The sequence below is a fragment of the Fundulus heteroclitus genome, unplaced genomic scaffold, assembly GCF_011125445.2.
Source record: "Fundulus heteroclitus isolate FHET01 unplaced genomic scaffold, MU-UCD_Fhet_4.1 scaffold_419, whole genome shotgun sequence".
Classification (NCBI taxonomy): domain Eukaryota; kingdom Metazoa; phylum Chordata; class Actinopteri; order Cyprinodontiformes; family Fundulidae; genus Fundulus; species Fundulus heteroclitus.
The window spans coordinates 1-107,997 of NW_023396834.1; the positions used below are offsets into that span (position 1 = coordinate 1).

The 107,997-nt window shown below is 40.2% G+C and overlaps 3 protein-coding genes across 3 annotated transcripts; 1 reads left to right on the forward strand and 2 right to left on the reverse strand.

Annotated features, from left to right (window-relative positions):
• The first annotated feature begins 16,967 nt into the window (after positions 1 to 16,967).
• ece2a (endothelin converting enzyme 2a) lies at positions 16,968 to 81,541 on the forward strand. The gene is made up of 3 exons (XM_036131209.1): positions 16,968 to 17,097; positions 31,267 to 31,550; positions 79,001 to 81,541. The coding sequence occupies exons 1-3, from the start codon at positions 16,968 to 16,970 to the stop codon at positions 79,289 to 79,291; spliced, it is 705 nt and encodes a 234-aa protein (XP_035987102.1). The 3' UTR covers positions 79,292 to 81,541.
• LOC118560298 lies at positions 39,931 to 43,509 on the reverse strand. The gene is made up of 3 exons (XM_036131208.1): positions 43,029 to 43,509; positions 41,024 to 42,264; positions 39,931 to 40,902 (listed from the first exon to the last, which is right to left on the reverse strand). The coding sequence occupies exons 1-3, from the start codon at positions 43,431 to 43,433 to the stop codon at positions 40,869 to 40,871; spliced, it is 1,680 nt and encodes a 559-aa protein (XP_035987101.1). The 5' UTR covers positions 43,434 to 43,509; the 3' UTR covers positions 39,931 to 40,868.
• An 11,679-nt stretch (positions 81,542 to 93,220) lies between the features above and the next one.
• On the reverse strand, positions 93,221 to 96,050 carry LOC118556037. Its single transcript, XM_036131207.1, has 2 exons — positions 95,511 to 96,050; positions 93,221 to 95,079 (listed from the first exon to the last, which is right to left on the reverse strand). The coding sequence occupies exons 1-2, from the start codon at positions 96,043 to 96,045 to the stop codon at positions 95,009 to 95,011; spliced, it is 606 nt and encodes a 201-aa protein (XP_035987100.1). The 5' UTR covers positions 96,046 to 96,050; the 3' UTR covers positions 93,221 to 95,008.
• Positions 96,051 to 107,997: the final 11,947 nt, after the last annotated feature.

Sequence of the window (107,997 nt, forward strand, 5' to 3'; positions counted from 1 at the left end):
CGCTGTTCTCTTTATGGTCCATGAAAAGAGGGGAAAAGGGGAGCAAGAAGTAAGATTTTGTGATAGAACGAACTGAGCTTGAGATTTTCACAAATCCCACACATGGGAGTCTGTCCAAACCTCATGTTCCTGTGCTGATTAAATCCAACCACACACACAACACACACACACGCCACACACAAACATCTCTACCCACCTTAAGCTGGGTGGCGAGTGCTGGTTCATGACAGAAGCTGTCATGTTGTGTTTCTGGTGGTGAATGAGTGCAAACTTCAGCTCATCAGGTTTCCTGAAGCGCTCTTCACAAGACATCGCTTTTAGTTTAGAGTATCTGAGCCCTGCTTGCCTCCTGTGCATTACGCTCGGATGATGAATGTGTATCTGTCGCTGTGTGCCGCCTGTGAGGCTTCATAAAAGCCAATAAGTGCCTTGGCCTGCACTGTTTGATGATCAGCGAATCTGTAATCTCTCTGGTTTTTATACAGCGTGTAGTTACTCTGATAAAAAACAGACTCCCATCTACCTTTTTGTTCTTCCATAAACAAGTCGTAAAAAGGTATTTACCTTAAACACCTTTTCTGATTTTGCCCTCTGACTCCCTCCGCCCTTTCTCTCTCCTCTGCTTCCTGTTGCTCCACGCGACACGACGCGGCTCCTCTCACTCACGCTTTAACACCTCTGTTCTTTCTCGCCCCCCTCTGCATCTTCCTGATTTCAGGTCTGTTTCTACGCTCGTCGACACGCATTTGCCTTTCTGCCTTTACCTTCGTCTTGCAGTCATTTTGCTCCTCATCTCCAGCGCTTCTCCTCTCCTCGGGAGCCCTGTATCCTAGGTTACATAATGTGTATTAGCGAGCTGTAGGGGGGGGAGCAATGGTGAGAGCAAGGGAGTTAAATGGGTTGAAGAAGGGAAGAGGATGTGGTATTTGTCTCTTGACAAATCCGATTTTCAGACTTCATTTTTCTTGGCACATGGTCGGGGTTGCTGTTTGTGTGTACCTGGAGTTTCTGTGTAATTTACTTCGCTTTTTCCTCCTGTAGGATTTTCCCCTTTTTCTTTCCTCCTCGATTTGCTTCCTCTTTCTTAGGTCTACATGGGCGTATTTTAAGAGATGAAGCCTTTTCTGCCAGACTAGCTCGTTTTCATTTTCAGGAGCTGACATCTGGGTTGCCTGTCCGCTCCTCCTCTTTTCCTCTCTCCCCCTCTTTCTCTCACTCTTTTTCATCCCCTGCTCGTCTCAATCATGATTACACTTTGCCTCGCTGACCTGCAATGATGTAACTACACTTTGGCAGCAGACTTCACCCTTTGCCAAGCACTATATCGTCCCATCTTCAGAGCACTCACTACGCTCCGTCTCTGCCTCCCACTCTTCCTCTCAGGACCATTTTTTCAGGCCTTAATCTTGTCCGCAATTTATTTCCCAGCGATAGGTTGACATGAGTGGGGAGAATGAGATTGGAATGGGCGGGAAATAGAATGCAGAAAAGTTTCCCAAATGATTAGATGCTCCAGCTGTACGACAACAAAACGTACGGCATTCTGTTTTTCTAATAACCAGCGTCGGAGCACAGAGTTTAGCGTTTTCTGTTTCGAACACCTTGCGATATAATGTAAAATAGGGCTTGTTGTATCATTCCTCACTATTGGAATAAAATAATGGTAAGACCAGTAATTTAGCATGATAAACTTGCTGATCACTTAAGGAAACCTGAAATTTTGTTTTTCATTGTTGGTTCTGAGGGCATCAATAAATATCATTCCAGTGTTTGCAATAATGTCACAGAAGGCGCACACCGGCCATCTTGGAAGACAAAGATGGGCGTAACCATGGTGACACATGAAAAAAACCAAAATAATTATTCAGGGAAAATCAGTTGGTTTTCGAGTAAAACTTGAGTCTTTGCTGTACTTCTGTTAAAAAAAGTAACACAAAGTACAACAAGCTGATATTAGCTGTCGCAGTCAGCGGCTTTACAGACGTGCTTTTTGATGCTTTCACTCAAAACGGTGTATCTTAGGGAGTGATGGATGGCACAGAAACATAAGTTTCTACACCAGGACTGTTTGTGTTTTTGCGTTCAGAAATATTTCCACACAGCGGATTTTTTTTTTTCCCTTCCTCAAAGCATTTGAAAAGTAGTAGGAACCTTTCAGCCAGCTGACGAGCAGTGGGTACGGATAGATGGAGGAGTGGCATAGGTTTCTCACTCTTGCTTAAAAGAACAAAATGTACTCTAAAAAATGTGAGCAGGTTTTAAAAGTGCCAATATTTTGTATATTGTGCCTCAACATTGATATCATCTTAATACTGCTCAGAGCAAATATGTGGGAATATTGGTAAGCTATCATGGCAGCTGTAGACAGCCGTCAGAGAAAACTCAGTTTGGGAAATAGGAGAGAAGGCATATTGGAAAGCCAACCTGCACAACACTCCAAGAAAACTATTTAACATTGAATTTTCCCCAATGAAGCAAGCTACTTAAGCATTTAGGAGCCGTTCAGTTGAATGCTTCATTGCGGATTGATTAACCATGCTAATTTTGAGTCAGAAGCCCGGGCTGGTATCTCTCTGAAGACGAACAAACTGCTTTGTTTTCTATTTTTTGTTGCTCAGCAAAGACGGAAGTACTTCTTCTTCTGTGTTTTTTTTTACGGGAATTTGATGTCAGAGTGGTTCTATTCTGAAAAAAGCCAGGTGCATATACATGCACATCATGATCAAAATAATTGATAGTGTGCCCATATAAATGGCACAATCTGAATATTTTTTGTTTTTTAATCCGAATACATTTCAATCATTGTGACATTTTGTGCATGTAAACATAGCTAATGAGAGATGATGGCCTTCTGCTATGGTACATAATCTGTTAATGCATAATTTGCACACATGCATGCTCGTATTCAAGCTACCGTTATAAAGCTTTTTTTTTTTTTTTTTACTTTCTGCTCAACAAGCCCAGCGGTGCTGTCTTGATGCCCATCATTGTTCACCAAAACTCAACAGATCTTTTTCACAGCTGGCTTTCAAACCCTAGGTACAATCTCTGCTACATGGCTGAAGTATTAACAGTATACATTTGAGTATCTGAAGCCGGTTGATATAGGTTAGACAGAGACAGGTAGTAGATGTCTTTGTATTTCTAATGTTATGATAAATAGTATCTAATTAATAACAGTGTTACCATGATATAATTATAATGACAGTCACAGGTTTGTCATTGCAATCTTTTTTTTTAAATCTTCTTGCTCTTACTTGTTATTTTCCATACAGCTGAATTCACATTATCTGTATAAAATATCACTTTATGATTCTGAGGTCTTTCTTTAACTCCCTTTGATTACTTGAGGCCTTGTAATTCTACTCTTCAGCCGTGTGAGAAACCCAATCCAGAGACGGTCCTCGGTTACATTCGGAGCATTGGCCTCTTGAGTGAGGAAATGAGGCTCCATGTCATTGCGGGACTCTGATTTTGAAACCTTGGCACAGGGACACAGCAGTATGACATCATCGTCTGATCACACACACTGGTTTAGAGTACAGTTTACCTTTGGCTCTCATTATGAGTGCAGCTGGTTGCTAGATTGCCAGACAGCCTTTTCTCTTGGTAGTTGAGTCTTTGTCATAATTCGTGAATGGCTGTTTGAGAGCACAGAAACAAATCCACCGGTACTGTTATTAAATCTAAATTTCAATGCAGAATTACTCTTTGTTTGTGGTAGCCCTTGGGTATTAGTGTGATGTTTTTGTTAGTATTTGTTGAGGGCAGTGTAATTTTGTGTGTATACAAAAAGAGAGAGAAGGTCTGCTATCCACTGATTTGAAAAGGCCAGGGTATTAAAAGGTAAAGCTTTAATCTAGAGATCTCTCTCTCTCACACACACACTCGCTCTCTCTACCATATAAAGCAGCAGAGGTTTGTTTTTTGTGTGTCTGTGAAGGTCTAGGCAAGTATTGGTAGTATTGACAAATACAATTGTAACATATTACTTGGGTCAGTGGCAAAATGTGATGTCACCCTTGAGATGTTTTGATGAGCAGGCAAGGGTGAATGTGGAAAAGTGTTTTTTGGCTGTTTTATTAAATGCAAAAACATTATAATTCTGTAACATACCCCTAGAATATAGTATTAGTAGTATAGATTATATTATCTTGTTCTTTCAGATGGTAATAGTCATAGGTAATGTTTCTTTTTATTGTCTTGGAAATATTTGTAAATGTAACATTGGATTAATCATACACGATTTCTGCTTATTGGAGCGAGCAGTTACCTGGTATGTTGACTAATTCTGAATATCTCAGCGGCTGTTTCTAGCCACAGTAGAAGCTGCCGGGAATGTGTGATGGATTAAATCGAGCTTTGCACACCCAGACTCAGATGCTTTGTGAGTAAAACCGCAAGCTGGATGCGATCCTTGCACAGCAACGCATGCCAGCTGTGGTCTGAACTCAATGCTGAATGGAGTAGATCTTGTGGAAGTTCTAAGCTCGATTTATAGGCGGAAAGACTACAAAATTATATTTAGGACGTGCCACTGAGATGTACCATTAAAGACTTTAAAGGTAGATGGGAAATTTACAGTCACCAGGCACAAAACTAATCTTGCTATATGAAATTGGCTTGCCCGATGCGGGCCTTGGAGCCTGGTATCTCAAACTCTCTTGGATGTTATGTAACAAGACACTCTCTGCCCCCACCACCTGTCCTTCATGACACTTGTGACCTGAAACAGTGCTCTACTGAACTGGCTGATAGACCACTTTTTAATGACTGTGGCTGGAGGATGGGGGGGGGCTACTGGACAGTCACGGGCCTACACTGATGCACATATGAACACACACACGTGAACATAGCGATAAATACAACCCCCCCCCTAATGAATCACCATCACCACTGTGCCCATGTTGTTTTTACCCTCCGGGACAGACTCTTGGTTGGATGCACGCGGGATGCGCTGCTCACTTGAGAGACTGGACTGGGATTGCCCACCACCCCCGCCCGAACACCCTCCCCCCCCACCTTTACGCTTATGATGTTGTCTGTATGTTGCTTTTATGTGCTGAGGGTTTTTCTTGCATTCTCATACTTTCCCTGCAGAGAGACAGTGTGAGAAATGCACTTTTTTCCCCTCAACCATCCTAATGTATTCCTTTCTCTACTCTGCAAAAAGGCAGCGCCTCCAAGGCAGCAAGGCCTCAGTCAGCCTTCTACCCATGTTTGTCTTTCTCTTGATGGGCTGTAGTGAACATAATTTCTCCCACGGGGGACAAACAAAGCACTGTTTCCCCTACCATTGAGCAAGCAGGGTGTCCCGCCTGGCCAACAAAATCCGCCTGCACCGATCGCATCCTGAGCTATTTCTGTGTCTAGGCTCCCACATGACATGAGTCCGCATGGACAAGTACGTGGAGAGCAAAATTTTACGAGCGCATATGCAACGTCACTACAATATTTCTGCATTATGTAACGGGCCCAATTTCTGAGGATGGCTGCACCAAAAGAGATGACTTTTAGTCACGTGAGTCTGGGGACCGGCCTGGAGCGTCTCCTGAACATAAAGACTAGGGGAACGTATCTTTGTTAAAACAGAAGAAAACAGAAGAAAACCGAAGAGAAACGAAATACGCCATAGCAGTGGCCATCTGGTTTGTTTTTGGCTCAGGGATTTTCGGGGCACTCCACGTCACTCAACAAATAAAGCCTGACGGCAGCCATCCGGGTCCATTCAGCATCCATTTGTCTGGTTCCTGATGCACAGCTACCAGGATTACTCAACCCAATTTTAGCACTAAAGATTGGTTAAAATTGGCTGGTACCAGAATTAGTCAATCCGAGCTAGGCGAAAACTCAAATATCTGATTTCCCAATCTGTGATCTCACTTATCACTGAGGGCTAGCAGTTCACGTTAACCACAACACTCTTCAAATGTGAAAAAATACTATTTGCTGGCGTTTGATGTTTTGCCACTGACCACAACTTTGTTGTAGTTTCTTAAAGACTGGATCACTTCGTCACCGTCTTTACGTGTTAAAACGTTTGTGCTGCATGAAACAACAATTGTCCTGAGATATAGAGCTATCACAGGTTGTGATATTCCTTTTGTGTGGAAGTAGTGCTGTGCTAATTCAATTCAATTCAATATTTTTATATAGCGCCAATTCATGAACTGTCATCTCAAGGCACTTTACAAAGTCAAATTCAATCATATTATACAGATTGGTCAAAAAATGTCCTATATAAGGGAACCAGTTGAATTGCATCAAAGTCCCGACAAGCAGCATTCACTCCTGAGAAGCGTAGAGCCACATGGAGAGTCGTCTGCATTGTACATGGCTTTGCAGCAATCCCTCATACTGAGCAAGCATGAAGCGACAGTGGAAAGAAAAAACTCTCCATTAACAGGAAGGAAAAACCTCCAGCAGAACCAGGCTCAGTATGAACGGTCATCTGCCTCAACCGACTGTGGGTTAGAGAAGACAGAGCAGAGACACAACAAGAGAGACAAAAAAGCACAGAAGCACACATTAATCTAGTAATCTGTTCTATATTAGATGATAATAGCGGGTGATCTGTCTTCCCTGGATGTTGTCACAGTTAACAGAACGTCACACCAGATTTACCTACGATGAAGATAAAAGGAGAGAGAGCAAAAAGTTAAAAGCTGAAATGACAACAGTCATTTCAATGTAATGCAATGCAAAACGGAGAACAGTAGAACTCAGTAGAGTGAGAAAAATAGGCCCTGATGTCCTACAGTAGCATAAGCCTATAGCAGCATAACTATAGAGATAGCTCGGGTAACACAAGCCACTCTAACTATAAGCTTTGTTAAAAAGGAAAGTTTTAAAGATTAGTCTTAAAAGTAGTTAGGGTGTCTGCCTCACGGACCAAAACTGGGAGTTGGTTCCACAGGAGAGGAGCCTGATAGCTAAAGGATCTGCCTCCCATTCTACTTTTAGAGACTCTAGGAACCACCAGCAGACCTGCAGTCTGAGAGCGAAGTGCTCTGTTAGGAACATACGGGGTAATCAGAGCTCCGATATATGATGGAGCTTGATTATTAAGGGCTTTACATGTGAGAAGAAGAATTTTAAAGTGTATTCTTGATTTAACAGGAAGCCAATGAAGGGAAGCTAAAATTGGAGAAATATGATTCCTCTTGTTGATTTTCATCAGAACTCTTGCTGCAGCATAATAATATAACATATTGTGCAGCCCTGTTCTCAAGGAAATAAACAGTGCTAATTCTACAAATGGCTAATATGCTAAGCAAAGTTTAAAATGTCAATTGTACAATATATGTGAACATTGTTTAAATAAATAAAATTTGACTGCTCTCTCACACACGATTGGAAGTTGCTTCTGCACCTCTTGTAAATTGAAATTAATATAAGTATAACTTAATTAATAACCCCTTGAAGCAGGAAGGTTGTTTGGCTCCTAATAGTCAATTGTCTTCACCTGATATTGGAAGTCGACATCAAATCTATGACCGGCGCATTTCTGTACCCAATACATTATTTATTTATATCCAAATTACTCCGTCTCTGTATAATTTTTCCTCATTGGCAGAAGGCAGAGCCAGGCTTTAACACATAGGCTGTATTCCACATCTTTAACTTTGAAGTATTATGAACACAATTGACTGTACGTATACCATTTTGCATACTGCCAATGGCAGTTTGAAACAAGGCTGTTAAAAACTCAAACTTCACAATTCTTAAAGTTGCTTTGAATGTTCTGTTTTTAAAGACCTTTTTAGCTTCAATCAGTGAACAAGCTGATATCTTTAGTTTAGCTATAGGTTTATTTTGCCACATATGTTCATTCTTCATGGTTTTGTTAGATTCTGTTATTCTTCTGTTCCAGCCATATCATCCCTCTCTTTCCCTCAGCTTTATTATTATTATTATAGTTCCTTCACCCTGCCTTTCCCTTTTTCTTCCCCTTATTTATTAAGTCACCCACCTTTACTCTTTGTCAGGTTCTCCGTTATGCTACCCCCGGTTCTGGTCTCCTTTTTGTCGTATTTCCTGATCCTTGTTTTTGCCTGCCTGCCTGTAAGTTTTTGTTGTTTCAGTTATCCATAAATGACGTTCCATTTTATCATGTTGATGCCAAGGGGTTTTTTCTCCAAAAAGGGTCCATAGCGCCACTGATCAAAAACCTGACAAAAACAGCGTTATCTGCCTTAGTTTTTACTTGATGGATTTAGGGGGGCATTACTACTTTACTCAAAACAAAAAATTGTTTATTTGTTTTGGAAACTACAACTCTTTTACTACCTTGCTCTCACTGCAGGTGATGTTGCTGAAACAATTCACACCTATCAAGCCGAGGTTTTGACTCTGCACCTGCTGGCTTTTCTTAATCTGCCCTTAAGTCAATTTGCATGATTTTAATATTGTATAAGGATTACAATTCAAGTTAAGCTTTGTCTGTAGAGTCCATTTGACAGTCCTTTCAGAAATTGCATTTTTTTTTTTCAGTGAACATATCTCGTCCTTAAAAGCACCAAGTTGGTAGGGAAACTATTTACCTTGTATCAGTTTTGCAGCACTTCTGGGGGTTGGCGCTTTTAAGGATGTGTTTCTAAAAATCTTTTTATCCATTTATTATTAGTATAAAAAATCTGTTTGGGAAATATTAGTGTTGGTAGTAGCAGTTAGGAATTAGTGCCAGACTCTGCTTAACCTGGTGCTGCCTTCTGCTGTTATGTGTGTTTGTGTGTGTTTTTGGGACCTGTCCTCTTCTCTCTCATCAAGTATGCTGTTGGAGTCGATGCTGCAGCAGAGATGCCTAATAGAGAAAGCAGCAGAGGGGAGAGAGAGTTGGAGAAAGACTGTGACTACGTCATACCATCCGTTCTCATCCAGCCCCAATGCTCTCTTCTTTATCTTTGCACTTGCCAATTAAGCCTTTTCACACTTATCTATCTCAGCCTGCTCCTCTTCCGCATCTCGTCCTTTTCACTCTCTACGCCAGCCCCTAAATTCCCGCACTCTCATCTTCATTCATTTCTCCAACCATTCATATGCTCTCTCATTTCCACCAAAATGAATGTCATTCATACCTCCCTTTCAATCCTCTGCAGCCTGAAAAAAAAAAAAAATCACAGTTTCTGCAGCCATCCCTACTCCGCAGGTAGCCACATCACAGATATCACCACTGTGACAGTCGCACTCTCTCTTTGAGTTCCTGTTAGCCATGTCCATATTTGTACTTCCTTTGTGCCAATTGTGTAGCATCAGTGTTTGTTGAGCTGGTGGAGATCGGATGGTGTGTGGTGCCATTTGGGAAATACCCGCAACATAATTGTTTCACACTCATCCTCTCTGACTTGTCTTGTCCTTTTTCTCACCTCCTCCTCTTCATCTTTTCCTGCTTTCCTCGCGGACAAGAACACCCAGTCCCTGTCAACCAGGATATGATCATGATTCAATAAAAACTGTTCACCGAACGTGTCCAAATGTGTGCTTGTCGCGGTGCACGGTTAGTGTTTTTTTCAACCCTCTTACGCACAGGTGCAGAGTCATTGAAAAGCAGACGGATCTGAATCACAAGAATTAACAGAATCACACCTTCCCGGGAGAGCATCAGAGGAGCAGCTGGATGTGTGCAGCGGAGAGTAACGTTGACTCACCAGCATATTGCATGTGGCAGCAGACCAGAGGAGGGGACAAAGCTTGCTGCATTAATCACCATCTTCATCCACCAGCCTGTCCTAGAGGCGGACTCACTCTTCATTAGCAGCTTCAATGCTGTCAGCTGCTCATGCAAGACCTGACTATAAACTGTCTTGTTGGTATAAACTGCAGTAACTAGTTCCAATACCGTATATCTATATAGCATTAATTGATAGCATCTCAAGGCACTTTGCAAACGAAAGATAAAAAGGCAACTCAGTCCAATCTTACAGATTCAAAGCCAGTTGCATACATTGCATATGAGCCTAGTTGTCAAACAACATAGTCAATTTCAGTTCATTTTTTAAATCGGTCAAAAAGCCTCCTGTCGTAGCCCAGCCAAGTGCATCAAATCACTGACTTAACAGCAATCCCTCCTGGACAAGCATATAACGACAGTGCACAGTCGGTTGCATTGTGATGTTGACTTTGCAGCAATCTCTCATACTTAGCACACTAAGCATGTAGTGACAGTGGAAAGGAAAGCTCCCGTTTAACACGATAAAAAAAATGGCTTCATCTTTGAGAGAAACACTAAGCAGTTAAGCTCTGTGCCAGATTTCAAGTCCATAGGATGAAAGAGAGCACGCACATTTATCTGCAGTGAAAGCTCAGACAATGGCTACAGTGCCTTGCAAAAGTGTTCATGTTTTGTTAGCTCACTAACCCTAAACCCCATGCCTACAGTTTTAAAGCTGTATTTTTTTTTTATTGTGAAGCAAGCCACGATTAGGATAAAACAACTAAAAGCTGTTCAAACCCCCAGCCCCACCGTTACCCACCACCCACTCCAAAACCAATACTTTATTGAGTCATCTTTTGCAATTACAACTTCAAGTCACCTTGAATCAGTCTCTGTGAGCCTAGCATTTGAACATTTCAATGTTTCCCTTAAACCACTCTGGTGGTGTTGCTTTAGCAGTATGCTTCAGTGTGCTTCATTGTCCTGCTGGAGGGTGAATCTTTGTCCTAGTCTCAAATCATAGGCAGACTGACATGGGTTTTGCTCCAAAGTATCCCAGTATTAGCACCATCCGTCTTTGCCTCGACTCAGAGCAGTTTCCCAGTCCCTGCTGCTGAATATCCCCTCAGCATGATGCTGCCACCAATATGTTTAACTGTGGGGACGATATTCTCGAGGTGATGGGATGTGTCAGGTAAAGACATAATCTACACCCTGGTTGCCTAAACGTTCAATTTTAGTTCCATCTGATCAATGCACTCTCCTCAATAAATTAGGGGAGTTGTCCACATGCCTTTTGGCAAAGTCAAAAAAATGCCTTATAATTTCTTACACTAAGTAATGGCTTTTCTGTTTAAAACGTCCAGCTATATGGAGAGCACGGCTTATTGGGGTCTAGTGAACTGATCCCCCAGTCTCTGCTGTGGAGCTCTGCAGCTCCTCCAGGGTTATCTTTGATCTCTGTGATGCCTCTCTATTAATGCCTTCCTGGCCCGGTCTTAGCTCTGGTGCCTGACCCTCTCTTTGCAAGTTTGCTGTGGTACCATGTGCTTTTTGAGTATGATGGATGTGATGGTGCTTTGGGGGAACATCAAAGATGTACATATTTCTTTATAATCCCACCCAGATGATGTGATATGTGTTAGAACAGCAGAGAACAGAGGTCAGCCTTTGGTCTGACCATCATCCTCCCGTGACACTTGATCAGCCAGTCCACTGTTTTTACTTTTATTACATCACTATTTCTGTGTCCTAACTAGCCGTCAATCTTTAAACACACACTAAAAATTGTGCTAATGTATTTAGGGGTACTGTAGCATGAGAAGGAGGGGATGAAAATTGACTGCGAACCAGGGTACTTTATTCCTCTCTCGTCACTTTACAAAAAGAGAACGGTATACCAACCACATACCACCCAGGGGCTTCATGAACACGCCCCCTGAAACCCCAAAGCCTGCTGGGTAAAAGAGGCACCTCACCAACACGTGCATCACAGTACCATTTAAAATTCACCTCCCTAAAGATGCTGTCACACTTCTCCTTGGTTCTGTAAGTACGCATGACTTAGTGTTTGTATTCACATCACGTTAAGGCACAACGACACTGCAGGAAGACATGCAATTTCCTCCTACAGGGATCAATATGCTGTGTCAGCCAGAAAGCTCCCACAGTGGACTGGCCCCCTTAAAACCTGATCCATAGTGCATAATTACGCCAAGGTCAGGAAAGACAGCTATTTGCATACTGATGCAGACACCTTGAACTTACAAACTTGCCTGCCAACCAGGCAGAAAATGAACCATTCTAGTTAAATTTGAGTCTTAATACCTGCACCTTCTCTGCTGTTTCTTCTTAGAGCAGACGTAGACTTCGTAGGTGGCTAATTAAAATTACCTATACTGCTGTTACCCTCTCGTTCTTCGCGTGTCTGTCTTTGTGTATTTCTCCTCATAGCATGAGCCAGACGATTCACCAACGTCACCTGCTTGCTCTTGTTTTGGCTTTGCTTAAACATGACTTTTCTGGCATCCATCAGATTGGATACCTTGAACATTAAATGTCATTAACAAATCCATTTTATAATCTAACGAAATATATTTGGAGCTTTAGTCACATCTTGACAGAAGTTTACAGAAATTTGAAAATAATCTTTATTACTAACTTGTTTGAGTTCTGTGTTAGTGGCTCTTTTTAGTGTTGTGCGCTCTGTTTCTATTTCTCGACAGTTATATGAGATGGAATAATCACATCCTCTGAGTCCGATCTTTTGCACACACACACACACACACACACACACACACACACACACACACACACACACACACACATTTATTGCTGAATCATGACCTTCCTCGCTCTTGTTACACCACTGAGCCACGGACAGATTAAAAAAAAAGATGCCAATCCAACAGTACAGGAGGAGGCACACAGATTAAAACACATTTTTTCCTCCTGCTACGACCTGATGGACAAATAAATATGTCCATCTTTGCCACAGGCCCAGCCTGGCTGACATGCACACAAAGGTGAGCAAAAGGGCAAATGTGTTCAGAAACACAGGCGTCACTAACAAGCTTGTTCATGTATTCAGTTTGAGGTCAAACAGGTTAATTCATAAATTCAGTGTAGCTCCAACAAAGCTGTTATTCTAGCCATTACTAATTTGCAAACCTCGTTTGGTCTTTAAAGAAATAAAAAAAGCCCATTCAAGATTGTATATTTTGTTCGTGCAGATAGTATGAGATGAAAAGGTTCAGTCATTGTAGATTGTTTCCATTGAAAAGTGTTACCTCATTAAAAGTAAAGGAGACAGTTGGTATATGCGTGTGTTGTAAACGTAAAAGACCATTTTGCCATTAAAGATGCCCTTTATGCCATGACAATAAATTGAGCAAAAATGGTTTCATATTCCCCAAAATGCTCCATAGACATTTAGAACATGCTTGGTATATGAACCTGATGCTGTCATGAAAAACATGATTTGGATTTCTATACATGGTAAATTATGCTCTTTAAAGTAGACAGTTATTCTGCTAGTTCAGAACACACTAAACGTTTGAAATGAATGCACTTTATTCTTCATAAAAGCAAAGTGTGTCATTATACCTTGACTTGTATACTACTGCCTCAGTTCGCAATATGCTAGATTTTGCTTTGGAACAACCCTCTCTTGAAAATGTGTAAAAAAAAAAAAAAAAAAAAAAAAAAGTACAGAAACAAATAAAGCAATTGTCAAATCTATTTTTCTCATTTATAAATTCTCCAAAGAATTTCATACAAGAATAAAATATTATTTACATAAAGAAAAAATAACGTCAACTTGTTTTGTCAGACCGAATGTCCCTCCTAAGTGATAGGGTTGGTTGCGATAATGATATGCAGCTACTACCATATTTGGAAAACCGGTCAAACGCCTCATTAAGCATAAAACTATATTAAATAGATTGCTAATTAAAATCAAAAGCAGCTTTATTTGACTTCAGTTACAGCGCTCACAGCGTCAATATATTAAGTATATAAGGAGCAGTATGTACTTGTGTGTATGTTGTTTTTAATATGTAAAGGAAAGAAGGAACGTTGTGATAGGGCAAATATGTTTTTTTTTTTTTACATCAGAGTAGCTGACTACTCTGGGTGGGATGTGCCCATTGTGTTCATCCAATTAACAGCTCGGAGGAAAAAACTGTCTCTGTGGTGGCTGATTTTAGGAAATGGTGCTCTGTAGTACTGGCTTGTGGTTTAAAAATCTAAATAGTTTTTGTACAGGATGTGTGGAGTCTGCAGAGATGTTATGCACACTTTTCCTCTCCTTAGACCTCTACAAAAGCTGAATCCAACCCAATCCAACTTTATTTACAAAGCTCTTTAAACACAGTGACCAATAATGCAAATATAGATAGCATTAAATTCAGTAGTTGTTTAGATCCATTATAACAAGATACAAATGTTTGTTGGATCTTACAGAGTGACGACTCAGTTCAGCACTAAATTAGAGAGCTATTTCTGATTTTTGTAACTGAACTGATATCTTTGTGTTTATTGTTGGAAAATGCAATATTAGGAGGGGTCAAAAAGGAACTGGATTATTGTTCACTGAAGAAAGATTTTTTGAAGAAAAGTTTAAGACATTTTAAGCTTGAAAAAGGAGCATTTAAACAAGCTGTGAAGCGCTCAACTATATTAATGTACATAAATCAGTCAGTTTCATAATCAGGGTCTGAATTCTATCAAAAATCTGTCTTCAGGGTGAGTTTTTAATCTTCCCATTGAACGATTTTCATGACAAATTAAAAAATTTGAATTACTTCAAAGCTTCCTGTATGTCGGAAATAGCAAAAGAGGATAATTCCATGGCCATTTTCAAGTGTTTAGACAAAAACTTTTTTGTGCATGTGGGATAAGAGCTTTTTCTGCCCAGATCAGTTAAGTTGCACTAGTGGAACAATTGTTAAGGTTTATGTGTGTAATAAAGCTTAAGAAACTGGACACAAGTGCAAGTACGGGGTCGGCTGCAGACATGCAACTGAACATCTTGAAGTACTTTGATCACAACAGTGACTTGTAGTGGAATAGTTGCAGGGGTCTTGGTGTTGCATAGAGCGCAAAGACTTCAAGAGAGGACTCTTGACTCTGTTGGAAAACTTGAGCAATCTTTCTTTGACGAGAGACCAAACTTGACAAAAGACTAGACTTGACTGTACTTGGCTCAAACGGTCAGTGCTTTACTGATAAAGAACTGGTGAGGTGTGGCTGGGGGCTCCAGTCTAGCTGGACTTTGATGATATCTGATGGGCAATAGGTGCTTTATGTCTGCATGAAGAGGACACTGATGGCTCCACCTCACACCACCTGTGAACATGCCAACACACACAACTGAAAGGGGGGAAAATGAACCTGACCCCCCAACTGAGTCCCACTTTTTTGGCTCTGGGATTGTAAAGAAACACAATTTGGTTATGTACACTGCAATATCAATCCACAGTTGTCTCCTGGAATCTGGCTGCCCTTAGATTTATGGAAAGTGCGGAATGCTTGAAATACGTCTTGGTTTTTCTTCATAAAAGTTGACTTTTGCTTTTGTCATTGGGACTAGTTTCCAGGTTTTTGGTGCAAGCATGAGTCCTGACATTGAAAAAAAAGCTTTGTACGTTCACAAAGTGTATTCTATAATCCTCAAAGAATTTTAAATCAGACTGACCATGTGACTTACATTGAAATTCCTAGGAAGGTCCTGTGGGTTAACTGTAAACCAGACATTGCATTTTTGTTTGACCATCTTACAGCCAGTATTAACTCCAATATGCACAACCCACAAAAAAGAGAAAATCATCCATCCACAGGCTATTCAAAGACTGTAATCTGCCTTTTATGTCTCCTTGACAATGGATGTGATGATGTGAAGATGGGTGAATTTACATATTCTTTGTAGGTTGTGGGATGATATCATTATGTGTGTCCACTTTAATACAATACATTTTTTATGACGGATAGATGAAAACAATAGTTGTATAAATAGTTAATTATCATCATATCATCTTGGGCTTTTATAAATATTAGTGAGAATTTGAAAAAGGGTGGTTGTACTTGTTGTTTCCTCTTTCACTGCTCCAGTTTGGAAATGAGGAACTCCTGATCTACCGTGTCAATGCCCACCGCTATGTCCAATACCACAAGTCGAACATGATTGTAAACACATGATTGATAACTCAACAGGTCTACCCCCCCCCCCCCCCTCCCAAATATCCTTTATTAGGGGGAAAGCCTGTCTGACCCAACTGGACGACATCTGAAAAAGTAATTGCCTCTAAACCCGATAGCTGGTTGTGTCATCCTTAGTGACAACAACTATCATCATGGGTTTGCGACAAGTGGGAAGGAATATTTTACATCATAGTGGATGAATTATGGCCCACATTATTTTCAGAACGGGTTTATTTCAACATGCAGCATTCAAGGGAGTTTTTAGCATGATCAGCATGTTTTTAAGGGTGTGCTACAGCATCTTAGTCCAGTTTAAGTCCAGATTCTGAGCACCTTCTTTCTTTCTTTTTTCTGAGGTGGCTTTGCTGGTGTGCTTGTGATTATTGTCCTTCTCTGTGACCCATATCTCCTGAGTTTCTGTTCATATAGGTTCTATTCAGGCGGTTTCTTGATTCTACAGGTCTGGCAGAGAGTGGGGCTGGGAAATTAACTTAAGACGCTATTAACCTCAGTTAATTATTGATTTAACAAGGGAGACAATCACTCTTTTAGATATGACTATCTTGGTTCAAACACCCTGTCAGGATTCAGCTTATAGGCTGCATGCTGAGCCTCTCTCCCTCTCTCTCGTTCCTGCGCAGCCTGATCGGTTTCACCTGGCAGGCTGCAATTAAGCCGCAACTGCTTCCACCTGTTTCCACCGCTTTATAAGACTCACCTCTTTCTGTTCCCGTCGCCGGTCCATAGCGTTCACTCCCGCTCAGTCTCTGCCAGTATTCTTGTCAGCTCTCCAGTGCACGGCTCAGACGTTCAGCTCTCCGGTGCACAGCTCAGACGTTCAGCTCTCCGGTGCACGGCTCAGACGTTCAGCTCTCCGGTGCACGGCTCAGATGTTCTGCTCTCCGGTGCACGGCTCAGACGTTCAGCTCTCCAGTGCATGGCTCAGACGTTCAGCTCTCCAGTACATGGCTTAGACGTTCAGCTCTCCAGTGCACGGCTCAGACGTTCAGCTCTTCGGTGTACGGCTCAGACGTTCAGCTCTTCGGTGCACGGCTCAGACGTTCTGCTCTTCAGTGCTCAGCTCAGATGTTCTGCTCATCAGTGCTCGGCTCAGATGTTCAGCTCTCCAGTATTCGGCTCAGAGGTTCAGCCCTCAAGTCCACGGCTCAAGAGGTCTGCTCTCCAAGACCTCAGCTCGGATGCTCTGTCCTGGTCGCTGACCTTCGGCTCCAGAGTTCCTCCTGGTCAGTCTCTCCACACGCCTCCTGCCGGCCAGCTTCTGCACCCTACACCTCCGTCTGTTGAAAGACTCTGGTCCCGTCATCATCCATCTTCCACACCATTCAATAAAACTCACTCCTAAGAACTAGCTCTGTGTGTGCGTGCTGTGTCCAGGTTCATCCTCGAAAAATATCATAACACACCCGTTTTACCTCAATATAATAAATATTTTCAAAAATTTTGTTTGGACAGGCAATATTCGTCTGATAATATAGCTTGTTGTAATGGAATAATGGAAACATTATGGAACACATAAACACATTTAAGCGTGTCAGGCAAAAATTAATAAATTTTTAAAGGGGTAAATACTTTTCACAGCACACTGTTACCTTTACTTTGGACGGTTCAGACCGCCTTGTGTCTTTAGTTCTTGAACAATGTTGACTATTTCTTTTCCTGTTTGACTTCTACTTTTACTTTTAATCACTCTGCTTGCTGTCCTCTCACCAACTTCATCAGACAGCTGCTCGCCGGTTACTGCTTCATCCATTATTTTGATTTCCAATCTTTTGCAACGTCTCCACTGCTGAGGAAAATGAGAGGCTTTAAATGCAAATAGTGCTGCAGGTTCCATAAATGAATGCATCTGCAGAGTGTCCTCTAATGCACTCAGGCCATAAGAAAAGGTGCTCAGCAAATGCTTGACTAGCTCCAAGAAATAAATGGTAATATAAAGCGGGGCGTGGGAGGCGTTCAGTAACTGTTGATTTTGGCAAACAAAGTGTGAAAAGATGACTCTCTACTCTTGTTGCAGTTTACTTAGCTCCAACTCCTGCTGCCTGTTGGTGTTTTGGATCAGAAAGAGAGGCTTCAGTCTTCACACCACAGCAGAGAGGCAGATTCATACAGCGGAGTCCTTCTAAAGTCCTTCTCTCGCTCTCTCTCTCTCTCTCTCTCTCTCTCTCTCTCTCTCTCTCTCTCTCTCTCTCTCTCTCACGCACTCCATCAAACAGTCACAGCCACATGCTTAATTATTCAGTCACTAATTATCTCTGCAACTTCTTACATAACTGAGGTTGTTTTTGTAAGGGAAGGGAAGAAGGAGCTTGTGAGGAGAGGATGCCGGAAAAAGCAAGTTTTTGAGAGTTTTATCTGGCCAATGTGCTGATGCAACTTTTCTGGAGCTCCTGAAACTCCTTGAAAAACATTTTAATTTGGAGAACATTTAAATCTGGACTAGAGAGGGAAACGGTGGTAGATATTTCTGGCTTCTGATTATGTTTATACCGAACATTTAAAATGTCTGATTTTTAAACAGGGCAATGTCTTGCATAATACAGAGAAATGATGATCTGTTGTTTTGGATTTCACTAAAAGTTTATAAAGGCCCTTTGTTTGTTTGTTTGATTATTACTTGAAAAGACACACAGATCTTCATATTGTGTGCTAGTTTTTTCACAACTTTTCATATTGACATTAGTGACAATGCTGCCTCTAACACCAAATCATTTATCCCCTTCCTATTTAATTTTTTTTTCTTAGCCATTTACAATGCAAACTGCTTGTTCATCCATTTCAACTGTTTTCTCAACAGAAAAAAGTTGATTCTACCTATTTAAAATCATATTGCAGAGAAACAGAAGGGTGCTCAATTTGAAGATGCCCTTTACTCGATATCTTGGCTGAACCTCAGTTCGTGGACTTCTCTTATGCTACATTTCAACCGAGTGGAACATTTCTAGTGTTTGTTTAACGTTTGCTTGTGCTAAATCTAAACAAATGTATTAGGCATATATTTTTACCCCCTTAACTGCCCTGACAGGGAGTCAGTAGTTTTATAATTTCTATGAAATTACTTTCTAAACAGTTCACAGTCGAGTGTTTCCAGCATGGTTTCTTTTTGTCCCCTCCCCATTCCCTCATCAGATGTTTAATCTGCACCATCACTCATAACATCTCTAAGCTTTTGTGTTTTCCACAGTATTACTTGTTACTACTTGTAAACACAAAATATAAACTCAACCTTCTGTGCCTGCTTCAGTCAGCTGAGAATACAGCATGGGTGAACTGCAGTGGTTAAGCCAGCCTCTCCATAAATGGAGCAAAACAGTTTGGATCTTGAACACATTTACTGGAAGTTTTACAGCAGTTATATTCCAAGGATTGATCAAAAGTACCAACATCTTTGTAAACTCCTTATAATGTCATCAGATTTTGAGTGTGGCCTTATCAGATTTGAATCTCTACCTGATGTGCTGCTCCGACACTTAAAATCCACCACGCTGGCTCAGTATAGATATATATAAACCGAACTTAGAACTTTTTCTGCTGCTTTTGTCATTGTTATATGTCAGATGTCATAGCAGACTCCTACTATGACATCCGTTATCTCACGGACTGCTCTAGAAATGCAATTTTCTTGTCACGTTAGCATAACACCTATTTTTACACCGGCCATCATAGTCGTCTTTTGGACAACTGTCCCCTCAGCGGTCTTCCTTGTGATTGTGTCGCCTACAGAACTAGACTGAGAGACCATTTAAAGGCATTTGCGGGTGTTTTGAGTTAATTAGCTGATTAGAGTGTGGCACCAGGTGTCTTCAATATTGGACCTTTTCACAATATCCTCATTTTCTGAGATACTGAATTTTGGGTTTTCATTAGTTGTCATTTCTAATCATCAAAATAAAATAAAAAAACACTTGAAATATATCAGTATGTGTGTAATGAATGAATATAATATACAAGTTTCAGTTTTTGAAAGGAATTATTGAAATAAATAAACTTTTTTATGATATTATAATTATATGACCAGAGCCTGTATATCAGCTGCGTTGTGTAATACAACTAAACCAAAGTCTGGTTTAAGTACTCCACTTCACTAGCAGGGCTGTCCCAAACGCTCCAGCTGATGATTATTTACACAGAAGGTGGAGCTAGGGGGCGCTATACAATAAATCATCTTCCTGAGTGAAAAACTGACTTTTTTTGGGGGGCGGCGTATTTTTAGTCTGATGATGACAACATTCATCCCCAGCATATGTAAAACAAAGCTGCAAAATGCAGGCGCCTACTTTCCTGGTACAAAATCATGTTTGGAGGGGTTGTCTTTTTTTTCTTTCATTATCCTCTAAATGCATGGTTTTTGTTTGCCTGACCAAACATTGTGCTACTTAGTTTAAAGGATGGTGCGATTATAGAGACCAATATCTGTTGCATATCCTGATGCCAAAGTAGCAACCCTCACCTTTCATGGTCAATGTTGTTTTAGCTCAGAGGTACGCCACAAACACAGGCCACAGAGATATGCATGCATAGTTGCATGTGTAGAATACACCCTTTTGTCTTAAGGAAGGCAGGAAGGCAAGTAGGCACCCATCTTCATTCAGTATCTAATACTCAGTAGCTGTTGTGGCTGTTGTTTTTTATATATGGGGGGGGGGGGGGTAGATTATTGTTTTGGAGTCACTCCAGTTACATAAACAGTGACTCCAGACGCTAGAGAATCAGGGGCCGACGGTCTTCTGCCATCGCATCTTCGGTCCAACTCGCTGCGCTTACAACCTTGTCTAAGCAGGTACTATTAATAGCAACGGTTTCACATAACCGTTACTAATGGAAAAGCCGAAATAGCGAATCGACCTGTAGCAAACTCCTCTGAGTTGGTACCAATGGAAAAGGGGCATAGATGATGTGCCTGGATAACGGCTATATTGCCAAATGCATTGTGTACTTTATTCAGTCGTATTATTCAGCTAATAAGCTATTACGTGCGATAATTATTCTCTGCCAATTCCTGTTAGGTATGTTTATTTGCTGCTTTGACAACGACTCCTCTAGGCCACCTAATGGAGCTTGTTAGCATAAGCATGCGTGGATAATGGGCACCAACTATCGAAATCATATTTAATGGCCAAAATTACACAAAAAAATTGAAAAGCCGTGTGTAGCATTAAGATCAGGTCCATTGAGAGTAATGGTCTCATATAAAAGGAAAGCGTTGCAAAACATTGTCGTGGTTTTAATGTTTTTTACCCACACGGTCTCAATTCTCTCTAGGCGTAATTAATTTTTAGCCTCTCTGTAAATAAACAACAAATGCAAATTGGACTGTGATTTAAATACTTATGATATATCATTTGTTTTTTCGTTTTTAAGACAAGAGCTGTTTAAATAATGGTCCTAATGGTCCTAAAGGCATGCGGAGAAATACTCCACCCCCGGTCGAAACAACCAATGGGAGCCAGGAGGTGTGTCTTAGCAATGTCAATCACACTCATGTACACGCTGCTCACATCCCTCCCCTGCACAGTCTCAGGATCACCGTTATGTTGCACATGTTTGGAGAAATTGTGGAGAAACAACTTAATGTTACAGGAAAAGTGCCAATTTCTTGATTGACACCTGCTCAAAAACAAAGACGGGTAAACAAAAGAAGACAAACTTAAAAAAAAGCAGCTTTTTACCCCATAAATACATAAACGTCTACATATCAGAAATTATAGTGTGCTTTACAGCAAAGACTGCGGCAAAGATTCATGAAATAGTTAAATAGTTATGCTTCACTAACTTAATTCGAATAGACACTAATAATAGTGACTCAAGAGAAAGATGAAAGGTACTGTAATTAGTTTGAAATCAACCTTATTATCTTTGTGCGCACTCATGTGCAGGCTTTTCATGACCTTATATACGAAGCTGCTTTAGGTAACTTCACATCTGTGTCCATGCAGGAAAAAATTTCCTCTCCTTTTCTTCATTGGATGTGGGTTAATATGAGTTATATAAACTCTGGCTCCAACACGCGCTCAGATGAGGGCTCACAGGTATTGTGCATGCGCACACAGGGTGACACAAAAACAAATAAACTCCACATGGGAGCTTTCCATTTGTCAACATTTACAGCAGTGGCAGCTAAACTTAGCAGAGGGGCACCATGGCATCGGTTTACCTCGGGCTAGCCCACAGCCTTGGTGGGTGGGGGTTGGTTGAGCTCGGTGTTGCTACGTGTGCTCATGAACATCACCTTTCATCAGCAGGGGCCTAGGTCGACATCCTTAATGTGTCAAAGCGAATCTGGCAAATGCCACAAATGTCTCTGACATCATGGAGTTTCCACTGCTGTGCTCAGTTCAGCTCAGCTCCTGGCTGGCAGCTTGGATGTTTCACATCACTGGCTGACGCACGGGGGTTCCCCACCCACCTGCCCCTAGTTGACCATACATGTATTCCCGAACTGCTGTTTATTTAGAAGGACATAATCTTGCATGTGAAAGGTCAATTCGCGTCATGTTGGAGTCAAAGTTGTAAACAGGAAGTAACTGAAAAATAAGCACAAGTACTAAACAACATTTATGCCATTGGATAATCTCTGGATGACTGTAATATAATTTGGAATACAAACTGTCGTCTTTGCATTTGCTGAAATCAGATGATAGTGTTGCAACACTTTGACGTTCCCATACTTTATTATTTAATTCTGTCTTTCTCTTGGTTGAAGTTCTTTTTTATAGATTCATGATCTTTCAGTGTGTTATTTTCTTTAAATTATAGCAGCTTTAATTTTACGTATTCGTGTGCTTATTGTGTTAGTTATTAATAATCACATATAATACTGTTATACGTGTTTATTTGTTATTTATGTTAATGTATGGCCTTAACTTTAATGTTTTTATACATTTTATTGAATAATTTCCCCTCCTCCTTAAACAATACACATAAGTCTCAATTATTTTTCTTCCAAACTAATCTACGCGGTAGTATTTCCACAGGTCCTTATTCTCTTTAATATGCTGATTTCTCTCACTTTTAATACTTTGCTTTATTGCCAATATAAATCCTATTTCACCAGTGTGTTTACTTGATTTGATCAGTTTAATACGTTTAAAGAGTTTTTAACCTCTGTAAATCACTTTGTTAAACATTTGAAGGCATGAAAATCACCCTATAAATAGATAAATAGATAAAATAATTTAGTAAGGGGATTGAATTTATTTTTGTAAGTTGTATGTGGAATTTCTTTTTTTTTTTTTTGTGAGAACCTCTTCCAGGCGTTTCCCGTCAGCAAACTAATCCTGGGTTATTCCTGAGGATTACCTCAGAGGTTTCCACAGCTGTCACATGTTCAGCTGGTTCTTAAATATCAAAGGATTTGTTGGGTCAGAACCCAGACGTGCACCACCACGATCACCACCACTGGAAGGTACTATCTCCATCTTTGGCCTGGCCATCATGTTTGTGCTGCCAGTGGTCTTTAAAACCTTTGGAATAATCATTGTAGAATTGAATTGATGAAAACAGAAAAGCAAACACAATAACAATGTGTTTCCTCGTGCAGCTGCTGGCTTACTGGGTGTTATCTAGTTTATTTCATTCTTGTCTCCAATTTAAATAATCCACTTTGTCTGTGTTCTCTGTTTATTGAAAATATTTAGCCTTCTAATTTTTACCTGTAGCAAAAAAGCTGGCTTCAGGCTCACCTGGATAATCTCTGTCACAGAAATGCACATAAGACCAAATAAAACACCAGGCACCGTAGAAATTGTACTTACTGCGCTGAAGAGCTGTAAAAGTCTACATACCCTGATTAAAATGGCAGGATTTCATGACTAGAGAACAATGTAATCATGATAAATCTTTTTAAAATGTTATTTATCACTTGACTGGAAAACATGCATTAGGGAGGACATGTTAGAAACCAATGTAATTTTGAACACCCTCAAATTGATATTTTGCTGAAGCACATTCTGATTTATGCTGATCATTAAGTTTTCTTGATTTCAAACCTACCATCAGCTAAACTGAATCAGGTTAACCTTGACATAAAGTACATTTCTCCCGGTTGTTTTTTTCTGACTTCTCTGGGTTTCTATTTTTTAGATAAAGCCATAGTTTACAGAGAGGTTACAAAACATTAGCTGGACCTAATTAAACAAATGTTAAAAATCATTATTTATATGTCAGGGCAAACTGAGGACATTCGACCAATAATGAAAGAGAATATGGGACAATAGGGATTTAACAAAAGTTTCTTTTTCCGTAAGCATTGTAAAATCAAGAGAGAAACTGGTCAAAGGCTACAAAGTGGCCAACAGCGTCACTAAAAGAGCTGCAGAAAAATCCAACATGGTCTGGTTGTTTGACTTGTGACAAAAATCTATTGTCACAATACTATCATCTCAAACTCGATACAGATACTCAGAAAAATACTTGATACTATTTCTTATACCATGGCAACATTTTTTTTTAAGTTAAATAGGGGACAACGCCCTCCTGAATTTAGAAATATATAATTTCTGTGTCACTTCCCTGTTTGAGAAAACAGTAGACAAGGTGTGTGTGTCAATTTCTTTAATAGAATTGAATATGTACCTTTCAGAGTTTCAATTAGTTTTATTTTATTATAGTTCCTTATCTGTAGTGTGCAGTCGTGCACTTACATTTTCCTGTCAATTTGCTGATTACACACATTTCATTATTGTGGGACAAACAAAGGATTATTCTATACAAAACAGTGTTGCAAAAAAACTTGATCTGGTGGATAAAAAACTTTTACTGAGTAAATGGGGATCTGGTCCGTGCAAATATATTGTACAGCAGCCCTGTAAAAAAAAATAAATCTTTATGGTAGTTTTGCCTAATATTTTGTTTAGTAATCAACTACAGCAGCAGGGTAGGTAGCTATGGCTCCTACATTTTTCTGCTCTAACTTTCAGCTTCAGTCTTGCTCTACCATGACCTGTGTTGTTATTGGCCACATTAGCCTCAACTGTCTTTATAAACAAGTGGTGGAATATGGAGTACTGGGTTATTTTATTACTTCACTATTTATTACCCGACTGAGTCATCAGCTGATTAATATTTTTTGATTCGTACCAAGGAAAGGAGTGGAAGCGCATCCTGACGGGGAGCTCACGCTGACAGAACTCCGTAACTGGGTTGTCTGTGCCTGTGATGCTATTTAAATAGATAGCATTAGCGTACGTCCTCTTGAAGGTTTACTATTTTGCTGATGCAAATGAAACTGCTTTACTGACTTTTTAAGTTGCTCTCAAACATCAGTGTCATAGCGTTAGCTTGTAGCATTAGCTCAGCTTTCCATTTTTTCGTGTCTGTGCTTTATAAGGTAAGTTCCTCTGAACAAACACTGTCGTGTTTCTCTTGTTGATAAATAGGGCTGTATATGTTTGTCTGGGTGTACTTTTACACAGAAGGTGGAGGTAGGGGGTGAAATAGGAATTTTAAACGTCCAGCAGCAGATCATTGCTGAGCTGAGCGACTGCAGGGAGACTGAACGGTATTGCAGGTCTTCGGTCGAAAGAAGTGCGACTATTGAGTCAAATCTTAATGGGTCAGTTTATATTGATTTTTGACATAAATGACTAATTAATTCTTTTAGCATCAATTGTATCGAGATATATATTTTGAAAACCATAATTCTTATATGTCTAGACTACAGTGTAAGTTTGTGATACTTTAAAAAGTTAACAGGTGTGTGAAAGAGTAAAAGGTGCTTCAAAATGACAAGTTTAATAGTGTCCACACTTATGAGGCATGGTTTTCGGACCTTTATGTATTTACTTTCACCTATTTGTTTCAAAGTACAGGATAAATATTGTATGTGGAAAAAAAGTTTTTTAATTATTTGTCATGGTCAAATTTTTAGAATGAAGAAAAGCGGGCACTTTAGCGGGCATTTAACTTTGTGTTAAGCATATTAAAAAAAACGACAGCTCTGATTTTTATAGGTGTGGTAATACTCAAGGGGACAACTTTTCAACTCTGTGCTGTAGGAAAGTGCAATGAGACCCATTATCAATAGATATTCCATTCCTAAACAGGTACTAGAGACTATTGAGACATCCCTGCATTTAAGCTGAGTGGAAAACTATAAACATTCTTACAGAAATGGTTTTAAAATAATTTGTTTCTTTAAGATTCATGTGTGCAGGTAGCTCATTCTGGGTGTTTCACTGAGGGTTAGAGGTTGTGTATAGTACCACCCGTTGATCTCAGTGACCCAGAACAAGAGCCACGACCTTCAAGAGAGTCTGGCACGTAACTTTACCCCAACGACCCCCAGGAATGAGGTGTTGCGTGACAGCCCTTCCTTGGAGCAACGTGACTGGAAAAAGATAGCGCACTCACATAGCTGTGTTTATGGGGAAAACCCTTTGGAGAGAATCTCTGACATGCTGTGGGGTCCAACTGGGGATGGAGACCTCATCTTTGCCATGAAGGCTTGAGATTGTAAAAACACAAAATAGTTAGGGATACTCCTACACAAACATCTTTTACCAAGATGCATTTGGTTTCTGTTAAATTTTACACATGAAAAGTAACAAAAGTGATTGGAAAATATTTTATTGTTGCTTCATAATTCTCCTCACATTGCATGCCCTGTTATTAAACTCAAAACAAAGTGCATCAAATAGCATGCTATTTGTCAATATGTGTACTGATGAAAAGTGCTTTTAGTTTTAATGCATCTAATTAGCAGGGAAAAGAGAAATATCACTTATATTTCTCAATTATTTGAAATGCAGATTACCAGGCGGAGCTGATCAATGGAAAATTGGGTTATTGATGCATCACTGTACGTGTAGCCTCAAATTCTTTCTTTTAGTCCTATTGAATCCCTCTCTATTTGTTTTTATCATGTTCTACTTTGTTTATATATATATATATATATATATATATATATATATATATATATATATATATATATATATATATATATATATATATATATAGATAGATAGATAGATAGATAGATAGATAGATATAGATATATTGTTTGCGTTCTTGCCACCTGTGGTTGCGCAACATAAGGTATCAGCATGTACAGCGCACAGGCAAGCAAACACACATCTACACAGGTTACTAACGTGTTATTGAGTGTGAGACTGCAAACTGAATCATCCTGGATTTTCTGGCACACGCTCGCATTTGTGAAGCTGTTGCAGGGTGGTAATTAGTGGAAGCAGGAAGGTGATAACAAGCAGGAGCCACGCGTTTGCAGCTGAGGTGTCGGTGCGAGCATGCCACCGAAAGTCACAGCCACACCTATTGCACCCTCTCACACGTCCCCAGACAGGTCCTTTTTTAAATAGATGCTTATGTGCCCAAGTTGAAATACTTCCCTAGAAAACTCTTTAACGTTTATATTTGTTCACTATTATGTCCACCTCAACTCATCCTCCTACTCCTGTTTTTCCTTTGCCTCTTTTCCTCCTCTTCATCCTCCTCCTCCTCCATTTATACAGCCTGAGTCATTGTATCCAAAAGGTGAGATGCTGCATTCAGTTGGTTATGTTCTTCTTGCTACATCTGAAACGTTCTTCAGTTTTCTTTTTAACTTGTTACCTCCAATCCCTAGGTTTCATGTCATCCAGTCCTAAACTTTAAGCTTAAATCATGATGATCTTTTAAAGACTCACAACCTTTTCGTCACAAAGTGTTTAGACTTGAGTCCAGACACATTAAATCGACTCAAATGCTAACTCTTGTGCCTTGTGTGAAAGGCAGCGTAACCTCAAATGTGCTTCCTGATGTGTGTAATATCAACCTCTAGCACCTAAGCTGTGGTAGTCAGTGTTGCCTGTTGCACATCAGCCTTCCTTTTTCTGCCAGCCTGCCACAGATTCTTTTGCCATGCTGTAAAAATTCCCCCACATGACTGCCAAAGCTCACATATGCCATGCACACACCACACATGAGCACCGCTGCTACAGAATAAACACAGCTGCATCCCAAATGTCGCATTAATGACCCGCTAATAACACAACATAATCTTGGTGGTTAGTGATCCTTTATTTAAAATGTTGTTTAATGGATAAATCAGACACCGACGTCAAGGTGATCTAACGCACTTGCATGCGACACAGCAGAACACTGACAGATTTAACCGAGACACCCATGGTTCAGACATGACAGTGCCACCATTTATAAACACAATAATTACACACTGGAAATCTAGCAAATTTGCCGCAAGTCACTCCCAAAATGTTTTGATAAACTAGGTTTAGGTATCAAATCCACTGACCTTAGGATGGTGGATATACCTTGCAGTGTGGATTTCTGTTATTGACTGTAAAAATGGTGGCACCCTCTGCCTGCCTGCTCTCTGTTCAGGGGGCTCCTGGTTGGCCATCCTGCCTTGCTACTGGCAGGACCAACCAGATGGGGAGGTTAATCCGAGGGGATCCTGTAACTGTCTCTGACAAGCCATTAAAATAATTTTAAAATATCAGAAATGGTTTAATAGATAGTCAAATTATTTTGAAGCTGTGACAATTTAAAACTGTACTGTCTTTAAACTGGAAACTGACCCGAGTCTTTTTCATCAGACACAAGAAGTCCGTACCCCATAACAGCCAATCATGAAAGGAGGAGTTTTTCTTATTTTGAAAAAAGTACACTATAACCATCAATGCAAATGACAGTTCCTCCATCTAAAGAATGTCATGAATGACATTTATCCAGTCTTTTAATGTTTCATCAATCATCCATTTCCTTGTGATTGTGTTTTTGCTGGCAACTAGCATTGTATAAACGACCTGCAGGAACAAAGTTTGGACATTTAGGGCAATATTGGTCCCAACAACACTTTCCGCACCTTGTTTCATTTTGTCCCAGCTCCCAAAGACATAATGGCCAACTTATTTTGATCCACATGGCCTCCAGCATGAATTCTCTGCGTCTCTGCCTCTGAGCTGGTGTTTTGACAGCGTATAACATTCTTCCCTGTGTGTTAGTGAGGATGAACATTTCCAGCAGTTATTCAAAAATATTTAAACACTCTTCAATGTGAATCTCATAAATGGCCTCCTTCTCCCATTTCTCCTTGATGTTTAATGGATCTTCTCTCTCAAGGTTTTGTAATTCACAGTACAGTTTAGATATTAATTTGTTAATGGAGTTTGACTGATGTGGTTTTAGAAAAATATTTAAAATACCACCAAAACGCCTATCCGGATCGTCTTTGTTTGTTTTTTGTCATAATGGTGTCTGATTTGTAAAAAGCAAAAGAAGTCTCTGTTATCAAGGCCATGCTTCTGTTTGATGTCTAGAAAGTTCCTCGGTTAGCTTTCATTATAAAGATCATTATATTTTACCCTGACCTTTTTTTTTTTTACCCATTTTTTAAAGGTGTTATCTGTTTTATGTGAAGTTAAGTCTTGGTAATATGCCATCCATCTAATGGGCAAACAGGATTCTTTATTTTCTTTTACTAATTTTGACCAAGTCTTAAGTGCTGTTTCTGAGGATGGATTAAGTGCTTTAAAGTATTTTATTAAATCTATATTACCAATTACTGCTTGCAGGGGAATACCATTACTTCTACATTAAATTTCTTTCCATTTTGCCATGTAACATGGACTAAACATTTCCACTAATGGGCGTATTTGTGCTGCCTTGTAGGAGTTTTTCATATTAGGGAGTGAAAGGCCTCCTTTATTTTTTAGCCAGCTGTAAAGTTTTAAATCTAATCCTGGGTGTTTTACCTTGCCAAATAAATCTGGATATCAATTTATCAATTTTTTGAAACATAGTTTTGGCTTGTTCTGCTGGTATAGTCTGATATATCATCATATTAATAGCTTCTATAATTTGCATAAGTTACAAATAAGGCATTGGGCTCCATCTGTCAGATTTTATTTTGGTCATTAAAGGGTTATAATTTGCAGAGATAATATTTTTCTTCTTTTAGGAATAGTCACTCCCAAGTATACAATCTATTACATGTCACAAATTATTTTGAAATGATCTTTGACAATGCTATTGGCTGAATATTTAAATGTTAAACATGTGATTGGTGAGAGTTTAGTTTATAACCACAAGATTTTATATATTTCTGGAAGGAATTTCTGGGGTTTTGCCAATGGTGCGTATTTTGTTCTTTCAATCCTGTGTATTTTGGTGTTTTATCTAATCCATTGCTCAGTAAATATGGTAAATAATAGTAGTCTACAGCCTTGTTCTATTTTTATTTCTTCTGATAGCCCCCGATTAATTCCTGATTTTACCCATGTGCTTGTAGTATAGTTCCTGAATTATTTTTTAACTATTCGTCAGAAAAAAATTATCGGGACAGGGCTCTGAATAAGAACAACCGGTCAACGATATCAAACGCCTTTTGTGCATTTAGGACCAGTATAATTGCTTCTTTATCATACTTTTTAATATGACTGCTCACGTTTAGTGTTCGCCTAATATTGTCTCTGGTTCGTCTGTCCTTGATGAACCCTGTCTGGTCGAAGCTTATTATATCTGAGACGATATGTTCTAATCTTTAGTTTGGTAGTAAACATTTTATAGTCCTCCTCATTTAGTAGACTGATTGAGTGGTAATTTGAAGTTAGTTTGTTTTTACCCTCTTTTGGGATAACTGTAAACTTTCTCTCCCTTCAGGATGGGGGAATTTGTCCCTGTTTAAGACCCAGTTAAATGTTCTCAAAAGAAAAGGGGAAAGTTCTATTAAATAGATCTTCTACCATTCAGTGTTGAATCCCTCTGTTCCTGGTGATTTATTTAAGTTTTAACCTATTTACTGCCTTCTCTATTTCCTGAGCAGATATATTTTTTGGTCAGGGCTTCAGTTTGTTCTCTCGATACAGTAGGCAATAATACATTATTTAATAGTGCTTTATCTTCGTCAATTCCCTCTTGATCTTTTTAATCATATAGTTTTTTGTAGTACTTTTCAAAGCATCTTCTTATTTCTATATCTTTTATAAGTAACTTTTTTAGTTGTTGGCTATCTGATTTTGTATACAGCTCTTTCCTCCTGTTGCTTTTTTAATCTGTATGCTAAAAGTTTTGTTTATATGGAGCCTGTTTCACAGTAGCTCTGTTTTAGGAAAAACAGTTTCTTCTGTATACAGGTCTGTAATCCTTGATTTATTTCATCTGTGGTTTGTTCAATTATCTGTAGAGTTTTTGGGTCAACTTTGTTTTCATTTATTTTTTCTTCTAATTCAGCCAATTTGTGCTCTAAATTATTCATCACATTGTTTTTGATGCAAAAAAACAAACAACACTTAGACCTTTTAATATTTATGTTCAGTTCTTCCAACATATTTGAATACCTCTCCTATTCTCCGTTAACTCCATGCTCTTCCCTGTATATTTGGGGTTGCCTTGTTTCTCCCGATCGATGGCTCATCTCTTGTTTTCACCTGTTCCCTCAGGTTGTGGAAACAGCAGTTTGAGTGGAGACATGTACAACGCCGGCTACCATGCGATCACCAACGTAGACTACTCCTCGGTTTGCATCAGTGTCATGAGTGCCAAGTACAGCAGTAGTCCTGGGATGACTTGGCACCAGATGGACGTTCGCCAGCTCGCCTTCTCCGATGCATCCTTTGATGTTATCCTTGAGAAGGCCACGCTGGATGCCATCATGGTTGAGGAGAAATCGCCGTGGGAGGTCTCTCCAGAAACTTCCACTTTCATTCATCAAGCTCTGACGGAGGTAGCTGTAAAAACCTTTGTGTTTTATATTTTTGTGTTTTTGGGTGTGAGACTGCTAGTTAGGAGGGATTCTCTCTGAAGCAGGTTAATTTAGTCGGTCTTAGAATTTTTACAAAATTGTCAAAAATATCACTATAGCATTAATATTTGTATTTAAAATTGGTAAGATATAAATGGTTTTGATTGGTTTCAAAAATGAGTGAAATGTAAGATTTGGTTTCCTTCAGGCAACCTAGATAAACCAGCAACAGCAATTCTTTTAAGAAAAGAAAACATTATAAAGGACAGGGCACCACTGCAAACACACCATATATCACTCACTTCTAGGTAACAATTGTTCTGACTCTAGACTAAAAATCCATCAACCAGGTATATCATGGCTAATTCCAGAATTTCAGTTTTGTTGATGTTTGACCAAGCAATAACAATCTTTGTTTTAATACACTAAAGCTCCATTTCCACCGCCTCAGTTTGGCACGCTCTACTCCTCTCCACCTGTTATGCGAGCATCTCAGCACCAGTTCCTTTAAGGCCCAGCCCGGGTTTCTCCAGCCCTGCTCCAGAGCAGGGTCAAACTGAGCGTACTCGAGAGGTGTTTTGAGGGAACACACTTCTTTTCAGTAATTGGCCAAGGACAAGGAGACATTAGAAGGTTTTTCTCAGAGGAAGTCGTCAGACAAAGTAAAAAGCGACGACATAAATATCAAGGACCACCATGAACGGAGTGGGCCAAACCAAAATATAATTTTACTAATTACAAACCATTATCACGCCTGTAAGGAAAAAAAGGAAAAGAAAAAGGACACTTCAGCTTTTTATACACAGACATGCCATATCAGATCTGCGGATTTACCAAGGCTTTCTCGAAGTTTTGTCTCTAAAGAGTGTTCATGTGTTCATGGATGTGTGGTGGTAGGGAGCTGCTTTCTGCCTTTCAGACTGAGAGCAGCCGGGGCGAGCAGCGAGCGGCTCTCGCAGACCCGCCCGCTAAGATCAGCCTGCAGCCAGGGAGTTCCCGCTTCTTTGACCAAAGATCTCTCACTGTGAATATGTAAAATTAAACCTATAAAAAATAAATAAATAAAAAAAAAAAAACACCCCCTAGGGGCGTTTCCCTTGGGGGTGGCAACCACTGAGACTAGGGCAGCGGGGATTAGAACCAGTAACTCACCGGATCCAGGACAGACTCCTAGCTCCTGAGCCACTGCAACCCCCTAAATAACCAGCATCAAATATAATCACGTAAATGAGCCAAGATTTCAAGCTTGATTTTATAGTTTTATAGCTCAATGTGAATACCTTGAAGGTTGTCTGGATAGTGTCTGCACCCACATGTCCACAGATGTTAGCGGGAGTTTTTCCAACATTAAAGACCAGGGTCCTCATTTATGAAGTTTGTGTATGCACCAAAAACATGCAGCTCAATGTTAAACTCTCAATTTGGTATGTGTGAAAATTAACATTGGGTGAAATTGATGTCAATGCAAATTTTTCACCTGCCGTTAAAGTGTGCGACAGCAATCAACGATAAAGAACCATAAGGCACTAAAACAGACTCAAATACACTGACGTATACCTCTGTTCAGTTTTAATTACCTAAAGACCATAAAACCCATGAGTTTTCATGAGTTTTAGCTTTTATGGTTTAAACCTGTACAAAGAGATAGAATCATATTTAGCCTCATACAATAATGTAACACACTTCGAAATGACGTGAACAACCTCAATCAGATGTAAGCTGTAAATATTCTTCTGTTTTTTTCATGTGTAGATGTAAATGCACATCGATCTTTGTACTGGGAAGCATAAATCACATGTAAATCGTCTAACTGAGTTTTTCATTCTCAATCAGGAGATTACTTCCTATCAAGTCCGTTGTAATGATTACTAAGGTGGAGACAATCACACGTCCATAAAGTTGCACGTACATGTGACGGCAGTGTTGGCGCTGCTGGAGGACATGGATGCAGGAAGGATGCGTAGGGAGCGTGTTTCCAGAGATCCTACTGACCAGCTGGCACATCATGATGTGCAAAATAAGAGCAGGCTCCGTGCACAATCGCTGACTTGGTCATTGTTATATATGATATGTTTATCCAATACAGACATGAAATAATATACAAAAAATTAATCCCTACAAACTAATCCCATTTAGCCCACCCAGGTCACTGCCCAGTAGGTCTACGCACTACATTCCTATCCCTGACAGAAATGGGACACACTTTAATAAAATTAATTAACTTAATTAATCTGGAGCATTATTGTATGTTTTGAAATGAGTCAAGAAAGGGCCCCCATGTTTCTTCAAATTTACCAGTTGAGTGTTGAAGAGAACATCTAATTCTTTCCAGTTTCAAACACGACATAAGGTCACATAACCACTGCTTGTGAGTTGGAGGAGCTGCACCCTTCCACCTGGTCAGGACTGTGCGCCTCGCTAACAATGAGCAAAATGCCAGTGCCTGTCGTTTAGAGGCTGGTAAAGGCGACCCCTCACCAATGAAACCAAAAAGAGCCAAGAGAGGGCCAGGTGTTCCCACCGCTCCAGCCAACCTAAACATCGTACAGAAACTAATCTGGATATGAACTTAATGAAGTTGCAGGTAAGACACTAAATAATCTTAACATTTTAATAGAACATCACTTCAGAAATCCTGAACTTTGCTTTTAACTCTACACCTTTCCCAGCTCAGTTTACTTGTGAAGGAGATTTATTTACTTTTATTGCAGTGGTACATAAAACAAAACAAAAAAAAATACTTTTTTGCACTTCCTTGTCTTTTACTTCTTAATGTTGTTCAAACAGTGGGTGTCACCGCTGTGATGATTTGAATGCCCTACCATAACAATAGTATATCTGCAAATTACTCTCTGACTGTGAAATCTGTAATACTGGCACTTAACATTTCCATTCCGCTGCCCGTAAGAGGACTGACAAGACGCTGAGTGCTCTCAGCTGTTAGCCGGCGCACTAACCACCACATCAATTTGACAATGACAATGTTTTGGCCATTAGTCATTCTAGACCTTGACACACTAAGACAAGAGAACACCATTATTAACTGAAGTAGGCAGCTCAAGGTTTGTAAATGGAGAAGAACCGCTCGAGATACACTCACTGGAATGTTTGAAGTGCAGCTCAAGAAGTCAAAATTAGAAATTAAGTTCACACCAGTCTTCAAAGTCATCGGGTTATATAGCTAACTATAAATTCCAGTCAAACCACATTAGTTTATTTGTATGGTGATATAGAGTTCCCCGAAAATGTTTTTCACCCTTAGAGGTTTCCTGTTTTTTTTTGCTTTTTGTCACATATATGTATGTAGTTCAATCTTCAGACTAAGAAAACCTGAGCAGTTACAAATAGCTTTTTTGAAATGATGATTTAATTTATCAAGAGAAAAGAAAAGCTGTCCAAACCAACCTGGCCCTGTGTGAAAAAGTAATTGCCCCCAAACCTAGTAAAATCTTGAGCCACCCTTGGTGGGAGGAGGTGCCGTTTCTGACGACTGAAAGTGAGTAATTTACATCACTGTGAAGAAATTCTGCCTCTCAATTCATACCAAATTAAGCGTTAAACATTGAGCTGCATGTTTTTGGTGCATACACAAACTTCATAAGTGAGGACCCTGGTCTTTAATGTTGGAAAAACTCCTGCTAACATCTGTGGACATGTGGGTCCAGACACTATCCAGACAACCTTCCAGGTATTCACATTGAGCTATAAAACGCTGTTTTGCAAAGTTCTTTTATTTCAGGCGTATTGGAGAGTTTTCCAACATGAAATGCTTAAGGCTTGAAGTGACAAACTGATGACTGGATCTTTTCTGTTCAGGTTGTGAACGAGACACTCTACCAGTAACAAGCTCCACTTTTGTATCATCAGTCCACAGAATCCTTTTCAAAAAGTCTTAGTCAGCAGTTGTTTTGGCCTTGTAATTCTGCAACGAATCACATGTTTGCTCAGTCTCTGTCTTTTGATTCACTCATGAACACTGACTGAGATAAATGAGGCCTGTAGTGCTTTAGATGTTGTTCTGGGTTCTTTTGTGACCTCCTTGTCCGAATCGTTGGTGCATTCATCAAGTAATTGGGTAGCCCAGCAACATCTGGAAAGATTCACCACTGTTCCATGTTTTACTAATTTGTGGTAAATGGCTCACGGCTTTTTTCTGGACTCCCAGACTGATCATGGTCAAGAACTTTATTTTGTTTTGTTTCAATTTCCATAGGCGGTGGCATGGTGTGTGGTTTTTTAGATCTTCTAGCCCACTTCATGTTGTTAGACAGGTTTTATTGAAGTTATTTCTTTATATTCTGTCAGTAACCATACATGTGTGTGGCTAGGGATATTTTATTACTTACTCAGGTTATCTTTATCTGATTTTTAAAATTTGTTTGATCATCTTAAGTGACATGAAAGCAAAGAGGAAGACTACACTGTGCTGTAATGGAATGATAAATTAATTTTCATTTTGGGACTCAATCTAAAATCCCACATTGTTCTCTATTAAGTATTTCCAGATACGTTTGCTACAACTAAATTAACTAAGCGTTTAAGGATATGCTGTGACTTCATCATTTATTTACTCCAATAAACAAAGGTAAATAGGCAACGACATGCAGGAAAAAGAGGCTGTTCTCCGGGTCTTTTCCTCCAAAAGGAAGAGCTTTCAAAGAAGGATAGGCGTGTTTGGTGGCTGCTCAGATGGGTGGATATGAGTCCACTTTAGACTCCACTTCTCTTTTCTTAGAGCAGTGTGTTGATGAAAAAGCAGTGGCCTTTGTTGTGCCCATTCTGTGTTTGTTTCTGAGTGCATTTGTGTTATGATTGAAAAGTCTGTGGCCTTTGTGTGACACAGTGGCTTATGTGACTGTGGCGGTCACAATTGCTGCTCCAGTTACTGTGTCCGTGGTTTGCATGAATGTGCCAGCTCTGTTATGAGTCTACTTTCCAACATAAAGTTTTCTCACTATGAAAAAGAGGACAGAGAGGTAACAAAAGGTGAGAGAGAAAAGGCTAGATGTAGCAAGAAGATAGAAGGATGGAGTAATACGGAGGGTGGGGATCCCTTGAACGTCTTATGTTACCAGTGAACTGAAAAGGAGAAATAGATGAAATGAGAGCAAAGCAAGAATAAAGAGGTTGCATGACAGCAAACAAGAGAAAGTTTTTAAGGAAAGGGGATGAAAGAAAGAAAACTCGACAGGAAGCTAATGAGCACAGTGCCGGTGTGAGGCGGATTAGACGTAGCACCGCTGAAAATGAAATCTGCTTTAAGGCTTTTTTCCCGGCTATTACTTCAGCTGTAGAAACGCGCTGATAAATGACAAATGGTGCAGATATACACTTGCCAGTACTTGGGGGAAACAAAAATCAAATCAATGCTGCAGACATTACAGCCAAAAAAGAAGCAAAACGACGATAAATCATTCTTACCTGTCATGTGTGATTTTAAGAACTGACCGTCTTGACACAGAATTGTGGAACAATAGATTTTATGGTGTTTATTTTTGTTTTTCTAATCTTCACACTCCCCTCGTACATGCAAACAAAATCTTTCCGTAGCGGCTGTGGTTCGCTGAAGTGTGACATTTTTTTTCACAGACTGACACGCTCTATGAATCACTCTAGCTGTTGCTATGGAGACTTTCATTGGATATCATTTCAGACGAACACTTTTAATTGCTAACCTTTTAGTCCTGTTCAAAAGGTAAAGAGTAGTCCTTGGACTTTGTCAAACAGACGACTTTACCTGGATATGCTTAAACTTAATTTCTCTTGGAAGTAATATACTGCGGTTCACCCAGAGTACCAGACGTAAAAATGTACACTGTATTACCAAAAGCATTGGGTCACCATCCAAAAGATTGGATTGGAAAGGGATGGATGGTGCTTTGATAGGATGCCACCTGCGCAGTAAGTGCAGTTGAGAGATGTTCTCACTGCTAAACACTCAGCTGTTAGCAGTGTTATAACAAAGTACAAGCAATTTGGAACAACAGCAACTCAGCCATTAAGTGAGCCACCTAAAAACAGAGTATGGTCAGTGAATGCCGAGGTGTGCGTTACACAGAGGTCGCCAACTTTCTGCCGAGTCAGTAGCTACAGACCGTACAACTTTATGTGGCCTGCAGATTGGCTCATGAACAGCGCAGCGAGAGATTTGAGGAACAGATTTTCTTGGTCATGCAGCTTTACACCTCTAGGAGCAATGCAAAGCCTCACATGCAGTGGTTTAATGCTTTGCAACAGTGGGCTGAAGGAATTGTGGGCTTGTTCTCTGGACTGACGGAATTTGCCGTTCTGTCTGACAATCAAACGGATCAGTTTTGGGTTTGGCAGTTTGTAGATGGCCCCTTCAGTTCCAACAAGACTACACACAAACTCAAAAGCATGGGCCATAAAGATAGAGATGAGTGGGGGACAATCTGTGCATAAATAAATAAGTGAATTAAAGAAATGTGGCATAAACACGATTGTTAAGGGAAAGTCTAAATAACGAACGATAGATGGAAATGAAGTGCACTATCCCAATAAATGCTGTCATGTAAGACGATGTTCCAGGCCCTGTTTTAACATCAGGCCTCAAAGATGTGAGTGATGACTGGAGGGAGAAATAAAGTCTTCAGCGATGCTTTAAGTACCAGGGGGAAAAAATGTATTTGCTGACCAACACTTTTTGGCTTTGGATTTGTAAGTCACCCTAATGAAGGCCACAAGCAGTCTTCACTCCACCAGATGTGCTCCTTGCAACTCGGGAGTCGGTGAAGTTGTGCAAGAAACTCTTGTATGACTGATGGTTGTAAAGTCAGACCTGATAACCTTCTGCAGTAGCATTTTCTGCTCATTCTTATAGCATCCTCTGTTCTATGGTGTAAGTCAGAATCCCACATTATAAAATCATTATCCGCCCTGATGCTTTTAGTTATTTGTGTATCAGTTTTGTTGGATAACCTGTAGTTAGTTGGTTATAATCAGTGAAGTGTGAGGAGGTTCAAAACTGGTGAGGCAGCGACGCAGACTTCTCTGGATAATAGATATATTTCGAATATAGACAGACAGAATGCTAACATAATATTTTTAAGTTATTTAAAATATTTACAGAGTGAACATTCTACATTGTAATCAAGTCATGTTACTCTAATCTGTTTCTTATTGTGGGCTATGGCACATGGAGATTTACCTGACCCCAGCCAGATTGATATCACTCCGTCTAGCTTCACTCAGATCCACCTGGGACATCTCCCATAGAGAGTGATTTCTTCAACCAATTTTATTGTCTAGCCAATCAGGACGCAGGGCTGGAGTTTCATAGATGTGACGTAGTGGAGAAGCGACAGTGAGACTGTTTTGATTTAGACAATAATGGCGGCTCGCATCGAGGAAGCAAGCGTTAACATTGATGCTGCTATTTCTTCCAGTCTACCTAATATTGTTTCATTAAAAGAACATCAGAGAACGGCTCTGAAGGCTTTTGGTGGTGGAAACGATGTTTTCGCCCTTCTCCCGACCGGATTTGGCAAGTTTTGTTTTCTGGGGCGCAAACCATATTAGGAGGCCTTCAGTCCTCAACACGGTCGGCCCGGGATCGACTCCGACCCGCGGCGCTTTGCCGCCTGTCTTCCCCCCTCTTCCTGTCAGCTCACTGTCAATAAAACACGTGCCACTAGAGCCGCAAACACAAAGCAAAACGTTTATTTTTTTCCTGCGTCGCTCTCACAGCGTCACGGGTTAGCTTTGTTGTGAGTGGTTGAAATATCACGTCGATAAAGATGACAGACAAGTGGCTTATCCAATCATATGCAAGGATTTTTGATAAGCCTGAGCCTTCTGAAACGCCATTCCTATGGATCTGTCCCAGATGGATGAGTGGAGCTATAGCGAAGCGAAAGTCATAGGTAAAACACACAATTTCACAACAGTGGTTTGTGCTGCTGCTAAAACAAAGGTCAGTTCTTAAGAGTGCTAATAGTTTTTTGATTCAATTTCATTATTGTCCTAAAATTTTACAGTAAACCTCAGATAGTTGAGAAAACTTTAACATTCTTTGTTCGGTTTTGAGGCACCAGTGACCAGTGATGTGCAAGTTACTTCCAAACTGTAATACATTATAGATTACTTGTTACTGTTATTTAGAAGTAATTATTTACATTACAATATTACTGCCTCAGAATTGTAATGCGTCACATTACTCCTGTATTACTTTTGAGTTACTTTCACCAAAACTTTCACCAAAATAACTACAAGGTAGTTATTTTGTGGCTACAAGGCAGCCATTTCTAAAATGACAAAATGTAAAAATAAATTACATGTAAGTAACATAGTAAATGTTAACAGAGCATTTTACATCCAGTAAAAGGCAATATGATGTTCCAAAATGACTGTGGGCTATCCAGGCTACTAACAATATAACATATAATTGGCAAAGTGAAGTCTCAAGACAAGAAAGGATGACATACAAAATCACAAATTATCTAAGTCTATTAAAAGTATGGTAGAGGTAAAGTGATTATCTGGTAATTTCCATGAATAGCTTGGCTATATTAATATTAGACACAACAGAATTGTATGTAAACTCTAATGTCATGACAAGATTTGTTCTTTATTTTTATTTTTTTATTCAAGAGGTTCAGAACACACAACTGTCATGAACAAAGTGCACATGATGAACAAACCTTATCCTTTTTCAGGAAGTATAAAGTGCACTTGGAGGGCCAACCCTCAGTCTTTCAGTCCATAGAAACGCACATATAGGCTAAACATAGCCTAACTTTTTAGTAAGACAACACAGAACAAAAATAGAGACCCTTAGGCCTATTCCTCTAAAAAGACTAAAACAAAACAGGCTACCAAATAGAGGCAGGTTAAAACAAATCCACTTGCTACAATGACCAGTTTACAATTGGATCTATGAAACTATAGGACTAGACATTTTTCGAGAATACAAAAATTAAATTAAAGTGCTTGGGCCTACGGGCCTAACAGAAAATATAGTCATACTCAAAAAAAGGAAGTTATACAAGAAAAAAAGGCCCACAAGAAAAGTTCAGTAATGGACATTTCCAACAGGAAAATTTGATTCAAAAAGTTCTGTTTCCTGCCTAAAATAAAACAGAGGTAGCGTGACGCTAAACAATGAAAGTACAGGGAATCTGAAGCCGTGATTCAAGGTATGGTGGGGGCTAGCCTATTCCATTATACCCACTTGACTGAAAGATCTGTTGAAGCGCATCAGAACAAGGCGCTGAAAGCGTTCATCACCAAGACGGTTGCGTTTTGGGGTGAGTACCAGACTCCCAAGACTGAAAAGTCTTTCTACTGGTGCACTGGATGGTGTTGGTGCATTATAGTGTAGTGCAATTTGTTTAATTCTTGGAAACTGATGCAGGCTTTCTATCACTGGATCAGAATTTAAATAAAATGTTACCTCTGTTTCCACTGACATAAGTGCATCGGCCATGGCATTGGGCTTTTCATCAAATGAAAAGAAGTCATCTTCACAGGAGGTGACTGCAGCAGGTTGAGCAGCATCACTCATTGGGGTGGCAGGCTCTTCAACTGTTAGGGTGCGGCACTCAGTGGTGAGAAGGTGCTTGATGTGATCTCTTCTGGTTTCCTCTTTTACCCAGCGAAGTTTAAATTTGGGCAGCGAGACGGCAGCTAGAAGGGCATTCTTGGAGTCAATTGTTGTGGCAAAGCGAGTTTTAATTGCTCCCACAATTATTTCAGGCAACCCAGTGATCATCTGTGAAAGGCCATTTTGCATTGCTAAAGTTTTGGCCATTAGAACTTCAAGTGTTGGTTGAAGTGTCCCATAAAAACAGGTTTCCTCACCCTGTAGGATGTCCAGTGCAACACAGAAAGGCTTCATAATGGAGCAGTATTCCTTCAGAAACTGGTATTCCCTGTCATTCATACATTTAATCTGAATCTGTGTGCATAAATTGTTAATGTCAGTTAGTGGCATTTCTATGATCCGAACATAGGCATCATAAAATGAGTTCCACCGGGTTACTGAGGGCACAATCAACTTCCTTTCACTGATCTCTTCTAGGCATTCAGATGCAACTGTGGACCGGCTAACTTTGGTCCATAGTGCTGAACACTTAGCTGTGGAACTGCGGTAAACAGTCCTGGATTCTGGGTTTGATACCAACCATTTATGAACCTCATTGTTGGCAATGAGGTTGAGTGTGTGAGCTGCACATTTATGATGTGCAGGCAGCACACACAGTCCTTGCTGTGCATTCTCATTGTCTCCTTCAGTGAGAATGGTGTGGAGGTCAGTGAAGGCCACTTTCCCATCATCATCTTCCTCCACCTCCTCTTCTTCATCATCCTCAGTTTCGACTTGTTGGTATTCCTTAAAAGCTTTAACAAAGTTGCTGCCATTGTCTGTCACACATGCAGTCACTTTTTCAGTAGTTAATCCATACTGGGGAAAAATATCCTCAAGTTCAGATGCAATAGCGTCATAAGTGTGTCTACCTCTGAACCTACGACAAGCGATCGCAGCCTTCTTCCGTTGCAACGTCTCTGAATCGATCCAATGGACCGTCACCCCCAAAAAACTCCTGTTGTTGGCAGTCCATATGTCTGCAGTTGTTGACACGTACTGCTGCTCATCAATTGTTTTCTTCAGCTCTTTTTCCATGACAGTATAGGTCCTATCCAGTTCTTTGGCAAATGTTGTTCTGCATGGCAGTACATGCTGAAAAATAATTAAAATACACATATATTATTAAAATATATATTAAAACTCCAGATCATGATCATGCTATTCATAATCACACGTTTGCAAATCGTCTGTTTATACATTAATATAAACACAAGTACATACATTCATATTATGCTGCTGTATATACATTGAATATATCAATGATTCATAAACTGTGTTTTTTTTAAGGTAAGTGGTTGCAATCAATTTATTTTCTCTAAATTTAAATAAACACGTTTAGATGACTTTCAACATGGTTATATTTCAAATGGATTTGAAACAAAATGACTGCAACCACTTTAAAATATTTTGTAAATTCAATCATGAATCTTTTTTTTTCAGTTTAGGTCTGTTGATTATGGAAGCTTGTTTCCTCCACTGAATAAAAAAAAGAAAATAATTATTGCGACTTTTTATCTCACGCAATTGCGACTTTATATCTATCAATTCTGACTTTATATCTTGCAATTCTGACTTATAACACGCAATTGCGAATTAATATCTCGCAATTCTTACTTTACATCTCGCAATTCTGAGAAATAAAGTCAGAATTGCGAGATGTAAACTCGCCATTGTGAGGGGAAAAAAAGAATTGTGAGATAAAAAGTCGCAATACCATTTTTATTTTTCATTCTGTGGCAGAAACAATTCCTAAGTTGATGGCTATAATATTTTGACTATACATTTTTACCCAGTGACCTAGAATCTTAATGAACTAGATACAATTCTAGCTATTCATCATGGAAACAATAGCTTACCTTGTCGTTGGTGGTCACAGGGATCTTGCTAACTAACTTCTTGAAAGCAGGAGATTCCACCGTAGACAATGGTAACATGTCTTCGACGACATACTCTGCCACAAGTCTTCTGACTTCTCGAGGTTCAAGAGGTATGATGGCAGGCCGAGAGAAATTTAATTTCTGCTGCTTTGGCTTATCTCTCTCATCCTCCGCTATTTTTCTCTTCTCAGAAAGTGTAGTGGTCGCATGGCACCGTTCGAGATGTTTTTTTAAATTGCTAGTACTATTTCGCGACGTCGACAGTTCTTTCGGTTTTACACAAAGGTTGCATTTGACTATTACGTTCTTCTTGTCCTTATCTCTGACAAACTCGAAGTAATGCGCATACGTCCATCTGACGAATGTACAGTCGTCTTCTGCCATCTTCGTTAGCTTTTCCACTAGCAAGCGCGAGCACTACGCAGAAATCATGTCTTGCGTCACTCCTGTAAATCCCGCCCTAATCCTCCTTCGTAAATGTCTCGCGGTCTCGCAGTTTTCGATTTTTTATTTTTTTTTAAAGGTGTTGTAATGCAAGCTTTGCTGAACATGTACCGAGTAAAATATTACAGAAAATGTATCAGTAATGCCTTACACTACTGCGTTACATCAAAAAGTAATACATTACTGTAATGCATTACTTTTGTAATGCGTTACTCCCAACACTGGCAGTGACTCAGTGTGCAGAGAGTCGTCTTGCAGTAGGAACGTTGGGGGTGCGATTCCAGCTTCTAGCTCTACCCCTTGGCATACCAGCTTGAGTAGGAAAGAGTGCAGCCCAGGATTTGAGAGGAAGGTAACATTCCACCGACCCAGAGCCAGATTTTGATGCCAGGAGTTGGCACGCTCAGGCCCCTGCCTTTGCTTGCCGTCCAGCTTACGCCCGAGCTTGCCATATCCCTCAACATGTGGTTGGTCTGTGTGGAGGTGGCTTCCTGTAGCTTTGTGGATTGGGCTCATCGGAGCTGTAGGAACCAGAACCCGACAAGCAGGTTATGTCAACTTCTTTCTCAGAAAGGCTTTGTATTATAATTCCAGTAAGAAGTCAGAGCAAAATGAAAAATCTGACTTTCAACGGGTATGTTTGAGTCTTTCTGTAATTAAAAACATGTAATTGGTAGATTAAGGTTAAAAAGCAACTATGAAGCTAGCTATGGTGAGAATTTATAAAGGAAAACACAAAATAAGAATTGTTCACAGACACCACAGACTAAAGGGTTTGTTGATTTCCTAGCATGCACTGAGGCTTCAACAGTATGTCTCAACTTCCCACCTTTCAGTCCTCGTCTGTCAGTGGGTTCATAATGTTTAGTGTGTCAAACATTGACACACGGTTGTCATTGCTCAGACAGGTACTGTACCTTATTCAAGGCATACCCTTTTACTCCAGGAAACAATTTCTGGTTCAAATTCAGTGAGGGAATATAGTCCCACCTGGCTTCTTATTTGGCATGGGAGCGGTTTGAAGCAAGACAGAAAGACTGGCTTTGTGCAGACCTGCCTGGTGCTCTCGAGCATGGTCACTTATTGTCCTGTCTCCTTGGAAACAGACTTGTTGAATGTGTAACATGGAAATAAGTCCGGGTCAAAACACTGAAAGAAAATCAGAAACGTTCTTGCGCTCTCCACTTTGAGAAACATGGATTTAGTGTGATCTGCTTTGAGAATATGGTACAGAGATAAAGCAGCAGAGAACGCCAGGGGAAATTGAGTAACATGCATTGCTTCAAACCCCCCCCCCCCCCCCCGAATGTGTGATTCTGTGTTTCGTGTGTTTTCGTTTCTGCATGTTTGTTGCCTGAACCTTTTGTCCCAGAATAAAGTGGATTACGCTAATCCGTTTTATTCCTCCTCTCCGCTCACACTTTTGCTTCTCCATATGACTTCCTTCCATGTTTGTGTAAAAAGAGAAGCTCAAAAAGGGATTAGGGAAATGCTTCCCCGTCTGACTGTACAATTTATTTTGGTTTATTAATTTTGAAGCATTATCATATTTCAAATTTGACCATGAAGTCAAATATTAAAGATGACCATATTTGAGCGTTATTTTAATGCATTTTTGTACTTATTTTGCTGCATATTTCTTTGAGACAATAATGTAATGACATTCTGCAACTAGTAGAAAATAATTTATAATCAAACAAGCCTTTTTAAGATATGATTTTACCATATTCTGTTGCCGATTTTTTTTGTATTTGAGTTTGAAGACATTCCTTGTGCTATAGAAAGCTAAAGGTGACACAAATCCCCCAAATAAATAACTTGCTAAATTGTTACATCATTAAGTTATATGTAGTCATTTGTTTTTTGTAAATGCCATTTGCGTTGATATCTCTATTTTATAATCACTTAGTTATTCATTATACACTTAAAATTTAAACTTTTCTTATGGTGCATATTATGTCCTAAAATTCTTTCCTTCCTGCTGCTTTTCTTCCATCCCTATTTCATACATGAACAGCTCGTTTTATGCCTTTTTGAATAATTACTGTTGTGTTTTTGCATGCAGTTCAAAAATGCTTGGATGTGCAGCAAACCTGGATATGCATGCTTTTCTGTTTCTGCTTGTACCATTGAATTTGCATGCCTCCAGTTTTGTATGTACACCTGTGTTTCTGTGCGTGAAGCCGTTTGCAAACCTCTACTCTCGACACTGGCCCATGTGTGTGTGGGAGAGCGTGTGAGGATGCTGGCCTGAGGAGCCCCTCCCTTCCAGTTCCAGCTGAAGGAAAGTAGAGCACTGGAGCACACGTGAGGTAGACAGAGCGTGTGTGATTGCAAATCTAGCTGCGCATGTGTAGATATACGAGCTCGGGATAAGAAACAAGGCTTGGTGGTGAATGCTTGAGCTTTAGTTTTGGGATTCATTTGTTCATCTCTGTGTTTGCCTCTTGCATTGCTTGTGTGTTTGTGCAATTCTATATTAACGTCGAGGTAACGAGATGTTTTAATAACATTTTCATGTGTGGGCATTCTTATGAGTACTCGTATGTTTTTACATGTATGGAAGATTGTTTATGTGTGTGGGAATTGACTTGCTGAGCTGAAGCCCTCTGCTCTTTAGAGATATTCCCCTGGCTTTGGAATGGTTCGTTGCACGTGTTTGTTCACATACATGGCTGCTGCTCACATGGGCAGATGGCCTGCGACGCACATACAAACAGCAACACCAAAATGGCACACTATGTACATTGTTGTTTATTCATTTTAGGCTGTATTTAGTGTGTCAATAAAATCAGTGCACATAGCACACTGAACACGTAGCTGTTTTCAAAAGTGTTGCAGAAGTCTATTGTACAATGGATTTCACAGACAGTCTAAGATGCCTTTTTGTCTCAGACTAACTAGAGCAGTAGATTGGCTGCTTTTGTTACTCTAAACTTGTTTCTGGTGTATAGTCACTTCTACTAAAGCACTGTCCTTCCTCCACATATTCCTCATTTTCCTCTGTTCAAGCTCAATGGAAGCCAATGTCCATATATCATCACTGCTCAGTCTTTACTCTGAAGCGTGTCCCAGCTGTGAACCGTGAAAGCCCCAGAGTCAGACGCAGTGCCAGACCTGTGTTGCTGTTTTCACAAATAGATTCTTGTCCTGCATCGTTTTCAACCTATAGTTGCACTCACAATGACAAAACACTGTTTTAAGCAGGGCTTTGAACCGATTTTTTTCCCCAATCGGTTCGTTCCGAACAGAAACAGCTGACGTTCCTGTCAATGTACGCTAGTCCATCATTAACGTGGATTTGACAAATATAGCTATTGATATTGTGTTTGGAATGAGCATTTTACTTAACGATGGATCGTAATTTACCTCTTATTTAAGATCTGTAGCTCTAGTAGAGACACCGCTCTCTCTCCATTCAGTCAGCGAATGTGTGATGTGACGTCACACAGGAAGTGAACCTCAGCCGTCACGTAACGTAACGTGCGCAGGAAAATAATAACTTTTTTTTTTTAGTTAATTAGGCAACAGAACTTTGAGGAACAAAATAAAACCGGTATTAACCGGTTACCATTATTTTTAAATAAGTGTTCCAGTTCCAGAACATAAAAAATAATAACGTTTCCGGATTCGTTTCTGTTCCCTGTAAAATACAAAAAGTTCCCGGTTTTCGTTTTCGTTCCTTGAACCGGTTCAAAGCCCTGGTTTTAAGTCTGCTGCATGACTGTGACCGTTGACGTCCTGACAAGTATTATCATGTAATAAGTCATTTATAACTTATTCTTGTAACTTCATGCTTTAATGCACACTATGAACACTATACTAATGTGGTTTAAATATTCTGTTTCAATCACCGTATTTTCCACTCATGCAGTGGATTTTAAGGCGTGTTAAATGAAACAAAACTGTCAAAACAGTCAAACTTTATTAAACACGTTCACAATAACTCCCAACCTTGTTCAGTTGTAACATGTCAAAAAACACACAGCCCGATACCGCTGAATCAATCAAAAATTGTTCAGTTAAAACATGTAAAATACAACACAATGCTCTAACCTTTTCAGCTCATTCCTCGTCCACAAATCCCTCAAATTCTTCATTTTCCGAGTTTAACAGTTGGACGATTACTGCATCCAGCGCACACACACTGTAATATTATGGCGAAACACAGTATGTATTACTCCGCAATGCGCCTGACTACGGTAGCCGTAATGCTGCAAGCGCCTCAGCTTTGTAATTTACCAAGATCATGCTAAAACATTTTGACAGAGGGCCGTGTACCACACAAAATCTCTTTGAGGTCAGTAAGCACAACCATGATTAATCCATATACAAGGTGCACTGTTGTTTTTTAAGAAAATCAAAAGCTTTTAGTCCTGAAAATACGTTTCTGCAATAAAGCACTCCCTGATTAACTCCATATTTCTTTGTGTTTCAACATTTTGTCACTCTTAAAAGTGAACAGATCCTTATTAAAATACCAGTTAGACAGTTATATATTTTCAAGTTTGATCTAAAGGAAAGCAATTCAAGAGCATTATGCAGCCACCACCGTATTTTACAGTGGGCTTGGTTGTTTTTTTTTTGGTTCTGAACACTGTGTTTTCTGAGTAAAACTCACCTTTAAAGTTATGCCCCAAAGTTTAGGTTCTGTTCTGTCAGACCGCAACACTTTCTATCTAAGTGTTTGAGAGATTTTATTTAGAACTAGATGTTTTTCTATAAGAAAAGCCTTCTTACAGCTCTGCTACTTTTTACAAAAACTCAGAGAATATACTGTAGGGGATTATTGTGATGTGCAGAGCACCCCTGTTGTTTGGCAGGAGTTATTCCCTCACTGGTGCTTATCTCCAGCTGTCCTTGGGTGAGAGGAGGGGCACAGGATGAACAAGTCTATCATAGTATCTGTTTTTATGTAAATGTCAATAATCAAATGTTAATAATCAAAAGCATGTCTGAAATTACACCATTATCAGTGTTTAATGGTGAAGTTGGAATATTACTTTAAACCTAAAACTGCTGGGTATATGAATACATTTGGGCTTGACTTTACCTCGTTTTTAAATACATTTTACATCTTGCTTCATAATATACAATTTACAGAGAAATATGTTAAGCTTCTTAGTATGAAAATACTTTGATACAATTCAAATGTACCATATACCACATTAACTGACCTCTAAATGCTTAGTGAGTTCATTTTCTTCCCACTTTCACAATTGTTTTAAGAAATGTGTCTACAGAGAAAAAGTGAAAATTTTTTTGACTGAATTTTAAAAAAAAGACCAAAAAAACAAACAACTAAACACCTTTTTTGCAGGGAGATGGGGAAGCCCGATTTCTGTAAACATGCCACATGTGCACATACACACACACACACACACACACACACACACACACACACACACACACACACGTTTGGCCTGCCCAGTTCTGTGTTACCAAGACTACCAGCATCGACTACAGATGCTGGAAGGAGAAGGAGCGTTAATTGGCGAGAGACGAAGACAGACGAAAACAAAATACACTTTTACCATTTTTTTAAAAACTGTTTTCAATCTGTAATTTATGGCTGTCATCAAAAAGAGGTTAACTCATATTCGAGGTAGACGTGTGCAAAACAAAAGGCTAAAGGCATGTAGAGGGAAGAACCCTGAAGGTTAGTAGATTGCAACAATCTTCCTTCTGAGACGAGTTGAAGTACTCCCCAATGGTGTCTGCTAAACCATAAATCTTTGCTGCAGAGACTTTAAGACTTTTTGTGTCACATCGCTAAAGCTCTGTCAAAAAGGGTTTGAGCATGTCACCAGTAATGTTCTACATTCATATTTTCTAGCATCACACTCAAAGACAAATTAATATTCATGGCTTTACAAAGATGGATAATCAATAGCAGTTCTGTTTTACTAAACCTGTGAAAACTTGTCAGGAAGAGTTCAAATAGGATGCACTACCCTTCTCTCCATCCAGATCATTCCTCAGGCAAATCAATACAGAGTCAGAGAAAAAAAGTCCTTTCATTTTTTTGTTCTGTTTGAAGCTATTAGGTCAGGTAATACTTGGTAGAGCCTGTTGGTTGACTAATGTGTTGTTACATATTTATTCCTAACGTTCCTTAAGGCTGACGTGGTCTTTTAAAGGCGAGCTGTTGAAGAGCACACAGGCCCCAAGCTAAAGTCTGATATGAGCACAGCATAAAAAAAATACTATCAAAGCTGAAGTTTGGGGCCTGCTTTTGACAAATGGTCATTTTGGAAAATGTAGTCTTCATTTTTTTGTTGTATTTTCTAATGTTTGATTTAGAAAATACAACAATGGTCATGCATTTTTACAAAATGCATGAGCTAGCTTTGTGTGTCTATAAGACAGCATCTGTTTTTCTGCACATTCTGCATTAACCTCATTTTATTTGTTTGTGAAAGCGAGTGTGTGAAGTGTTTCTGGATTGATCAAACCCAGCCAACTGTGAAAACTCCCCTCCTTTCACACAGCAGGTCGTTTAACTCAGTACCTACATCACCTTTTCTCCTCTGAACACAGTTTCCTCTCTCACAGCTGGCCAGGCCTTTCAAAGTCCATTGGAAACTAGTTTGGGTCCATGGTTGATCTTTGTGATCTTTTATCTGCGCACCCTCTATTTCCTCGGGATGCGACATAAGACACTTTATTATGTTGGCTCACTATCAAGGGACCAAAATGAACCTCAGATTTGAGTAAAAGACCAAAGAAAGAACATACTAGGTATAAGCTTCCTGAGGAAGTGCCTAAAACAGGTAACAACCATTTATTGGGAACTTTTATTTCATTATTATAAGTTCCTTTTTGCTAAAAAAAATAATGGTATGACTAGTATGGTATCCACAGATTATCTTAGATTAATCAAAGAGTATTTAAATATAGTTTGTAATTGCTGAATAAAGGCTGATTAGATTTAAAGCAGAAGTTATGTCTTACTGAAAAAGTAGGTTTAACACCAGCTTAAAGGTTATTTTCAAAAGGTAGTTGTAGTCTAAAAAGGACTCTCGTCAGAATACATATTCTAGGTTATTCTATATGACTGTATATTGTGTTTTACTCTTTCAAATTGTTTTAAATTTAATTACTTTTTGATAATATTGTAACGTATTGAGTCACACCGGGAATATGTCACAACGTTTTGATCAACCAACTTCTAGAGAGTGGAAATACTGATGCTGAGCTCTTTTATATGACTCAGTGCTGTGTCTTGAATTCTTCATGTGAGCACATTATCACTGCCCGATCGTTCTCCCTCCGACATGATCAGACAGGAATAGGTGACATGGGAATGGAAAAGCAAGGCCCAGTTTCACATCTTGAATGGGTTGTTTTCACTTCAGCTGCTTTCCAGACCAGACAGGAAACCCTTCATTTGCTCTGAGGATCTGTGTTGTTGTTTTTTTTTTTTTTTCTCCTGTTATGGTAGCGTACAGGCACATCTTTCAATGAGTCTTGCTGGTTTCTGATCTTCAAGGTGCAGTTTTCTGTCCTTATTCCGGATGTCTTAGATCAATCATCAGAGTTATGTTAAATGTTACTTCGAATAAACACTGGAGCATACATTTATCCCAACTTCTCTCCTCTTTAGACCTATCTCAGCATAGTTCATGTATTTCACTACAAATCAATTTTCTTGTTGTTTTATCAACATAAATCCATCACTTATTTGTCTTCTTCTCTCTTTAATCCTGTCCTCTGTTCTTCTCTCATCATTGCGGCATGGCGAAAACCCTCTCGACTACAGGTTGCCAGATGTGCAGGGATTCCACCACAGAACAGCTGGCCTTCGCTGCTAAAGACACACAAAAACAGGCAAAAAAACATTACACAGATGTAACCTAGTGATCTGAAGCTCCAAATGTATTGGTAGAGGTTTTTTTTTTTACTCTGCAAAGAAACAGATTAGCTGGCCTGTGCAGCACCAAGCTGCTTCAGAAAAGCATCATCTGTATTTACAAAGATGCGCTGACGCAGAAACATGTATTTGCAGCATGGTAGCTGTCATTTTGAACAAGCAGTGAAGGTAATCAAAAGTGTTAAATTCACATCTTGGAGTTTTACATATGCTTTTACCATCATAAAAATTGCTTACTCACTTCTGTAGCTTTTAAATCACTGATGCTTAAATGGTTTTGCGCTTTTGTATTGTGCAGAAAGTTGGCTTGTGTTATTACTTCATAAAACCCTGTCATTCATTGCATCAATGCAAGCATATAAGGGTCTTTTCAGCTATAATTCTTTGCTGATTATAGGTTGTCTGGACATTTTCAGGGGTTCCCTGAAATTATTGGCTCATAAAAAGTCAGAAATAATTTGTCATTTCACATTCTAAAATGAAATGAAATGGTCTGGAGTTTTTTTTTTTTTTTTTTTTTTTGATTGTTCAAGACTTGACTTACTTGCTGTATTTCGTGAAACTCTGAATTCTGCTCTCTACCCGAAGGAGAAAATCAAGCCATCAGTTCAGAACATTGTGCTCAAAAGTTTTTTTTTATCCAAAGCACAAAAAAGAATAAGCTAAAATAAAAAATAATAATAAAAGGGCTTTTGAATGGCCAATCCAGAGTCTGGACTTGAATCTCATTCAGATGTTGTTTCATGACTGAAGAAGGCCAGTTATTCTCAAGTCCCTCCCATTATTTAAAAGCATTGAAAAAACAAGACTGGGCCAAAGTTTCTCCTCAGCGATGTTAAAGACCAGCTGCTAGATGGCATTTGTTGCCTCCAAGGGTGGAAAAAAACTGTTAGGTTTAGGGAGGAATTACCTTTTTTGCATAGGGACAGGGACAGGTTGGTTTGGAGGGTTAGGGTTATCTGATACAACATTTTTTTTTAATAATCAAGCTTTTTCAAGCAAAAACTGAAGAAATCTATACCTTTCCAATGGGTTTTTAAATCTCAATTTGGGGGATATCCATATTTGTCATACCTGTAAGCCTTCCTAAATTTAGGTACAATATCCACATGTAATTTGAATTATTTTGAAGCTTTCAGGTAGATATTAAGCATTACTTTCATCAATTTAAAGATGAGTAAAAGTTGCTGGATGTTTGCCAGTCTGTTTACGAAATTAAGATGAATGCAGAAATCTGGTTGATAAATGAGAAACAATTTGTGCTGTACTTGATTTTTTTTAAAGATGTTTTATATATTTATTTTTTAACTTTTCATCCTCGCAGTGTAAGATTATCAGCTAAACTGTAGCTTCGACAAAACCTGAGGGAGTTTGATGGCAATGAACTTACCTCTATTCTGATGACTCTGTGAAAAAAGTCCTGGTTGTTTGAACTGTCGTCTTTATTGTCACTGTTCAGTCCAGGACTTTTTTCCTTTGCAAATAAGTCTTTTGTTTATTGATTTAACTCTGAGCACTCGGTAATTCTTGTTGAGCTGATTAATTTGTGATGGATTCAAGGGGATTTAGGAAAAACTAAGCTCAAACAATTCGACACAAGTAGATAAAGATTGTTATGAAAGTTTATTCCCATATTTGGGTCAATTTAATATTCATTATTATCTCAATGTAGCACATAAATATATATCAGTATATCACATTTACATTTAGAGGTTTGATAACAACGTCATTCAGCTATTTCTTTCCCTCCATAAATTGAAAATATGGCTTTTCCACGTTTCACTACAGATTTCACTTGGAGCTGTTCCTAGGTGTGTCATTGCTTCTCACTGAAAGTAAACATCTCCCAGCTGTAACGCCACAGCTTGTGTGGAATCACGACTTGGCAAAGTCAACCTTCGGTGTGATTCAGCGCACACTTCCATTCACACTGCCAAAGACACACGGTCATAAAAGTGCCAGATCACCTCTGTCTGTGGACTTGGCAAACGGGTCCTCTGTTTCCTTGGAGTGGATTCAAGCCTGTATTTGACTCTGTCCACTTGTCAGCAGACGAGGCAGGATGCACATGATGCGAAAATGTGAACAGCGCTTCCGTGAGACGCGAATGAAGCATATTCACATCTTGACAGGGTGCATAACAGTCGACAACACATTTTGTGTGAAGGCAAGTTTCCACAACAAATCAGTGAGGTGTTCTGCAGTAACAAACCTTGCATAATTGGTAGAAAAAGCCTAGCTGTATGGAAAGAAGAGAGCTGTTAGCTCAGGGGACAAAGAAGAAGAGAAAACCATACACAAAGGATCCAAAAATAAGGAGGGGAAAGCCATGGACATTTACAAGAGAAAGGTGCAAGGGAGGAACATTGAAAGAGAATGTCTGTAAAGAATTGAAAACTATATCTGGACTCAAGTGGAAAGCGGGTGAATCAGTGCTTTTGGCTCTTTTGAATGACGACGTCCACTGCTGTACAATTCAAGAATTTATGTTTTTTTCCATCACAAATGATGACAGCCCGAATATTAAGTCATGGCTCTAGGAAGCCAAGAAAATCCTGCATCTCTGGGCTAAACTGTGGCTTCCACAAAACCTGAGGAAGTTTGACTCAGTAACGGCAGGATGTTCAAGCATCTCTATTACTCTGTTTTAGCTGCTATGTTGACCACACATAGGTTGGATCCATCATGGGTCATTATCCAGATGGTAATGTTTTGCAATATTTTTGTTTTCTAACCATCTATTTAGTTTTTATGTAAATGCCACCTTGGTGTTGTAATGTTTCCTCTTTGTTTTACATATTTGTAGGCATTAAAGTTTCAATAATATTATGGCCAGCAACCTCGCCTGACCTTAACCCCATAGAACATCTACGGGGTATTATGAAGGCCACTATCAGAGCAACCTAGGCTCTCATAACACCTAAACAGTGCCACAGACTGATCCACTCAACGCCACATTGCTGCAGTAATCCAGGGAAAAGGAGCCCCAGCTAAGTACTGAGTGCTGTACATGCTCATACTTTTCGTCCACATACTTTTCAGTTGGCCAACATTTTTGGAAATCCTTATTTTGTATTGGTCTTAAATAATCAAATTTTCTGACATTCTGAATTTGTTTTTTTCATTAGATGTCAGGTCTAATAATCAAAATTAAAAGAAATAAACACTTGAATTATATCAGTCTGTGTGTAATGAATGAATAAAATATACAAGTTTCACCTGTTGAATGGATTTGCTGAAAAAAAAAATCTACTTTCATGATAATCTAAATATATGACCAGCACCTGTACTGTTTTGGCTTTCTTTCAACAATTCATTCTTCCGACCTCTCCTAGAGACAGGGCGGATTTACTGAGTGCACAACTACTAGTTGTCCTGTTAACAGGTTTGTCTGCCTTGGTTATGGATCTCCACAGTTCCTCCAGAGTTAACATGGGCCTCTTGGCTGCTTCTCTGATTGATGCTCTCCTAAAATAAAACAAATTGAAGCTTGATGTCGTGGCGAGATCAAATTACGGAAAAGTTCAAGGGTTCAGAGTACTCTGGCAAAGCTCTCCACACCACTGACCTCCCGAACTTCTGCTGTTTGATCGGGTTTGATTCGAAGCAACTTCAAGGTTACACACTGAAAAGGCTTCGGATGCGTGTCTATGACTTGCCTTTTGCACATCGTTGCTGTCTGCTTTGTTTATGTTTATGTTCCAGGCACTCATGTTTGAGCCATAATGAAGGAAGTGTGACTAAACTTTGCAGGGCAGTTTGTCACAGTGACAGAGCGTATAAACCTTAGGCTGCATAAATAAGCGGCAGTCTGATTGTGTTTGTGTGTATGCATCCATCTGTCCTGTAGAGCTGACTGCCAGTTGCTTTGCATATCGTGTGTCTACCGACTGTAGTACACATCCATGCTCCATCCATGTGGCAAAAGGCGAAAAAACGCCGCAGCTGACATTCGGCCAGTAAAAGATTAGAGAGCTAGATGGAGGTGAGAAGGCGGAGGCGGCGGTTCAGACATTACGGCAAATCACGACTGCTTGGTCGGTAATTTCTGGGAAGCAACCCCTTTTGTATGGACGGCTGCAAATGAGCGTGTTATAACTTGATTTACCTGCAGGCAGGCTGCACTGCCTCCTTGTAATTTTCTTAGTCACAAACAAATTAGGCTGCTTGTCTCTTTCCGCTGTTTATGATGTTTGTAACTGGGTGGATGCTAGATGATAAGAGCGGTGCCTCTTTAGCGGGAGCGTCTGTGTAAATACACGTCTAAATGCGGCTGATCTGCTGAACTTCAAGACACATTCTGGTGCAGTCACGATTTGAACGCAGCACTTACACTGAGGTTTGAACAAAAAAATAAATAAATAGATACATACAAGATTTACAGCTATTTCAAAGGAAAGCATCACGTCAAACAAACCCATAGACCATAAAGCGTGCACACTGTTTTATGTATTATTTCAACTTTTGTCATTCTTTTAATTCACTCTTGTTCAGATTCACACATAAACAAAAACACAAATGTGAATGTTTCAAAACTCTGATTTTATTGTGAGCTGCTGCAGCGATTATGTGATGAAGAGTAATATGAAGTTGATCTCTTCTTACCCTATATATGTAACATCTCCTATATTGGCAACACTTCAAAAAGTTCATGACGTAGTTTAGAATGAAGCTGTGCTAATGCTAAGAGAGTTTTAAAATGTGAGTTTGCACCTAACTTGCACTGCTCTGTAGTATTTTCCTGTGATTTGGCTACTCTTAAGTCTTTCCTCACGTCCTTTTCCCTTTTTTTTTAGCCTCTTTCCCAGCCTAACTCCAGAGTATCTTGCAGGCCCTGTTTCTATAGCAACATGTCACCATGGAAACTGGGGGACAGTGCAGAGCCTCCCATCCTGCTCTCACTATGCACGAAGTGTTTGAAGAGAGGGAAAGTTGTCTCTCCTTCTCTGGTCTTTGTGCATCTTCGTTTTTCCTAGATATTTAAAGTGTGCAGCGAATGCAGAAGGAAACAGAAACCCTTAAGTGAAACAGAAATGTTTAATATATGTTTAAGGTTGCGTGCATGCAAGCCAGAGCTGGACAAAACATTGAACTGCTGCTGCTACCACAGTATGAACGTGTGCAATATCGCAGTTGCTAATAACTGCTTGGATGCAACATTTATCAGGCTGTGGTATTTCATGTACCCTCCATTAAAACTCTACTTCTCCACTTTGATGGACTTTCACTGTTCCTCATGCTCACACCTGATATACACCCACTGTCCACTTTATAAGGTACATGTAGCTAGTCTAGTGTTGGGCCGTACTTTGAAGTCAGAAGTACCTTGATTCTTCAAGGCACAGATTCAACAATGTGTCTGAAACATCCTTCTGAGAGTTTGGTTCATACCAATGCGATGACATTGCATAGTTGCTGCTGACTTATCTTCTGCATCTCTGTGATGCATATCAGGACCTCAAATAGCCACTTAAAACAACCCAGAAATTAGAAATGCCAGCTAGGCGGCACCATGGCATCATAAAATTGCTGCAGATTTTCCGGCTTCGTGTCAGCGATGCACAACATGGCAAAAGGTGCTCTGTTGGATTACAATCTGCTGACGTTGGGGGCCTCGTTGTTATGTTCAAGACACCAGTTTGAGAGGATCTGAGCTTTGTGACATGGTGCATTACCCTGCTGCAGAAGATCGTTATACGGTGGTCATAAAGGGATGGACATGATCGCTAAGATTACTGTGGCGTTTAAGTACAGCTCTGTTGGTACTACAGGGACTGAAGTGCACTGAGAAATAATCGCCCCACACTGTTATACATCACCTTCAGCCTGTATTGCTGATATGAGGAAGGTAGGATCCACGCTTTCATGTTGTCCACAGCAAATTCTGATCCTGCTTTCTTGCAATCAAGACTCACCAAACTTCGGCCAAATTCTTTGTCCAGTGTTGTCTGCACATTCTCCTCTGACATCTCTCATTAACTAGGCATTTTTTTATCAACACATTTTCTCCCTTTTGAACCATTTCATGGAAAAAGTCACCTAAATCTCCCATTCTGATTCTCTGTTTGAACTTTAGCAAGTCGTATTCCCCACATCTAGATGCCAAAACGCACTACGTGGCTGTGGTGTGATTGGCCGATTCATTATTTGTGTTGAGAAACAGTTGAACAGGTGTAACTAATAAAGTGGCCGGTGAATTTAAATCTTAGTGATGAAGATATAAGGCACAGGGGGAGTGATATTAGTGTGTTGATAACAGAAAAGAGCGTAGTGAGAAAAATGTGTGTTTATCGATTCATTGTTGTAGCTTTGAGCTGTAACCCATGTTTTCTTAATATCGTCCAGCTCTGCTTTAGGAAATGTACAGAACAACAGTGCAGTGAGCTAAATTTGAACCTTCAAATCTTAGCAGCTTCCGTTTTAGAGGAGGAAGATTTAGTAAAATCGGAAAACAAATATTGTGTAATTTTATAGCATTGTCAAATGGTTACATTACTACTAAAGCAATAAAAAACAATAAAAACAGGCTTGTTTGAAAAATCTAACAGTCAAATCTCAAAGGAACCATTTGCCTCCTTGCACACGCTTTCATTAATCTGGTGAGATTTTCTTTTTCGTTCCTCAAAAATTGTTCCTGTCAAAATATAGTCTGTATCCTGGATAACCTCCGCATTACGTACAGAGAAATATGCAGATCCCTAAAATAACTGCACCGTTTGACAAATGATGCAATTATACAGAGACGGCAACAAAAAATAAAAAAGAAGATAAATAAAATGGACCGGGGTTTTATGTCAGTTCAAATTTAGAAATAGACAAGAAGAAAGCCCTAACAGCAGATATTTCAGAAGACAAAGCTTCTCACGTGTAAAGGAAGAAGAGACGGGGTGGGGGTGCTGTGCTGTCGCACATGCTCGGAACAGCTAATATTGCTCTGAAGTCTCTCCACTTGCTTAAAAGCCTCTGGGGATAACTGCATGCAGTCAGTTTGTTCTGCCACGTTGTGAATGGATTTAAAATTTAGACATTTTTTGGACGCCGCTCAGCCGTGTAACTGTCCCGGTCTGTTGTGGGTTTTATTCGTAGCCAGATTTTTTTGCTCCAAGTAATTAATTATGAAAAGCAACAGCCTCGGGTCGCACCAAGTTTTCACTCAGCAACCACAGCTCCTTCAATCTGTGTAACCCCTCGTCAGACGGAGGAAGATGTGGAGGGATATAGAGAATAACAGATAAGCAGGAGAGCAAACAAACGGACCGCGTGTGACGGAGTGATAGACTCCCGGTGATGCGACATCATTTCCTGAAGCTATCAGATGTTTTAATGTGTCGTGACAACACACAAATCCTCTATAAACTGGGCAAAAAAACCCCGTCTTATTTTCAGCAAGGATTAGACAACACTGAGAGCCTTTCTCATGTCCCAGTTTTAAGGAGTTTAGCGAAAGGTGGAGGTTCCAAGGAGACCTCGGTGGGCGGGTTGCAGCCCACTCTCTGCTGCTGACCTGGTTTCCGGCACGTGATCGGAGGCTGCTGAGGCGCTCGCCAAGCTGCGTTCCCTGCCTGAAAGATCGACGGCTGACACAAAAATAGCTCCCAGAAAGGTCTGCGTATTTGTTGAATTGAATCTGACATTTCTCGGGTTGGACAGGTCACAGCACAGAGTATTTATTTTGCTCTCGGAGGGGCTAAAAATAGTAAAACGTAACAAGGCGTGTTCATTCTTTAAGCCCCTTTTTAGAACTTGACGGTTCGTTTTTCGTGCTTTGATGGTCGTGGCAGGTAGCACAGGATTTTGCTTCGTTTTCTTTGAGATCAGGGGTGAACTGCATTTGCAGTTGCTGTTAATCACTCTCCTTATAACTGAACAAATGTTGAAAAGTTCTCCTTTTATTAAAGCTGTGGTAGGGATGTAATGTGACCTGATGGTACAAGATCTAACAGTACTAATATGCTATGATCTTTCTCATCAATTATAGGTGGTGGTGGGGGGGGGTGGACCACCGCTTAATTAGACAAGAAAACCTGAATGATGCCACATTTTAGACATCAATCAGACTTGGTTGTCGCATAGTGCCTCCCTGCTGCAGCGGTGCAGTGTACGCTTGCTGTTAAATGTGTGTTAAAGCCTCCTAACCAGTGACTCAGTCTCACTTAAGTCACTCCAACATCAGTTCCCGCCGCTTCTGTTACTCCACTCACCAGGGGAGTCCTTGTCCAGCCGCGGGGAAGTAGAAGACGCCGGTGAACTGTGTCCTGGAGTCCCTCCATCAGCATGGGCCTGCTACAGCTGCCCCTCGTAAAACCCCAGCTCAACTTCTTGGCAGGGTTCGGCACTAAATCTCAGGTGTCTTCGCTGACACTAGAAGACGTGTTTACACAGCAGCTGCCCTGACAGCTAGGGCCCGGCATTGCCAGCAAAGCCATCAAACGTGAGAAAGATGCCAGCTCTGTTTCGGAGGCTGCACTGCATCCATAGGCTACCTCACTGGCTAGACACCAGGTATAATCTATATTACCACCACAAACAGTTGCATGTACAGAAAACACCTGTTTATTGGTTCTTAGTGTCACACCGTGGATGCTATTAAGCGGCTACAGTTTGTGGATGTGTAGACTGTGATGGCTTTTTCTATTTTGTATTTATCATTTTGGTCTGGGATGGCACAGATGTGCACATTTCACAGGACGCACAAAAAATATTGTGTGAGAGAAATGGAGACTACAAATGGAGAAGTTGTATGAGCAACATTCAAAATATTCTGAAGGTTTATTAATGTTTTGCACTCGGCAGTGGCCATGCCACGTCACTGTGTAACAGAGGAGTTTCAGTTTAACTGTTATTATTATGAAATAATTTTGTATCAGGTACAAAATGAGTTCTTACTTTAAACTATTTGGTTACCCTGTTACACAACTGCTTATCTGCCTTTAAGTAGCATAGGAAAATAATGGTCCAGAAATGCCTCACTGACTATAATCACAGTTTGATCACCAGATTGGCACGACTGCCAAGGATTTATGTTTTTGTTTTTTTGGACTTGGCAAAAAATTCCCCAGATGAGCGCTACAGCTTCCACAACACCACTTACACTTTACATATCCTCAGCCCTACACAATAGCTGAAACTGTGACTTAAATATTTGATATCTCAAACTGTATCCTGTAATAGGATAAAGTATGAGTTATGTTTTTTTTTTCTCTCCCACCTTCCTAATGGCAGCGCCCTGTGGGCACCGTGTAAGGCGGTTCCTTGGCAGCAAGGCCTCAGTAAATCGTCCCTCCCTGAAATGTTTGTGATGTTTGTTTGTTATGTTATGGCGATTGTACTGAAACAGCAATTTCCCTCTGGGATTATTAAATATTTCTGATTCTGATTCTGATAAATATCACCACAATGACGATGCACATTCTCACACTACCTTACGCTGCCTGCATTGATGAACATCGACTCATCTCAGCATGCTAGATGCCCGAAACTGAAAGTGAACCTGAGGACTTGATCTTCTTTCTTATTAATTATGTAAATAATTATTTGACCACTTTCAGTGCAGTGTCTTATTCAGACCATCCTTAAATATTAAAAAGCAAAAAAATATGGTGATTCACAGCAGATCTCTGTTGATTCCAACACAAAGAGACTATTCACAATGGCTTGCCGTATAAAATCCCTATATTTCCCTCATGTTTCGACAACCCTAACACGTTACTTATTTATTTATTTTTGCATATGATGGTGCCATGGTAAGATATGAAATGGTGTTAGAGCGTCATTAGCATCTCATATTTTCAATTAGTACAGTTTGCATGGCTAGCACTACTAAAACTGCTGTCTCCATACGTATGTTGTGGAGAACATGGATCCTTACCTTTACTGTGATTTCAAAAAGGCTCCTAACTTTTTATAAACCAGTATTGTTCATCACAGATGAAGGTTGAAAACACAAAAGGATAACACAGAGCATGTTTGCTAGTCTTTGGTCAGCCTTCCTGTTATGTACTGATAGTTTTACTCTTTTCACTTCTTCGTTGCATGTTTAGAGATCTATGGTCTCCGTTTGCCAAGAAAATAACTTCAGAGAAAGATTCTTGTAAAAAAAAAAAGAAAAGAAAAGGTGAAAGCTGATTAAACAACATGGGCAAATAGGTGTTTTAGATTTATGAATATGCTGTGTTAATGGCCTAACTCCCTATTACGGCACTTTTAAAGAGGTGGATTCCCTAACACACACAGCAGCACACACATTTTCTGTCTAAAAACATTAGCATTAGACATTTAGAGAGGTATGCACGCATAAGACTAAGAGCGCTGTAACATTTGAACATGAAACCCCATAATAACTCCTCTAAAATCTCTCCTACTTTTTTTTGTAATCTGCAGCTCCAACCACCATTTTCTGCTTCTTGGTTTGCTGTAGTCATCGGCGCCTTAATGAGTTTTCAGTTGCTCATCTCCTCCCTCACATACAGTACAGTCACACTACACCGAGCTCCAGCCCATCACTCGTTACCCTCTGCAGCTATGACTGCTTAGCTGTGAAGGCTCCAACACTTGTCTTCTTTTCTTGCTCTATAATGAGACAGTGAAGGCGTCGCTCTGAAACAGTTTTGTGATTTAACACTTAATGAGTCTTAGCCCGGTGTGGCAAGAAGAGCTGCTACATTTAAGAAAAAAAAGAAAATTGTTTTGTCTCAGTGTGGACCCAGAAAGAACTGAGAGATAATTGCAGTCATGTTCAGATCAAAGGAAATCTGAAGACACCATATATTTTTGCAGGAACACAGACTATATATATATATATATATATATATATATATATATATATATATATATATATATATATATATATATATATATACTCATGGTTATTATTTCACATTTGAAAGGTGACATCTAAAGTGTTACTTCCCATAGGCAAGTATATCAATCTCTCTTACCCTGACTTGAATTCAAGCCAAATGATATACTCTGCTGTACAAGACCGGTATTTTTACAGATATTCATTTGTTATCCCTATGGTGTAGAGGGCTTAACAGATTAAGTCTTAAATTGTTATTATTAAGTCTGAGACTTTTATGGTTTTTGCTAAAAAGCTTTAGCAAAGTCATTCCTCTTTTAAGAATGCCTAAATGTATTTTTTTTACCCCAAGAAAACAAACAATCCATATTGACATTGCAACATTTAGTAAAAGTAAAATAATGAAAATTCCTCTGTATGTTGTTTTAAAACTTTAACAGCCCTACTAACAAAATAGGAACTTTGCTGGGTAGGAGTATTTTGTTTTTGAGTGTTGGCTGCTATTTTGAGGGAACATTGGAGACACATTTGTGATTAGGTTCTTTTTAAACTACCACATGGCTACAGCCTCACCGTTTAACTATGCCGACAGGGAGGCATGGGCATCTCGCCATTTTAAGTGTCTGCCTGCAGCCTCCAGCTCTATCCATCCTCTTCAAAACTCTGACCTGCTTGGGACGGAACATTCAGCATTGTTATGGCGCGTTCACACCAAACACGGTTTCTGCTAAATTTTTGCCAGTGCGGAGACGACGCCGGTGTCACCGCTTCATCAAATAGGAGGACCTTCTATCCGCTCTTTTGCTCAGCTCAACAAGGCGGACCAGGATTTTACCAGGCCAGAGGCGGTGCTGCATTCAATGGAAGTCCAGGAGCTACGGCTGGATCGCGGTCGCTTACCCCGGGAGAGAGCAGGGCAGCAGACCGACAGACAGAGCACCCGACCCGGTGGCAGCTGGCCGGGCCAGTTCTGCAGCTCCAAGAGGAGGACGAATGATGAATGATTTCAGTCTTTCTAAGTGCTACATTAAGACAGCGTTTCTCATAGCCACCCACACACCTCTAAAGAACAAAATTCCTTACCTCATCCAATGTCAACATTCATTTTACTATCTCCCATTTTGATTGAAAAAAGCTTTGTGTCCGCTGCGCTACAAACAGTCCCAGGTTGGTTGTTGCAATGCGATTTGACGGAAAGGTTCGCCACTTCGCTCGTTCAGCGGAGACAGAGCCGACCGCACCGCTCTAACCAGGGATGGAGGTAGATTGGTCTTGACCCCGTGACCGGTCTCAAGACCATTTTTTCTCGGCCTTCTTCCTGCTACTCTTCCTTAAGAGCGACGTTTGTGGAGTTCAGCAATTACAGGTTGTCCTCTCAACTGAGGAAGAAGGTCACAATATTGTGAACGCAAAGCACTCTATAGTGTGCACATATATGATTAAGAAGAAGCAGCACCTAATTCCTAAAATTAAACAGACTGAAGGTCTTAGAAATTTTTAAGTATCTGTTTTGCTGTTGCTATGGAAACTGGCCTGCCCACGCCTGCAGCACTCCTGTGCTGTATACACGCTCCTTGCAGCTAGCGCTTTATACAGTCACAGTAGCAGGTAATCAATGCAACGATTAACAAAAAAACATACCACCAGTTTTGTTATGTATCGAAGAGACTGGATGTGCTTTAAAGCTCTCTAAAAGAATCAGACCAGTAGTTTGTGTGGCATTGGTCTTTTCCCAATGCCACACAAGGTAAATTGACCTGTGGCTTTGTTTTTCTGTTGTTTTTATCAAGCACCATCTCAAAATATCTGGTTTTATTCAGAGAGCTTCTTAGGCTTTATCAAACCATTGCTCCTGATCTTTTAGGAAGATGTCTTATTGTCACTTAACAGTGCAATGTATCAAGTTTTGAAACCTGGTATAGGACAATTTCCATTTCTATTTGGATTAAACCTGAACCTGTCACATTTCTGTGACAAACAGGTTACAGAAGCATTCTCTGCTAATTCTAATTGTAGCCCATTTTTGGTTAAGAGTTGTCAACATGTTTATGTCCAAAGACATAAAATAACACTGACAGGACTTGGTATCTTCAGCAAAGAATGGAACTGATTCGTAATGTTTATTCTGAGCTCTGCATGCCAAGACAATATTTAAGGCTATGAAGGTGGTAAAGATCTGCTCAGTTGTAATGGGTGCTTAAATATAGGTGGGTGATAAATGTAAAATCTTTCATGTGAAGCTGAAAAACTAAGGTGGATCTCAAAAGTGCACTCAACACCTGCTAAAGACCTAAAAAGTAGACGCTAAATCATTTTCAAACCTTTTTCACATTTAATGTGATGTATACCATGTACAATACAGCTTAATAACAAGATATATGTGAGGAGGAAAGTATTAAAAACTGACAGGGTGTAATAACCTCGTTCGTTTGATGTAATTTAGGGATTTTGTTTGCTAAAGTTCAAAGTCGAGATGAATTTAATCTAAATCTGATGAACTGGAAATTTAGTTCTTGTAGGATTTTCCTTACATTCGCACATTTGCATCATTTGGATGAAGCCATATTTTGCAGAGAGGTTAGAAAAACTTGAAAGGATCTAATTTAAAGGCATCAGTCAGGAAACAGGTGGACACCCCACTGGTTGGACATCCGTCATCAGGCTTCCCCATAATTTGTGTCCATCATAACCTAAAAGTACAGTGGACAATCCAGTGAGCTTCGGTGTTAGCCGTTTATTGTAGCTCCGCCGCTCTCAGCGTATACTTTGAAAACGGCTGCGAGTCACAAGAGGCAAACTGTCTTACACGTTAATGAGAAGATGAGGAAGGCCTCAGTACAAAGACAAAAGAGAACCAGAGTGGATTTAGGAGATTTTTCAAAAACTGGTTTAGGGGTTTCTCAGCTACATTTCCAGAAAACGTCCACTATACCTTTAATATTATGGACCTTTTTTATCGTTTTCCTATTGAAATTAACTTGAGTAGAATTAAATAAATATTAGTATTTATGTAATATGACTTTATCTTGTTCTATAGTGGAATTATTCATATAAATTACCCGTTTAATGTTATTCTAATTTATTGAGGAGTACTTATAAGAGGAAGAAACGAGTCGATAGTGGAGTGAACGATTGCATAATGCTAACTCCAGTTGTTGGAGGCTTCCCTGTGCTAGTGGCCCAATAAAAAGACTGGACTGTGTTAGTGTGCTACTGTGGGAACCTCCACCCGGCTATCCTGTCCCCCTTCCTCGTCCCACGGGACAACCCTTCGGCAGCCAGACACACTGGCCCATTTTTTACTTTCTGCTCTGCCTCTCTTCCCGTATCTCTCTCCTCCTCCAGCTGCTGCCAGGCTTTTTATATCCGGCTCCCCAATAAAAAGGACAAAACACGCTTTATTGATGTTGTTTCCCTTTTGGCTCTCAGCCTTTCCACACAAGGTGTCAGTGTTGATTATTTTTTTTTTTTATCTTTTTTTCTTTGGCAGCTTGTGGCAAAAAACACAAAAACAAATGGATAACTAGAAGAAGTAGTATAGTTTGAGGCACCGTCTAAGATGCAAGATGCAGGAGTCGCCAAAAGGGGCCGCCGTTTAGCGTCAGTCAACTATACTGAGGGAATTCTACTCTCAGGAACACGATGGAGCATTGCACTGGAGCTTTCCTAGATTTCTGCATCGAATAACATCTTACATTTTCATAACTCCTGATATCAGACTTAAAATAAACTAGAAATAAACAGAAGACACTGAACTATTCAAACTTTGAATAACTGAGAAAAGGGGTCCACTATTGCACACGTGTCAGAAGTTACCATTTTCAACTTAAATTTCATACATGGACTTGTCTTATTGCATGAGATTCAAGAACGGAGAGGTTGACACAAAGCATTCCTTCATAAAAGGCCACAGTAGCTGCTGGCCCCCCGACCACTGTCATTTTGTTGAAATTTTATGTTGTATGCCCAAATAAACTAGTGGAAAGTTGTGAAGTGGAAAGAAAATGTACAAATAAAAGTTTGAAAAGTGCCTGTCTGATCCAGTACTTTGTAGAATCGCTCAGTGGGCTTTGTCTTTACCTGTTTTGCACATCCAGAGACTGGAGATTTTGTACATCCTTTTTCACAATACACCAATATATCTGAAAAGGATCTGTGAACAGCGGTTTTTAGGGTTGATCCATTGAAATAGGTCGGGACTTTGAGCTATACCTGACACATGACCAGACTACACCGTTCCACCACAGCTGTGGCTGTTTGTTTAGGGTCACGGTTCTTCTGCAAGGTGAACTTCCACCCCAGGCTTAAATCTTTTGCAGGTTCTCTTTAAGAATCATCATCTCCATGGGTGGTTTCTACCACCACCATGTTTCATAGTGGGGATGGTGTGTTCAGGGTGTTGTTTGTTTTCCAACACACAGCGGTTTTGCACACAGGGCAAAAAGAAAAGAAAAGGCAATTTTAAACAAATGTGTTTTTAATCTCGATTTAAAGGGGTGTGAACACTTTTGTTAAGCACCACACACCAAACAGTGGCTAATATGACAGAAAGGATTAGTTGCACAGAAGCTATCCTGGATTTAATTTTGGTTTTGCAGACTTTATATACACTTAATCATTTTTTTTCATTAATAATAAGCTGATCTGCTGATCCACCACATGGGTCCTGAATTTATCAGACAAGAGGATGAGCAAGAGCACAAAAACAGAAATGTGCAAAGACCTTTACTTCGTTAGAATGCCATCTCTTACCTATGGTCTGAAAACATCTAAAAACACATAATGCTGGAGGATTAGACACTTTTGTCACATTTCTCAATGAAAGAACCACCATCTTGTATTTTAAAAGACTTAAAAATGGCCTAAAAAAAACACATCACTTTAAAATCATTAAGATCTAGAAACTTTGCTTTAGGATGCTAATGCCCTCTGTTAATTGGGGTAGTCTTAATTTAGAGATTTAGGAAACAAAGATGCAAAGGATGTACAGGAGAACAAGCAAGAATAGAGGGGAACACCCCGTTTCATCTCTCTCTCTCTGCTTTCTTTCAAGTCAGACGTCAGTGAACCAGCCGCTCACATTTTGCTCCAGTTTCTTCACAGCTCCTACTCCTTAGAGTTTCACTTTTTTCCCTGACTGCTCTGAAAGGCAGATGAGTTTATTAATTACACATTCGCTGACTTCGTGCATTCCCAGCATGACAAGGTTTTTCACAAAGGCTGCAACATTTTTTTTGTTATCGTACTCACCCCAAAATAGCAAACACAGCTTATTTAATTCAGCATATTTGACCACAGTTAAATTTTTAAAGCAGTCCAGAGGAAATTAATCTCTCTCTCTCTCTCTCTCTCACTCACTCACTCACTCACTCACTCACTCACTCACTCACTCACTCACTCACTCACAAACACACACACACACACACACACACACACACACACACACACACACACACACACACACACACACACACACACACACACACGCACGCACGCACACACACACACACACACACACACACACACACACACATATACCTGTACACCAGGGAGTAAAAACATGAGGAGCTGTGTTGGGGAACATGAAAGTGAGTACGTGTGGGCGTCTGAATCACGTCTCCGTCTTTCTCGGGCAGCGTGAAAAGTAGTTCAGTAACTAAAGCAAACCTCTTTCTGCTCTCCTGAAAGACCACGAGGGCAAAGCGTGAGAGAAAACCAAGAACGACGAGATAAAGGCAAAAGAGGTATAAGCTATTTTTTGATGAAAAGAGAGGTTTTAATTTTAGCTTGGCCCGGCAGACTGCCATCGGTGGAGAACGTGGTGGCCGAATATGATGATTTCCGATTGTTTAGGCAAGGGTCCTCTCTTGAACCCAAAGCACACACATGGTGTCATTACATCTCACAGCATGAGTCTGTTGTTCAAAATTAGCCTGAAGACAAGAGTTCCCCTCATTTTAAAGTGAGACAACCAGCTCACGAGAGCTTTCATCCCCCCGTTGAATAGACTCTTTGTGAATGCATCAGCGGTGACCCAGTTTAGAGCCGTAGAGCTGTGAAAAAGTATTCGCCCCTCCAAAGGACGTCTGTTTTTGCCTTTTTGTAACGCTTAAATCTTTCAGATTATCAAGCTAATTTAAATGTCATCTGACATTTAAATACAAGCAGTTGTCAACAGATCATTTTTCCTCATTTAATCAAATCGTTGCTCAACCAACCAGGCCCCATGAAAAGTAATTATCCATCCTGTAAAATAATGAATTTTACACTTATTTTTTGTTCATTTTGAGTGTCCACACATAGGCCTGATAACGGCCACAACATATCTAAAGTCCATAACTAAATCCAATTTAGACGCTTTAAGCATGACCTTAAACTGAGAGCTCACATTTTAAAATAAACTCCAAAAAGGCTGGATTAAGACAATTGGGCCAACATACCTTCACAGTGACATAAGACTTGTTACTAGTTATTGCAATTGCTTGATGGCCGTTGAATAACCAAACACCGTAAGCGCTCTCTTCTCCAAAAAAAACATTAGCCATAGGCCTTTCTGAGAAAGTCAAATGTCTCCCGCTGTCTAGCTGGGATTAAAACATGTCATTTTAATAAAGCCTCTTCAATATTTCTAAGTAGAAAATGCTTCAGACTTTTTGCTTTTTTTTTGTCTCCACCCATCCCAAAGATTCCCTCTGCTATATTCAACTGGGAAGTCCAGGAAGTCCTGCACAGAGACTGGTTGATGGACTTGGTGGCAGTTGTTGCTGCTGCCAAGGGTGGCATGGTCATTTATTAGGTTTTCACTTTTTCCACTTTTGAGCTCAGTATCCCCCCCCCCCCGCCCCCTCAATAAATTAAATCTTCAATTCAATTCAATTCAATTCAATTCAATTCAATTTTATTTATATAGCGCCAAATCATGAAACATGTCATCTCAAGGCACTTTACAAAGTCAAGTTCAATCATATTATACAGATTGGGTCAGATTATACAGATTGGTCAAAAATGTCCTATATAAGGAAACCAGTTGATTGCATCAAAGTCCCGACAAGCAGCATTCACTCCTGGGGAACCGTAGAGCCACAGGGAGAGTCGTCTGCATTGTACATGGCTTTGCTGCAATCCCTCATACTGAGCAAGCATGAAGCGACAGTGGGAAGAAAAACTCCCCATTAACGGGAAGGAAAACCTCCGGCAGAACCGGGCTCAGTATGAACGGTCATCTGCCTCGACTGACTGGGGTTACAGAAGACAGAGCAGAGACACAACAAGAGAGACAAAAAAAGCACAGAAGCACACATTGATCTAGTAATCTGTTCTACATTAGATGGTAGTAGCGGGTGAGCTGTCTTCTCTGGATGATGTCACAGTTAACAGAACGCCAGACCAGGTGTACCTACTATGAAGAAAAAGAGAGAGAACAAAAAGTTAAAAGCTGAAATGACGACAGTCATTTCAATGTAATACAATGCAAAACTGAAGAACAGTAGAAATCAGTAGAGTGAGAAAATTAGACCCTGATGTCCTCCAGTAGCCTAAGCCTATCACAGCGTAACTATAGAGGTAGCTCAGGGTAACATGAGCCACTCTAACTATAAGCTTTGTCAAAAAGGAAAGTTTTAAGATTAGTCTTAAACATAGATTTTCTTCATTTGAAAACTGCTGTTTGTATTTACTCAGGTTCTCCTTGTTTTATATTACATTGGATATTAACGGGATCTGTAATATTCATGCATGACAAATATAGAAGAAATCCAATATTTCTTCAGGGCAATGGACACTTACTGCCTAATTTGTTGAGCAGCTTCCAAGGCCGCAGAGAAAGATTTCTCACATGCCCGGTAGTCCTGGATTTCTAAGAAATAGTGTTTCCACGATACGCCCTCAGAACTGAACTTTTATTTAAAAGTTGGACTTTTGTGCCGCTTTCCAGCAGTGTCCAGTTCTGACCTACATATGCTACTGTAACAAATGCAAAAACTTTATTTCTTATTCTCTCTCCATGGCAACCCAAAAAGGAAACATGCTCCTAATCGAAAAGGCAGAAGGATGTCGTCTTCGTGCAAGCCCACACGGTTTGCTCTCGGACTCGGATCAGGTCAGAGCTATAAGGGAGGCTTGTTCAGCCTAGAAATAACCGTCACGAGTCGGCATTCGCTCCTTTAAGAAGGGCTTTATGCCCGTGCACGTACTCGAGCGCTAACAAGCAGTTTTGTCTCAGCATTAGAAGGGCGAGGAGAAAGGAAGTGAAGCTCTCTGATGTATAATTCATCTGTGTAGTCAGTGGGTGGAAGAGAAGGGACGAGAAGAGGGAAATTCAGGGGAAGAAAGGTGGGTGGAGGGAAAAAAAAAGGGAGGAGGCTAGTGGGAGGGGAGGACAGGAAATATAGCACGCTCACGTTCTGCATACTTTTCAGTGCTCCGGGGGGAATATGGCTCTGTTTTGCACCTGTCACAGGTGCACTCAGACATGTGAAGATTTGTTCTCTTCTCTTTAAAGGTCTATTTTTAGTTTGTTTTTTTATTCACAGTTCTTAGAGGGGTGGGGGGACGACATTTTTTTTTATTCAGGAATTAGAAAAATAAGCAACTATCTACAGATAACTAAAAAGTCCACACAATGTATCTCATTTTGCCCAAATGGTGCCTTAGAGCATTTTCACATTGGGTTCTGGTAAGGCACGGCGATGAAGGGAGAAAGAAGTGAAAGAGAGGGATAAAACAGGGATGGAGGAATGGAGGGAACAAAGCTGGCTGTTGCACCCCTGGAGGAAGAAGAAGAAGAAGAGCAGATTTCCATTGTTAAGGGACCTGCGATAAGACCCCCCCTCCTACATTTTCACTCCTATCTCTTGTTTCTCCACGCTCCTCTCACCCACTGCCTCGGCGCTCCGTCGTCTCCTGGAGACATTTACACGTTTTTTTTTTATTATTTTTTTTGCCATCCACATGCTTGGCTGCGGGCTAATGGGAGAGGTGATATGGAAAGGAAGGGAGGCGTTTGATTTAAGATGCTCGTTCATTCAGTGAGAGAAGGGGAGGGGGCTCCAGCGAGGGGGTCTGCAGTGCTAGATGATACCAGTAAACAAGTTAAGAAAATGTGGGAGAGAGTTTAAAAAATATATGAAAACATGACCTAAATAAAAGGCACACCTCCTCCCTTCTTTTTTTTCGTTTCCCCTTTGCCTCATTTCAAGTATTTGTGTGCTCGTGCACGCTTAAGGGCAGCATTCATGCATGAAACCAAGCCTGCGCGTTGCCGGCGAGTGAGAGTGTGTTGTTCTGTGGCGTGTGTGTGGATCTCTGTGGGTGTACAGTATCTCTGAAAAAGTCAAAAGCCGTGGTTTGCACAGGTCTGCTGTGCAAATGCACATACCGCATTCACAGAAAGTGTCAACCCTCACAATTTATCTTCTTACAGACTTTTATGTCCGTCGTCAGGATTGATAAAAAAAAAAAAATAATAAAACATCCAACAATAATTTGTCAATCTGGTCTTTAAAAGTAATTTGAGACAGAAAAATATGTCTTTTTAATTTATGGAGCAAATACTGAAGACTGCAAACCAGTGTCTGCTTTGATATGTTTGTCTCACTTTAACCGATCAAAAAGTTGATTAAAGGAAAGTAATTGAATTCAAATCCAGTATAAATAAAACTGTTTTGTGAGGACCTCAGACATCGTGGGGAAATAAAACCAACGTGGAAGAGTTATGAACCTTACAAGACATGACCATCCATCCGAAATGAGAAAGCTGGGTAGGGAGCGTATTAACCAGAGAAACATGCCCGTGGCAACTCTGAAGGAGCTGCGGACATTCACAGCTCAGGTGGGGCTATCGCCATCCATCCATCCATCCATCCATCCATCCATCCATCCATCCATCCATCCATCCATCCATCCATCCATCCATGTAGGGTCGCTGGGGAGGCTGGTGCCAATCACCTGGCCTGTCAATGAGACAGGCCGCCACTCTATCAATGGTACCTATCTGTCATCAGGACAGCTGTTATTCATACCCTCCACAAATCTGGTCTTTAAACAAACTTAAGAAAGAAAAAAAGCCATTGCTGAAAGAAAGCCAGACGACGTTCCATTTGAAGTTTACATCAAGCAATGTAGGAGATGCATCAAAAGGGAAGGAGGGGCTCTAATTAGGTAGTAAAACACCAGATGCGAGGTGTGTGACAAGACAGTAGGAAAAGTAACAAACATTTCAGCTTCTAGGTGTGTAAAGTAAAGGAAGACATCACATAACTTCAGCGGCCACAACTTTTTTTTTTCTTCCAATTGTATGAATTGTTGAAACACTGTTGACAAATTGTTTCTGAAGCTCAAGAATTAGAAATACCGAAGACAGCGTATTCACTTTAGCTGCCACAGATTTACCTTTGCAATCTAAATTGAACCGTATCCTCGCCTGCCCTCCAGAGACAATTGGTGATTTCGTGTCCTGAACTGTGTCTTCAGGTGAGCCTGAGCTCAAAGTGGAGAGAGGAGGATAAAACTGTAACGCTCCGGTTCACCATGAACGGAAATGTTAAGCAGTGAAAGGGAGAAATAAGGGCGAAGACCTGGAGAAACAGTGCCTGCTGAGTAAATAATATGTCAGTCTCCTTGGATGCCCGGCTTTGTCTTTGACTCACGCAGAAAGGTTGGTTAGGGCCATTAAGCTGACGTGTAGAGTTGATATCACAAAAAGTTGTGGCAGGTTTCTATGATTCTCTCAACAGATAAACTGTTTGCTGCATGTTGTACAAGCTACTTTTGACCGCCCTGTTAGAGCTTTCAAGTTAAGCTCATATTATAAAGTAACAATCCCGGTTAGAACTGGTCATTGGCTGATACAAGATCCCTTCAGTAAAGTAACCTTGAGTAAAAATACAGCCGTTTCATCTCCACTCAAATGATTCATACAAAAATATATGACATGATCTAACCGCTTTTATTGAAAACATAAATGTTACAATTATTCCTATTACTGCTAATTTAAGTGATCGCTACTTTTATTTTAAGTGGCCATTGTCATATAAATATTTTGCAACTCGTCCGTTTGAGTTACAATTTTTTTTTTGTTACAAGCACAGATTTGTAAAAATGATATACGCTGTTGGAATATTTATCACTAAAGGGAACATGATTTATCCTCTGAGGCTGAAGGACGATGCTTTTCCTCGGAGCTGCTGGTTGTACAGCAGCAGTTTCTATATCTGGTTACAGTGTTGCAGTTGACTAGAATAATAAAGCTTCACAGATACCAGAGACTCTAACTTGTGCACGTGTTAAGGTAGACAACAAAGGGGGGGAAAAAAAACGTCCCTCAGACTTCCCTTAACATCAGAGTGTTAATTGGATCACAAGGGAATTCTGATGTGAGACTTAACACCGGATCTCATGTTTCCTCTTCGTTGTGTTACACCCAAGACAGGTGAGGACACTTCAGCGCAGGCTTCCGACGCCACGCTGAATAATTCAGCAAAAGGTCAGGACGCTGTGTTTGTGTGTTTAGGCGTATGTACACACCTGTTTGTGTGTGTGTTGGGTTTTCATCAAGCGATCGCCGTGTCGTTTCCTCGGCGCTCTGGGAAGAGCCCTGTGACTCACTTTAGATCATGTTGCAGATATCCGATGAAAGGCGGGTGGATTGAAAACAGGCTTTGTGTTGTATTAGTAGCCTATTTGGATATCAAAACACTTAAATTCCTGCACCTTCGCCTTTGGTAAATAGTTCAAATGTTGTCAAATGTTGTCTGTAAACAGCATTACAATCCTTCCACACATTCTCTCTTGGACTTAAATCTGAACTTTGGCACAAGAATTTGCTGTAATTTAAACTAGTCCATTGTGACTTAGGCTGTGTGTTTGCTTGTGTTGTCCTCCTGGAAAGTGAACCTCCGCCCCAGGATCAGGTCTTTTGCAGCCTCTTGCAGGTTTTCTTCCAGGATTGTCCTGTAATTAGCTCAATCTATCTTCTCTTCAACTCTGACAAGCATCCTTATCTACTGAAGAAAAGCATGATACTGCCACCGCCATGTTCCACCTTAGTAGCAGTGGGAGGGTGGTGTCCTATTGTTTCACTTGCTGAGGCGCTAAAGATCAGACAGGGCAGTTACTGTGATAAAGGAAAAGAAAGAAGAGTCAGGAAACTGTGAGTGTAATTTATACTACTATTGAAATATTCAGCAATAGTATTGTAATGATGCATTTTTTCTGATGCCCAGCAGCCCTAAATGTAAATATGTATAATCATTAGATTGCAAAAATTGTCCTGCTTTGAATCAAAATGCTCAAATTAAGTTAAATTGTCAAAACAGTGCTAAGTTTGATTGCTATTACACTGTTCAGTCTTATTAGATTTACCAGTAGTTGGAGCTGATTTGATGACAGTAGTTTAGTGAGTTAATTGGTTTCGGTGATATTAGTCCTCTGCTCTCTGGTCATGTAAGACGGCAGTGAGGAGTGCAGACGTACACATCAGATTAGTGGGGTCAGGTTGGTGTAATGGAGCTGCTTTTTTAATGTACCGATTCAGTGAAGATTTATTTATCTAAACTTTGAATCTATGGTTGGTTCTAAAAATAATTCTGATAAGATTGATCAGCAGTTCATAATTGGTAACACTCTTGAATGAGCTGAAGAAATGCCCCACCTATCTTTACTCTGCACACAAATTCCTGCAGATTTGAGAATATGTTGCTGTTTGTCCTTGTTTCAAGCAGTGGACTATTTAACGTTTGAGATATATCTTTGCCATCGCTTCAGTGTTTTTGAAGTGTGGCATGATGAGCATCAATTTTCTCAGTAAAAGGAATCATTTAAGATGGATGGTTCATCGTTCTCCTATTTCTGTGTACTAAATTAATTTATCTTATTCCTTACCCAAACCTTCTTCAATCTCCCTCCTGCTTTACTTCCATGTAGCAGCGGAAGATAAATAATTTATGTTCGGCCTTCTTGCTGGTGGATATGAATCACTCAAGAAGAGCAGAATACATGTTTTTTTTTTTTTCAGTGACTCTTCACTCCTAAGACAGATTCAGATGTGGTGAAGTAGAAGCTGCTCTACTTCACCACATCTTTCTTTAGAGAGACATTGCCTTTTTAATCTGGCCTCATAACTTCACCATGATGGCTTTACCTCGAAGCTCAGGTTTACTAAACTAAAATATGCTGTCACAAACAAAAAAAGGCCCATTGATGACCAGTAAATCACCATTTAAACCAGAGCGGCTTGTTAGTTGTGCCCTCGAGGACCAGGTGTGTACGACCTGTAACCTGTTTACCTGGTGAGGTAAACTTTTAAGGTGCACTCTTTGGTGTGCCCATTTTTTGTAACCTATGTAACCCATTTTTACCATAGTTCGGTGCACTTGCCATAAATGTATTTCCCTTTTATTATTTCAGAGAGCAAAGATGTGAATATAAACGTGTGCTTTGTCACTCATGTAATTCTATTAACACTGCATCCCTTTATACTAGGCATAAACACATTTGAACTATGTGCTTTGGTCAAAACATTTCCATCATGAAAAGCGTGGCTTGGAAGTCAACAACATGCTGTTATGTCTGCAGTACTTTCTATTTACATTAAAGTGTACGCTAATATAGCAGCTTTTCCTTTGCAACCTCAGTTTTCTTGCTGGTTTGCCAAAAGTCTGTAACTTGTCTTTGCACCAGAGCTAACTGAATTGTTTTCCAAATATTAGCGTGTTATTAATAATAACTGAATAAAGAAGCTTATAATTAACTTAAATTATTTTCTACCCGTGTTTTCAGCTCTGATTAGAAAACTTGCACAAGTACAGATCAAGAATCTTTGTTGTCATTATGTGTTACCATAAGGAAATATTGGTGAGACGCTCAGAACCCAGAAAGACTACATATACCACACAGACACAAGACATTATGTTTTTAAACAATGCAATAAATTAGTTGATTGCACCAACAACATTTCCCGAGAGTTTTAAAGCATGTTGGCATCTGATAAAATTTATTTTTGAGTCAAAAAGTCTGGTAGCAGTCCCTTTACAGACAATGTTGATTACTCTGCAGTTGGATGAGTGGATCAGACGAAAACTCAGATGCTACAGAGTTCGATGAGGAATCACCCTGCACACACCTGTTAGCTGTTAGCAATTCCTCTCTTAATTGGTTTTTACAAAAGCAGAAAGTAGCGTGTAAAAACTTTTTCTCTTTGAAACTTTACTAGGTTGTGATTACATCATTAGGGTTGTATATGCTAATGTGAATTGTTATGGTCTATATATGTGACTGCCAAAAGATCTTTTCTTTGTGATTTTTTTACGTATGTGTATAATAATAGGTCTAACTCAAGTTCGAAGAGCAGCTGGCTCAGCAGAGAGTACAGGAAATACTGTCTAGCCTAGAGCCCTGGACCTCAGACTGCAGTGTTGGATTCATGGCTAGCTATCTGGTGTCTTTGCTAATATTTGACTCACTGGGACAGTCTAGAATATTGGTCAACATTCCATGTTATCATTCACCAGAATCTGTTCACAAAGCTGAATGACAGATGGCTTGAGTGTGTATATTTTTTTAAATTTTCACAGGCTGGCAACAGTATCCTTAACTCCACCGGAGTACCACTAGGGTGTGTACTCAGTCTGCTGATGTACTACTTCTACACTTCTAACTATAAAGCTACACAACTCTAATTCCTCATTAGATCTGTTGATGACATAGCTGTGTTCGTTTGTAACTCAAGAAATGATGAGACTGTCTATCTAAAAGAAATGAAGAACCGAGCATCATAAAGTCAGAACAACTGTCTCCCAGGAGCTGGTGGTGGACTTTAGCAGGATAACATGTTGGAAAATGTTATTTTCCATTCTTGTTGCATTTTCCTTTATTGTTGTAAGACAAACTGAACAAGGAATGAAAAACTGAGGTCTATGGAATATAAAAACTTTGTTGCACACGGCTCAGTGTTCTTCATATCTCGTCCCCTCACACCCACTCACGCGCTTTCTCAGGCGCAACTTGCTGCCAAAGTCTGACTAAATCTATGTATCTGTCAGTGTTTAAACTCCGTGTGTGAATGTGTGAGTGTGTTTGTATACTGGTATCCTGTTTTTAGCTCTGGAGTTCCTTCAAGAAACTTGTGCATTGGAAAAAAAAACAACACAGCAGTGTGTTTGTGCTCTCACAGTGAGTTAATTGCCGACATGAATAAGCAAAAGATTAGTGGTTGAAGTGTCTCGTCAAGATGACCTGTTTGTACCTGAAATGAAGACGGTTACATTGGACCTTTATACGTGTTTTTAGAAGTCAGACTTCCAAACAATTTGACATTTGACAGATATAGTGGGCACCGTTTGGTGGTTTAATTTTGAGCAAAGTAACAAGTAAGTAGATGAGTCAGATCTGGGTGACATTTAGAGGATTGTTACTCCCACAGCCTTACCAAAGACCAAACCAATGATCCTATTCTGACTGAGGTCACATTTTTTAAAAGCCCTGATGATCCCTAAGAAATAATGCTAAATCCCAACTTACCTCAGAGGTTTTATAATGATACACCAAATGGATGATTATGATCTCAACTCGGTGGTAGAAAAAGGAATTTCTGCAGATATTTTAGAAAACATGTGAACACTCTCTGAAAATGTTTACAATAGTTGTCAACAGTTGCATTTAAAAATCTTAAAAATTGTAGATTTTACACCTTAATGTTTTTTACATTTATTTTATTTAGCATGTTTGGCCTTATAACCAGCCTTTTCATCTTGTTCAAGATTGTTTCTTTCATTTGTTTCCCTTTTTCATGTTCATGCTGCATCTTCATTACAGCCTGATCTACATAATTCTCCACGCAGCTTGCTGCAGCAAAAATACGGCCCTTTTCTGTCAAGCTCTGCTTGTTTTGTGATTTTAACATCTCGGGAATTAGGCAAGAGAAATATAAGTGCTACAATGCAAAGAAAGTAAAAGCAAGGCAGAGATACTCAAACAACAAACATACATTAATGTTGTTACTTGGCCTCTTGTCTCCTTTTGGGTTGGCTGTAAAATGAAAAATTTATTTTCAGAGAGCAATATACCATATATATGCAGAAGCCATGGGTTCTTGACTCGACCACCATGGGTTAAGTTCCCGACCTTGGGCAGCACATCCTTTCCCCCTGTCTCTCTGCACAGTTCAAGTTTGAGTATTGTGAATGAAAGGCCACTATTACCACAAAATATCAACAATAAATATTAAAAATATCAAAATGTAATTATATCATCTTAACTGGTATGGGTTCATTGCTTGTTCAGAGAGGACTCCTACTAATACAGCAATCTATACAAACCCTGACACCTGCAATAAAGTTATGAGAGTGACAGTCATTGCTGCACCTGTAGCTATTTTTTGTAGCCTTTCCATGACTTAAAAAATATTTAAACATACTTTTCTAACATGTTTTCCTGTCTTTCCTATTTTTGAAGAATGGTTAAGAGAAACAAGCTCTATCATGTCAACCCTTAGTAAACGGGACGGCATTATAACTATTTGAAAGTTCCTACACAGTCTGATTTAGTGTACATTTATAAACATACTTCATTTACATCTGTTTAGGAATTATTTCAGATGCTGGTAATATTTAATTTGTAAAAGCATAATAGAATAGAAAACCTACTTGCTGCTGTATTAGAATACTTTATTTTATTTTTGCTCACCTCTTTACCAGGGCATAACAATAATTGTGAACAACACCATAGATATGAATGAATAAAGAAAAGTAAATCTAAGATTGGTGACAGTTTGCTGCCAGAAAAACATTAACTATTGTTGCCTGTTTGTCTTTTTCTTCCCATTCTCGGTTCTTCTCTTAGATAAGTCGCTGCTTGAAGCCCGGAGGCCGCTTCATCTCCGTTACATTCGCCCAGCCCTTCTTCAGGAAACGCCTCTATGCCCGCTCCGAGTACAACTGGTCAGTCAGACACGACAGCTACGGAGAGGGCTTTGAATATTTTGTGTATGTAATGACCAAAGGAGAGCAGCTCAGCCCAGAAGATGCAGCTCAGGAAAAGAAGCTCCTGGAGGAAGCCAAATCCCAACCTGCCAGCATTCCCACCTCACAAGATGAAGACAGTAATGATTTCCTGTGCAACATTAACTTATGATGTCGCTGGAATGTGGATAATAACCTCAGGAATATATTTATATCTTAACATTCAGAAGTAGAAGTTTTAGCCAAATGACAGCTGTATCATTTAAAGCCTTAAAAATTATAGAAACATAATTTTTGGCAAGCATTTTTAGTATTGTAATGTTTTAGCTTTTTTGAACTTTTATACACACTATTGCTATTTAAAAACGTTGTAAAATGTATTCGATATTTTTAGGAATATGTTTTAACAAATTAAATTGCAAATCTGACCAACAATAAACCCACTGGATGCCTTAACCTGGTTTTTGGGTTAGAGTTAGTAAAAACTGGATGAACCAAAATCGACAGAACGTCTTTTGGAGGAATTATGGTTCTCTTCCTGATGCAAATATTTCAGCGTTGTTCCACAGATTTCAAAACTAAAACAACCATGTTGGAGCGACGCATGAGACAAGGTATCATAAAATTGCTAATGTTGTATTGGAATTGTATACTATCAACAATTTGTTAGCTGTTCTGATTTATTTTGTTCTTCTGTTCTTTGACATAATTTACACATTATTGCCAGATTTGTTATCAGCCAAATTCATATTTGTGAAGCAAAAGGAAAATGATGCATTGTTTTTTTTTTATTTTTTTTTTTTAATACGACCAGAAAAGTGTGCTAAACATTTGTATTCATTCCATTTGCTCTGATAACCCAAAATAAAAATCCTGTGCAGCCAATGGTGCCCTGGTTAGATCAGACCAAAATTCTACTTTATGGGCTGTATGCACAACTATGTGCAGCAGAAAACTAACGGCCAAAACGCACCGGACCCGATTTGGCATGTGATGCGGCAAAAAAAGAAAAAAAAAAGGAAAAAAAAGATGTATAATGTCTGTAGCAATTACAATATGTTGAAGTGAATGTCTGACTGTCAAAGATGGACTGGGGTCTGATATGTTGATATGCTGTTCGGTAAATACTCCGGTGGTCCGTAGAGGGAAGTCAGAGCCGGTGTGTTTTGAAGAAATCGGTCCGGAGAGTGAACAGTTGAACGCATCTGGTGTGTTTTGGTCTTAAGACTACACGTTACTCTGAACACAACATTCCTATATTCAAACATGGTGGCAGTATCATGCATGCTGCGCATGCTTTTTTTTCCAGCAGGTCCAGGAAGGCTGGTCATGGTTGATGAGAGATAAGTGGAGCTAAATATGAGACAGTCCTGAAAGGAAATTTGTCAAAAGACTTGAGACTGGGGTGGAGGTTTACCTTCCAGCAGAATGTAAACCCTTAACAAACAACCAGAGCTACAATAGAATGATTTAGATCAAGCATATTGACATGTTAAAAGGATCCTTCCAAAGTCTGCACCAAAATCATATATGTGACAATTAAAAATCACTGCTCACAGGTGCTCTCCACCCAATCTGACTGAGTTTTGCAAAGATGTGCAAAGCTGGTAGTAATGTCCCAGAGGGGGAAAACAATTTTTTTCCCCACATGGACACTGCACTTCTTTAGATTTCTACTATATCCTATATAGTATCCTTTCTATATCCTTTCATGCCACTATATAATTGTGTTCTACTTTGTCCATCACATAAAATTTGTGTAAATTTACATTGAGGACAATGTAACGCGAGAACATGTTACAAAGCTCAAAAGGCATGAATACTTATATAATGCAAGAGATTCTTGAGGGGATGCAGTCATATAATTGGCACATGAAAGCCCCGATGTAAACGTATTTCAGTGCATATTTTAACTATCCACATCTGATTCCTACTGCACAAAGCAAACCATGGGGTGAACTGTGAAAATGATAAGTCATCAGGTAGTGAAAGCACTACAGAAAATTACCATCCAGCAGCGATGAGACAGAAGCGGTTAGTCATGACCTCTTGAGGTTCCCCTCCTGTATGTGTCAGACATTTCAGCCTGCTCTGCTATATCGTTGCTTCTACTTCACATCATAATGGAGTAAAATAAAATTCCTGCATGTTTTTTTTCTTTTCTTCCTCAAAGTTTTAGAGGACGCTTCAGACGTCTGTGGTCCTGCAGTGCAATTTGAGTTTGTCACTTTTAAGCAATTTGCCAAACAAACCGTCACGTCTCGATCCAACACTGGAGAGCTGCACCAGTCTGCATGTTAAGTGGGTGTTAAACTCCATCAGTATGTCTGTCAGTGTCCTCTTCTCATCTGCTGCTGAAGTCTGCTTTATTTTCCACCCAAAAGCTTCAAGGAGAGTCGAATCTTTTTTTTTGTTTTTGTAATACAGCTGTCAAGCAGCATTTATGCACATGCACTTGCGCCTACGAGAAACGGCTCACCCTGCGTGTTATTTGTTCAAGACACACGATACTGGGTGCCCGGTCATGTGCTCTCCGGCGCTTAAATATAGCCCATTAACGGCGCACACAGCCATGCGTGCAGACAGGGAGGAGGGCTTCTGACTGGAGGGGAGGGGATCACATTAATAAAGTAGAAATCATGTATTTTTAATTCTCCACTGAGATCTAATTAACGCCTATTTTTAGGACTTAGGGGGGAAAAAAATATGCGATTTTTCTGAAGGCTCTACTTTCTTCCTACAGTTTGCTGCTGAAGCAACATTATGGTTCGGTCACCTTTTGCTTTGTTGTTTAGCAAAACGATCTCACTTTATAGTCTGCTGGCATCTTTCCAAGCAAAGTACATTTCTGCACATTTGATAGAATAGCTTCTTTGTTCCAGACTATTCTTTCAGATGTTTTAATGCGTATCTGGATGGAGTTGCCAATAACAAGATCATCACACGTTCAGTAACGTCCAGAGATCCCTTTCCCACTCATGAGCGCTGCCCTCTTAAACTTCATTTGTGGCTTATCACCTAATAATGCAATGTTGTTAACATTGTTTGAATTTTAACTATTAGTTTAAGAGGCTAGAAAATGCACAAAAGGTATGTTTTGTTGAACTTATAAGTTTACAGTGTGATAATCATGCTACGCTCAAACTGTGTTCCCAGGTTAAGGCTTGGCCTTATGCAAAGAAGCACAAGCTTAAAATTGTTATTTTGTGTATTTATGCAGAGAAAAAGATGCAACATTAGCAGCACGTACAGATGTATTGGCCAGATGTATGGTGCGCGTAGTGAAGATGTTTGAAAAGTTTTAAAATAAATGTATCTTATATTGGAGTGTCATAATCTTAGTCTGAAATGTTTTTTATTAATTTGAGCGGCGTCGTTCAGTCAGACAGGTTGGAGCGTGTTCAGTTCTGGGTCCTGTGCAGGATTTAGAGGAAGCTTGGAAGAAGGTTGACTCCAAACATTCCCGTGCTGATTTGGACATGTTTTGGATCATTATCCACCTGAACCAGATAAAATGTCCTGGTTTTAAAAAAAAGTCCAACAACACCGATGCACTCTAACTGGGTTCCTAGAGGCCATGGAAGAAGAGAATTGGGCCCTCAGCATCACAGATCCTCCACAACACTTAACAGTGGGAATGAGGTGCTGTTTGTCATAGAAATGCTCCATATCAGTTTAATCAAAACCAAAACTCACAGTTTCAGTTTAAGTCTGACTAGAGTGTAGCTATCTCCACATGTTTAGGTTTGTGATGGTAGACAAAGTTCAATGTTTTTTTGTTTTTTACCTGACTCTCAACCAGTTGGCCTGTAGATGGTGTCCACTGGTTGATCTGAAGATCTAGAGCTCATAAAAAAATACTCTTTGCTGCAATTCCTTCTGTAAGCCTTAAAGATTTTGCTCCTCCTTCACCATTCTGGATACTGAGTTTGGTGCCGATACAAATATGTGTCTCTGATCTCGGGGAGTGGCGGCCTAGTAGTTAGGGCAGCGCACTTGTGTTCTGAGAAGGCTGCAAGTACCCGGTTTGAACCCCGCAGACTGCGGCCCCTGAGCAAGACCCTTTACCCCAGATTGCTCCTCGGCTGCCGTGAAAGTTGGCCCTGCTCCCTAAGGGATGGGTTAAATGGCGAACACAAATTCATTAGAATGTACAAACAAAGATTTGTTTCTACTTTCTTTGTTTTGTGACTGGTGGCTAAGCAAAATCAGCCTCTGCTTCCGATCATATTTATGCCAGGAAACAAAACAATGTGATTTACTAAGTAGAAGTCTCCAGAAACACTCTATTTAGTAGATTAAAAAAAAGTGCTTCAGTTGCTTTTACTTTGCGGGGACTGCTATGGATAGCCATAATTTTGCCATTAGTGGTTTTGTTAAAGTAATTATCTCCTAGATTGGGATGACTTTTACCATGACCAAGCAATTGTACTTAAATTCAGTGTTTCTAAATTGCTTGGTGCGAGATTGTGCCCTGAAATAAAAGATGTCTTTTTTTAAAGGCTTTTTACACGTCTTTTGTGGCGGTGCCAAGAAAAGTGGCCCCGCATTCTGTCTGATGTTATTAACTTCTCCTTTTTACGATGTGTGCACACACGAACAACGGTGTTTACAGCACCTTGGGTTGTTATTTGGCTTCCATGGTGACAAAAAAAAGGGTGTAATGGCCCGGTTACTTCAGCAGGAGGGTTAAGGAACGGCCTGGGTCCTATCTGACCTGGACAACAGGGAGGGTTGCTTATGTAAGTCCAAAATGGCCACAGCTTTTATATCGACTAGGGAGGCTGCAGCTGCACTGTTGCACTGGGACGTAAAACCATTTGATGGATTCATTACCCTGTGGATGGATGGAGGCTGGATATGTCTGCACACAGGGAGAGGTTTTCCGCTCCCGTTTCTAACACCCCGCGAGCGCCAACGCTTCCCTTCGGTTGCACCTTATCTCAGTTTGTCTTCTGTGCTTATATGAATGCACTAAAAATGAGAAGTGGTTTACATTAGGCTTCCCGCTGCCTCGGAGGGACTGATGGATTTGCAGTGGCAGAGACCCCAGTGTGAGATTTAACTTGCCTGGACTTAGGTTATGTAACCACAGAGCGTAGCTCAAGCCTCGTGCAGGAGAGGTTTGTCATTGTTTAAACACAATTCCTGTCTGTCAGTTATTCGTTCATTTTTCTCTCACCTGATCTTGAGTCATTAAGGATTTTTTTCTGTCCTGTGCTTTTATACCGATGAGGGGAAAAAAAGAGCCCAGATTATTCCTTTTTTTTTTCTCCCAATGCTAATTGACCTCCATGCTCTGTTGCCTACAGCACTAATCTATTGCTTGCTCAGTGCTTCTCTCTCTCTCTCTCTCTCTATTTAACTTTTTCAGTCACTCCTCTTCTCAAGCACCACCACCAGCCTGTCCTCAGGAAGCAGGGTTTGGGCCCTCACTATTTATTTTATGGTTGTTATGTGGCAGATCATACAACTCAAAAGGTCAACTGTATGCTTTTATAAATATGCCGAGAGCCCATTCTGCTCAATTTGTGTTTGAACTGAGTCACGACACAGCTCTTTTGCATCCCTGTGAACTGTCGGCTTCCTGCAGCAGCAGCAGCAGCAGCAATGGACTAAAGGGACATTTTCACGAGCATTTGCATTTTACAGTTTTCAAAAAAGCAAAAAATCCCTTAATTTACTGCTGCATTATAAAATAAAAAAAACGTGACAGGGGATGAAACCACGCAGTGAACTTTAGGTTTTATAAAGGTCGTAGCGCTTTGAAAAAGTATTTTTCCAGTCAGAACCTAAATATAGTCTTTAAAAATGCTGTTTTCAAATGATCTCTTTTAAAGAGAATCTGAACCAAACTGCACCCATGTAAAAAAGTAACTGCATCGTTAAATCATGAACTGAATTTTATTAACTGCATTACGTGGAAAAACTGAGTTTGATTTCAACAGCCACACTCGAGCCTGATTACGTTTATCAAGAAATCATTTGAATAAAACCTTTATGAGAACATGAAATAAACAAGAAGAACTAAAAAGAACAATACATCATGCCCCCATCTAAAGAAGTGGAAAAAGCAGATCAGAAACAAAGTCATTGGTGTAAATTAGTGTGCAAAGAGTTACAAAGTAATTTCTGAGACTTTAGGTCTCCAGCGAGCCACAGTCAGGGTTATCGTCCAGAAATGGAGAAAACATGAAACCGTGAGAACCTTCAGAGAACCATTGCAACCCTGAACTTGAATGTCTGGTCATTTTGTGACTGTAAAACGCAGCAGATTTGGGTTTCACAGCATGACGATTATCCAACACCCACCAGCCAGTCCACCTATGAATGGCTCAAGAAAAAGCAAAATGAAGGTTTAATTTGGCCCAGTCAAAGTCAGAAGATTCATTTTCAGCTGCATTTTTTTGTATCATTATCTAATATTAAAAGTTGTTTCACGATTTTAACATATAGGTGTCACAAAAAAGCAAAAATGGAAGAATTCATTTAGAGGGCAAGTAATTGTTTCATAATCCTCATTCACAGGTTTATATTTTTCAGCTTTTGGTCATGTCCTGGGGTCATTGCCCTGTACAATCCCTAGTAATTTTTAAATAAAGATACCCATGATATAATTTAAACTGTGAAATTAAAGAACCAGATTACTTTACTGTCTTTAGGTTTTCAAACAAAGACATACATCAAACTTTAAAAAAGGAAAATAAACTTTCCTAAGTAGAGCCAAGGATGAAGAATAGCAGACGAGGTCATTATTTTCCCTTAAAAACAAACAAAAAAAAAACAAAAAATATTGTTTTGTGGAAATGGAGGAATTTGAGGCTAATTGCAGAATTTTTAAAAGATCCGACCAGTTCATACCAATTTTAGCTGAATTTGATTTACCTTTAAGAACTACAGCCTCTGTTGAACACGCAGTTTCCATTTCTAGAAACTTATTAGACATTTGTGCTACTTTTGTCTTTACTTTTAAAGAACTAAACACTGACAGGGTGTGGTTTAGGTATGGCGCATTAACTCACCCTAACAATCAGACTTTTTAGATTTGTAAGCATAAAATCAGCTAATTCATCATAGATTCAACAGCTGACAGACTTATTTCTCCCTTGTGTATTTGGTGTAATTTAGTGCCATCCAACTCTTTGCAGATAATGTATGAAATCTAAAAGGGGAAATTCTTTAAAATAGCATTTTCTAATGCTTTTGAATGGGGAAAAAAAAATATTCCTCTATTACAATTGGTCAAGGTTGTTAGGAGCCAGTGTAGGGTTGGTTAAAGATCTGCAGGTGGCTCTGGCACTGGTTCAGCAAAATAGGTTTATGTGCCTTATAGTTACAGAAGCATTGATTTCCATCCTGATAATGATATTTATTTAATTTCAAAAGTTCTCAATAGGTTTCAGTAGTCAGAGGAAGAAAGAAACATATTTAAGGGTGTGGTTAAAATTTCCCTCGACTTGTAGCTTTTCAGCAGTATCTAAAGAGTTAGGAAATTATTATTACACCAGATGCATTGTGGAAAAACACAAACAGCGGCGAGTCTCTGTCCATGTCTCCTGAGCCAGCACAATGGCATAATACCGTCTATTGAATAGCAGACTTATGTAACAAGAGGAGGAATATTAATGGATGTCAAGGACGGATGGAAAGTGGTGTTTTGCGTACTTGAGCGCTGACACCCGAGAATACAATAGCTTTTATGCTGACCTGTCTGTGCCGTGGTGTGGGATTCACCCTACGTTGAACCCTGCGTGTCCTGCATCTTTGTCAGACTCATTTCCATCTACTCTGCTTGCGGTTGACCCCAACGTGAGCCGCACGCCCAGACTACTCTGCCAGATTCCCATCATTCACCAGAGTTTAAAAACAGTCTGTGTGCGTTTATGTTCTTCAGCATTCAACACTGAAGGGAATCCAGATGCACCAGAACACTAGAAGGAATGCAAATTCTGTACAAAAAGCACTTTTGGTCCTCAAAGCTTATAGACAGAAGTGGTTAGCATAATAATAAATACCCTTCTAGTGAATGCACATTTGCCCTTTGGAGATTTAAAAACGTACACAAACCCCATTAAAAAAAGCACAAACCACAAATTGTAACATGTAGGGTAATGCCTGAAAGGTGATGAGCTCCTGATATATTTTAATGATACCTTAAGGCTTAATCAAATTGTCACATAAGTTCTTAAAATCATGATTGAGATGCCATGTTTTTCCTCGTTTATCAAAACTTCAATTAAAAAAAAACAAACAGTGATAATTGTGTAGTGAAAAGAAAAGGATACATGTTTTTTTATCTTCTTTTATAATGCAGATCTGTAAAAGGTTGCAGCAATTTGTATTCAGCCTCATTTACTCTAATACCCCCTGAACAAAATCCAGCACAACTGGTTGCCTCCAGAAGTCACCTAATTATACCAAAGGTCATCTGTGTATGATTTAATCTCAGTACCAGTGCAGCTGTTCTGTGATGCCCTCAGAGGTTTGTTAGAGAACATCAGAGAACAAGAAGCATCATGAAAAACAAGGAACACGAACAGATCAGAGAGAAGGTTTCGCAGATGTTTAAAGTTAGATGATAAAACATCATTGCAAGCTTTGGACACCTCAGCAAGCCTCAGTAAGCGCTGGCCACTTCATCATCTGTAACTGCAAACAAACTAAGACAAAGTTTCCACAAAAATATGACAGCCTGATCTATATGTGGTACCCCATACATCAATGAGAGCATTATTTTTGAAAAGCAGCCATGGGCCTAAGGTGACTCTGAAGGAGCTCTAGATGCTCCCAAGTCACATGACAGAATCTGTTCACGGGCCAACATCTAGTCATGCACCCAACAAATCTGGCCTTTACAGATGTGTTACAAGTTACAAGTAAAAATCCCTTGTTAATCGACATGAACATTGGTTATGAATTCTAAATACACTAACTTTATCCAGCTATTTTCTTGTCATACCAACTACTCAAAGTCCTTTACACTATAGTTATAGCCTGACCTTCACCGATGTTCTTGAGGTATGGAAGACCCAGAACTTGCTGGAGGGACTACATATCCTGTCTGGCTAGGGAATGTCTTGGGTTTCTCCAGAATAAGCTGGAGGATGTCTGGGGTTCTTTCCTTCAGCTGTTGCTCCAGCGACCCCCCATCTTGAATAAGCAGAAGACAGTGGATGGACAGATAGCTGGACAGATGGATAATAAACATTAAAGAAAGTGCTTTCTCAGGTGAGACTGAAATATAACTTTTTGTTCTATGTGCAGAACTCTGTGTAGTAAAAAAATAAAACTAACAATGCACATCACCAGAGGGAGATGTGGTGGCGGCAGCATCATGTGAAAAGCTGTTTGTTTTTTGCAGAGTGCTATTTGAAGCAAACGTGAGAGGGACTAAAGGGGGAAATTAGCTTTATACGCTACGATGCCGCATGTTTGCCGATCAATTAACGGCAATCAACAAACAAAATGGATTGAGCTGAATACTGGGCAGTCTTGAAAGTAATCAGCCCAGAGCTACAATTAGAACAATTGTTAGAACAAAGCATTTTAATGCGTTAGAATGGCCCAAAGTGCCCATTTACATAGATTTGTTGTCTGTAGCAAGTTTTGAGCACTGCAGTTCACAGATGATATCCATGCGGTCTGTTGAAGCTTGAGGTGCTGTGTTCAGATCATCTGGTAAAATGTCCGTCTCTAGCTGAACACAACTGGCAAACACATTAAACGACCCGCTGCTGTAAATGGCTGCATTTTCTCAGGAGGGATAAACAGAAATGCACAGCTTTCAGATTTTTTAGCATTTTTGTATTTGTTTGAAACCATCCTCTCTTTGCACTTCACAGGTATGCCCTAGTTTATGTTTAACTATTTCATAAAATTCCAAATAAAGTAAATTGAATTGTGTGGCTGTTAATGGACGACATATCAATACTTCAAAAACGTTAATTGCCAAAGTTAGTAAAAATGTGATTTTAATACTACCTGTGTGTAGTTATAGCTGCCTCTAAGTGGTTATTAACATGCTGGACCAATATGAATCCTACAACACTATCTCAGACCATCACACTCCCACCACCCTGCTTCAAACAATAGACGCTGGAGTGAAGCGTTCTTATTTTTCTGTGTGTTTATGGTTGTTTATTGTTTTACAACAGTCTCCTGGAGTAGCCATGTGGTCCTTGGCATTGTGAAAACAAACATCATTGTTCTTTTTGAGGGGCTTTTGTTTTCTCTTTGCAGCCTTACAGCCACACAGATCTTCAGTGTTCTGGCAACGGACTCACTCACAAAAGGGTCTGACCTCACAAACCGGCTATTACCTTCGATGCGCTCTGTCTATGTCCTACATTTACACACATTGTGTCTGAGTGAGGTACCACAATGAGATCCATACTCTTTAGTTATGTACACATGCTGTTGGTGTCAGGTTATGTAGCCTGTGAGGAAAACATGTATACTGTACATAATCAGGCCATATTTTCATGTTGAAATCCTAAAATCTGAGTCAGATTGTTGGATGTGGTCAGCCCTGGTATTGTTGGAAATTCAATCAGGTGATCTTTCGGCTCTTTGTGCTTTGAGACTGACTGATTTGTGCCTGAGAAACGTTTGTGAACCAAAAGGAATTGCAGTAAAAGTCCCCTGTAAACAAACCCTCACGTGACAGGAAGAACAGCTCGAAGCCGAGCAAGCACAATCCAATATCTGCCCAAATATGTCAGTCCGGTTCCGGTCTACGGCGGCTGCCCATTACGGTTAAGGTGTAATTGTTCATGGCAACAAACAGACACACGCATGCAAGCAGTTCATTCACACCCTCCACAACAACACGATCAATAGCACTATTTGTTCATTCAGTGCAGCGCTGGTGTTGTCGGAGACGTCGATAATCCTGCCGATGGGAATGTGGAAGCGTTACACTGGTGGTGCTTTGTTTATGTCCTTCAAAGAGCAATTGGGAACGGCGTACAGAGAGCTGTGCGTGTGTTGTTGTGCGTTCGCGCAGCTGTTTATGAATGTGTCCTGGAACTGTAGATGCTGTTTTAAACCAATAAAGGGTAATCTAACCAGCCCGTTTCCAGGAACATTCTGGTGCGGTTGCAGGGAAGCTCGTTTCTGCTGAGTCGTTATCAGTCATGTTTGTGAGCTACAGGTGGAGGAGAAGTGCTACCAGCTGACCTAATTTCCTGCTTGGTACTGCTATCAAACCCTGCATTACAGTAACCTGCTACTCCCCATCCCATCAGATATATCTGGCTGTTGTACACTGCAAATGTATCTTGTCACATTTTGTCACATCATGCCCAAAAACTTGTATTTCATTGTTGTTTTTTGTGACACGAGAACATGGATTAATGCATCATTTTAAAGTGGGATAAAAGGATGTGGGGTTTTTAGATAGTTTAGAAAGTTTTTTGAAAAGTTTGGCATGTATTTGTTTTCTGGATCCACCTTAAAGCTCGTCGTCTTTTGCAGTATTTACCAGTCTTGCGGTAGTGCTAGAAGCTGACATTTTTGGCCGATTGTTCCTTTGTAAAATTACTCAAGCTCAGTCAGTTTGAATGGAGATTATCTGTGCACATCAGTTTTCCAGTGTTGTCATAGATTTGTATTGGATTTAGGTCTGGAGTTTGACTGGTTCATTTCTAACACATTAATATACTCTGATCTAAACCATTTAAATGTATTAAATCTTAATCTCAAGTATTGTGCAGCCTTCTTCCAGTATTACCTTGTATCTAGCTCCATTCATCTTCAAGTCTGATCAGAATCCCTGTCTCTATTAAAAAAAACATCTCCATAACATGATGCTGCCATCACCATATTTCATTCATAGGGATGGTATGCCCCGTATGTTCCTACCAGACCACTTCGCTCTCAGACTGCAGGTCTGCTGGTGGTTCCTAGAGTCTCCAAAAGTAGAATGGGAGGCAGATCCTTTAGCTATCAGGCTCCTCTCCTGTGGAACCATCTCCCAGGTTTAGTCTGTGGGGCAGACACGTTGTCTACTTTTAAGAATTGACTGAAAACTTTCCTTTTTGACAAAACTTATAGTTAGAGCGGCTCCTGAGCTGTCAGTGTAGTTAGGCTGATATAGGCTTATGCTGCTGGAGGACATCAGGGTCTATTTTTCTCACTCTGCTGACTTCTTCTACTGTTCCCCAATTTTGCAGTGTGTTGTTATCATAACTTTTAACTTAATGTTCTCTATGTCTTTTTTTCTTCATAGTAGGTACACTTGGTCTGCCGCTCTGTCAGCTTTGACACCATCCACGGGGGCAGATCATCTGACATTACCCTCACTAACATAAAACGTTTTCCTGAATTGTTTTCCATGTTTTTTGTGTCTTTGCTCTGTCTTTTCTAACTCAGAGTTGGTCGGCATAGATGGCCATTCACACTGAGCCTGGTTCTGCTGGAGGTTTTCCTCCCTGTTAAAGGGGAGTTTTCCTCTCCACTGTCGCTTTATGCATACTCAGTATGAGGGGAAAGACAGTAACAATGCAGATGAGACGACTGTCCCTGTGACTCTACGCTCTTTCATGAGGAGTGAATGTTGCTTGTCAAGACTCGATGCAATCTGCTGAGTTTCCTTAAATAGGAAACTTTTGACCAATCTGTCTGGATGATTTGAACTTTGTAAAGTGCCTTGAGATGACATGTTGAATTAGTGCTATATAAATAAAATTTTATAGATCTGAATGTTCAAGATAATGCACTGTGCTACTTTTTGACCATATATAACACTTGGCATGTGGGCCAGAAAGTTTATTTTTGGTCTCACCTGACCAGAGCACCTTTTTCCACATGTTTTCCACATAAATTATGGAAAGCTATATTAACACCAGATGTACGGAGTGCATAACAAACACTGATCTGGTCAATAATTCCTATCACCTGAGCTTTGGAGTTTCTCAGCAGTTACTATTATTATGTCTTGTGCTTCTTCTGTTCTTCAATTTAGCAGGACAACCTTGTCTGGGCTGGTTGGTAGTTCCTTTCCAGTTTTGGATATTGAATCAGAACAGCGCTTGGGATTTTGTTTCACAACCTCATTCTTTTTTTGAAAATTTCAGTTACTAGTTGGATGGCAATTTGGATTTGGATATATTTTGTGTGTCAGATTAAAGACAGCTAAATGCCAATATATGCCATGGGTTACTGTTTGTAAAGAAACTGAGAACCATGTATAGCTTTCCTTTTGTCTCACAGTTATTTAGTAGTTTGTGTTTTTCCATGCCATAAAATCATCAGTTAAAACACACTGAAGAAGAGGCTGAAACTTGGCAAAATGTGAAAAGGTTTAAGGAGGATAACTGTTTTTAAGGCACAGTCAATTTCCAGACCTCTCATGGTGAAAAGGTAGTGATTCTCAACTTGGGCCAAAGGAAATGGCTGTACAGGGGCTCAACAAATATGAATAAAAATGTGTTTGAACCAGAAACCAACACTGTTTGGTGAATGGTTCAGCCTCTGCCACGTCAGATGGCTTTCCTGTGTAGACAAACTGGATCCAAATAAATGAAAGTGTTCCCTGTCATCACATGCCCAGTGGTTTTCCCTCCAGTTAATGCTGCTGAGCAATTCAATCTAACTAGGTGATAAGGCTCATCCCTGTGATAAAAACAAAATGTTTAAAAGATTAATTTTAAGATCCTGACAGATGCCTTTACCTTGTTTTGTTGCAGTGCATGTGGGGGCTCGTTGTGTAAGGTGAGCGTACACATGCCTGTGGGGGATTATGTGGCTAGTTGTGGCTCACCAGGGATTTCTGATTTAATGGATTCGCCAGTGTAGGCTTTTAACAGCTCAACACTTGGATCACTGATTAATTTGGTCTCTTTGATTAAGGATCAGTATTTGCTGTTATTAGGACCATAGCTAATCATTCGAGAAGCTGCAGAGGCCCAAAGCTGCAACAAGCAATCTGTGTCTGCTTGGACAATGGTACCATGGCTTGCCATGGTTAATGTGGTTAAGATGATGTGACCTTTCCGTTACGCCTTCAGTTTCACTCAAAGAACAAGTCCAACTCTCCGTAGTGCTTTCCCATTGTTCGTCACTGAATGTCTCAGAACAAAAGCCACATCGAGGAATTCCATTAACATTTTCTGTCACCATTTATTAATTCACCAAATACAGTGAAAATGGCATCATAATATACAATGACTCATTCTTAGAATGTCATGACATTTTTGTTGCTTTTTTGCTTCATAAAACAATGTTTTTTAATATTTGAAAATATTAAGGTTTCATGCACAACCAACCATTTGTCGAAAAGTATGGTACAAAATAAAATAAGTCAAACAAAGCAAACAAAAAAAGAAAAAACTTGTCATGTTCAAAATAGGTCAAATAACAACGCGTTATTTGTGGATACTCGTAAACAGTGCAATATACTCTAAAACTGCCATATTTTTCTAACAAATTCAACGAAGCTGAACTCACAGTATACAATTTCTTAATAATAGTTTAACATTGATGTGTGCAAAAAACCCAGACACATTCAGTAAGTCTTTAAAAAAATGCCTGACCTTTGATATAGAACGAGACCGGTCCACTAAACTCTGAGATTTACCGGTGTGAGGCCCAGTCCCATTAATCAAACCCTCTCTGAAGTACAAATATCATTGTTGATGAACCGTAAGACGATAGACTAGCATATAATTCAAATAACAAATATTTAGATATAAAAATACAAATATGACTTTTTTGTTGTTGTTGGTAAAAAGAAGCTTGCTAGGGATACGAGTTGCGGCGCCTGCGTTGGCACCAGAATGGGACACTTCATGCAAAATAGATGGAGGCAAAAAGAAATGAGTAATTGCAAAATTACATCTTCAAACTACATTTTCCCCATCATTTTCGCGACTAACATTTTAATCATTTACTGGGATTTCCACATTTCTGCCGGCCTCTGTAGATATCTGAATAAATGCAAAAAAAATAAATAAAAATAAAGATGAAAGAGAAAAAAAATGAGATATGTGCAGGTGTAAATTAGCTACATGGAGGTGCCGTCCTGCACCATTCACCAATGAACAATGTGGCCTGTTTCTCTGCTGTTTGGACGCAGAAACATACAGGGAAGGGTGGGTTCTACTACAGAAGATATCAACATTGCACCATCCTCGGATAATATGTCTTTATACATACAATGAGTCTCCTTTATTTAATAAGGTTTGGTTGATCTGTTCTTTTTTTTTTTTTCCTTGTAGAAGCATTAGCAGCAACAGGGGATGCATTGGCTCGGTGCTGAAAGGACAGCTCCCTTAAAATGCGCCGTGGCTGACTGGATCAACAAAACAAAGCCTAAAGGGCTGAGGAAGGAAGGGGGAGGGGGACGTTTAAGAGCTTATAGCTTTACCTACTATACAACTTATTGAAATGGGGCTGGGATTTAGCTTCGCCCTCTATAGTTGCAGGGTTTTGTTGCTTACAGCGCTTTTTAATATTTCTAGAAAGAAACGGAAAGAGATGATCGCGAAGGAAAATGACAAGTTCATCCATCATTTTAAGTCAGCAGAGGATGAGATACACAGCAGCCATCTCAACATCCTGCTGCGCACCAGTAGTTAAAATCGGGATTCTTTTTGAAGAATTGCCAGCAATCCCACGATAAATCTTGGTCTTTAATTTTTCCCCCTCTTCCAGAGTCCGCCAGGCTTTCTTCACCTCTTTCTTCCTTTTCTCCCCCGCCAAGCCTTGTCCATTCCCCTTCTTTTTTTCCACTCTCCTTTCATCATCCCCGTCCTTTGCTCAGAGCTGCCCGTGTTTTTTCCCCCTTCTCTCTCTCGCTCTCCTGCAATCCTCGAACATGCACAGCCGACAAGTGCTTCAAATCGGGTGATCGAAAATTAAAAAAGTCTGCAAGGCCATCGGGGACGCTTTAAACGCCAGGTGAGGACTTGTCCGTCATTCCCTTCAGGACCTCGTCTATTCGGTCGTCCTCGATGACCACTGTGGATGTGGGGAGAGGAGGAAAAAGATGGATGGAAATGTTTAGATCAAAGCAGCTCAAATTCAACATTGCTTTATGACAACACCACAGATGTTTCCCCCTTATCTGTATGTTTGTGGCGAACGACGTACCCAAACTGGATGCTGGCACATAATGTGGCTAAGGCGCGCATTTTTAATGGCACAGAGACAGCCTTTTATCCTTAAGGTTTAATAAAGAGTGCCTACAGGGTGTGACCCTGCCTGCACGGAGATAATCTCCTGCCTATGTAAACAGAATGCCACCTATAACAAAGACGACTTTGCGCACTGATCGGCGTGGCTGGAATATTCCAGACGCATCGATGCATTTAGACTATTTTTTTTCTTTTTTGCACATTTTGCATCTTTTCTCACGTTATAACAAGCTCGTGATGTTAAAAATCCCTCACCGTGCTTGGCTCTGCCGATCTGTCCCAGCTTTGGGGGTCTTTTCGCCTGCGACGCAGCGAAGAAGGCGCTTGTGTCCTGCAGTCCGCAGCTAAAGGACATCTGGTTGACCTCGCTGTCCGCCCCGTAGCCGCTCATTTTACCCTCGTTGTATGGCAGCACTTCGGACATCGCGACACGTACAAGAAGAGCGACACGCGTGGAAAAGAAAACAAGCAACGCAGAGTAGTCTTCCTTCCTCGGGAGATTTAGATCCCAGTTCGCACAAGTTGCAGCCGTGTGTCTCCCGCAAAGGGGGGTTTCTTCTCTGAGAGTGAGAGCCGGTGCGTTGAGGTCTCTGGATGCGGTGCAGCTGCAGTCAGAGATGGTGTCTGTGCGTGAAGGGGGAGAGAGAGAGAGAGACAGATAGAGAGAGAGAGAGGGAGAGAGGAAGGCAAAGAGGGAGCTGCGTTCAGTTGTGCTGCTGGCTGATGTCTGGCGAGAGATGTGGGAGATCCCGAGATCATAAAGGAAACCCAGGCAGAGCGGTGAAGTCATCCATCCGGGGTTGGTGCGCGAGAGCGTGCGCGTGCCTACATGGGGTTGGGGGGGGGGGGGGGGGGGGGGGTAGTCGGAGTGATCGAGGAGCAACAGTGACCCCATCAGGAAACAGAGCAAACAGCTGCGGTACATGTCAGGCCTGGAAACGTAGATTTTCTTTCTTCTTCTGGATGACCTCGGCATCGGTTTTGTACATCAGGCAGAACGCAAAAAGCCCTCCACTCGGATGCCTGTGCGTTTTCATCGCTGCCAGCCACAGTGGTAAATGGACCGGAGTGTAATGCATAAAGCGTCCAATGCACATTTTACTCTTCACCTCTAAAAATCGCCAACTTTCACGCTTTCCATTATAATTTATGAAAATGCACCCACACAAAAACACTTTAATATAACTGATTCTGACTGAGTCAATAATTTGGTAAATTAGCTATGGGTAAACAGCTACTCAGCCACAGAGGGGTAGGCCACGTAAAGTGATGGAGCTGAAGCACATAGCGCGCAGAGGTCACCGACTTTGTACAGAGTCAATCGCTACAGACCTCCAAATTTAATTTGGCCTTCAAATTAGCTCAAGAGGTGTGCATAGAGAGCTTTATGGGTTGGGTTCTCATGGCCAAGCAGTTGCATCCGAGCAGCATCCAACCTCAATGTGCGTATATCACCAAGTTCTATTCAAAATGTTGGATGCAGTGGTGTAATGCATGCCGCCACTGGACTCTAGAGCAGTGGCGGCATGCTCTCTGGAGTGACAAATCGCACTTCTTCGTCTGGCTATCAGATGGATGAATCTGGGTTGGGCGGTTGCCAGGAAACGGAACATGTTTGACTGTGCCAGGTGTAAAGTCTGGTGGAGGGGGGGATTCAGGTAAAGGTTTTTTTTAGGAGCATACCAAGAGAGACAAGTCCATGCTCCTAACTTTGTGGGAACAGTCTGAAGATGCCCCCTTCCTCTTCCACCATTACTGTGAGCCAGTGCACAAAGCAAGGTCCATAAAGATGTGGAGGAGAGAGACAGTCTGGTGTGGATGACCTTGACCAGCCTGCATAGAGTCCTGACTTCAACCTGATAGAGCACATTTTGCACCAATTGGAGACCTTTTGATCCAACAACAGTGTTTGACCGCGTAAAAGCACTTCTGGAAGAACGGTCTAAAATTCCCATAGACACACTCCACAATCTTGTGGATATCTTTCCCATGAGAGTTGAAGCTGTTTTACCTGCAAAGGGTGGACCAACGTCATGTTGAACCCTGTCGATTAAGAATGGGATGTCACTTAATTCAATGGGAGTTAAGTGTTACATATGTTAATCGTTGACAAACAGAGCTCTGTATCACCTGCCTGAAGGTAGAGGTTTGAACACATCATGGTCTTCGGGGATGTTGGCTGCTCGTTTCCTTTCTCCATAGCCTGTGCCAGTCATGGATGGAGGTAAGAAGAGCACCAATGATCTTCTCTGCTGAACTTGTTATTCACTGGAGCATTGTCAATCTTTCACAGCTAAGACTGGGTATGAACACAGCTCTGTTAGCATTTAAAAAGAACATTTAAAAAAAAAAAAAGTCTTTCAGTTCATGCCAAAGTTTGTGCGTGACAACTCAAAGTTGACATATGTTGAACATAAATTGACAGTGAAAATGGCTTTTTGGTGTTGGATGGTACACATTGTGTTGCAGAAATCATTACAATTTCTTTATGAACGTTTGTAGTTTGATAAACAGTCACCAGGTTTTGAATTAAACCATTTCTCAAAAACAACATCCTTGTTAAAAGCACATTATTGGGTTCTAAGCTTTTCTTTGCAAATTTTAACCGAAACAAAAAAAATCCCCCTCTGGAACAAGATGCTACCTTCAAAGATAATTTTTTCCACAACAAAAAAGGATTAATTGTAGCTCTTATCTCATAAACTATCATCAGATGTCACAAATCTTTCTCTGCATCAGGGTGTTTTTCTCCTGTGATGACAAATATCCCTCTCCTTCATAAGCTATGGCCCTCTGCCATCAATGACCAGAGGCTCTTTCTAAGCAAAGACTGGGGACTAATTTGTTTTCTTTCGTGACAGATTTCAGGGATATTGGGTAAAATTTGACCTGCTGCCTCAGAGGCTCTCTTTTTTACTTTTCTCTTTAGTGATGCATGGCCCTGTGCATTTCACGTCTGAGCACAGCTGATGTTCCTCCATCGTCCCATGGTCCCGTTTCTCCTTCTCTGCTGTGATAGCAGGTAGCAGTTGTTAATGATCCACCTCACTCTATGAGCCCCGTCGTCTCTGACAAGGTCAGCCACCCTGACGGAGACGAACAGATGTGTGTGTACGCCGATGTGTGCGTGTGTGTGCTCTCGAAGCACTGCTTCCAATTATAAATGAATCATTGTGCTGAGTCACTTACTACCCCCCCCCCTCCCCCTTCCCCCTGTATCGCTCCAATAGCAGACCTGGCACTGAACTACACACACACACACACACACACACACACACACACACACACACACACACACACACACACACACACACACACACACACACACACACACACACACACTTGTGTAAACACATTGAGTTCCTTCTGGAGGAACACTATAGCTGAGGGAAAACACCAATAACAAGCCCAGAGCCAAGAGCCAGGATCAATTTGTCCCTGTGTGTGTGTGTGTGTGTGTGTGTGTGTGTGTGTGTGTGTGTGTGTGTGTGTGTGTGTGTGTGTGTGTGTGTGTGTGTGTATCTAAGGTTTACTAGTAAAGTGAGGACTTTTTCCTTGGGCTAGGGGTTAGCCTTTAGGTTTAGGGTTAGGTCACAGAAAAACTTGAAATGAATGGATGTCAATGGAAGTAAAAGCACAGTCCTCACTTTGTATTTTACACAAGGATGTGTGTGTATGTGTTCTTGTACTTGTAGCTGCGCGAGAACATTTTTTGCTCATTTCACCAGTAAACTTTTTTCTGTGCTAGGGCTTAGGTTTAACACTAAGGTGTCAGTTAGGTTTAAGTTAGGATCAGGTATATACTGGTGAAGGTTAGGGTTAGGTGTAGGGTCAGAGTGAGGCCATAGAAAGGCTTGAAAGTTGATGGAAATCTGTGGAAGTCATGGCACGATCCTCACTTTGTATTTTAAACAAGGACATGTGTGTGTGTGTGTTAGGGTGGGTAAGAGAGAGAGAGACTGAAATCATTAAAGTGTGGCTATGCGACTTTGTGTCTGTGTGCATTTGTGTGTCTCAGGCAGGAAAGATAAATGCAGCTTTTATACTTTAAGGGAATTACATAAAGCAGAGATGTGCACTCCCTCTGCAGTCACTGACCAGGTTGACAGCCTGCTATGAGTCCTCACTTCTCCTCATGAAGATTACTGCTGCTGGTTCTCTGGCAAGAACATCCTCCGGTTGATTGTGGGAACATTGGCACAGATCCTGCTCTTGGATCAGCGAGTGCGCAGCTGAATTATAAATGCTCACAGTGAGAGTGAGCAGCACTTTGAAGCTACACTGGAGCCACGCCGCATGCTCCATCTCATCTACTCCAAGTCTACAAAGAGGCTGGATTTGTGCTCAAGAGTTTGCCTTTGTGGGAATTAGTGGTGTGGGCTGCAGCAGGAGCAATTGGTGCTTCGCTATAAGAGGCCTTAACTTTGAATACAGTGTTAATGAGTGGTGCATCACAGCACTGGTCGTTCACTACTCCGTCATTATTTCCATTGTCTATGAAAGCTGATGCTTCTCTGCTGACTATTATCCATAGCTGGCTTTAGTTTTACATTGGTTTTTGGGAATCTGTTATGGAAGCTACATCAGGACATTCCAATAAACGTTTAATATTAAAAAAAAAAACTCGTTAAAATGAAGATTACATATCGATGTCCAGTCATTTATTTATTCCCTTTATTTCTATAGAACAAATGGATTTAATTGCAGGCAAACAGCCCAGATAAAGCTTGTTTTACTCACTGAACAAAAATACATAAACAAAAGTCATTTCTAACTATATTTGGGACCACCTTTCCCCAAAACAGATATATATATATATATATATATATTTAATAAAAAGCACAATTGTGCTTAAAAAAAAATTATTGGGAGCAGCTCGACTGTATGGTGCATGAGAAGTGCCCATCATGCCAATCCAACTTGTGGGAGGGGCTTCAGGAAGCATAGAGGGACGTTTCCTCACATTACTTCAACAAATTAGCAGCTAAAATGCCAAAGGTCTGCAAGGCTGTAATTGCTGCAAAAGAAAGATTAAATGTCTAATTATTATTAGACATTTTTAAGAACACAAATTCTACTTCAAATACAAATCATTATTTCTAACATTATCAATGTCTTGACTATATTTTTCTCGGAACACATGACAGATTTTGGGTGACCCCAAACTTTTGAGCGATAGCGTATATATAGGAGAGATGTAAGGCATGTGGAATCATGCTGGATTCCTTTTTACACCTAACCCCTCCCCCCCAAATCTTCCAATTTATCAAAATCTGGCTATGCGTCGCATAAAACAACAATTATCCTACTTGTGATGGAAGCTGAAGTCGGCAGGAAGATTAATGGAGGCATGCTGGGGTGAGGTTGGCTGTGGGGCTGCACAGCCTCTTCCTCGTGGGTGAGGCGGAGCAGATCAGCAGGTGGAGCAAACAACAGAGAGCTATCTCTGGACACCAGACCTGTACAGACCACAGCACCGCCTCTACTACAAAACAAAACAGCTTACTTGCTTGAGCACAACAATGCTCTCCAAAAATGGAGCAAGTGAATATGCACGACTGCACAGATACTTGTTTATAATGGAAAAACATAAGGAGGTACATCTTATTTTGGTAATTCAGTGTGATCAAGTGGCTCCCCAGACCAGATTTGGTCTGATGAGTGGGCTGGTTACCATTTCAGTCCCTCAGGGTAAACAAAAAGAGGTTAAAGAAGTTCTCACCTTCAATTCCTGGCGTTCAGTTCTCTGCAAACAGCATTATTAGGTCAGAATGCTAAAGAACGTAAAATAATTGTTTCTTTTTTGAAACACAGTAAACGATATGGTGTTATTGGACTAGACAAGTCCTGCGTGTTTGTCTGCTCAGTGATTTAATGGGCTGTACAATGAACCCAGAGCTAGCACTGAAATGACAAATTCTGCTTTTGAAAAATTTCAATTTAACTGATCAGACAGGAAAATCCCCGGCAAGTAAAGAAAGTTGGCAAGTTCACTTCAGATGGTGTTAAATAAATCAGATAGGTTAGTATCTGCAGATTTGTGAGGACAGCCTCTCTGACTGAGAGTGATTTAAACAGAGATAATACTTCACTGTACAAAATAACTAAAACTGTCACATAATTCAGCTGTAACTGTGTTTTCAGTCAGAAAAAACTGTGCAAGTCTTGTAAATATCTTGTAAAAACACCTGCTGCTGTTGATCACACACAATACTTTTTTTGTTGGAATAATTAAAGCTAGTTAAGTACATTACTCTAATCTGATACCCCACTAGTACTATCCAGTAAAAAATTTTCCAAATGCACTTTAACATGCATTATTTCCTTGGGTGTTGTTTGAGGATAAAAAGTAAAGAAAAAAAATCTTTTAATTTTCTTGGTTTTTGGAGTTCAGCCTGCTTAGGCTTACTGAGAGTAAAGATTGTATTTTCTTTGAAACAATCAGTTCAGCGCTCAGTGGTGTTTTTTTAACGCAGTAAAGCCCATGCATGATTAATAAACAGAAGGGAGATTTTGTGTAAGGCGTCTATGAACTAATATTTAAACCACTTCAATCTGAATTCATGCTTTACTGGAAATTAAGTAGTTAATTTTACGCATCTTCACTTTGAGGATCCAGAAAATTGTTGTGAAATCCCCAAAATTTCACGAACTTCATGCAGTTATCTAAAATAAAACACTGCAGATTTATAGCCTGTGTCATAAATCTGAACATAAAACAGTCCTTGACAAGATCTTGCAGCTGTGTGATGTGCGTGTTAGCAATCTCAAAAGTTACTTTTCAAGCGAGTCAAATGTAAAATGCTATCAGAATTTAGTTTTTGGATCTTTAGTCTACATTGAAGGTTTATCTTTTTGTCTTATTTGGTTATTGCTGAGCTGCCCACTGTCAGGATTTATCCATGCAGTTCTTGGAAGGGCAGCAGGATTCAGGGGCACAACGCCAGACTCAAATGAACAAAAGCCGCATCAACTCCATTCATTATGTAAAACTAAGAACGTTTCTAGTTTCGTCTTTGTGAATCAAGATTCCTCATTTCTAACCAAAATGTGTTTCCCTTGATCCTCTCCCTGCCTCGCTCTCTCCAGGGACAGAGCTCTCCGTCTGTTGGTGAGAGGAGAAACACTGCAGTCACACTGCTGTCAGAAAGTAGGTCAACCTATCCCACATTTCACTGCATGCCCAAAGCAGATGGGTGACAGCGGTAATTGGCATCAGGGGCCGAGGCGTGCTGCGATGGCTCTGTCTCCTGAGATAATGCATCTCTGCAGGGGTGGCTGTGTGAAAAAACCTGGCGAGCGTAGTCAAAGCGAGAGGGAAACAGCTCCCCGCGCTGGCCTGAACCGTAAGGAGCAGAAGCACATAAGGTCATGAAAAGTTGGGATTTTCAAAGATTTATCAGAACTTTTCTCTGCAGAGATGGACCGGTGCCATTTCTATTTAAGGCCCTATTGTGCTGCTAAACACTGAATTAGCCTCCATCTGCTGTGCCTTTGGCTGACGCTCTGTCTAACTCCGTTTGGATGCAAAATACTTTGACAGACAAGAACTGCGTTTTACCCAAAGCAATGTAAGAAGTTTATTCATTTTTAAATAGCACACAAAATGATATTTTACTTCAAAGTGTTTTAAACAGTCTGCTGTGCCCCTATGATCACAATTCATGGTCTGCTCCTATTAAGCAAAGCCAATTAGGGAGTAATCATGTTCTCTACATAGCTTGACAGCCATCAGGGCCAGTTAAACTGTGTGATAATTGCATGTGATGTGGGAACGTCCACTGGAGTCAGGGTCTCCCCTCCCTGTCAGTCAGAACTGGACTGTTTCACGGACTTAAAGTGGGCAAAGAGGGACACCTAGTGGTAGAGACAGCAACGGCAGGAAATCGTTTGTTTATTTTAAAATGTAATTCATTTAACACAGAGATGAAACAGCATTTTGTTCTTAAAGCACCAGTACACAGAATCATCTCTTTACAGAATTAGTATAAGATGAAAATGTTAACCAAAAGGTGTTTTTGGTTAACAGGGAATATTCAACTTTTTCATGCCCTGTGATCTCTGTAATGGCACTAATACAGCTGCTCTTCTTCACAGCTGCTTGTGTCTTAGGTGAATTTGTTAGATTGAGCTCTTGTCTTAGTTGATCAGGAGTTGTGAGATGCTTTTTCATGATCTTGGTGGTCCGCTCTTTTCCTGTGCAAATCTCAAATCTACCAGCTTTTTCTCGAAGTTCACTTTTTACGCGTGTGCTTCTGAGTTCATACTTGTAGGAGGCCTCTCATCCACCCACTGTTTTCAGAGTGTACTTAGTGCTTGTCAGAAGAGGCAGAAATAGTATGCTCAGACTCACTACACTGCCAGAAAGCATAGAAATGAAACGCATCGATCACATTTTTCAACTGTCTTTCCAAGCCAATTTCTTTTCTTAATGTAAAAACTTGCAGTGATTTGACTTGTTGGGTCGTTTACCTGTAAATATAAAGATTATCATTTATATATATCTCAATGCATTGATGTTTAGGTTAGCTTAAAATAAATAACACAATTTGTCTAACTCTGGTGAACATGCCATGGGTTGTTGCAAACAGAGTTTTTAATACGGCGGTGTGGCTTTACTGCACAGGGCCACACAGCTTGGGGGGCCAGTGCAATGCTGAAAATTAAAATGTTATGCAGCAGCATAAAGAAGGTATCCTTAGTTTAAACTAGGCTCTTCCAGTCAATGGTGGGTGGGCATACGAACAACTGAGGCGTCTGATTCATAGCGAAATTTCTATATTATTTAGGGAGCGTAGACATTAGTTGATCATCTCAATTTCAAAATCTTACATATTTAGACTTAATTAGTAAGGATAATAAAAAAAGAGAAAATTGCTCGATATCATTACAAATGCTGCAGATTTTGTTTGTTGTTTTGTTTTTTGAAGACATGGGGCTCTTTCTAATAAACTGCTGTGGGTGACACCTGCTGCTTTTTGCTAGGAAAAGGAACCCAAGGCAACAGATTTAGCCCGGCCCACTAAGACTGGACAGTGAAATTGGAAAATGATTGCCTGGTCAATAGGCCTCTGTCCGCTGCCTCATTCAGACGGTAGGAAAAGCATTTGTGCAACTGCTTAGCCGGCTGCTGGTGGTGTAACAAAGTGGGAAAAACCTTTTCCTCATACTCTGAGCCCCTTATGCCAGGCAAACACGTATCACACATCACAGCCTACCCAAGTATTGTTGTGGGCTCTTTATCACCTCAGTGCACCCGGCTATCGATGACAAGTTTTTAGTAGAATAATTCACAATGTCACAATGCTCAACCCATCGCAGAACATTTTTTTTAAATCTTAAAATTAGTTCACCGAACTCCAATGGTCTCCGGATCTCAATCCAGTAGAGCACCTTTGGGATGTGCTGGAAAAAGATTTGCATTGTGGTTATTGAGGCCACAACCTTGGCAGCTACTGTGCAAAGCCATGTTGTCAATGCCCAAACTTTTTAAACCAATGCAAATAAGATGTAAAGCAGTTCTAAAGGCCAAAACTAGGTCTGCTCATGTACCTCCATTGGTAATGAGCCTAATACGATGGCATTACCTGCATTACTCCTTTGTTTCCCAGTAACATCCCTGTTTCATGAGATCCAAAGTATCACCTTTACATGGTACATATGAAACTTGAGTTTATCCATTTATTAGTTTAGTTGCTTAGGAAAAAAAACATTATCAGATTGGTTCATGTAAAAATACATAGAGAAGCATCTGAACTTAAAATTGAAATTTTCTTGAAATCATTGTCAAATATATTTTGATTTTAGCTTTGTAACTGTAAATGGGGGGCGGGGCCTACTGAGAGTTTTCCCTGCTTCCAGCCCCTCCAGATTGCTCGACTCAAATATAAAGTAAAATGGTTTGATAAATTAGTCAGACCTTTCCTGTATGTTAGTTAGATTTTAGACGCGTGTCTAAGTTTGATGGAACAAGCACGTATGCAAAACATGTTGTGTATAGTGCACAATTCTAACTACAACAGTAAAACCTTTATTGTTTTTAATCAGGTTAAAACCAAACGTATACAGCACAGTTCTAACACTGATACAGCAGCAGCCTTCTTTTCTTCATAAGGCACATTTACCAAAAATAAACATCTTTATTGCTAAAAAATGCCCACGTTTTTTACAGTCTTCTTGTCACAAGCAGTTATAGTAATAATATATTTTTGCTAACGCACTTTGAATTTTACAATCTCGGGTTTGTAAAATTTTGCAAGTGCTACAGGAGGTCAAAAGTGAGAAAAAGACAAACAATCCCTAAAAGCAGCACATTGAAAAAAAATAATTTAAAGGCTATAGCACTTTTTAAAAAAAAGAGTTTTCAGTTCTTTCTTAAAATGCTCCACAGTCTGTGGCTCAGTTAGTTGGGTAGAGCGTTTCAGATACGAGGTGAGGAAGAGCAGAAGGCGACTTCGCCCATGGTGTAGAGTTGAGTCCAGGGGGGATGGAGACGGTGTGGGTTTCTTCGAACCAAGTTGATGACTGAGGTAGGATGGAGCAGTGGTGGGTAAGCAGGGGCACCTTGTATTCTATCCACAGTGGTAGCGGTACCCAGGGGAGGGATGTTTTGTACTGACTTTTCTGGATGAGTTTGGTTGGTGCTCTCCAGCACCCCTCGCGACCCCATGATGGATAAGCGAGTCAGAAAATGGATGGATGGATGGATGGTTGGTTGGTGCTCTGTCTAAAAATGCATTGCAGTAATTGAGTTTGAAGATGTTTAGTCACGGAAAACTGGAGTTCATCCATGCTCTTAACTCCTCAATGCAGGTGGTGAGAGCGGATACTGACGATGTAAAGGCCGAACAAAGTGGGGCCAAGGACTAAGCCCTGAGGGACCCAGCAGTGGACTGGCTTCCCAATGGAGATTCTGATCTCTCAGAAGACATGAGCGAAACCAATCCAGAGCTGCGTTAGTCAGCCTGTGGTGTATTGAAGCTGACGGAGTAGACTGCCATGGTCCACTGTGGCAAATGCTGCTGTCAGGTCTATGGGGGTCAGCAGGGAGGGACTCAGCATCAGTCCCCATCATGAGGTCGTTTGGGACCCTAACCACTGCTGTTTCTCTGCAAAAGCCTGACTTGAATTTCTCATGACAGCAAGGTGGTCATCTAGGCATGCTGCAATGACCTTTTCCAAAACTTTAGACAAGAACTGAAAGTTCTCAATAGGCCTGTATGTCTTAAGCTTTTCTGCATTGAGGGTGGCTTTTTTTTTTTGGAGAAGAGGTTTGATAATGGCAGTTTTCAGGGCTAGTGGAACAGCCTGAAGGGAACAATCGATAGATAAGACCAGGGGACTAATGAAATAAATGTTTGCTTTTAGTAGCACTGTGGGAAAAGGGTGAGGTGCACAATTTTATCCATTTGCTGCTGTCAATTTCCTCTGATATAAAGCAGTGATCTGCTTTACATGAGGAATCAGCTGAGGAATCTGAGCCTGGGAGATGGGAGTTGGTGAAGGTGCAGTTTCACATCGTACCTCGCTAAATGAAAAAAAAAAAAAAGAAGTTTGTAAGTCTTTTTAACTCAGATTTATTTTAGAGCCTTAGTGCGCTGGGGTCAAATGGTCACACAGGTGCGCTACGGCTGGTAGAACGGCAGAACCCGGACAATGTTCTGTCGACAGATGGGGCACGTTTTGCGGGAGGGCTTGGAAGCAGACGTAGCAGCAGCACACGTGCGCACAGTCTAACAGGATGCAGTCCCTTGGTTCACTGAGACAGATCACGCAGACGTTCTCCACATGATTGCTGTTAGCTCCATCCTGAGGACCCTCTGCGTTGGCTCTGTTTGCACGCAGTCTTGCGGCTTCAGCCTGCTGCCGCGCAAACTCCCTGATTTCTCGCTCCTGTTTCCAGCGAACTTGTACGGTGCGGTAGAAGCGTAGGCCAGCCCAGAAGAGGACCGCTGTCCCCGCCAAGGCAGAGACGACGGCCAGCACCTTCCACCAAACGGCTATGGTGTCCGTTTCATTTCGCAGGGTCTCAAAGTCTGCCAAGCTCAAGAAGTACGGTGAATTATCAGAGGGGGGCCGAAGAGTCAGAGTGCCGTCTGTGTCTAGGGTCAACTCGCCGATGCCGGTAAGAGTGGTGCCCACCTAGAAAAGAGTTTAGGATTGTGGTCAAAAATACAGCTGAAACCAGAAGTTTACATACACTATATAAAAAGACACAAGCTGTTTTATCTCACAGCCAGACATGAAATCTGAATAAACCGTTATGTCCGTTAGGTTTACCAAAATTATTTCTATTTTCTAAATGACGGGTAGTTCTCCAACATTGTTATTACTATCTTAAAAGGTCAGAAGTGTAAATGAATTTTTGTTAATATTGGTACCTTTGCTTTTACACTGTATGACTCGGTTCAAATGTTTTGTTGGTTAGCTTTTCCAAAACGTTGGCAGGAACTTTGGGCCATTCCTCCAGACAGAACCAGTGTAACGAGCCAAGTTTGTAGCTCCCCCCATACATTTTCAACAGGATTGAGATCAGGGCTTTGTGATGACCATGCCACAACATTGATTTGTTATCCTTAAGCTACTTTGTAACTAGTTTGGCTGTATGCTTTGGGTCATTGTTTCGTTTCGAAGACCCATCTGCGCCCAAGCTTTCATTTTCCTACTAAATCCTGAGATAGTTGCTTCAGAAGTTCCACCTAATGTTCTTTTCTCATGATGCCGTCTATTTCTGTGCAGTGCA

Bases quoted from the DNA above. Each gene is read 5' to 3' on its own strand.
- ece2a (XM_036131209.1), top strand. From the start codon at position 16,968: ATGTTCAGCTCTCCAGTATTCGGCTCAGAGGTTCAGCCCTCAAGTCCA. The intron at 17,098-31,266 runs GTCAGTCTCTCC...CTGTTCCCTCAG, and splicing joins CGGCTCCAGAGTTCCTCCTG to GTTGTGGAAACAGCAGTTTG. The intron at 31,551-79,000 runs GTAGCTGTAAAA...TTCTTCTCTTAG, and splicing joins TTCATCAAGCTCTGACGGAG to ATAAGTCGCTGCTTGAAGCC.
- LOC118556037 (XM_036131207.1), bottom strand. From the start codon at position 96,045: ATGACTTCACCGCTCTGCCTGGGTTTCCTTTATGATCTCGGGATCTCC. The intron at 95,080-95,510 runs GTGAGGGATTTT...CCACATCCACAG, and splicing joins GATCGGCAGAGCCAAGCACG to TGGTCATCGAGGACGACCGA.
- LOC118560298 (XM_036131208.1), bottom strand. From the start codon at position 43,433: ATGGCAGAAGACGACTGTACATTCGTCAGATGGACGTATGCGCATTAC. The intron at 42,265-43,028 runs GTAAGCTATTGT...ATTATTTTTCAG, and splicing joins CTGTGACCACCAACGACAAG to CATGTACTGCCATGCAGAAC. The intron at 40,903-41,023 runs GCCCAATGCCAT...ATTGCACTACAC, and splicing joins TTCTTTTCATTTGATGAAAA to TATAATGCACCAACACCATC.